This window comes from Hypanus sabinus, chromosome X1 (genome assembly GCF_030144855.1).
Source record: "Hypanus sabinus isolate sHypSab1 chromosome X1, sHypSab1.hap1, whole genome shotgun sequence".
NCBI classification, from domain to species: Eukaryota; Metazoa; Chordata; class Chondrichthyes; order Myliobatiformes; family Dasyatidae; genus Hypanus; species Hypanus sabinus.
In genome coordinates this window covers 47,681,511-47,803,548 of record NC_082738.1, presented here as the reverse complement: position 1 = coordinate 47,803,548, position 122,038 = coordinate 47,681,511, and the positions used below count along the sequence as shown (strand labels likewise).

General features: G+C 41.3%; 1 protein-coding gene across 1 annotated transcript; it reads right to left on the bottom strand.

Moving 5' to 3' along the window:
• Positions 1–1,899: 1,899 nt before the first annotated feature.
• LOC132384915 (protein HEG-like) lies at positions 1,900–67,532 on the bottom strand. The gene is made up of 13 exons (XM_059956546.1): positions 67,488–67,532; positions 67,291–67,393; positions 32,476–33,159; positions 28,381–28,494; positions 25,568–25,674; positions 24,230–24,288; positions 21,934–22,076; positions 18,723–18,851; positions 16,380–16,422; positions 15,514–15,551; positions 12,373–12,460; positions 10,023–10,200; positions 1,900–7,647 (listed from the first exon to the last, which is right to left on the bottom strand). Exons 2-13 carry the CDS (start codon positions 67,370–67,372, stop codon positions 7,525–7,527), a joined length of 1,788 nt encoding a protein of 595 aa, XP_059812529.1. The 5' UTR covers positions 67,373–67,393; positions 67,488–67,532; the 3' UTR covers positions 1,900–7,524.
• Between the last annotated feature and the right edge of the window lie 54,506 nt (positions 67,533–122,038).

Here is a 122,038-nt window from a genome sequence, read left to right as displayed (position 1 = left end):
ATTTTCTGTAGTACCATCTGGTGCCTTCTGGTGGCACCAGTGACTTACTCAGTTACTTCTCCCACCTGCTGGAAGCTACTTTTCTCCTGTTGAAGTCCATTGTGAATTTTCAGAAAGGAGTTAATGCCTTTTAGAAAGTTCACCAGTACAAGTTCACCATGGATATTTGACCATCTGCTGACTAATCGTTGATTGAATATAGAGAAACACAAATTACACAGTGAAATTACCAGCTCTTGCACAATATTGCTGAGCCATTGAGTGATAATTACAGCTTGAAATCAAGTCCCAAAGTTTACCGCTCATTTCCCAAGCATTCAGATTAATTACAGGTGCCCCGCTGCAGCAATATGCAAACAAGACAATCAGATTTCCAAAATAGCAAAGTATTAAGCTATTAATAGTTCCTTTAGTAGTAATCACCAAGCTTCAAAACCTGGGCCTCTACACTTCCCTCTGCAACTGGATCCTCGACTTCCTCATTCCTCAGAAATAATATCTCCTTCTTGCCGACAATCAATACAGGTTCACCTTAACGATGTGTGCTTAGCCCACTGCTCTACTCTCTCTATGCTCATGACTGTGTAGCTAAGCACAACTCAAAAGCCACCCTCAATTCACTGATGATACCACCATTGTTAGAATCTCAGATGGTGATGAGGAGGGCATACTGGAGATAGATTGGCTGGTTGAGTGGTACTGCCACAACAACCTTGCGCTCAACGTCAGTAAGATCAAGGAATTGATTGTGGACTTCAGGAAGGGGAAGTCGGGGGAACACACACCAGTTTTCAATTGAAGGTTAGTGGTGGAACGGGTGAACAGCTTTAAGTTCATGGGCGTCAACTTCGAGGATCTGTCCTGGGCCCAATGCATTGATGCAATCACCAGAAAAGGCATGTCAGTGGCTCAACTTTGTTGGGAGTTTGAGGAGATCTGGTATGTCACCAAACACTCTTACAATTTTCCATGGATGTGTGGTGGAGAGCATCACTGCCTGGTACGATGGTTCTAATGCATCCGATCACAGGAGGCTCCAGATGGTTGTAGCCTGAAGTCATCTCCATCGCAGGCACAAATCTCCCCATCACCAAAGACACCTTCAAAAGCTGGTGCCTCAAGTAGGTGGTATCCATCATTAAGGACCCTCACCATCTGGGACATTATTACTACCGCCCAGGAGGTAGACCCACACTTTCCAGTAACAGTTTCTTTCCTTCAGCCATCAGATTTATGCGTGGTGCATGAACCCTACCTTGTTATTCCTTTTATTTCTGCACCGTGCGCTTATTTTTGTAATTTATTGTAGTTGTATGTCTTTGCACCGTACAGCTGCTTCAAACAAAAAAAAAACTTCATGTCATATAAGGCAATGTTAATAAATTGTTTCTGAGCCATACAACCAGCATCTAGGAATTTAGAAAACAACATGCTACTGTTATCTTCTAATTTCTTGTTTATATCATCTTTTTCATTTAATGGAATATAATTATTTCCAAATATATGCACATTGTAAATGGCAACCTCTTAACTCATTTAACATCAGTATATCTGCAGGTGAATCATTTAATCTGAAGGTCTAAGAGCTCGGTTTTGAAAGATGCGTGCCAGACGTCGGGATAACAAAGATAATCGTTCCTTCCGTAGAAATGCTCTTCACAAGCCTCCGGGGAGCTCAATTACCAAGCTAGTCTTGCACTGGTTTTCTAACTAGGCAAATTGAAATGTAGTTCTGGGCTGCTATGTGATTCCCAACCACACCATAGTGAAATTTTCCACTGAGGCATGGCATTGATTATAAAACAACAATGTTTAAATACATTAATATAGCCTCGTAATACAAGCTCATGCCAATATTATTTGGACCCAGTACTTGCTATAGATTGAGATAAGAGGAACTGGAAAGTAATTCTTTATTTCAATTTAAACATTTTAAAATTTTGCAATAGTAATCAATATCAATAGAAAAACATCTTTCAATATTACAATACCAGTGATTCTTTTTAAAACAGCTTTTTTGAAATTCTCTTGATTTTACTCCTATTTGGCATTAAATCGCTTTACAAGTATCACAATTGCAATGTACAAAAAGTTACAAGCGAAACAGTCAGTCTGAATCAAGAAAGCAACTTTGGTCATTTTTATTACATGCAACAGCAGCAAATAAATCCTTTTGAGCAAAGAAAAATGCTGAAGCTCCCAAAAATACACAGTTTCCATTACATTTTTTTGCTGAAACAGAATAGGAAGCAAACACAAAAGACATCTGTAAAATAGACTCAATATAGAATGGAAGTGTCTCCCTTATGTATGTTTTTGGGATCGATGTGGAAATTATGTCATCTCCAAAGGATCATTGATGCTTCTTTTGTGCAGGGTGATAAAATTGAAACCCAGATTACCAAACTAATTCCAGCCTCTTGTTAAGAGCATTACATCAGTTAGTCTCTTTCCTTTTGCACTTTACACCATGAAAAAAGAGTTGTACCCAACTCAGTCAGAAATTTTCAAAAATGGTAAAAATCTGGGCAGGTCTTCACAACATTCCAAATTTAATTTTTTTTTAAAAAGTCTATGCAGTCCTTTGGTTTCTAAATGCACAACCACCAAATCATGACCCTTGCAAAAATAAATGCTGTGAATGGCTTTAGAATGGTTTATCCCAAACTAAGCACTGAAGTGGGACCCTGTGCATTTTCCACAGGATCTCACTACATCTCATTGCAGAAAATCTGCAGAGTCAGAGAAAGGCATCACCCACAACTGGCACATTTCCCGTATCAGTGAGATTGCAGGGAAACACATTATGACCGTAGGTTTAAGGGATAGCTCTTACAATCACTCGAGAGGACACGCAAGTACTGGTTAACGCGCTACAAGCTATGATTAAGGTCTTGACTACTGGAAGGCACGGAGACTCACTGAGCTCAGCAAAAGAGAAGCCGGGCAGGAGGTGAAAAGCATGGAAATGAAATTATGGAAATGCTCTAGACAGCAGATTTTGTAGAGAGACAAAGTTAACATTTCAGCCCTGCCATTTTTATCGGAATTGACTGGAGATGCAGATGCTACTGTAATCTCCCCCCAGGAGTGAGAATCTCCAAATTAAAAAAAAGGGAAAATAAATTTCATGACCCCACAAAGTTACATTCTGATGATTTGCACATTGTTTATGCCTGCAGACCAGAGATCCTCATGGGAAAGAGTTCTTTGGGCTAGGCTTCAGTGATCAGAACAAGACATTGATGTACTCATTGTGTTAATTTCAGACCAGTTGGAACTGCAAAGAAAGTTGCAAGAGGACTTTTCAGTATATCTAAGCTTCCCATCCGATTATTGGGGCACTCTGTCGACATTTGGAGAGGATCATTTTGCTTCCACCGGGGTCTCAACAACTCTTCCCTTGTCTGGGTAAGTAAGGTTGTGTGGGCAGACCAAGCTCATCTCCCTTGTAGCTGCCTTCCTACACCAGCTCTGCTGCTCCATGCCAAGGACCATCAAGTTCTAGGTCTAATTGCTGCTCCTCTGACACATACTACTGACTGGAATTTTATAAAATGTGCTATGTTTAACACATGAAATCTCCACGTTTACTGAAATGTGGCCCTAAACTAATGCAGGCAAAGACATCTCATCGCGAGGAAAGCAATCATGATGCTGCTTGCATGGTTCTCATTGTAGCAACACCAGTGTGAATGGCTATGGAAATAAAGGGTACCCCTTACACCCAGCCATCTGTCCCTCCAGACAGTATTATTTCATTTTGACTTGTGGTCCTACAATGAGGTCATACCTGCTTCTCAGAAACATGGCCTTCAGTATGAGGAATGAAATCTGCTTTTTAATGGAGTGGAAACCATTACTGTCAATGTAAAGAGCTGGGATCTGCGGGTGGCGGGGTGGGGGGGGGGGGTGGTGTGCACAATGTGTTTAAGTGCAACCAATGGCCACCAGCTCCTACGGGAGGCTACAATGCCAGCAAATCCTAAGAGATGCCACCTAATCCTTGTTGAAATCAACAGGAAGATAGATTAATTCATGTACGTGAGGCCTAGAGGCCTAGACACCGTGGAGATCTGCCATGGTCACTCGGAAAGAGCCTATGGCTAGGAAGTTAAGAATCAACATAATTTAACCTCCATGATGAACAGTCCAGGCATAAAAGGGTCCAGGTCTTCTTGCAGAATGCCACACAACTCCGTGATGACAGATTCAGAAAGACAGAGCCTGTGCTTAGCAAAATGATACAGAAAAGGTGCAGGTGTCTCTGCAGACAAGGGGGGGGGGGGTGCTCTGCTTGCCACTTCTCTGAAGCTCATTGACCCACCAAGTGACCAGTCATAGACATAACTCTGCCTTCAGTAATGGACTGCAGTCAGTTGTGTTAGCACAAAGCCACCCATGGAATGAACATCTCAGAACTAAATATTGGTATAAATATAATCTTAATTAAGCACATTGTACTAATTCTGGAAGATGTTTGAGCAACCAGAATCAGTTCTGGAACTGCCAAATCAGATCTCCCAATAATGAAGAGCATCTCTTTTAAAAGCAGAGGGAAAGTTGGACAATATGCTTTCACTTATACTGAGATTATTCCATGTCTGTCACAGTGTGAAGTTTGAGCTCCAATTGCTGTTGGCATATGGAGAGGGGTGGTAAATAAACAACATCATCCTTAGGTGCGTGACAGATCTTGGGAAGAGTTCAAACCATGCAAATGCCTGGTCCAATTCTGGTCCAAATCCAAAAAATAAATTCTGAAATAGTACCACTTAAGAAAGCAATGTTACACAATCTATTTACTAGGCTAAAACACGACTTCAAAGCCTACGACAACTAATTCTTTCCAAATGCAATGAATACTTGTAATGATCTCTTGTAAAACACAACCGCCCACCCGCCCATGCACCCACAACATCAGGCCCTTCTTGAGAAGCATCAGCAATTGAACTTCTCTTTTTGAGAATACTGGGTAAAGTTGGCAGCAAAAATCAGAATGAGGTGGAGAACCAAAAGCAGGTCATGTTCAACTGTTCTATGCTAATAGATAAACAATTTTACCAATGTAAAATATGCATACATTCCAGACAAATGTGATCTACTTAGGCTATGAAAACTATAATCCACTTCTTAAGCAAATGAACCTTGCATTTCTGATAGACTTTCGAAGGATTGCAAAAATATATCCTTTGTAAAAGAGAAAAAAATTAGGCACGTCTTTGCTATTAATACAGTTCAATTTTGAAATAGAAACAAAATGTTTCCTTTTACATGCATAAACTATCAATGTTTCATTAATGTGCTTCAAAGTTTAAGCTATGCAATTTAAGCAATGCAATTAAATAAGATACCTCAAATTGTCCACCGGACCACCTTAATGAGTTAGCTTCTGAAGAAACTTTGTCTACACATAAAAATAAGAAATGCAAATGTTTGAAATAAAAAGATTGCTAGGACTAATTAACATTTGCGTGGTTCAGTCTTTGGAGCTATTTCCCATATGGCCAAATTGGGGAAATTAATGGGCTTTGCTATTTGATAATGCATTGTCACCACGTTTTAAATCATTAACAGTCAAGTGCTACTAATACTCATCATTATTTAAACTATTCTTTAAGAATAATCAGAGAAGGAAAAACTAAACCTGGAATTCCAACTACTTAATCTGTAGATATTTTTATTTGTGTGTTTTTATTGTGTGGTTACTATACCAATATGCTGTAGCACTGGTAGTTCCTTTAGTTAACTTAATAAAACTGATTTAAGGCTGGCAGTCAGACCTTTTCCACTAGTTCTATATGGCCTCAGCCAATCTCACTGGGGCAGTAAAAATGCTGTCCCTACAGAAACTATGCACCATGATGTCAACATCACATGTATATGACTATACTTGGTCACAGGGTCTCCATACTCAAGCTCATGTGTTAGTCACAATGCTATGGTCAGCTTGTAAATATTCCCACAGTGCAGCTAGCTCACAGAAAGAACTAGAGGTTACAAAAGTATTGGAGAGTTAGGTAAGATATCCAAGACCCAGAATTGAAATGTAGCACTGAGAATAAGCCAAAGCAAATTTTACTGACAAATAAAAAAGGGTGAATTTCTCTTACAGTGTTAGCCATTATATTAAAATTTTCAACATGTTAAGAAACCAGCTATCAAAGTCAAGATAAACAATCAAAATCTACTTTAATGCACATTTGACAAGCATAATACCACCCCTTAATGCCAGGTAAAAATTAGATTTTGTGTCTTCACTGCAGAAAATAAATTAATGAATCGATAATCAAAAGACTGAAGGTTTTAAACCAACTGCAGATTCAAACCAGAAGTTTGTCTACAGTAGTCAATAAACTAAATATACATCTCGGAGCTAAAGTATGCACCAGAATATTTACAAGATATCTACATAATCCATTAGTAAAATATGCAATTTTTAAAACAAAGCTAATTTTTGGTGAAAATGTGCCCTCCTTTAGCTTGCTGGTGATGCAATAAATGAATGTCGTTTATCATGTTAGAAGGTGAACAATTTCCATCTAGTATTTTAAGTGGCAAATTTCTAATTTACTACTTCCTACAAACCAATCTCTCAATACAAGTTCAAAGATAATTTTCTCATTATTTGTTGTGGTAAATATAGTTATGTGAAAAGTTATCTCATCACATTGCTTATTACAGCCCACCTAAGGAAAGCAGAGTAATACTACAGAGGTGGTGATAGAACATCTATTAAAAGTAGACTGAAATTATTTTTACCCCTGACTTTACTAAAGGAGGAACAGTTAGTGGTGTGGCTAGGCAAATGCATCCAACCCTAATTAAGTACATTCAAACAAGCATAAAAATGTTACAACTTTCCTTGTCATTATAAAGGAAGGTTGATATTCTAAGGATAACTTTTTAAATCTTAAAAGTAAAAGGGCAATTTAATATATTCTTTCATTTGAGAAGTTCAGGTGAAGATTCCTGAATCATTTCAAAGGAGGCCTTTCTACTGCAGCTATGTGCAGTATGACATTGAACTCTGAATGAACTATTTCCCTGACACAGCAGAGACCTGTATGCTTAGGGTTTTGAAAATTAATGCAGTGAGTCAGTATTTAATTAAAACAATAAAATGCCTCAAATGGGAGATACTCTTCATATCAGGGATTCACTCCTCCCGCAAAAATCCCAACAGTGGTGTCAAAGAAATTGAGTGGCCAGTTATTCTAAGTTTCTTTCCTCTCCCCTGTTTCGTGTGGTTATATCTGGAGTAAGGATTTGATTTGCTGTTGGAGGAGGAGGAGAGGTAAACAACATGTTCTAAAAAGCTGACATTGGAAATTTGACTTCCCATCTTGATATTTTAGTAGCCAATGAGCTGGAATTCCATTTTCCAATAACATGGGTTTAGAAATTTGTAAAAATCATCTTTTTTCTCCCCTCCCTCATACTAGCTGTGCAACGAGCACACAAGTACAAAGGGTTCCATCCTCTTTATTTCAGTATGAGTGCATTTATGCCATCTTCTCATTTTTACAGGTATTCTGGCTTCTTTTCATCACTGACATAATATGGATTCTCCTGCCCTTGACAGAGATAAGTGTAACGAGACTGCTGTTTTCCTTTAAAAGTCTTCAGGTCATCATTCTTCTCAGGCTAGAATAACAAAAGAATGCAAAACAAAGTTAGAATCAAAAGACAGGATTTGATTTTATAAAAGACAAACAATATACCTCTCAAAGACTTCCGAACTGGTCATATTAAATGCAATTGCACAAAATAAATAGAGCAAATCCTTAACGTTTGTGAGGGGGCCATTCCAGAACCACCAGGAATCTCAAAAACAGGAAGTCATTTATATATAGGTACGAAAGTCAAAAAACAGTATGTAAAATGCAACAGATAACTTAACACCATTAATAAACTCACCGTAATCTATATTGATGGTATAACAATCACATATTGTGCTGGTAACTTTGCAGTTTTCTACTTAAGTGTCAGTTGTGAGCTACCAGTTGCTATGGATAGTGATTGAGCTATTTTCCCACCCATTTTAAACAATATGTTTGTTTAGTTTGGGGAAAAGGAAACAGAGGAGACCAACAGTGATTAGCTGAAATATGGCAAAGTGCTCCCTCTAATAACTTCCTTGTATTATATTCCTCTGTTGGTTTTCTCAAACTTATTTTATCTATGAAGAGGGTTGTCCACAATGTGTGGAACCTTGCAAATTAAATTTGACTACTTTCTCTCGTGATATTTTCTGTCTGAAATTTGAAAGTTTGAAGTTTAAAGTAAATTTATTATCAAGTTATTATACATTACCACATACTACCTTGAAACTCCAGTGACACTTTCTATCTGAAATATAAAATATGCATTCTTCAAAAGGGATAAGCTTTGGGAGCAGAAGTATATTACTTTACTTAACTCTTGCACAGGAATTACATTCAAAGTTCAGAGTAAATTTGTTACATGTTGCCATTTTCAGACAGACATTCACTAGAAAATGAAGAAATTCAACAGAATTTTTCAAAATAAAACTATACATAAACAAAGACTGACAAACACCGGTGTTTGACAAACTGTGCAAATAAAAATAATACTGAAAATATGAGTTGTAAAGAGTCCTTGAAAATGAGTCTGTGGGTCATAGATCAGTTCAGAGTAGTGGTGAGTGAAGTTATCCACATGAGATCACGGCTGATCCAAATCTTAACTCCATTTACTACCTGGTTTTATAAATGAATTATAAGCAAAATAATTTATTAGCAAAAATTCACCATTCTCGGATTCAATATTTTAAATTGACCTCACCACATCAGTGTTTTAGGGAAAGCGAGGCTATTGCCCAGTGTGTGAAGACATGTCATAAACACAAGAGATTCTGCAGATGCTGGAAATCTTGAGCAATGCACACAAATGCTGGAGGAACTCAGCAGGTCAGGTGGCATCTATGGAAGGAAATAAACAGTCGGCATTTCGGACCGAGCTGCAATATTGACTCCTTTTTCCCTCCATAGATACTACTTGACTTGCTGAGTTCTTCCAACATTTTGTGCGTGTTGGTGTGAAGATATGTGCCTTGATAAACAATTGCACATGTTTCTTTCAGTGATAAATGCTGAAAACAGACTACACCTAAGTGAAGTATCGTAATAATCACTTTCAGGCCATGCCTCTCACTCAAAATTCAACCATATACTCACTAGAGCGATTCACTTTATGATTTCTACATTAGTCATACACAAACAGATACTATTCCCCATTCAGAGCTTGTTTTTATATCGCTGAGGGAACCTACATTAAATTGTTCTGGAGAATCTGTCATTGGCCATCCCTGGTACAACTAGATTTTCCACCGTGCTGCTTTGGAACCTCTTAAAGTAGGCATTCTGGCCAAAAAGGAGAATAATCTTCCCCTTCCACATTCTCAAATGGAGAAAACATTAGAATCTTTCTGGATTGAAGCTACATGGGCAAATTGGCTCTCCATCTTCAATTATCATTGGAACTTACATGGTCATATACTGAAATCTCCATTTTGGTTTCAAAGCACAATCATTTTAGGGAAATTGGGCAACAATTCCTGAGAAACGTGAAACTTGTACTTTACAAGAAATAACTGTAGTGCAGGAAGGGCTTGATTTCAGTGCCAGCATTTTAAGTTGGCTTGGCTAATGAAGTAAAAATCTGAAGCTGATTCAAGGAGTCAGCAATGGAGAGCTGAAGCCCATTACTGTCTCCCTGGAGCACATATATCCTTTTAAGAAGAACGTAGGGACTCACAAGAAACAACTTATTCAGAGTGCATGAGAAGAGGGAACCAAGGGAGACTGGAGAAATATCTACTAAAAGTGCCATTCCAAGTCTGTTGGTGGGTTAATTCCAGATTCTTGTGTGGAAATCTAGACGAGTATTTTGCCATTTCGAGAGACCAGAAGAAAGTAAGTGCACAAAACGAAAAGGGCAAAATTACTGTTGATATTTTTCATCCTCAGCTTCCAATGTACATTTTTAACACCTCTCACCATTCTCCCTCCTTCCCGGTGGATATCATTTAAACTGCTGGTGCTTCCGTTCTCCTGCATTTCAAGTTGATTGCCATCCCAGTGCATGGTGGCACGAGGGATCTTCGGCATCTCGGATTTGGGCCACATTATATAATCATGCGAGCTGGATGAGGAGCTGTAGGCACCGCTCCTTAATCTGCAAAAAAAAACAGTTCTGCTTAGTTGCAATTCAGTCCCACCATCTACTGGACCTTGAGTAATATAAATAATACACTTTGCAAGGACATGTGAAGCTCCTTGAATATACAAGCATTAGTTCAAAATCTTTTGTACCTTAACATTTATCCACCAAAGTGAAAGGTCTATTTAAATTTTAGAAACAGCTTCTTCCTTCTGTCATCCGATTTCTGAACGGTCCATGAACCCATGAATACTGCCTCACTATTTTACTTATTTCTGCACTAGTTATTTATTTTATATATATTCTTATTGTAATTTATAGCAATTTATATGTATTGCATTGTACTGCTGCCACAAGACAACAAATTTCACAAAGATAATAAACCTGATTCTGATTTTGAAATTATTTCCTCTTGAATATCCTGCCTTTCAAGGACCTTTCCAGAGGAGGTTCACAGGAACGATCCCAGGAATGGCAGGGCTAACATGTGGTGAGCGTTTGATGGCTTTGGGCCTACGTTCACTGAAGATTACAAGAATGAGGGGGAGATCGCATTGAAACCTATCAAATACTGAAAAGCTCAGATAGAGTGGATGTGGAGAGAACATTCCCTATAGTGGGGGGAGTCTAGGACCAGAGGGCACAGCCTTAAGAGAAGGATGTCTCTTTAGAACAGAGATGAGGAGGAATTTCTCAAGCCTGAGGGTGGTGAATCTGTGGAATTCATTGCCACAGATGGCTGTGGAGGCCAAGTCATTGTGTATTGTGATAAGTTCTTTAAGTAGCGAGGGTGTTAAAGGTTATGGGGAGAAGGCAAGAGAATGGAGTTGAGTGGGAAATAGACCAACCATAATGGAATGGCAGAGCACTCAAATAAGGACAAATAGCCTAAATCTACTCCTATGTCTTAAGGTCTTTCCAATGTGCCTTGACTATCCAATGCAGACTTTACAAATACCTGCTGTTTGTTCCTCCTGACTCATCCATGAATGAGTCACTTCAAACCAAGTTAGGCTCAATGGTTTGAGTCACCATTAACTTTAAGCACTTGTACTGAGGAAGGACTAACCAAAATAGCACCATTATACCAAGGCAGTGAGGATAGTATCTGTTATACGGTGCAGGTTACTTAATGACAGGTGAAAGGACAAGTGTCAACTGGACTTGTACGCTTCCAGCTCTGACAAAAAGGGTGTTGGCCAGACAGCGCTACAAGTCTGATCCACAATTCACTAAATCACATTGGATTTTTCTGCATTTTCTCCAGTCCAAGCAGCTATCCAGCCTCCATATCACTTCATCACTTCCAGAAAAAGCACTTTGGTGGGTAGTTGGCAGGAATGTAAATGCTAAATGTGTTAAGGACAGGTACCTCTATTTGAAATGGGGTGGTTAATAAAGCATCAGGTGTACCTCCATATCCAAATTTTACTCTGCTAAGCCGACAGTCAAGGAAAGTTAGGCCAACAATATTCATATACTCAGGAGCTGTTATTTTAGAGTATGCAAAGGCTTTGTACACAACAGTGACATCAGTATAGGATGCTGGTCCCCGAGCAACCTCTCTTCTATTGTCATTGTACTGTAGCAGGATCAATTGCGAGAATGTGGCAAGTGTACATGCAGCCGATTGATTGTACAGTCAGTCAGCTGGATCTCCTACACACAGGGGGCTCTCTTTTGGCATTGGGTTTCAAGTGTGTATGTTTTTCATCTTGGTGGGCCCGGCTCATCACTCCCACACTTAGTTGCCCAATGTACTCTGTTACTAACATAACAGTAAAAATGTTTGATGATATTACTCCATTGTCTTGCTTGCTCCGTGCATACAGTACATAACAGGTATTGCTTCTTGCTATGCAAGGGAAGCTAAATCCTGCATGATTTAGTGATATGTTGGGTTGAAGTTAAAGGAACAAGATAGTTGATATAATGTATAATTTTGTCTTTGGATTTGATTGTGATTTATTGCACAAGAAAAATAGTCAAGGTGTGAAGAACACATCCTTTGCCTCTGACATTTAGCAACTGGTTTGACAGACCAGTTAAGGAAATAGAGTGAAAACTTGGTTCTCAGGACTACTGAACATTGCTATGTTTAGTGAAGATAGGCCAAGCAGGTAACCTTGTCCTCCAGCAGCATCTGACAGAAAGAACTCAATTAGCTTGTTCAGGTCACATCCTTACCTGAGACATATTCCCATTAAAGCCAACAGCAAGAGTAGGAGGATACCACCCAGGACACAGGACACCACGACAAGAGCCAGTAAATATGCTGGGAACAGAAAGATGGAAGACATGTTAATATTCATCTGAATTAATGTAGATGGAAATGTATCACATGTCCCTTCAATAGGAATTTGAATACATTTAGTAAACAAAGTAAAGTAAAACAAGTAAACAAAGTAAACAAGTATTACACATTAAAGCATTTAAAATGCACAAATTATTAATTCAGGTAATAAAAAGTGATTAAGATTCCTTTTTGATCTGAGCCGAACTATAATAAACTAAATGCTAAAGACACACACTTAATGTTTTAGCAACAGCTTCTTCCCCTCTGCCATCAAATTTCTGAATGGTCCATTAACACTATCTATTATTCCACTTTTACACAAAGTAAACCTGTAGTAATTTTTTTATGTTTTGCGCTATATTGTTGCCACAAAACAACAAATTTCACGACATGTCAGTGATAATAAACTGGACTCTGATATGAAAGGAATGGGAGAAGGAACATAATGAAGGCAATTACAGTGGATTCCAGTTAATTGGGACACCGCTTATCTGGGACAACTCAAAAAACAAAAATTATTTGAGAAAATAGACATTTTCTTATTTGAGATGCACTGCCACTTAATTGGGACAGGAGACTGTTGCCAAACAGTTTCTAACTAGCGTCAGACGCATGCACTTGTGTGGCCATTAGATGCTATACTGTACTTAGAGTGAACAGTTTTTAAATAGTGTCAATTACGTTCAAAAAGCAGTGATTTTTGTTACTGATAGTTGGCGCAAAATAAGCAGCAAGAGAATTTAGAACTGTTTTGCTCACTGAGGTTTCAAGCATTCAGGCTTGGAGATGCCAGCAACAGCCAGGAGTGAACTTGAAATTATTTCTCTACTTCAACAAGTTAGGAACTATGAAGAATTTGAAGGTATAAATAATCATTTTGAATGTTACAATAAAAATGAAGTCTTGGAAGATGCAATCGTCGATAGCATTGTATAAAGGAGTTTATAACCATTGGCTGTAAACACCCCAGCCAAGAGTAATATTTATCAACTCTGTCAACCCCAGTAAGAACTTTGTGTTTTGATAAGATCACCTCTCATTTTTGTGAACTCACAAAATAACAATTAATGACAATTAATTAAAAATGACAAGCCCCTGCCTCCACCCCACTTCCAAGAATAACCTGGCAAAACAAATGCAGAAAATGTGCAGTAGATCATGCAGTATCTGGAAAGAAAAAGAGAGTTAACCTCTTAATCTTAAATGCGAGAGATTCTACAGATGCTGGAAACATGGAGTAAACACACACAAAATGCTTGAAGAACACAGCAGGTCAGGCAGCACCTCTGGAAAGGAATAAGGAGTCAACGATTTGGGCCAAGACCCTTTATCAGGACTGATGAATAATCTCAGCCCAAAATGTTGACTCTTTATTCCTTTTCATAGATGCTGCCTGACCTGCTGATTTCCTCCAGCACTTTGTGTGCATTAACCTCTTAATGTGTTGATTCTTTGCTGCATTTCTTCTCTTGTTTTTGTGTTTGGTAAAGAGAAATGAGACCTTTACAAAATAATCCAGCTGCAATCTCACCACAACCCTATATGATTACAATAAAAAGTCTTATTTCTGTGTACAAACCCTTTTGCAATAACAGCCAACATGCTACTTGTTTTTCTGAGGGTTGCCGTACCCGTGCGTTAATTTTCAGAGATTTGTGTGAGTAATGCATACTTAAATAGAGGGCCCGCAAAGAACACCCTAGATTTGCAACTACATTGGCCCCTGCCATTATTCACTCCAACACTTGAGTGGCTGCCTCTACGACAAAGGGAGAAAGCAGAGTTCAGATTTTCAGGAAGCACATTTGGCAGAACTCAAGTGGGCAAATCTCACAATTGCGGATACAGTTTGACTGCTGGGTGAGTTTGTCAGTTTTGTCATTGCTGTTGGTGTTCTGTTCAGAGGTTGAGCACTCTCCCAGTGTCAAAAGGAGTGACAAATTTGAAGCTTAAAACAGAAAGGGTGGCAAAAGAATCAATGGAGAGCTGGCAGGCATATGAGAGAATAACGCACGCGGGTAACGAGAAGACGTGGAATGGACTGCCAGGTCAGTGGTGGTGAGCCTGATAAGAGTAAATTATGACACAGTGCACAGCCACAAACATTTACCCAAATGTCACGCCTAGAACTTAGATTCAGTGATAATCTCTCCTCTTGGCCAAGGGCTTAAAATATCACCCAAGTTTAGTATTTAAGCACACATCTTTCAGCTGCAATAAAGCACTCACATTTGCTTCAGTAAATAGTGCAAAGCCAAAAATTGTTCTTGAAACAACCTGCACAATCCTAATCATTACCTCAGCACAGGAACACTATGACCACCTTGCACTGCAATGGACTTTGTTGTTTTGTTCTAATCATGTTTGTCCTTGTACAAATATAGATTAATTTATGACTTTTCTTGTGAATATTGTGCATCTGATGCTATGGCCTGTGGCTCCGCCATTAGTCAGTCTTTCACTGCACCTGTGCATACACTTGTATATATGAAAATACACTCAAAATGTGCATGTGGGCGACACAATGCAGTTTCTGTTACCACTTTGCTCATGTTTTAAATATTTCTTGAAAACAAAAAGCCTTCAAGCGGTTAGCTACAATTTGCTTGCGATAGGCTGCAATCCTTGAGATGTCAATGGTCCTCGTTATCCACTGAAAGTCCATTCAAGGTGGTGCCGAGATCCTCATGTCAATGCATTGAAGAACACAGCAGCCCCAGCAAACAGCAGAAGGAATGCATTATCTCCCAGTTTACCCCCTTGTACAGCAGTTCCTACTCCACCAGCAGCAAAATCCATAGTTGCCATATTGGCTTCATGCGCTCACAAACTGGAGAGGCGTGAGACAATATGTCCTCCTTATACGGAATCCACAGTAGTGCACCAATATGTATAAAGTATGTTTAATATTATAGCTCTCTATTTATTCCCACAATATATAACACTATCTTCAGCTGATAGTATACATGATTTGCACAGCGTTTGAACTTTTTTTGCATCAGTTTGCAAGGGATCAAATGACAGGTACTTACATTTGTCACAGTTAAATCCACTATAACCAAATGGACACCTGAAAATAACAAACAAATGGTTTTTGCACCGATGGAAATACCATTGCAAGACAATGTTTAAAATTCAACCTCCATCATTCTTCCATCTACAAAAACCTTTGGGTTAATGCTTTGGAAGTCTCATAGCTCTCAGATAGAAATACCTTTGATACCCAACTCCAATATTATGCTAAGCATGGCATTCGAACTGTAATTTTTCCAGATTAGATTTTGACAAAGTTTTAAATTGAATCTAATTTCATGGTTGGAGAAGCAATAAAGGTCGGGGCAGATTTCAAGCATATATTTCAGTAAAATTCAACTCAGCAAAGGGAGGAAAATGGAGTACTCCTGCACTTAGCCCATTCAAAAGGCATACCCACACACCTGGAGAAATGCAGAGATATCATTCCTCACTTGGAGGCTGTAACCCCTTGGTAGAATAGAGGACATTACACTGTATACTATGATGTAAAGAAATTATTATTTTTGTAATAAGGATTCCAAAGAGCAGGATTAGAATAATTCTCCATTTCTACTCATCAGGACAATTAGATTTAATTATGTGATTGGTGATGGCAGAGCATTGACCCCAAATATTACCCTTTTATCCAATATCAAGTCTCTTTTCCTGCTAAAAGTACAGTTCAGCTACGATTGGCTCACAACTCAAGGAAAGGAAAACATGATAATCACTTAACAAAATAAACAGAAGTTACAGATAGCGTTGCAGTTTCTTGGATCACAAAACCATCCAGATTTAAATATCAGAGTGCCTCATCTTTGTGACTGGGGCGGATACTGTCAGAAAGGACTTCCTGAATAAGCATGAATAGTGCTCAACTTACTTTACACATGATCCATTCCGAAGTTTAAGTCCGCTTGGACAAGCTGTTTTAAAAAGAAAAGTAAATACACTTATTGTGTCTTCATCATTTGATCTTCATCATTTCAACTGGTGGCATGTTTATGCCAGCGGACAGCAGTATTAGGTCCATAAAGCCACCTGTATAAGCTGTGTGTACTTTTTTAAACCACCATTATGAAAATATTATCAACAATCCAGAAAGACAGGTTTATATCAATGTTGTACAAAAGTACACACAGTCATCTATCACCGTAGGCTCGGCAAACTTACATTTGCTGAACATGTGCCTTTCGATGGTGACTTGAATGATTGCTTGTTCCACAAGGTAAAAGAGAAGTATTACTCAAAAGCTTAACAGAGCCTGGCGCTGTACCATTGGAGCCCAAGGACTTCTGGAGACAAGGCAATTAGTTCTCAATAGGCTCAATGATGTTCAAAGTCAAGCAGCTATAATACTGTACTGGAAACCCGGCTGAAACAGTAGATCAATTACCTTAACCATCTCAAAATTCTTCATGACAGACCAAATGTAAAGACTTTATAAATCAGAGTATTTGTTGAAATGTTTTGGCCCCATGTACAATCTAAATGTTTTCACAACTGCTGCCACATGGTTTCAGCTGCCTGGACACAAGAACTGGAATTTCTCCTTGTCATTCCCTTAATCTTTTTGCCTCTCACCTTCCCTGACATTCTTCCCAAAAGCTAGATCTTAGCAGAGAGATGCTTAGAATTAGGAAGGCCGATGGAATGAATCTGCTTTAACAGCAGTTGAAGAATCTAGAACAAATATTAAACACAAGGTATCTAAGAGAAGAGGAAACCCATTTACAGAGTGAGACTGCAGGCATCATTCATGTTGAACTTGCAGCAAAAGCAAATTTAAAACTAAAGATTAGATTGGAGAGACAGATGGAAGAGGAGGGATTGAAAAGACAGAAAATTAGCAGGCAGCTAACAATTTCAGCATGACACTGATGGAAATAGGTCATCATTTTAGGAAACACAGGTGTGCAATCATTACATAAAATTAAGGGAATAACAGCAACTGATCAGAAACAGGATATTCTGTGGAAAAGTATAATCTCATACTACAAAGTTCACAGAGCAAGCCAAGCAATTCACTCAGTCTGGCAATGTAAGTTATTTTTCCACAGGATCAAGTAGTCAGTTTTTGGCTTTCAGTATATTTCAATGACATTTACTGGGTAGGGTCTGCTTGTTTTGTCTCAGTTAATGATCTGTGTCTAACACTGTTCTGTGCTGCCTGTGGAGTCAGCGATTATACCTTTACACTCAAGTGACATTGCTTCATACATGGCAAGTTGCAACAGGATCGAACAAAACAACTGTCTCAAAAGTAGGTAGATCACATTACATAATTATGAAGAAGATTAATACAGTATTAATTTATGCAACATACATTGCCTCGCTGCTACTAATCTACAATAGTGTGACAGTTCGCAGGATCTCTGCTTCAGTTTTGGCCCCATATTAATCAGTTCTTCACAACTGCTGCCACATGGTTTCAGCTGTCTGGATCACAAGAAATGGAACTTCACCCGACCATTCCCTTAATCTTTTTGTCTCTCACCTTCACTGAGATTCTTCCCAAAAACTAGATTTTAGATCAAGCTTTTGGTCACCTGGCCTAATCTCTCTTTTGGCTGGGTGTCAAGTTTCCTTCCCTAAAAGGTCTTGTGAAATTCAAGAGGCTTTACCACATTGAAGAGGTCCTCCATTGGTTAGGGTCGACCACGGATATTGCATCCTAGTTGTCTATGTTGCATATGCAAGCCAGGGCAGTTAGATATGGAGAGCAAGATGTTGCCCATGTAGCAGGTCACCCTCCATGTAGTTGATGATTCCAAAAGGAATGGCAGAGACCAATACAGTTTGGCACCAACAGCTCTGCAGGAGTTGCCAATCAGTGTTGAACTCAATGTGGGACTGCCTTAGGGACTCCAGCTCTGAATTTTTCCTTGGGGGTCCCCATGGGCGGGTATAGCCACAAGGCAGTGATGGCTTAAGATCAGAGTTTTCCTTCTCTACCATATTAAAGCTGCTATATGAAAACAAATTGTTACAACATTGGCCTATCCAGACAGTTCCTTGTACAGCAATCTGGACATTTCCCATTCCCCACAGAACAGCAGATTATTTGCTCCAAGGAGCCTACGCACATGTTTTGAGAGCTATGTCCACTAGCCCAACAAGTAGCAAGCTCCAGATCATACCCACTCATTGTTAAAAAGAAGTCCTATTTCTTAGTAAAGCACTGCAATACAATTATAACTTGCTTCAGCAAGAACATTGCACATACCTTTGCAACTTCGATCGGAATCTGCAAACTTGTTGTAACCAGGCAGGCAGCTACACTCACCAGTCCCATTAATTGCTGTGCAGTTAGAAGTGTTCACATCACACACATTTCGTTTGCAAATACTTTCAGCTTTAGTTTGTTAAAAAGAGGGGAAACAAGAAAACAAATAGGAAAAGTTACATCAGTTAAACTTGCTTTGATTTTGCTTTAATTTCTTTAGAATTTGGAATTTCTGCTTGCGCTTACTGGAGTAGTTTTCCCACTTTGTTTCAACCGTTTTAGATACTAAGGCAAAACAGAAAGCTCAGAACATGATCCCAATATTGACTCATGATTCACACACTGCTCTTCTTAACAGGCTGGATACAAGTTAGTGATGAGTGAATTGTGGTAACACTGCATTGCTTCACCAAAGCAAAATTGCCCAGTAACAAGCATTGAAAATGGTTTAAAAGGACATTTCCCCCTCAAAAAAGCAGCAAGATGGGTAATCAAGCTGCCAGCAGGCACTTCCATACATCTTGGCTTGTTCTAAAACAGAATTGAAGTGGAAAACATAGCACACTGGTGTTACAATTGTTTTAATGCTAATTCCAGTGTTGGTTTAGTGTAGAGGCAGTTTAATTTGTAATGGATACTTTCTGGTTTGGATAATCCATTTATGCAAGACTACATTAGCAAAAAAATAATTCATTAGTATGTACCCCCCCCCCCCCACCCACCCACCATAAAATTCAAATCAGATCCATGTGCTATAATAATGTTTGGAGTACAAAACAAAAACATTACATGGTTGTGTAGAGCTATTTTCTTAGATCCTGACTTAATCTTAAAATAATTTAATCATCGTCTTATTTTTCCAGATTAAATACTAAATATCTGCTTAGGAAGTACCCATTTACCAGTCATTAGGTTTGTTTTAATTTATTTGTCAAACAAGTTATGTATAATATATGTTAATTTAAGTCTATGCTTGTAATCTACTATGCTGCAAAAAGCTAACTTTCAAGGCATTAGTACCCTGTCCATATATGCCCATGACAATTAATTTTAACTTGAAATGAACTTGAAACTTGAGATGGCAAAGTTCATTCTTCCGGTGAAAAATGATAGAATAGTTCATTCCCTGCCTTGTGTATCAACTGATTGAAATTGCAGTCCATCGTACATAGCAAGTCATTGATTGCAAGTCAAGCAAAATGTTTCACTGTGAACATTACACATGTGCTTGAGCAAATTTTGTCCTTCAAAGACTCATCACAATAATTGTCTGACCTTAAAATAAGTGCTTGCTAACAAGGGCTGCATGGTGTTCTAGATTCTAATACCTGGCAGTATTCACAGAGTACAATGCAACTTCCATAATCTTTTAAGATGGCCGGGAAAGATGCATAATAAAATCTCATTTAAATGGTTCTAAGCTTGTGTCATAGGGGAATCATGCGTAAAATGCTAGTGTACCAGAGAGGCGAGTAACACAAAAATATTAGTTAGGATATGTTTCAAAAGTGCAATCAGTCACCCATCAAAAGACTTAATGCTCAGCACAATGACACAGGAATTCCAATATAGTATCCCTGCTGCCTCACTGTAACCTGACACCTCTAAGCAGCTCTTAATCCCTCTTTGTGGTTCTGTCAATCTCTTTTCAGCATTATCAAAATCGTGTTCCTTATAGCACAGTCCATTTGTTAATCTTTGTCATACAATAAAGAGTTAATGAGCTCAGCGCACTCCAAAGCTTATTGCATTCATAGATGGCATACATTTTGCATTTTATATGGTTGAAACGAAGACCAGTTTCAACTATACTCAAAGTTGCATGTATATTGCATCATCCAGGACTAGTAAATCATCCACCCATTACATTTATCTCACAAAATCTTCATAAAATGATAGGTGTGCAAAAGCTGGAAACATTTAGCATCTGTGGAAGAAGAAACAGTTAATGTCAAATTCATGATCCCACATCAGAACTGGGCCCTGTAATGCTGAGGGCTTTCAGCATTTTCTATTTTTATTCCAGATATCTAGCGTCTTTTAAAAAAATTTACGCATCCATCATTTTGCCTGGGATTCAGTTTAACGGTAAACTTTGGAGTTAAATTCCAAGCAGTTCTGAATATAAAAGAATACATTATTGGTACAGGACATGAATGCATCACCAGATTCAAAAGCTCTCAGGTTGTCACAACCAATTTCCCCACAACAATGGAACATACTACCCAAGCACCTCTGCTCTATACATGATTTACCACATTGAAAGGCCTCTCTGCTGGTCTACACTGCAGAGGTAGCACTGGAGAAGTATAAGCCTGGTTCCTGTATAACATTTCTGTTTTATGAATGAATGAGAGTGGAAGCAACAAAAAGGACAAACAATTGACCACAGCACTGTGGCACAATGGGCTAGTCAAGTTAAAGCAAGTGAAATCAAATGTGGTAACAACGCATTCCTAGGGGTCATGAATACGAGTTCTTAAGGCACAGTTGCCTGTACGTTACCAGAGAGAAGGACAAGTCTTTGGGACTAGAGAGGAAATTTAAACACGAAATATAAAATGACCCCAAAGCTGTAAGCTGTGCTAAAAGGAAAAGAGTAAAAAGCTGAAGAAAGTCCCTCATGGACTGAGACAGAAAAGATTATATTGAGGAGTAAGAAAGTGGGAGACGTATTAAATATCTTGCATCTGTCTAAGAAATAAAACACTATACATCTGGCAAGAATGAAGAGCTGAAAGAGATCAGTACAGGGGAAAATAATTGTTTAAAAAACTAATGCATCCTCATGATGTCATGACCAATATCTCAAAGTTTTGAAAGAAGACACTGTGGGGATAATAACTGGAGCACCCAACCTAAAATTCCAGATTCTAGTATGGCTACTTTTCAATCTGCAGGAAATAATATCCTCCCACTATTTAAGGAAAGGGAGAAAACACAGGGAACAACCAATCAGCCTGACATCAGAAGGAAGGAATTGCTGGATTTCTTTTTTTTTAATAAGCTTGTGTCTCATTAAAAACTGATGCCATGCCATTACAAGGGGAAACACTATTCCCTGAACCTCACAGATAAAGATACCAATCTTTAGAGGACTTTTCTAAAGCACCCTATGACTTTAATGTAATTAAAGAGGCAGTAACCATATTTAAGAGGCAATAACCACATTTTAGGCTAACTCAAAAGAACCAATGGACACTCAACTTACAAGTATAATTGTCTGAGTCTTTTATTGTTGTGCAGTTTAAACAAGTTTTGATGCCATTTTTGATACGTTGGTTGACAAATTCCTCAGTTACTTCGGAAGAAAGTGAAAAGATGTTGTCAATAGAGGCCTTAACACTCCCCTTTCTGAAAAGAGAAAAATAACGCAATTGAAAGTATGTGTAAAAATATACTACAGGCTCACTTAAACAGGCAACACACTGCATATATTTTCTACAGGTCAAGGATTCCACTTGCCAACTATCTCAAGCTTACATCCAAGTTCACTAGAGGTTTTAATTTGTTTTATATCAAAATTTCCAAATATTCTAGTTCCAAAATACAACTCACACTGATGTTAATTTTAATTCAAGATGATACAACTTTGACCCTGCTGGACAACCTCAGCCTCTCATTGTCAGAATGCATTAGCAAGATACATCTGATGATACTCCGGGAGTCAGCAGTAGCGAAGCTTGGAAAACATGCAAGTGATACAGTAGGTCAGAAGACAAATGAACTTAAACAACTAAAATGTAACTTCTTGTCTAGTGGGTCTTTTGGCAGTGGTGGGAAAACTACTGGTGAGGAAAATAAACAGGACCATTCAGCTGCTCGGGGTGGGTGACACAGCCTCGGCACAAGGGGACTTGCTCACACCAAGTAATTTATTAGATTAACCCTTTTTGTTAGCCAACAAGATTTGAAGCACTGGGGGAAAAGATTTCATTAAAAGGCCTAGGGTTTTCCAAAACCTTTGCAGTGCAAAAAGAGACCAACAATGGGTCAATTCCCACAGTTGAATGCCCAGTGCATATAATGTCAAGTGGACAATTCTTCCAGTGATAGGAAGTGAGCTCTTTAAACTGCCCAGAGTTCTCCAAGCAGCGCAGCCTTCTGTGGGCCAGTCTACCACTTGGCAGCCTAAAATGTCGCTAACACTGAGCCCCTGAGGAGAGCCACTGATGCGACCGGCAGCTTGGTCGTCTCTGAGGCTGAGGTACACAGGTGTTTCCAACAGGTGGACAGTCGCAAGGCTGCGGGACCGGACAGCATCCCAGTGTGCGCAGCACAACTGGCAGGTGTGTTTCCAGACATTTTTAATCTCTCCCTCTCCCAGTGTAGAGTGCCCTCCTGCTTCAAAACATCCACCATTGTCCCTGTACCTAAAAAGACCAAGGTAACATGTCTGAACAACTGGCGTACTGTCGCACTCACTTCAATAATAAGCAAATGCTTTGAGAGGCTGGTCAAGGATTACACCTGCAGCATGCTCCCACCCACACTGGACCCTCTACAATTTGCCTACTGACACAATCAATTGACAAATGACGCAATAGCTACTGCTCTACACACTGTCCTTACACATCTGGCGAAGAAGGATGCTTATGCGAGAATGCTGTTCTTGGACTACAGTTCAGCATTCAACACCACAATTCCATCCAGGCTCGACAGGAAGCTCAGAGACCTCGGCCTTCACCCTGCCTTGTGTAGCTGAATCCTCGACTTCCTGTCAGATCGCTGGCAGATGGTAAGGGTGGGCTCCCTCACCTCTGCTTCTCAGACCCTCAACACAGGAGCCCCTCAGGGCTGTGTACTAAGCTCCCTCCTTTACTACTCTCTGTATACCCATGACTGTGTTACCACCCACAATCTGTTAATTAAATTTGCTGACGACACGACACTGATTGGCCTAATCTCAAATAATATTCAGGACATTTACAGAGACAGGGGTGTAAAAAGGGCGCGAATGATCATTGAGGACCTGAGTCACCCCAACCACAAACTGTTCCAGCTGCTACCATCCGGGAAATAGTACCACAGCATAAAAGCCAGGACCAACAGGCTCCAGGACAGCTTCTTCCACCAGGCTAACAGACTGATCAATTCACTCTGTACAATTGTATTTCTATGTTATATTGACTGTCCTGTTGTACATACTATTTATTATAAATGTCTATAAATTGTACATTGCACATTTAGACAGAGATGTAAAGATTTTTACTCCTCATGTATATGAAGGAGGTAAGAAATAAATTCAATTCAATTCAATACAGGGCGGAGGCCTTCATGTAGAGACAAGAAAAACCCTTGGCAAACAGATGCAAATTCATATGCTGACTATGAGAGAGCTGGGTGAAACACAGCTGACCTGTCTATACAAGTCAAACTGTACAGTCGTGGTGCCTGGGCCAATTTGCATTACAACATTGCATCATTCTTGACCCATGCATCGAGAGGAAGCATCAGTTCAGAGTTACACCACATGTTAAGGTTCTGGTTTAATAGTGGGTACTTACTCAAGTTTCCAAACAATAGATTGGTAGTAGGAAGAGTCATTTTTGAAGAATTTTTTCATCTAATCACAATACAATGGGGAGAAAAGAAAATAAGTTTCAGGAATCATCACAGCTTTTTTATTCTCTGCAATAGTATTTTCATATCCCAAGAAAATATCTTCACTGGTATTTGTTGTAAAGCAACACATGATTTGAATAATACAATGCCACACACATTTAATTACAACTGGAATTGGTGGTGGGACAGGGATAAAGGGCCAGAAGCTTTACAATAATAAGGCGTGGTTGGGAATTTTTAATTTGGTTTTGCGAGGGGTGGTGAAGAATAATTAAAGTTAGTGAACTTTCCGGGGTATCTTTGTGTTTTAAAAAATCTGTTTGTGCTTCAGCTGTGTGCAGATCATATAAAAACGTGAAGATTTCAGGCATCAGTTCGCAGTCCTTCTACTCCCATTCAGTTCAGTCACGTCAAGAAAGCTTCCACTTGATTACATACACTTGCATCACTGAGCAAATGTCACAGGATATATGTATATCCCTCGGTGAAGCTTCACTGGCCTAGGGTGAAAAGTAGCAGCCTGGAAGTACCAGATGTCATTTACGTGCTTTGCAAGTTCCTCAAACAGTCTGCTTATGTATATTTAATCAGAGAAGAGAGATCAAGGAATATAGGGAAATCAGAGGGGTCAAAGATCCAATCAACCAACAATTTACCCAAAGGCACAGTAAGCTCAAGGGGCTGTATTGCTGTTCCACCTCATGTTTAGCAGAATAATTATCATCTCATAAGCAAACTGCCAGTAAAACTTATGTGTTTGGGGATCTTCCTCGCTCCAAGTAAACTTAAAAATTTCTTCTTAGTGGATAAAAGGCAATCCCCAACTAAATTCCAGGAAAATTGGCTAAACGGGTGAACTGGTGCAACAGATATAGATAGAGTGTGCGTGGAGAGGATGGTTCCTATGGTGGGAGACTCTAGGGCCAGATGACACAGCCTCAGAAAACAAGGATATCTCTTTAGAGCAGAGATGCGGAGGAATTTCATTAGCCAGAGGCCGGTGAATCTGTGGAATTCATTGCCACGGACAGCTATGGAGGCCAAGTCATTAAGTATACTTAACATGGAGGTTGACAAGTTCTTAATTAGTCAGAGTGCCAAAGGTTCTGAGGAGAAGGCAAGAGAATGGGGTTGAGAAGGATAATAAATTAGCCATGATCGAATGGGCAGAGCAGACTCAATTAGACATGGCCTAATCCTGTTCCAATGTCTTACGGTCTAATGTGATAAAATGCTGACTAGGTATGAAGAAACAGGATAAAAGCAAGATGGTACCTTACCTCCTCCTCTATTCTTCTTGAAGTGTTTAAGAATATCTTTGAACGAACATCATTCATACCAGGTTCAAAGTCCATTGTTAAATGCAAAGTACCCGGGAAGGTTCTCACTGAAAGAGGAAAATGGAAATAACATAGACTTTCTCATTTGAACAAGCAATTAGTACAAAGATTTAATACAGGACAAATAAAAACCAAGGGCAAACAGATTGCCTTCCTGCGCATTGGTTTGCACAAGGGAAAATATATGGGCGACAAATTCCTGTTATTGTCATTTTCAAGGTTGCCAAGGAAAATAATCCAAAAAATACACCGATAGAATGGAAAAAGATAATGTTCCACAAATAATGTTGATAGTTAAAACTACCCACAACAAAAACATGTCAGCTCCAGCACTTTTAGCTCTGGTGTTTATGACTGAATATAAAAAGGCTACAGGCCACAATATTTAAAGGGAATAGGCAAAACGTGTGCAGGTTAAGTGAAAACAGTAGAAATGAGTATCACGTACAACACGCTGGAGGAACTCAGCAGGTTGGACAGCATCCATGGATACGAACAGCCTCCGGCCGAGACCCTTCGTCAGGACCTGCTGAGTTCCTCCAGAGTGTTGTACGTGATACTCATTTCTACTTCTTCACTTAACCTGACCAAAAGGTACACTGGTGCATTAATTATGAAACTCATCACCGTACTCAGTGTTTGTTTCTGTGGATAGAAGGCTTGTGATATATGTTAAAGACGTCCAAATTTTCCATGGTCTCATCAAGAACTTTTATCACAAGAAGGCAGTGTGATGCACATTGATGAAGTACCTCCATCTTCTGGAAGTAGAAGTTCCATCATTTTATAATCTAAAGCAGGGGCTCCCATCCTTTTATATGTCATGGAGCCTTACCATTATCTGAGGGGTCTGTGGTTAGAAACCCCTGATCTAAAGTGAAAGTGTCAACAATGATTTTACATTTGTCCTTCAATCAGACACAAGAATCATCTGCATACAGCTGCTTGGCCACAGATATTTGGTTAAATTTTGTTTTGTACTATAGCCAATGAAGCTTAAACAGCTCCTCCTTCATTCTAGCACCATTCTTACAGGAGGTTGGTTGAAGGTGAGGGGCAAGATTACAACAAGAAAAGTCTAAGAAAAATATTGGGGCAATAAGCACAGCCTGGCTTTGTTGTGGGCCTGATGGTTAACATCACAGCTTGCATGATTTGGTAGACTGAGTGCAAGAAAGATTAATTTCTGTGAGCTGCCAAATCTGAGAATGATGTCCCTCAATCCCTGAATGACAAATGCCAAGAGCAGGTCAATTAAAACATGGAAAATAGATTCAGAATGACCTCCTTGGCAATCTGCTACAGTTTTATTTGCATTTAATATCGTCCTCTATCCACTTTGTCAACCATCGCTTACATAGGACAAGTTTGAGGAAAAAGTACTGTTTGAAAGGCATTGGCCTGTTTTTCGGTCACTGTGAGGTTGTGACTGGGAAGCTTCCTGATTATGACCTTCCCAAAGGAAGACAGCAGGCCGACCCCCCTGTGATAGCAAATGTTGGATTTGTCTCCCTTCTAAAAGGTGGTCATGATTATGACATCTGGAGGTCTCTGAAAGATCCTTCACTTCCCAGTGGAAGACGAAGCTGTGGACTTTTGACGAAAGCTTGTCACCGGTGTTAGCGGGTATCTTGTCTACTATGGAGTTCTTGAGTCGTGATATGGCTTTCTTGACTTCTTGTGGATCAGAGTGACAGCAAGGTTGATACAGGCTGAATTCTAGATCAAGGAGGAGGTCCGTGATCATCTGAGAGTCAGTGGTTTGATTTTTGGCAGTGGTGCCATGATCCAGTGCGAGATACAAGGATGCATCTGAAAGCCCAAGTTTGGCTTCCATGAGATGGGGTCGGTTGCCAGGCAACAACATTAACCTCATCTGCAGGTTTGAAGATGACATTAGGGCTCATTCTTGCTGAGCACAGAGTCACAAAACTGATTGCCAACTAAGACATTCTGAATCCTATTTCCCTCATTCTCTTGGTGCCTGTCATTCTATCCCTAGCCAAGAGGTAGAGAAAGACTAGTTTTGGAATCCCTTCAGTACTCAACAGTACAGACACGACCTACATACCATTACAAAACAGTCAGAAAACATGGGAATATGTAACAGTGTATCAATCAGCACAAATGATTCAAAATGTGCTATGCTGACTACATCATGATATGAAGGACCAAACTTCATGTTGGGATTGAATGTTTTTTAAAAAAAAGCAGGAAATGAACACAGGATCTAATTACCAAAAAGCTCATTAAGGACCCTCACCGTCTGGACATACACTTTACTCATTACTACCTGAAGGCCCACACTTGACATTTTAGGAACTGCTTCTTCCCCTCACAATCAGATTTCTGAACGGTCTGTGAACCCATGACCACTACGTCACTACATTGCTCTCTTTTTGCACCATTTACTTTTTATATATTTCTTATTACAACTTTTTAAAAAATGTATTGCACTGTACTGCCGCAAAACAAAACAAAATTCATGACATATGTCGGTGATGATAAGCCTGATTCTGATTGGAACTCAGCAATTCTGCAAAATTACGGAAAGATTAAGTCTACTCCCAAAGAGGTGAAATTTTAAGCTCTTTTCATCTTAAAGCTTTCTAGTTTAGCTGCATCAAATCCTGGTAAGCTTGTGCATATTTGTAATGAATTGTTAGGAATGGTTTTCCATGCAATATTAGACTATAGTGCAAGACATTTATGCTTGTTGTATTATAAATCAATAGCAACGAGTTTCAGTTTACCTGTTACACAGTTACCGCTCTGCATAAATTGCCCAATGGGACAGCGGCAGGTATGTGACTGATAAAGTTCCACACATTTACTGCCTGGCGGACAAGTCGAATGTTGGCATTGAACTAGAAACAAAGTAAATAGAATATCAACACATTACTTAGAACATATATTGTGCAATGAACCACAGTCACAGACGTGGTATGTTTGAAATTCATGGAAGAGAGATAATCAAAAGCTTTGGATTAGAAAATGTAACAGTTTATATTCTTGTATTAAAGGATTTGTAGGATGTAATTATGGAGTAGCTCATAATCTTTTGTGGGATTTTAACATTGGGTTTACCCAAGTTCCAAACAAATTGTCAACTGTAGTTTAGAGCTGACTGCAAAATGGATAACAAAGTGGCTGGTAATCTTGTTCAAGATTGTAGAAATTAGATGAATTGCAACCCTCTCATGACCTCACAAGTTTAGAAAAAGCTTTGAGCATTACAGGATGATGACCAGCTCAACAAATAACGTTTTCTTACTCAGGTCAAGCACTGCCAATGATAGAGGAGTGAGGTGGCTTATTTTCATTAAAAAAATTACTAACACTTTTATTGTGAGCCTATGTGAAGCTTTGACCATGTCCAGAACAAAATAGTCAGACCACACTTGAAATATGGTGAGCAGTTTTGGGCCCCTTATCTATGAAAGGGTGTCCTGGCATTGAAGAGAGTCCAGAGAAGGTTCACGAGAATGATTCCAGGAATGAAAGGATGTTAATGTATGAGGAGTGTTTGGTTGCACTGGGCCTGCACTCGCTGGAGTTCATAAGGGGAGAATCTCATTGAAACTTATCAAATATTGACAAGCCTAGAGAGTGAATGTGGAGAGGACAATTTCTGTGGGGTGGGTGCGGGATCTAGGGCCAGAGGGCATGGCCTCAGAATAGATTGCTATCCCTTTAGAACAGAGATGAGGAGGAATTTCCTTTGCCAGAGGGTGGTGAATTGCTGGAATTCATTGCCACATACGGCCGTGCAGGCGAAGTCATTGAGTAAATTTAAAGTGGAGATTGATAGGCTCTTCGAGTGAATCTGCAGATGCTGGAAATAAATAAAAACACAAAATGTTGGCAGAACTCAGCAGGCCAGACCGCATCTACGGGAGGAGGTAGTGACGAAGTTTCGGGCCGAAACCCTTCATCAGGGTGAAGGGTTTCGGCCCGAAACGTCGTCACTACCTCCTCCCGTAGATGCAGTCTGGCCTGCTGAGTTCTGCCAGCATTTTGTGTTTTTATTGATAGGCTCTTGATTAGTAAGGGTGTCAAAGGTTATGGGGAGAAGGAAGGAGAATGGGGTTGAAGGTAATAGTAAATCTGCCATAACAGAATGGCAGAACAGACTTGATGGGCCAAATAGCCTAATTCTATTCCTATGTCTTATGGTCTTACAAAAACTTTGGCTACAAAAATATGACTTTTGAATGTAATATTATGCAAGTTTACCTGATTGACTATTTGTCAACTGGAAAGAACGCTAAAAAGGATCAGAAATTTATTATTAGTGGTCCCCCTTTACCCAATGGAAAGAGAAATTACTCAGCAGAACAAAATAAAATTGCATCAGTGAGTAATATGGAAAAGTGTTGTAAATAAATCAGGTGCCTATTTACCCAACAAGGGATTACACAACAGTAACCAATTTCCCATTTTCCACTGAGTCTCAAGGAAGATCAGTTTGCAAAACAAAAATATTCATCATTCTTCTCATTCATACATTGAATTTCTTAATATAGTCAGGGCATTCCAAAGATTAAATGTTAACATGAAATCTTAACTACTCTTTTCCTCGTACTCTCTATTAAAATTGCCTGCCATTTCTTGCTTCTGTTAACGATACTGGAGTCATTCACGATTACTGCTGCTCCTACTCCATTCATATAACACCTTTGGCATGTCTCATCTGAGACATCTTAAAGAAAAATTGATGTTAAGTCAAATGGGCTGAATGAATTGATGAGAGGCAAGTTTTAAAAGTGGCTCAAAAGAAGAAATTTAATAAAAAGTAGGGAAATGAAAAGGTTCAGGTAGGGAATTCCAGAGTTTAAATTTTCGATTTCTGAAGGCATGAGCAATTTAGGCTCAGGGATAATAGAAATACAGGTGACAGGTTTACAGGATGGAAAGAGGTGAGACTAGAAGTACTTGAAAATAAGAAGGTTTAAAATGATTGCTTATTAGAATGGGTCTACACATGAAGTGTTGATGAGTGAACAGAACTTAGTGGGAATTGAAATATGGACAGTACATCTTGAGAGTAGACTTGTTGGAATCCACAGAATCGAAGTTGGAGAAGCCTGAACTAGTTTCTTTTTAAATAAAGCATTCCAGGTTGTTCTCCCCCTAATTTAGACCATTTCAAAACAGAATAACTTGAATCTGTGTTGGAATGATAATGAAGTCTATCAAAGAAATGCATGGGTGAGGCAAGGGACATCTTAGTGGTGGAAAGAATCTTAGTGATGGCAGGATTATTTGTTTGTTGTTGAAATAGGATCAAATATGACAACAGTCCTGCAAACAACTTGATTCAGTTTCAATTTCCAGGAAAGGTGATGCATCTAAATGCTGAGGGATCAAATATAATTAAGTGTTCCAAAACTGAGCCAATTAGAGATGGGTCAAGAGTATTAATGATTAGTGGGAGTGTCATCAACATGAATGTGCAAACCAGAATCTTCATTGTAAATGATCCTGCCTGATCTGCTGAGTTCCTCCAGCATTTTGTATGTTGCTCTGCATTCCAAAATGTTATTTTTATGTGTTGGTTTCACCTGGTAAAATGCTAGTGAATCACAGTAGTTATCAGTGAAGCCTGCACCATATAATTTCCACTCTGCATATAGTAAACAAAGTCATTACCGTCAAGAATGAAGGTCATGGGATGGTAAACATTTAACTTTGAGAGCACCAGCACCTGGTGCTGGTAAGTTATACTACCGATCAACGAAGGCCATAGAGACATTTCAGTTCCTCTTACTGAGATTTATTTGCTAGGTACACATTCTTCAATCTTGTGATTCTCAATGTGGTTAGCCAAACATTTTGTAATGTTTAATAAAATAAAGAATACACATTAGATGGTAGGAGGATGAAAAAAAATAGCAGAACAGAGAATCTTTGAATGGATGTACATACACAGATCTCCAGAACGCAGAAGGCTGTTTGGAAGGTGCACTTGCCTTTGTTGGCTTTGGGAGAAAAATTACAAGGTAGAGAGGCCATGCTGGAACAGTAGAAATGCTCATTATAGCAGACCTACTTTGAAACAGAGGTCTGGCCATCGGGAGAAAAGATAAAGAAGAGATTCAGAAGGATGTTGCCAGGGCTGGAGAATTTTACTTCAATTTTTAAAAAAATGGCTGGGTTTGATTTCTTTGGAACAAAAGGGACTCTAGGGGGATTTTATTAATGTTTACTTTTGAGATCTGGACATCACTGGCAAATCCAGAATTTATTGGCCATCCCAATTACCCTCTGGAAGGTGGTGGCTTGCCAATCTATAGCAGATGCATCTAATAGTCACCCACATGTGGTGTGTCTGGAGTCAGGCATAGACCATACCAGGTAAGTCTGGCAGATATCCTTCTGAGGTGCATTATAAAATCACATGAATTTTTAGTACAGTCCAGTAGAGTGTTATGGTTATTGTTAGCAAGGTTAGTTATCGTGTTTCAAAGTTACCAATTATTAATTAACTTTGAATACCACAGGCAGGATTTGAACTCATGCTTCTGGATTATTACTCCAGCAACTTAATTTAATTACATGTCCTTTGACAGACCACAGCAAAAACTAGGCATACGTTTAAGGTAGACAGTAGAAGCGTAACAGGACTGATGAGAATAAGAACAAAAAATAAATCAAACAGCCAAAGACCTTTCTACATTCCAAAATGGAAAACAGGATCAGCCTAAACAGTCCATTTTTGGTTGGGATGGTTCCAAATTAGCTTCTGTGTTTTTATGAACAGTTTCACAGTTATATAATACTTGTTGTTAAAAATCAACCAGCCTGTTTCACAGCCAACTGGGCAGAAATGACCAGAAGCATCTTACCTGTAGAGTGTGTTGTTGAAGTCTTTTGAGACTGTGTACTCCAGCTCGAATGGGGAACATCTGTACTGAGACCTGTTGTGTTCACTGGTAGTGTTATGTTGACTGTCATTGTCACTGTTGTGGTGTTAGATGCATCTACTACAGTTGTCCCATTTGTTGTTGGCACAGTAATATTGGTAGATACACTTGCAGTTGTCAAGTTGCTTGAGGCATTAAGTGTGGTGGCAATGGTTGTGGGTATGATTGTTGAACCCTGGGTGACATCATCTGTCACACTTGTAGGTTGAGTTGTGTTTATTATTGAACTTGCCACATCTACCGGCATGTTTGTTTGGTTGACACTGAAGTTTGTAGTCTCAACTGTTGAATGCAAAGCAGTGGTCATTGCTTCAACTGTGCTTGCATTTGCAGATGCTTCAGAGGCTAAATTAGTTGGGGTAACTATTGGGACACTTGCTTTGGATGGCGTTAAAACTGTAGTGCTTGAACTGACGGATGAGGTTGGGTTACCGCTTTCTGTGCTTGAACGGGATTCTGGGCTTGTAGTGCCAATTGCCATACTTGATTGGTTAGTTGTCAGAAAGGTTGATTCTCCTGGTGAAGTGGAATCCGATGATGATAGCGAGGTTGAGCTGGTAAAAGACGTATTTGAAGAGGAACTCACAGTGGGCGTTACTGTGCCTTCTGAAAGAACAAGAATTTCCATTTAAATACTACTTCAAAAAAAAGCATCCCAAGCACTTAACTGGAACATTGGTGAGGAGATTATTTAGAGTTGGTTCCCAAATAACTAATCAATGTGTTAAGTCTTCCCAAGTACTTTGAAGAAGGAAAGAGAGGTAGAGCCATCTTGTGCTTTGGGCAAGAAATGCTAGCCCTTTAGAAATAGATTACAGATCACTGTGCAATAATGCAGCCAGACCTCCACCCCTAACCCTGCTCTGTAATTCGTTAAACCCCATCAGAAACAGATGTCAATACCATTAATCATCTATTTTAAATATCCAGTGGTTAATCCCCACTAATGCCATTATTTCTTTCAAATTAACATTTCTGCTCTTATAAAATAAATCATTGTATATTTTACAAAGCATCCCTACGGCAGCTATGGCTTTACACAAAACCATAATGCACTTGGAACAACTCGGCTAAAACCAGATCATTTGTTTCTACCCCTCTTATTGATGGAGCATTGCAACGTTTGTCATTTGCAGGTTTTGATGTGTAATTCAAGCTTAGACTGTGCTGGGTGATTGGTTGTATACTTAGGATTCTGAATATCTTGACAATACTTCAGGAGACAAGAGAGAAAAAAAAGAGTAAATAGGTAAAAATAGATTAGAGATAAATTTTAAATAAAAGGCTGAAGGTAGAAGTGGAACAATGAGAGATACACCATCAAAAGTTTAGTTTGCAAGCAAGGACATCTTTCTAAAACTATTATGACTTGAGATCTACTCAAAGAGTATCACAAACTGTAAGAGCCAAATAATATTATCAGCATAGAAACAGTCTGAACAATAAATCGATTTCAGTTTCTAGAATAAATTTACAGCCTGTACGAGAATACTAACCATAGAAATTTTATGATTTTACTTTTTTAATACCTTTGAAAGTTACGTATGTTAAGTCAGCTTAATATGTGGGACCCTCTTACAGAGAGGGGGATGGAGAACTGCTAATAGACGGGAAAAACTAAGATGGAGCATGAATGCCAGCACAAAATTATCTGGCTCTGTGTTTAATAGAGCAGACACTTCAGCTCACCATGTCTGTGCCAACAATGATGCCATATTAAATATGTGCACAAAATCCATATCCCTTCACTCTGCCGTAAAACTTGCCCCAAACATCTCCTTTAAACTTTTCCCCTCTCATCCGAAATCTATGCTCTCTACTATACGACGTTTCTACCTGGAGAAAAGAGTCTGTCTCTCCCATCTGTGCCTCTCACAATTTTATAAACTTCTATCAGGTTCTCCCTTAGCCTGCTACCAATAATGCCATGTATCAGTAAAACACAACATAGCTTAAATCTATAAAGGAAACCAATGCAAAATACCAAGCTTATCCTGTTATTTTTGTGATATTAATTACACCTCTATCATTAGATGGTTACAATGATCTCGTTAGCATTAGCTTTTCCCAACCTGCAATTACTTCTTTTGTGCAGGGGAAAAAAAACACAATATGTCAGTATTTTTAAAAAGTCTTGTCCAGAAAACTACAATTAAAATTTCAGCACAGGTCTATATTTGTCATCTTTCTTCTCTGAACTCAGGGGCAGTATATAGAGGGGTATATTGATCTTAGCATGTACCCTTAATTAGCCAGAGAACTCAGCATAACCTCTGAAAGCACAGAGGGATTATCCAGCATTCCTGAAATATTTCACAGCTGGCATCCTGCAGCACAGCAGCCAAAAGAATTGAGTAAGCTCTCCCTCTGAAGTAGAAAATGTTTTCTGACACCAGAGCTTCCGTTCCTCCTTTTCTGACTCAGTGATAAACGCCAGCACCCAGCTGTACAGCCAGAACGAACGATGTCACAGGTAAAAACTAAACACAGTTGCAATGCTGGCAAATCTGCAATAATGTAACTGCCAGTGTTTCGTGTAGCTTACACTACTTCAGCACCTACAAAATCTATTACTCCATACAAGCATTATTCTCCAGAAACCCATCTCTCTCCATTTGTAATGGCAAAGAGACCAGTGCAAATGGCATGGAGCTCCTTCAATCAGTTCTATACGTTAGCACGGGGGTCGGCAACCTGCGGCTCCCGAGCCATTTGTGGCTCTTTCACCTCTGTGCTGCGGCTCCCTGTGGCTTTGGGAAATAATTGGTCAGTATTTAATTAAAATGTATTTTATGTTAGTTTGTTAGCTTTTGAAATGTAATTCTAAATTTGAAGATTATGGTGATCTTGTACAATCTAAGTGTGGCGACACATTTCCTCACAATTAGCCAGCATTCCGGCTAAGGGAGATAGCCTACGGGGGTTTGTGAGTACGCGTCTTTTGCAGCATCTGCGTCCATGGGGGCTGGGTTGAGGGAGGCTTAAAAGCAAGGCTGTTTAGTTCGAATAAAGTTACCTTTGACTGCAGTCTTTATTTTAGCGCTGCGTGTAGCGCTACACCGCTACAACGTGTTTTTTATCGCTATTAATATACATCACCACTGCCAATGCCTGACACCCGCCAGTGCGCGCTTTCTTTTAATTCTTCGATCCAAGGTAGGCTACCTATGTAGTAACCTTCAACCCAACGTCTTTTTTTCGGAGTTCAAAATGTTTTTGTTGCATGCAGAAATGTAATTTCGTTTTCTCTGCAGGAGTTCATCAATTTCAAAAATGCAACACATTATAGTTTGTTTATACATAGCATAAAGGCAAAAAAACCCCGTTGTATGCAGTGTTATTTCATTTTGTGGCTCCCAGTGTTTTCTTTTCTGTGGGAAATGGGTCCATATTGGCTCTTTTAGTGGTAAACGTTGCCGACCCCTGCGTTAGCACAAGATAAACCAGGCAGTTTTTCACTTGAGAGGGGCTCGAGAAGTTGAAATGGTCTTTTATCATGCAAAATTCTGGGGTAGATGTCCTTTGCAAAATTAGCCACAGCTTTGAAATGCCAAGCTCTGCATTCTGAAAAAGGACTCGAAGCATGGAGTTGATTTGCACTGGTTTCAGCTGGCTGCACTCAAGCAGGCAGGGAGTTAAATGAGCTCTCCCGGCAGGTGTCTGGCATGGCCTGGCCAGGCTTCAGCAGTGAGTGGGCCTCAGAGAGTCAACTAGAGGCCCGCCCTCAGATCAGGAAGCAACATTTGACAGGCTGGGAAGCCTCAAATTTATCACAACCCTGCCTGCAAAATATTCAATGATATTTGAAAGCCATTACAGTTGCTAAAAGGAAATGAAAATAGCATTAAAAATAAAAGCTCATTAAAAAAAATCAAATCATTAAATAAAGAAAAAAAGATAACTTTCTTGGATAGGAATTGTACGAGTGAGGACACTGGAACTCTACATAACTGGCACCTCAGAGAGTGTGTGTGTAGGCCTCCATTAGTCTCGATAGACCATGGATTTGCGCCTTGGTAAGTTTCCAGGGTACAAGCCTGGGCAGGGTTTTTTTTTATGGAAGACCAACAGTTGCCCAAGCTGCAAATCTCCCCTCTCCACACCACCGATGTTGTCCAAGGGAAGGGTATTAGGACCCATACAGCTTGGCACCGGTGTCGTCGCAGAGCAATGTGTGGTTAAGTGCATTGCTCAGGGACACAACGTGCTGCCTCAGCTGAGGCTCGAACCAGTGACCTTCAGATCACTAGACCAACGCCTTAACCACTTGGTCACGCGCCAACACTCACCAGTGTAATATTGATAATACAAGAGTGTCTCTCCTTGATTCTAGAATGCTCAAACTCTGTAGCTGGACGTCCCACAGAATCCACTGATGGGCTGAAGTAACAAATGCAACTCCATTTATCAACAAGCTAACCTGGATTTGAGCAAATCTTGATTTTACCTGGAAGTCATTTCATTCGAAACCATTGGTCACAATGAGGCCAACAATATTTTGGCCACAACTCCAAATTTAATTTTACTTGGCTTTTGTGAATTGCCCTGCTGAGACTGAACATCAGATCAGTCCACAGAGCCAATTTCAGTCATTGTGACAACCTATCTGGCTCACTCCATCCTTTAGGAAAGAAATTTGTTGTCGTTACTTGGTCTGCGATCATTTGCAATGTTGCTGACTTCTAAGTGCCCTACACACCCATACAAATGAAGCCAATTAATGTTAACCAAACCAGAGACACCAATATCCTGACCACTAGAAAGAAACCACACAGCTACTACGTGCGGTTGAAGGAGCATGTCGTCACAATAGTGGCTAGACGTGCAAGCTGTTCTGCATAAATGACCACTCCATCCAATATCATGTGTTATATTTGTGGTTCACAGGAGAGAAGTGGAGGTGGTGGAGGGAAAGAAACCCAGACAGATACCTGAACTATGCACAGAAAGTACTCAAGGTAGTTGGCAATTCAGGCAGCATCTGTGGAGAAAGAAACAAGTTACTGTTTCAATGTTCAAAGTAATATCGAAGTACCTTTATGTCACATTGAGATTCATTTTCTTGCAGGTATTTGCAGTAGAACAAATAAAATACAATAGAGTCAATGAAGAACAACACACAAAGATAGAAAAACAAAATTTAAGATCAGATAGGTAACTTTACTTCTCTCTCCATTGAGGTTGACTGACTTGTTGGGAAAGTGATTCCCAACTCCCTGTTCTGTGCTGTTAAGATCATCTTGGCTATAGTCTCCTGTGTGAAATGACAGATGGCGGTGACTCCTACAGAACATGTGCTGTCCTGCATTATCAGGTAGCAGGAGAATCTGGCAGAAATACAAAATTAAAAAGTACATCCTGTTGATGTGCTATAGTCATAAGACAATGACAACAATTTACGTAAAACAGAACGTGCCCTGCCTAAGATACTCCACAAGCCAGGCAGGATCAACCATCTTCAGGTCTAAAGCTCTTGGAGGTGAAATATTAAACTTTACTTTTCTCCCGACTTGCTGAGCATTATAAGCAAGGTGTGTTTTGTTGCAAAATCTCCAGCGTCTGCAGAATTTTACTTTTGAAGTAGATTCAAGTGTGATCGTGTACTCAGAAATGCAAAAAAAAAACTTATGGAATGTGTATGTTTTACCGAAGTGCAGTTCTTATTGTAGTGTCTGTGTGTTACTTGAAGAATTGAATACAACTTTGATACAATATTATACAGGACCTTGCAGTTGAGTTGATTACAGGTAGTCCCCAAGTTACAAACGTCCAACTTATGGACAACTCGTACTTACGAACCGAGGAAGGGGAACGCCGTCCGCCATTTTAAGTCGTTGCCGTTGACACTGTGTTGAGTGTTTAACTTTGTATTTGGCTTAAATTTTTCTTTGTAAGATTCACTTTGACCCCCCCCCCCCCCCCCCCGTTCCAGTCGGCTGGTGACGCAGTGAGGTCAGCGCCAGGCTGGAGAATGGAGGTTCCCGAGTTCGATCTAGTGACAGACCGTTCCCGTCCCGGGTTAATGTCGAACTCGTAACTTGACCTCGTAAGCAAAAACTCTGCCACCTCCAGGTTAAATTCCCACACGGAATATTGTGGAGGATCAAATACCCAAATCCAGCACAACCCCCACTTGTCCCATTTAGCCTGTCTCAGTGCAGACCTGGGGAATTCAGTGCGGTGGTCCTTAGGACCCAGTGAACCTCGGGAGCTGACAGAGCTCGGGACCCACCGCCTACAGTGTTTCTGATCCATTGACGGGAAGCGATTGCAATTGAAAATAAAGTGGAAATAATAAAGCGTTTGGAAAGAGGTGAAACGCCATCAGTCATTGGAAAATCGTTAGGCTACAGTCGGTCAACGATGGGAACAATTTTAAAGGATAACGGATAAAGTGAGAATAATGGAGCATGTGAAAGGCCCTGCCCCGATGAAAGCTACAATTATTACTAAGCAACAAAGTGGTTTAATTATTGGAATACATACATTTCTTAAGTGTTTTATATACACAGAAAGGTAAAATATATACTACATACCAAGACAAACGTTTGACTAACTAACGCTAAATAATACCGGATGTACTTGCTCCAACTTACGTAAAAATCCGACTTAAAGACAGACTCAGGGACGGAACCCGTACATAACCCGGGGACTGCCTGTACACAGTTTCTGATTAGTTACTTATACAAACAGAAACATAAAGGATCCTGCAGATATTTCACTCGATATTAATTGGGCAGTGAACATTGTCACTAACCAAGCCTCTATGATATTAGAGCCACAGTATTCCAGATTATCATGAGGATTGTATTGCTTGATTAGTTAAATGTAAGACAGCAGATTTATATGGAAACTATTAATATTCCAAAGGAGATGACATAACCAATGGGGCCAAATAGGCTGGTTGAAGGGTGGATTTGCAGTTGCAAGAGCTGAAGTGGCACTTTACCTGTCAAAACTGAAGATGCCCAAACATCCAAGTGATCCGTATTCATGTTTGGTTATGTTGGGGCATTCATGGGCAGAACGCAGCCAGTGGGACAGGATTATCACAAGACCAAAAACTCAACTCACATACAAACATCAGATATTACATCAAACCAAAACTCCCATTTAGGAATAATTAAACAGCCTTAGATTTCAGATTTAATTATCACATGTACATTAAAACAGAGAAATGCGACATTTACATTAACTACCAACACAACTGAAGGATTGGTGCCAACATAGCATACTCACCGTGCTCAGTAGAACAGAACACAAGCAACAGCAAAGCTAGGGTGGAGTGATAGTAGGTTGCAGCTGGATATATTGTATCCAATTCTAGTTACTTAATTTCAAGAAAGTGGACATGCTGAAAAGGTGTGGGAAGGACTGACCAAAATGGTTTCTAGAATGCTGGACTCCAGCCACTGAGGCTGTTCTCAGTTGAGCAAAAATGGCTGCAAGGCCATTTGACAAGTGTACGACATCAGGACTAGCTTTGACAGGATAAATAAAGGAAGGCTGTTCAAAGGTGGGGCTGCAGTTGTTCTTAGTCTCAAAAGAATGGGCGGGGAGCGGTTTGAAGAGTTGCCAGGATTTGGAACAAACTGCCAGCAAAGATGGTGCAAAGTGTGTACTGAAGCTTTCCAGAGGACACTGGACAGGAACTTGATGGAAATGACTTTGTGACTGACCAGATCACTCCGCTACAAACTGAGAGACAACTAATGGGCCAAGTGTCCACTTCCTGAGCCTTAACACTTCATTTGAAGTTCTGCACACTAAACACATAAACCATGGATCTTAAATCAATGTTAAAGTATTCCAATGGCTCCTAGCATCAAATAAATGGTCCCCTCCAAAAGCAACATTTAGGATTCTCTCCAACTAGAACTGTATTAAAAGTGATATCAACTGAGAAGAATTTTTTTAATCTCCATTTCACCTCTTTCTGTAATGTGAATGAAAGCACTCACAGTTGTTCACATTCCAATGAAACAATTATTACCACATTTAGAGATAGATTCACTTCTCAAGATTCAGCACTTCACTGCCAATATACAGAAATGCATTATAACATTCTGGTTAACATTCCAACTGCAATTGCACTAAATTTCTATTTTCATGACCTTTACAATTAAGAGATGCATTTATAGCAGCTGATATTGTCCGAGCTCATCTGCATTCACATTGGCAACTGACCGCAGTGAAAGCACAGTTACCAACCTGAGGATACATCAAGAAAGATTACTCCATTGGTAATACTCATTCCTCACTCACTTGCCTCTGAATCAGAAGCTATAGGTGCATGGAACCTCGGCTTGACACTTCAGCATAGTTATAATAGAAAACTGCATTGCCAAACGTGCTTTTTTAAAAAAATGTGACATTAAACCAAGGCTCTCAAATGGACAGGATAGATTTTGGGCCCTATTTGAAAGGGGGTGGGGAAGGGTATTGTGTTCTTGCCCATTATTCATTGCTCAATGAATATCACCTCACATTGTTTGTGAGAGCAAGTGGCTACACAGTTTCTACAAACTGTCAATGCAGATCTCCATAACTTTTCAGCAACTTTGCGAGAGAAATATTGCAGTCAGGGCATGATAGGTTACGGGGAGAAAGCAGGAGAATGGGGTTGAGAGGGAAAATAGATCAGCCATGATCAAATGGTGGAGCAAACTCGATGGGCTGAATGGCCTAATTCTGCTTCAATGTCTTATGGTACATTGATTTTATAAGGCAGTAGTGAGAAAATAACCAATACATTTTGTGCAAAGACTATCTACTCTTCACTCCATCTTATTCTATCAGCACACTTACTTCTCAAATATATTTGGACATTATAACTGGACCCGTTAACTCAGCTGGCTGGAAACACACAAGTGCTGCATATTAGCAGAAAAAAGGCAGTGTTACTGTGACCATCCTCCTGGAGCATGAAAGTACACCAAGTACTGTGGCTATCTTGGAGCTGATGCAAAGTTTACAATGACTGATCATTCCCAGAAACTAAAACTATTACAGCATGTAACTATTCATGAAGATTAGACATTATGCTCAGGGCATTTTCTCAAAGCTTTTCTGTTTACATTGTTCCTTATGTAATGTTGCATAGTTTCCTGTCATGGGTACTGAAATTTGTTATTTCCTAGGATGTGCTAAAGTGCAGCACAAAAAAAAACTAAAGACCAAATGGCTCTCTGCTGCTCCCAAATATGTACGTTCATTTCTATGTCTGTTATCATGAAGAACATTGCACTGTGGAGAACAGGTAGCAGCCACCATCTTGTACTCTGTTTTTACATGGCACATATTCCACTTTAAAAGAATGAATTGCAGAGGTCGTACAAGATGAGAGCCCAGAAGATATATGAAAATATTTTCGATATGAATGTGGGAGATAGGATTAGCAAGTTCACAGATAACACAAAAACTTATTTTGTGATAACGAGAAGGACAGTCTTTGACTGCAAAATAACATTGGTCAGTTGCCAAGGAGGGAAAAGCAATGGCAGATAGGACACTAGAAATTCTGCAGATGCTGGAAATCCAAAGCAAAATATACAAAATGACAGAGGAACACAGCAGGTCAGGCAGCATCTATGGAAATGAACAAACAGTCGATGTTTTGGGCTGAGACCCTTCTTCAGGACTGGAAAGGGGGAAGACATCAGAATAAAAAGGTGGGGGAAGGGGAAGGAGGATAGCTAGAAGGCGTTAGGCGAAGCCAAGTGGGTGGGAAAGGTAAAGGGCTAGAAAGGAAGGAATCTGATAGGAGAAGAGAGTGAACCATAAAAGAATAGAAAGGAGGAGGAGCACCAGGGGAAGGTGACAGCCAGGTGCAAAGAGGTAAGGGGGAGGGAAATTTTATTTACCAGAAGGAGAAATCAAAATTTGTGTCACCAGGTTGGAGGCTATCCAGACAGAATATAAAGGTGTTGCCCCTCCACCATCCATCATAGCACAAGAGGAGGCCATGGACCAACATGTCAGAAAGGGAATGGGAATTGGAATTAAAGTGATTGGCCACCAGGAAGTTCTGCTTTTGGCAGATAAAGCAGAGGTGCTCGACGGTGCTGGTGCAGCACAGCGATGACTTGCTGGCAGCAAACACTATAAATTACTGTATTAAACACGCTTTCCCCCCAAAGACAATCACTGTAATCAATAGCCTGTAACCTCCCTTTTGGAGTTGAGCTTTTGAACGGCCTGTACGACCTGGTATTTTTGCAGCGTGAACTGAAGTCTCAACGGTACAAGATGGTTGTGGCGGAATGTGTACAGGCTGAATTGAGGTGGAAGGGCCTGGGCCTGAGGGCGAGGAACATTGCCCATTGCTGAAGCAGACTAGAAAGCAATTCAATGTAGCAGAACTGATATGCTGGATGTGGAAGCATGTTGGGTGGTGGATAAGGACAAGGGGAACTCTATTACTGTTAAGATGGCAGGAAGATGGGGCAAGCATGGATGTCCAGGATATGGAGGAGATGCGGGTGTGGGCAGCATCAATGGTGGGGGAATGGAAGATAGGATTTAAGCCTGAATATGTCCAAGATTGATGATGAGGGTAGGAAATACACCACGAATAGAAGGGCCAAGTGGTGCACCAAAGAACAGAACTACCTTGGTGTACAAGTCCATCAATCGCTAAAGGTGGCAACACAGAGAGATAAAGGTGATGAAGACTTCTGGGATGCTGGCCTTCATTAACCAGTGCATAGAACATAAGAGCACGGAGATCATGGTTTTGTTCCTACCCAGAGCATAGTTACAATCTGGAATGCACTCTCTGAGAAGGTAGCAGTCACAGGTACAATCACAATATTAAAAAAGTATCTGAACAAACACTCGAACTGCCAAGGAACTGAAAAATACGGACCAAGTTACCATATGAGCTGTATTCCCTGGAGTTCAGGAGAATGAGGGGGATCTCATAGAAACATTCTGAATGTTAAAAGGCCTGAACAGATTAGATCCGACAAAGATTATTTCCTATGGTAGGGAGTCTAGAACAAGAGGGCATGACTTCAGGATTGAAGGATGTCCATTTAGAACTGACATGCGGAGAAATTACTTTAGTCAGAGGGTGGTAAATCTGTGGAATTTGTTTCCATGAGTGGCCATGGAGGCCAAGTCATTGGGTGCATTTAAGGCAGAGATAGATAGGTTCTTGATTAGCCAGGGTATGGGGAGAAGGCAGGGGAGTGGGGATGACTGGAAGAATTGGATCAGCCCATGGCTGAATGGCAGAGCAGACTCGATGGGCTGAATGGCCTACTTCTGCTCCTGTTTCTTATGGTCTAAGTGCTGGTAAATGGGATGAGTATAGGAGGGTACGTGACATGGCATGAAGAAAATAAGCTGAAGGTCGGTTTCTGTCCTGCTCTATGATTTTAATAATCTCTATTTGACAAGTTGTTGTTACCATTATTTAAAATAAACATAATTGTGTTACCTATTAAAAAAAATTGAACTTCATATCCAAAGCATCTCTTTGAATTCTGGTCTCAAGCATCTTTGATTTTTATTCCACCTTCTTTTGGAACTATGGATTCAACTACCAAGGACTCTTCAGAAATTAATTAATTTCTTGCTTTCCTCCTTAAAACCTACTCCTTAGCCACACATCTGCTATGTAGCTGAGTATTAGTGTTATAAAATTCCCTTGAACATCTAATTACAAGCTTCTATTTTTATTTTCACTTTAAGTGGAATGTTTTTTTTCTGCAAAACTCATTAAACAAAACTAACGGCAACATGAAATCATTATTGAAAATCATCTCACTCCTTCAAATGAAGGTATGCCACTGATGCAGATGGAAGTTTTTATGGTTTACAGTCAGCTGTTGGGTCTCTGATACAAATTATTTGACCATCATATGAAAAAACTTAAATGGGCCACATGTGGTGTTTATCTAATTATCTTGTTTGCTATGAAGCTGCATGTGGATGGTTACGCTGTAGGGAAATCCAAATGTCCATCTTCCTGATTCACAATGGCACTAACTGCATGGGCTGGAGTGCAGAGGTCAATCTAAAACTTACATTCTCTTATTAGGAATCTTTTTCCGCATTCTAGTTCACAATTTACCTCTGCTCATCACATCAAAAGTAAATTACAAACAGAAAGATAAATTGTAAATTGGAGAACATTATGATACCCTACACACTGCAGAACATGAGGTATTTTAGCAATGCTCCCACGGCTCTTGGAATTCTGAATCTCAAATTGTTTCAAAGATTCATATCTTGAAATTCCCTGGATCCACGTTTTGAACTTTGTTTTGCTTGATTAATCTACTCAGGACAAGTATTTTTAGCAGTACTTACATATTCATAGAAATTGTTAAGACCACAGGACATTCCAAAATGCTTTCAACCAATGCATAACAACCGTGAAGTATAGTGACTACTATAATAAAGGATTTTTTAAAATGATATACATTTAAAGTTAGACATAATTTCTTTATCCCACTCAAAGTGTAAATATTATCCATTTATAAAAACTTGGTTGTTTGAAATCAAGGGCTTCATCTTTCTGTCCATATTAATCAGTTTAGTATACTGTATATATTTTACATTAATTGCTTTAGTTCTACCACCCACAGGCCAAGGGAAGCTTATGACTGGATGATTGCTTTTTTATGTTAACCACAAGATGTTTAAATTGTTACAGCAGGCCATTTGGGAACCTTAAGATGGCGGCGTCTGACTTTGCAATGTTTAGAATTATCAATGTAAAACCGCCTGACCTCAAAGATCCCAGCTACTTGTTCAATTCTGATTTTATCACATATTTATATCCTGACTATAAGGCAAGCATTGGATTAGTCAACTTCAGTGAGGTTTCCGGCATCCATCAATTTAGCTGGCGTCAGTAAATGTGCCTCATTGATGGAACATGATAGGCATTCGTGATCGTGCAATGTAACTCTCAGACATTTATGTGCATTATAATTGTTATGATCAATCGATGTGTGTTTTGCAGGCCAGAGAAATCAACTGCACAACATGGTGCGAGATGTGGTAGAATTACATAATTAAGTCATTTTAAAACCTTGTGCAACAAAGTCAATACAAATCATACACCAATCAAATTTTAAATTCAATTTTTACTCCTTGAAACTGTTAACACTGCCACAGAAACAAATCCTGACAACCATCCAGGCTCATTTTAACCAAGAAACTTTGAACATTGTGTGACATTCAATCCTAAAGAGAATTAGTAAATCTCTTGAGTGTAATTGTCAAGAAACATTGAGTTATTTTGAAACTTGCTGATACCAGCAAGAGGCCATAAATATGCTTTCACCTTAATTTCCTTTATAGAGATCAAGGAAAGCAAGTTCTAAAAAAAAGTATTTGCTCAGGATGTGGCGATGTGCACAGATCAAACAGGTGGAGAAAACAATCTACATCAGTTCAACCAGAACTAATGGCTCTCCTCCTGGCTAATCCTAATTTATATATACACAGTAAACATTATTTTTTTATTTAGTTACTTACTTAGAGATACAGCACAGTTCCAGGCCCTTCCAGTCCAAGGAGCCTGCACGCCCAATTACATCCATGTGACCAATTAACGCCTACGCTTTGGATTGTGGGGGTGGGGGGGGGGGGAGAACTGGAGCAAACCCATGCAGTTTCAGGGAAAGCGTATGAAGTCCTCACAGACCGGCGAGGAATTGAACCTGGCACTGTAATAGTATTACGCTAACTGCCATGCTGGCCTAGCAGATGCAAAACATAAAGCATTTTTAACTGAAAGTAAGGTGTGCTTTATAATGTGGTAGCTAAAATCAGTTCCAGATTTTGTATCCAGCACAGTCTGAAATGATGCTTCTGAAGACCTCAGCCCCATCTTTTCTCCCCCCCAAAGCGGCCTAGTTTTTAAAGTGATGAACATTGATTTGAACCAGTTTCTATCTGATAGGCACGAAAGGTTCTATTTGTTTTTACATCTAGCTTTATTCTTGGTGTTCAGATTTAAATCTGTACATGGAAACAATATTTTTAAATAAATGCTTTAAAGAATTCCTGCCAATTTACTAAAATGTCATAGTGGCAATTTTAGTTCACTGTAATTCTAGGGCACACTTTGCATTGTTTCCTGGATTTTATTATTTTTCCCTGCATGTCCGACTTTTCCATGGTTACAAGCAACATTGTTCTTTTAGAGGCAACCAACACAGGCTGCAGAAGTGCATATATCTTAGTCATCTATTGAAGCTCTTTTATTATACTGTTTATGTTCTGTGACTTCAAAATGTAAAAACTAAATTAAAGGAAAAGATGAGAGGCCCAGGAGAACGGGTCTTAGTTAGTTTTTTTATTTTAGCAAGACACGCACATATCACGCGGTTGTGTCGCAACATATGCAATTCACCTATTTTTACGTATATCCTGCAGTGAATTATTTAAACAAGAATGCTTAATCAGACAATATACATACAATATTACTCAACTACTGAAATATTAAATACACGACATTGGAGCTCTCTAACTGGGTGGCCACACCGATTACAAGCACAACTCTCAGGAAGGGGGAAAATGGAATTCCCTGCTTCCTACAAAAGCGACCTTCACTGTTGGTGCACTATAGAAACTGCAGTTTACAGACACCATTCTGATGAGACCAAACAGATTAAACAAGGAGGTAGGGATAGAACAGACAGGAGGCAAAAAAAAAAGACCACCTAGACCTCAATTATGAAACTGGGGTAATTTTAAATCCTAATTTCCACAAGTCACCAATTAGCCTCTGGCCCAAACCTGGTACTGCGTTGTAGCAGAATGCAAAGTTATGGACAAGCTAAGTTGCAAGAGGAAGGTCTTGGGAACCAGCCTTCCCATCAGGTTGACTTACAGGAAAATCATAGTGGCTTTTGGTGTGCAAGTTGCCAAGGATCAAAATATGCCCCAACAGATACTGAAAAAGACTTGCTGGTTTCAGATGAGTGTCCTTCCGAACTGCTCAAGAGGGATAGATTAGTATCAAATGCCGTGGGATGACAGTAAAAAAGAAAGATTTCTACTAAATTCTCATGGGCCATTTTAACCAAATGCCTGGTGATTTTTTTTGGCTGGACAGCTACAAACTAGTCTTCAAGCCACTTAACAAGGGACTTACCTCTCCCAAAGAGTGAAAAATAATTTTAAAAAATAGCGAGTGTTTGTGTCAATGACTCACAAATGGTAAGGCTTTATCATTGTGTCATGATAAAAGGGAAGAGGACTGTACCTTCAAAGTGTATCATTTTACTACCAAACAATAGATTATTGGCCTGCGGCTTAAAAACAAGAAGGTTGGTTAGAAGATGTTAAAGCATTTTGTAAGTGAAATAGCATTTTGAATGGAATTTTGTATTATAATAACAAACTCCTTCCACATCCGCATAAGTTGTTGGTCTCTGTTAAGTAATCTGTTAAAAAAAACAGATGGCGGAAATTAAATGACAGGGTTCTTTCAATTGTCAGTATTTCATTTCTCTTTTAATAACAATGAAATCTATACAACAGTTGAAGGAAAGGCTAACTTACATTTGTATAGAACCTATCACAGCCATATCAGCTGCTACATAGCCTATGAATTACCCTTTACGGGAATAAAACAGAAAGTGCTGGAAACATTTAACGTGTCAGGCAGCATCTGTGGAAGAAGAAACAGAGTTAATGCTTCAGGTCAGAGATCCCTTGGGATAACCAGGAAAGTGAAAAGGAATATATTAAGCTGTTGGGAAGGGATGGAAAAGACATGGGATGCTCTCTCTCCTTGACTATCTACATTAACACATTGACTAGAAACCTCCTTTACACCTTATCCCCGAAGTAACCCTGGCCTCATCCTATCCATCCCTTCCGCACCTTCCCTGAAGCTTGACAGCAGTCCCTGCGGTGGTACAGGAGCATTACAGTACTTGGATCATGCACGTGCCACAATAGAATTGGAAAAGAAAATGTCCAATGACAAGTTCTTGTGTGTCAGCTTACAGGAATAAATGGAGACACAGGAGACTGGAGATGTTGGATACTGGAACAAAAAGGAAAATAAGCTTCTGGAGAAACTCAGTGGCAGCAGATTGTGAAGACATACATACAATCGACATTTCAGTCAAGACATTCCAAAAGTCCAATAATTAATCAGGCAAACCTCAAAACCTGTAATTTTATATTGGGTCATCTTCAGCAGGATTTATTGCGTGAAAATGGTGGATTTTTATAAATCAATTTGTAACATGATGAAGTCATTGTTGTTTCACCATTCTTTAAACAGTTCTATGATAACAATCTTCAGGACAATTAAGCAGATTCATCTTCCAGGATGGACTGTTTATCTTCAAGATAAATGTCACTGCATTAACTCAGTAAAGATAACTTGAGCCTTCCATTAGGCAGCTAAATGACTTGGAAACCCATGAGAGTATCAACAGAAAATACCAATTTGTGCATCCAGAGGCATCAGATAGGAGCAAGCTATAGCAGCTAGCTTATCCTTCCTCTCGAAGTCATAGTCAACCTAAACATCGTTTGCCTTCTTAGACTCTTCTCACTGAGCTTGAGTTCTCAACACAAGCTTGAATTTAGGATTATTGTGATCTATACATGTCTCACTATTACATAAATCTGTACAGTTAAATACTAGATCAAGTCAACAGTAATGAAAATGCTGAGAAATTTTAATTTATTTAGAGATACAGCACGGAACGGGTCCTATTGGCCCTTCAAGTCACACCACCCAGCAACCCCCCAATCTAACCTTAGCCTAATCACAAGACAATTTACACTGACCAATTAACCTTCTAACTGATATGTGATTGAACTGTGGGACGAAACCAGAGCACCCGGAGGAAAGCCATGTGTAAATGGGAAGAAACATTCAAACTTGCTTACAGAGGATGCTGGAACTGAACTCTGAACTTTGACCCCCCCAAGCTGTAATAGCAGCACACTAACTGATACACCACCATAATTTTACTGAACTTAACAGACAAGTTCCTTTCCATTTCAACAAGTAGAGGTCTGCTCAAGTCCCAAATTAAAACCCAACCTGGCCAAGGTTAATCTACACTCAACCTGACCTGACATCGCCATCACCACATACAATGTCAAATCTGGCTTGAGACAACTTTTTGGACAATATTAATCAGGAGCAGAAAAGCTCTGCAGTAACATTAAGCAAACGATTCCAATCTGCAAAAGGTTCTGAGCTAGTCTAGCATGGGCTGACCCTGGCTCACCCTGCACATTATCACAATACAGAGCTTCAGAGGCACAGCCTTCGTGGAGTCTGCATTCTCCTCTTCTGACCGCGTGAGTTTCCCACGGGTGCTCTTGTTTTCTCCTACATCCCAAAGACAAGTTTGTTGTAAATTAACTCTAATGATAGATTAAATTGCCTTTAATGATGGGAGAATCAGGGGGTAGTTAATGGGCATGTGACAGAGAACAGGTTACAGGGAAATCAATAGGGGAAAATAGGCCTGTTGGGACTGCTCCAAGAACCATAGACCCAATAGGCTAAGTGGCCTAAATCTATTTGTATGAAAATAATGAGAACAATAAATATCTGGCCCTGTGCCAAGCGCATGGAGTCAGGTCCTAGGTCGTGTAGTCAGGTCCCACAAGCAGCACAACATCCCTGCCAAGGGCTGGGAATTCTACCCAGTAGGGTCACAGCAGCACAAACATGCACCACTGCCAAGTACTGTTTATGTAAACTGATTAAAGTTAATAGCACAGGCTGGCAAAGTATCAAGGTTCCCACCCAAATGAGAAACCAGAGAGGAAAGATAAAAGACAAATACAAGTTCCTCGTTCAAAGATTTTAGAAACAATAGTTCATATGTTTACATTAACTGAATTCCAGAGATGGAACCTCCTTTGAAGTTCTACTTCAAGCACGCTCAGAAGTTAAATAATCACTCTCCTTGCTTTAATATTTCAGACAGCAAACTTTCTCCTGTGCATGAAATATCACTGAACCATGCTGTACTATTTTTTTTCCCGTACTGGCTTGATTAACATTTTTACTGTGCACTCCTTAAAGAAACACCGTATCCTACTTAATCATAAATCATGAACAAATACCTTGCTTTTAGATAAATATTACCCATGACTTCAGGACTTACATTGTGATTTACAAGCAATTTGACAGCACAAGAATACCACCAATGAAGTGAAACACAGCTGCTAGGTTTATGCACCACTATATAAAAAAAACAAGTGACAATTGGATGCTCGTTGGTGGCATTTTTCTACTCGTGACTCAGATTGCCTTCCCAACCAGGATTTGAACCCGTGATTTAAGCTGCAGTTCAAAACAATGCTCTGAGAGCTGCATTAACCTCTTTCCCTTGACCAAGCTGTAAGCAGGACCACCAAAATGCACTATTCATTTCCATCATTGTTGGATACTGCTGTATAGAAGTTACAAAGGCACCTTAAATGTAAGGTGATGAGCCTTTTCTCCTGCTTAGGGCACCGCTAATAGTCCAGGTCCTGATACTCTATGACAGGGTGCTGGTGACACTGCCATTTTTGTTTTGACTGAGAGGTTCGAGTTCTCCCAGCCTCGTGTGGTGAGGCAGACAAGTGTTTTATAGAGTCACAAAGTCAAGGCCCAGAAACAGGTCCTGCAGCCCATCTAGTCCATGCCAAACTATTAATCTGCCTAATCTTATTGATCTTGTTGCAGTCTTCCCCGATGCACTTGTCGATTTCTGCATCCAAGGAGAGGCCGTCACTGATGAAGGACCCCAGGTATGTGAAGTGATGAACAACATCTTGCTCGTAGTTATTAATGGTAATAACTGGTGGTGACCTCTACCCCAGATAAATGATATTCATGAAACAAATGCAGTTTTCACCTGGAGATTAAATCGCTATATAAACAATGCTACAGAAAATCTTCACAGAATTTCTGGAAATACCATAAATGCATCCTTAAAAAAACCACATTAAAGATCATGTCGCTTTAGAAAGATAAGTTAACCATAGATGAGTAGTTACAGAAAAAAGTTCTGCAAACATATGGATTCATTTTGTGAATTAAGAAATCAGCAGCAATGCTGATTGAACCATCTGCATCATGTATTCCCACAAGTGAAATAAAATATTAAAAGAATTAATAGATGAAAATGTACCACTTGGACATTCCTTTTTGATTATTCTAGGGAAAGTAATGTTTGTGTCTGAAGTCATCAGTAATGTGATTAAATTCATTTTCTTTTCATCCACTTATCAATACGTCTGCTGGCTCTGTAAGGCTTTGAAAAAAAAACTAGAATTCACAGATTAATATTTGAGAATGTTAAAACATTATCGCTGGTGTTCTGGCTGATGTTTAACCAACACTGGAAATTTAGCTCTGCTGCATACATCAGCCAAAATCATAACCATCGCGAACATGGAGGACCCCACATCGTAGTGTAGACTACTTTCCCAGGTATTACCTTTCCTCTTCTTTGACTGTTCATGGAGAGTCTGGGAAATTTAATAGGTGTGCACGCAGGTATTCTAATGCATAAATTAACGAGCTCTTCAGCTGAGATAATAAAAGGTACTTGTCATAAACCCAGATTCTCTCTGTGCCCAACTGATTACTATTACTAATGAATAATCTGTGTAACAGAGAGGTGTTGTCAAATTGGCCTTGGCATGCCAGCAGCCAAGTTTGCTATATTGCCAAAGACTCTTGCAAGTTTCTACAGATGTATAGTGGAGAGCATTCTGACTGGTTGCATCACAGCCTGGCATAGAGTCTCCAATGCAAAGGATTACAAGAGGGCCGTAGTCACAGCCAGCTCTATCAAGGGAACATCAAGAACATCTTCAAAAGATGGTATCTCAAGAAGGCGGTGTCCATCGTGAAGGACCCTCACCATACAGGACATGCCTTCTTCTCATTACTACCATCAGGGAGGAGGACAGAGGGAGCTTTAATACCCACACTCAATGATTCAGAAATAGTTTCTTCCCCTCTGTCATCAGATTTCTGAACGGTCCATAAACACTACCTCATTACTCCTTATCTTTGCACTATTTATTTTGTAATTGCCACAAAACAACAAATTTCATGTCATACAAGACAGTGATAATAAACCTGATTCTGATCAGTGCTTTGCATCAAACAGTAAAACTATGTAACTTTTTGATGTTCACTTGAAGTTCAAACAATAGTGGGAACACATTTAGCAAGATGCGCAATTTGGCTTTTTAAAAAAAGTTGTTTTAGGAAGTGGGTAACAATGTATCAAAACAGAAGTAATATCTTGTTTAACATCTAAAATTTTTTTTAAAGGATTAAAGAAAATTTAAGTCTCTAAGTTTCTACTGGTTTTAATTTTAAATGTGTCCATTCAAAAACCAGATAGATTCAACAAACCACTGAAAGCCACAGATGAAACTCCCCCCCCCCCACCACCAACTGGTTCCATCTACCTACACCCAGCCCATTTCCACCAAACAGATCCCTCTGAACTATTTCACCTTTCACATTAACCCTATGACCTCTAGTTCTAGCCTCACCCAAAAGTCTGCATGCATTTACCCTATCTATACCCCTCATAAAAATCTATTAATTACAAAAATAAATGCATAGTGCCAAGAGAAAACAAATGATGAGATAGTGTTCATGGGCCGTTCAGAAATCTAATGTTAGAGGGGAAGAAAATGTTACTAAATCATTAAGTTCGGGCCTCCAGGCTCCTAAATCTCCTCCCTGATGGCAGTAATGTGAAGAGGGCATGTCCCAGATGGTGAGGGTCCTTAATGTCATCTTCTTGTGGCACCACCTCTTGAAGATGTCCTCGATGGTGGGGAGAGTTGTGTTTGTGTTTGGCTATAACCCTCTGCAGCCTCTTCTGATCCTATGCACTGGAACTTCCATACCAGGCTGTAATGCAATGTCAGAATGCATTCCATTGTACATCTGTAGAAATGTATAAGAGTTCTTGGTGATATACCGAATTGCCTCAAACTCATAACAAAGACATGCCAGTAACTCTACATTTTTTTTGGCTTCTTCCATCTTTTGGCTTGCTTGGAAACCTGCCCAACTGAGAAACGTCCCTTTTTATAACAAAATTACATCATTTTTCCACTATATAATTTGCAATGAAAGCCTGACTCACTAACTCAAAAGGGATGTTAATAGAGGGTGAGCCAAATCATATGAAAAAAAATGTACAGTGGATTCTGTTTACTTGGGACACATCAGGACCAGTACATTTTGGCCCAATTAAGCGGCTGCCCCAATTTGCTGAAGTTTCATTGAAATAGTTAAAAAGGTATAGAAGAGAAACTGAGTACCAAAATTATAAAGTTAAATGAAATACAAAACAAATTAGAATACTACCAATACTACTGATGATGATGATGGCTGGTTCTTCGCTTGTGAAGATCAGGAGGGAAGAAGAGTCCTCCGGAGCAACAGTATGATTGTTGAGGACTGCAGAGGCCAATTCTGGATCTGCTGACTCTGGAGCAGTAGGGACACAGAAACAGCTGGTGTGCAGACTTCAATACAATAAAACTGTGTTACTAGAAATACTACTACTAGTAGTGGTAGTAGTATTAACTTCTAATACGTATCGACAGGAATACATCCATGTCACATTTTTTGACTGTAAATGAACAAGAATCAGCTCTGATACCAAGTGCAGATAATCGACTCCTTTCAAGCAATGCTGTCAACGATTGCATCCTCCAAATCTTCATTGTCATTGTACCGTTCAAAAGGATTATCAATACCTTCAAATTCTTTGTAGTTCCTAACTTGTTGAGCTAGTGAAACTGTTTCAAACTTACTCCGGGTCGTTTCTAGCATCTCCAGGCCCGAATGCTTGAAACCACAGTGAGCAAAACGGTTCTAAATTGTCTTACTGCTTCTTTCTCACCAACTATCAGTGACAAAAAAATCACTGCTTTTTGAACACAAACACATACAACTGACTCTATTTAAAACCTGTTTACTCGAAGCATGGTGTAGTGTCTAACAGCTACACAAGTGCATGTGACTGACGCTAGTTAGAAACTGTTCTACAACAGTCTCCTGTCCCAATTAAGTGGCAGAGTGTCCCAAATAAATAAAGGGAATCTCAGTTATTTTCTCAATTAGATTCTGTTCTTTAAGAATTGCACCAAATAAGTGGCTGCCCCGATGGCCCCATTAACTGGAATCTAATGTATTTGTATTTCTTTATTTGACAGCTACTAAAACAGCCAGGGAAACACATTGATATTCCTTCCAACAACCTCACACATTCCAACTACTTCAAGTTGATTTTATTGTCATGTGCAGGAGTATGGTGAGGTACAGGTACAAAGAAAAGCTTTCTTTCTGCAGCATCACAGGTTCAAAGGTTCAGACAACACACAAGGCATAAATTATACTGTCAGCTGAAGAGAAAAAAAATACAGCTTTCAAATTCTTTTTGTCCCATCAAGCTTCAAAAAATGCAAAATAAAGCATTTCTCCAAGGACCAGTAGTTATAAGCATCAGGCAAATCATCACATTTGCATTTAAAAGAACATTTCAAATCAGTTGGCTGCTTTCTGACTCTGGAGTTGAGAGAGACTGGACTCCAATCCCACTTGAGAAATGGGCTCAAATCCCCAGTGGTAAGGGAAAGCTGTACTAGTCAGAATTGCCATCTTACAGATAGGACATTAACTCCAAGCCTCCTTTGTTCTTTCTGACTCAAAATATCCCAGGGCACCAACTTAAAGACCCATGGAGGAGATGACCCAGTGTCCTGGTTAATATCTACTGCTGAAATCTACATATCTAAACAAATTCATCACTGTATTGTTCCTTACTTGAGCTTGTGGCATGCTATGTTTGTTTCCTACATTACTGGCTTCACTTCAAAGTTACTTCTGATTGCAGAGCTTCTGGACGCTCTGAAGGGGATATGAAAGACTGAACAGGAATGGAGGTCTCTCTTTAATGCTCAGAGGTACACAGTGTCCTGAATGACTTGGTTATAGTACCTGGACTGTCAATCTTCATTTCAGTATTTACAGTCTTATCTCAGATTTTTTTTTAAAACAGTATTGCCAATTTGTTTGATTTGTTTTCCTGTCTACACTATATAGATGAAGTTTAAAGGCTGTCAGTGAACTGTATTCATGGATTAAGCATAAGAAAGAGATCCTAACATTATAATAGATTGTTTGCCTCCACTCAAAATAAAGTTACTTTCTAAATCTGCTTTAGTTTGTACTTTGATTTGGAGATTCAGAGTGGAACTGACTCTTCCAGTCCAACGAGCCGCAGCAACCCGCCTATTTAACCCCTGCCTAATCACAGGACAATTCACAATGACCAATTAATCTACCAACTGGTCTGTCTTTTGACTGTGGGAGGAAACCAGAGCACCCAGAGGAAACCCATGTGCACACAGGAGGAACATACAAACTTTCTTACAGTGAGTGGCAGAACTCTGATGCCCCAAGCTGTAACAGCGTCGCACTAACCGCCATGCCCTTGATAATCACAACAATGCTCAAAAGCTATCAGGAAGGAGCAAACTGGGACAGTAACACCAACAAAATGGCACATATAGATCACTAATAGATCCTTCACTTGAATAAATTTCCACCCTATTATAAAGACAAATTCTCTACATAAATCTGCATAGTTACCAATTCTAGAGGAAGTTACTTAGCCTCTGTAAACTGTTCCCAGTGTGTAGGCAAGTGGTAGAATCTGGGTGGAGTTGATGAGAATATGAGGAGATAAAATAATGGTATTAATGCAAGATAGGTGTAAACAAGTGGCTGATAGTCAGCACAGACCCAGCGGGCCAAGAGCCTGTTCCCCTGCTCCAAATCTCTTCAACTCTGGACTACCGTGAACTGGAAGATACAATGTGAACGTCACTTTCAAAATGCAAGCAGTCGGTATTCTTCCAGAACCAGGGTACAAACAGGTAATATCTTGACTGTTACGTTTCCAGTGCTTGAATTGCTTTGTTTAACTTCAAAGCTCTGATAAAACACCTTTGAGGGCCTATTTGGGAGACTTCTTCCACCCAACCTCTTCACTCCCACTACCATGTTAACCATTCAGAAGTTATATTTTTGCTTTTCAAAAGTTACATGCAGCTATCAAAACATGGAAATGCGTCTGGGTGCTGCGTCATTGGCTGAGTCGGAGCCAACAGAGTCACACTGGGGGCAGGAGTGGGGGCTAATGACACAGAGATGTGCACTGTTTGGGTATTTAATATTTCAATAATATTTAAGTAATATTGTAGATATATTGCTTGATTAAGCATTCTGTTGCTTACATACTTAATGCATTGAGGTTTATATGTAAAAGTACGTAAATGGCACGCATCATTACGCTGCCATGTCATACGTATCTGCCTCACTTAAAGTGAACAATGAAGTTAGACTCTCATTCCCAGCTCCGTTGTTTTCCTTTCAATTAGTTTTATGTTTGTAAGTTACAAAACATAACATGCACAGCAAAGCAAAATTAGAAATGAGATTTCAGTGGAGTGGTTCAGGCTGAAGGACTTCACTCCAGATGATGTGAGGCCCACCAGAAATTTTACGAGCCATCCCCTACATTTAACCCAGCAACTAGACCTGGTGCTAAACAAAAATCGCATTCTGTGACATTCTTCAGAAAATGGAATATTAAGAAAATGAGCATGTTTCAACTTGCAGAGCAGGGAAAGCGATCAAGAAGGAAGGGTGTAGACATAGAGATGATGAATGATACAGTCATGTTGATACAGGGAAGGAATGAAAGCCTGTTGAGTTCAGCTATCTTGGCAAAAGGAAATGCAGATAGGGTGACACTAAGAGGAGCATATCTTGCGGAAACAGACAGAGACAACAGTTAGTGGAAAGAAAATAAAAGGAGAATGTTCAGAAAGCCCAACATTTGTGGCAAGAGGGAAACTAAAGTTGCATCAGAAATAGTCCAGGGATGGAAAAGGCAACAAAAAAAAACTGCAGATGTTGGAAATGTGAAACAAAAACAAAAATTGCTGGAAACATTCCGTGGGCCAGGCAAGTTCAGCAGAGAGAACCCCGGGCTCCTAATAGTTAATTATTTCATTCAAATACCCATCTGGTCACTAAGTTAATGCATTCCCCAATTAAGAGCAGCCACCAAAAACTCTTTTGAAGAACTCCATGGATTGTCACATCAGTGACACAATCTCCCCTAATACAACTGCCCAACAAATTTCCGCACAGTAGGAGCCAGGCAACATCTGTGAGGAAAGTTTCAAGTTTCATTCCCAAATTGTGACGCTTGCCTGCAGGAGACCACTATCCATAATCACCATTGACCCAAAATATTAACTCTGATTCCACTTGGCTAATTTCCCCACCTCCCCCAGCTAGCTGAACATTTCCAACATTTTTGCTTTTTAGTTCAAATTTCCAGCAGCTGCTTTAATTTTGATCTTTTAAAAAAAAATGTTTCTGATTAGACTGGATCCGCAAAAAAAAGTATCAGCATATTGTTCTTTGCCTCAAAATCATTCCATGGATGTCAGTGGGACTGAGTATTAGTGGCAGAGTACAATGTGCAGATGCTCTTATAAAGGGCTATTAACCAGCAATGAATTTCCAGGCTATAATCCCTTCACATATAACAGAGATTTAACACGACCATAAATCTGCTCGCTAAGTATGAGGTGGAAAACTTGCATAATTAAACATTTTCCTTTTTGAATTACAGGAATAAATATTTAAAGAAGAGCATTGGAAATTTGCAAAGCAGTTGTCAAATAAACAACGTCCAAATCCGGGCATGAATTGACATATGCACAGCACGGATCCAAACAATTCTGAATACATAACACCAACCTTTGTTTTGACCAAAACCAGTTCTGTCAATCTCATCCCTTTTCTGTGTGTCTATGCACACACAAATGAAGAAAAATAAACTCTCTCATGACTCTGCCAGCTCAGCGATTTTAACTAGGTAGCTGCTAAACCAGGCATGTTTAGAAAAAAAACTCCCAGCCTCAATGACCAAGTAGTTGTTCTCAGCAGCTTAGTGTTAACAGCTACCAAAATGGACCTTACCTGCTTTAGATCTGGTTTTCTGCTGGTGATCAGAGGGTGTTAAAAGGTCTTGCAGAACAACTGGCATGCCACATTCAAAATGACAGAATCCAAAAACCCTCAGTCTAGTGCTAAAAATCTCCTGGAGACTGACTTCAGCTGATTTTCATTTTATGAAGTCCAATGTCACCAGCAAATCAACCCACGACGAATACCAAAGTAACACACACAAAATACTGGAGGATCTCAGCAAGTCAGGCAGCATCTATGGAGGGAAATAAACAGTCAATGTTTCGGGCTGACATCATCCTGATGAAGGGTTGTGGCCTGAGCAGTCTGTTGCCCTCCATAGATGCTGCCTTACTTACTGAGTTCCTCCAGTATTTTGTGTGTGTTGACCAAGATTTCCAGCATCTGCAGAATCGCTTGTCTTTACAAATACTAAAGCAGTTTCTTTGGGGTACTTCAAATCGGTATCTATTGATGTAGCCCTGTGGAATAAATAAGGAAATAGCATTTGCGCTTTGGTCACTTATCCCTTCAACTTTTGTGATAACTAGTTCATATTCAACTTCAAAACTCAAATATGTTCTATAAAATAGGAGGATTATGCAGGGAAGGGTGAAGGAAAGGGGTAGATTGATCTTGGAGAAGGTTAAAAGGTCAGCACAACATCATTGGCCATACTGAGCTGTAATGTTCTATGTTCTATAAATGTTATACGTAATTGACAACACCTTTGGATGATGAGTTGCTTGAGGAAGTGCCACACAATATATCCGCCCCAAACGAAAGGTGAGCAGAGTGTAGGGATTGGTACTTAACACTTTAAGAGCCAGAAGACACAATGATGCATTATGGTCAGTTCCTGGAGAGCTAGTTTAACAAATATACACTGGTGGCTGTAGCACCACCTTCCATCCAAAACTGAACCACCGCTGCATTTTGTTTTGCGGTGTAGTGGTTATGTTAGCGGACAAATGTTCTAGGTTTCAATGTGCAGAAGCAACATCACTGAATGCAACACAGAGTGACCTGGACTTATTACCCAAAAGTTGGGGCTGAAATCCCACCAGGAGATTGAATTCATTTTTTCACACCTGGAAACACAGTTGGTAGTGGAAGATAACACAGACTGCTTCATTCCCTATCTGGTCTGCATGCAACTCCAGTTCTAAACCAGCATAATTGATTTTTCCATTTGGAGGTCCAGCAATGTGGCCACGGTTAAATCTAACAGCTAAACAGAATTGTCAAAACTGGCATTTCGCTTTGAATACTGTAGCTCATCATCATCTTCCCAGGTCAACTACATGGCCAACTTAGAAACACAGAAAATAAGAATAAGACCATCAGCTCTTCAATCCTGCTCCACCATCCACACAATCACAGTAAGCATCTACCTGAATATTACATTCCTGTTCATTCACCCATGCTCCCGTATGCCTTCGATGCCAAGCAAATTTATCTTTTTCTAAACAAACGGCGCAGGTTCACCATCCTCTGAGTGAAGATATTTCTTCCCTAAGACCTCTTACCCTATAACATGAGACAAAGAACCTCCCTTCCAGCCAAATCCAGTCTGTCCATCACTGCCAGGATTTGCTAAGCTTTACTGAGATCCCCCCCCCCCCCACCGCCCGTTATTCTAAACTCTAAGTTGACTGAATTTGTGCTCACTAATCTTGCCTAATAGGGCTGTCCCACTATTCCAGGCCAATCTTTCATTGCATTCGGTTTATGAAGTTTGTCTCCTTATCTGCGAAAGAATAAACGTCACATCACGTATCACTCTAAGTTTTGTAAAAATGTAATGGAGTACTGTGCGAAAGTCTTGGCCACATATATAATATATATACAGCTAGGGAGTTTAAGACTTTTGCACAGTACTGTAATAATTTTTGTATTGCTCTGTACTGCTGCCACAAAAAAAACAAATTTCATGACATATGTGAGTAATGGTAAATCCAATTCTGATATGGGTCTCTATTGTGGACTGATAATGGGAAGGGGACAGTGAGAGGGGAATCATGGTTGGGAAAGTGGGGACGGAGCGGGGAGGGAGCAGGAAGCACCAGAGGGACATTCTGTAATGATCAATAAACCAATTGTTTAGAATCAAATGTCCTTGCCTGGTGTCTAGCACTCCTCCTCTGCCACCTGTCCCACACCCCTCCCACAGCACTCCACCCTCACCATTTCCAACATCCTTTGCTCCCACCAGATTGACAAACTCTCTCTCTCCTCTCCATGTTGTCAAATAAGAGTACTGTGCAAAAGTCTTGGGCACCCTAGCTATATATGTGCCTAAGAGTTTTGCACAGTACTGTAGGACGATCCTGTACACCAATCCTCTTGCTATGAAGGCCAACATACCATTTGTCTCCTTAGCTACTTATAGGTTTCAGTGAAGGCTGATTGCAATTTAACATCACTTACGTAATATGCCACATTTCCTACCAAAGTGAATACCTATACATTAAAACACCTGATAGTCGTATACGGGTATCTGCCATAGTTTTGCCACTTGCTCCACCTGTTCTCCCAGTGACACCTAAATATCAAAACTGCATTCAAGGGGCAAAAAAAGTCACCTTCCAGCCAAACATGGTCACACACACACACACACACACACACACACACACACACACACACACACACACACACTGTTGGCAAAATTCAGCAGGTCAGGCAGCAGTGATGGAGGGGAATAAACAGTTGATGCTTTGGGCAGAGACCCCTGATTATAAGCAGTAACTGAAGATGCATGCAATGCATATTTATAGACGTTCTTTTTAAGGAAGGGGACAGCAGCAGCAGGAAAATGGTTTGTCGCTGTCATTTCTAAATCAGAAGGATATAATGTTCAAGTCTCACTCCAGAGATCCGAGTACACATTTGGAAAGAGATTTCAGTGGTGCACTTTGGAAATGCAGCACTGATCAGCAGGGGTGGACGAGTAGTCAATTACCTTGAGACTTGTCTGTCCTCAAGGATGACATAAAATACCCTATCCTCCACTTAAGATATTCACTCTCGTGCCCGGGCCGGTATTTAATCACTTGGCCAACACTTCTCTAAGAAAAAGGATTATTCATTATCACGTTGCCATTCGAGGAAGCTTGCTCTGTGTGTGTGTGTGTGAATTAACTACCACTTCAAAGGTACATTATTTGCTGTAAAACACTTGAGGGCCAACCTGGGGTCGTGAAAAGTGGTGTACAAACACAAGCTGTTCATTTATCTACGTTGGATTTTGCAAGACCCTGTTATTAGTTTGACTAAAACATACACCTGTCCAAACCTGGCTCCAATCAAACTTCCTTCGCCAAGGTCCTAAGACACTGGAGAGCAGAAATCAATCAATGAGTGTAAACACAAAACAAGAGCACTGAGGTAATCCATTCAACTGCATCATTAAGACTTGAAGGTAGACCTTAACAGTTTAATTACTCTCAGCAGAGATATAGTAAGGCTATTAAACATGTAACTGGGATTAACATTACAGTCCAGATGACTTTAATTCCAATGTACAATTGCTGTTTACAGGTTCCAAACCTTCCCATTAGTTGTGTGTTACTAGGTGAGAGGCCCTTATAACCAAACCTTCTGTCACCTTCTTAATTTGGGTCTGACGTAATTCATGACAGGAAGCTTGCTCTCCTCTGTGACATTGGTCAGTCCTTCAAGTATTATGAGCAAAAAGTACTTTTATGAAGATCTTTGATGACTGTTACATCAGCAAAAACATGATCCCATTGGCAGTTCTGTTGGGCAAAACTTGTCCTCATTATTGCACAGACATCAAAATTTGAAAAAGTTTAAGAAAAAAATATGCATGTTCGAAACTGCTGACCACCACTAGCCCAAGAACATTAACATTGAAACATAGAAAATAGGTGCAGGAGTAGGCCATTTGGCCCTTTGAGCCTGCACCGCCATTCAGTACGATCATGGCTGATTATCCAACTCAGAACCCTGTACCTGCTTTCTCTCCATACCCCCGATCCCTTTAGCCACAAGGGCCACATCTAACTTCCTCTTAAATATAGCCAATGAAGCGGCCTCAACTCCAAGAGCAGGAGTAGGACACTTGGTCTAAAGCCTGCTGTACCATTCAACACAAACATGGTTCCTTTGCCCCAGGTTTCATCCATTCTTCCAAGCCAATTCCCCTATCCCTCAGTGTGTGGATCGTTAGATACAGCCGACCAACTGGCCTGCACAACCCCCCATGGCAGAGAACTCCAGAGATTCTTCTGACATAAAGTAGGTGAAGTCATTTTCAAATTATTCATTTGCTAATCAAAAACGGCAATAGTTGTGGTGGACTAGATGAATGTGACTGAGTCATTAGTTGAGTCACAGTAGATGATGAAGCAGAGTCAAGTGTTTGCTGTATGAACAAATTTCTGAATATCATGTTTTGATGTGTTCATATGGCTTAACATACACATTACACACTTTTTCAATTGTTGTACAACACTATTTAGATTTTGAAATCAATTTCCTTTTTGAAAAGTATTAGCTGATCATAAAACCATTTCCTATTGTCAACGGGTGTTTAAGAAAAGAGAATAAGGCCTTTGAAGGAAACCTCTAGTCATGGATAATGGCTCTGACTCCACTTATGTCTGTGAATGAGCCACTGATTACTTCTGGTGATTGTTCAAATTAGGGCCCTTTTGGAATTCTAAACTTCCCGCTCCTATCAATTTCAATTCCACAGTTACTATGACAACACCTCTGTCTATCCTGTCACTTGCAAGGATGCTATTCCCTTCTCAGTTACTCTATCTCCATCCCATCTGTTCTCATGATGTTGTTTTCCATTGTAAGATATCCAATATGTCCCCGTCTTTTCAGAAAATGAGGGTTCTCCTCCACTGCTCACAAAGCAGCCCTCACCCGCAACTCCTCCGTTTCCACATGCCTGCTCTCCTCACCCAATAACACCTAACATAAAAGGGACGGGGTTCCCTTTTCCTCACCTTCAACTACACAAGCTTCTGCATCCAACTTAACTTTCTCTGCAACCTCCACTAGATCCAATGCGATTCCATCACCAGGTATATCTTCCCATCACCTCTTTCTGTAGGGAATTGCTGTCTACGTGAGTCCCTTGTTTGATCACTGCTCCCATCTGATCTGCTTCCAAGCACTTATCCCTGCAACAGACCAAAGTGTCACACCAACCCCTACACTTCCTTCCTCACCATCACTCAGGATCACTCAGGTGATGCAGCACTTCACATGTGAATCTATTGGTGTCATTTATTGTATCCCATATGGCCTCCTCTACATTGGTAAAACCCAAATCAGATTAGGGGATCACTCCATCCGCCTAACAGCCAGGATCTTCCAGTGTCCAGCCATTTTAATTTCACTTCCCATTCCCACACTGACATGTCTCTCCATGGCCTCTTCTACTACCAAGCTGAGGCTAGACACAGATTAAAGAAACAACTCCTGGTAGTCCAATCTGATGCAGTCTGCATCAATTTCTCTAAAATACAGTAACCATCACCTTCTGTGCTTCCATCCTTGATTTCCCTGATCTTTCTAGCCCTTTTACCCCTTTTCTTTCACCTCCCCTACACTCATGACCTACTCATCACCCATACCTCCTTCTTTATTTCCAGTTCTGATGAAAGATCTCAGCCCAAAACATCAACTGTTTATTCCCATTCCCCCATAGATGCCACTTGACCCACTGAGTTCCTCAAGCATTTTGTGTGTTGATCCAAATGAAATCCTTTCAAAGTTTTAATTCAGCAGAAGATAGAAGACAGGACAAGCTGCACCTTACATTTAATCCCTATCAAAACAGTAGTGTAGTGGTTAGCACAATGCTTTACAGTATAGATGACCAGGGTTCAATTCCCACCACTGCCTGTAAGGAGTTTGTGTGTTCTTTCTGTAACCGCACAGGTTTCCTCTGGGTGTTCCGATTTCCTCCCATCTTGGTAGGTTACCTGGATATTATAAATTGTCCCGTGATTAGGCTCGGATTAAGTTGGGCGGCTCAGCTCAAAGTGCTGAAAAGGTTTACTCCTTGCTGTATCTCAATAAATAAATAATGCCACATGTAATCAGAATGAAATCCATGACAAAATAGTACCACCGCTTAAAATAGAACTAAGATTATCCATCCTAATTTACACAATCACATCATGAAACTTTATACACTAAGTATGAGATGTGACCTATAAAGGAAATTACTATAATTTCCTTGAGCATACAGGAGGTAGAACCCAATGACCGTAAATAGCAAGTACATGATACAACTAATTACAGAATATCCCAACACTTGGGTTACATTGAGATTGTGATTTGGTGATGTGGTCTTATATTGTTGCATTTGAGCATAACGCAAATCAAGAATCCAACCGCAATGGAAGAAACTAGCAACTTTGCTGTGGTATGAAACCAGGGAGTAAATGCTTGTAAAAAAAAAATTTGTAAAAAATCATGAAGCACACCAGATTTAAGATCATAACTCTCAATTAAAAAGATCAAGATCTTTATTTGATATTATGTTTGGTCTACTCCAAGTAATAACTCTACATACGGTATGTAAGGATAGTATAAAGTTGATCCTCGATAGGGTAAGTGCAGGTAAATCATTGCAGAAACAATACATGAAAGACTATTCTCCTCTAACATATGTATATCCTAGCATACTTCATTGAATAGCAATGGACAACAGTCTTACCCCGTCAACACAAACCATGTGGTCTTAACAACACACACAAAATGCTGGAGGAACTCAGCAGGCCAGGTAGCATCTATGGAAAAAAGTACAGTTGACGTTTCAGGCCGAGTCCTGCAGAAGGGTCTCAGCCTGAAATGCCAACTGTACTCTTTTCCATAGCTGCTGCCTGCCCTGCTGAGTTCCTCCAGCATTTTGTGTGTGTTGCTCGGATTTCCAGAATCTGCAGATTTCATGTGGTTTTAAGATCAGTTCTACTGATCCAAGTACTCTCTAGCCATTATTGGCTGTAACCAGAGTTTGAATAGTGATGGTGTTGTAACTACCAGGCAACTGGTCATCACCAAAGAACTTCTGTCTTTAAAATAAAACTTCAAAATTCAATCTCCTGTATCCGACTTGTTCCCCCTTTTTTATTCATTGGTCATTTCAAAGCACGTGGACCAACTGAGGACCCCTCTTCACACCAAGGAAAACATACTTCTCATTTCACACACCAGCCCACGGAAGAGCCTCCTGAACAACCGCCACAAACTACCTCAGCAACAGCTAGCAACCCAAATACCATCTAACAGAGTCAGGTAGTTTCATGCCTCAGCGGAATGCAAACCCAGGCCAAGATCAAAGCAGAGCAAACCGCTAGGATAGCAACTGTTCTAAGTCAAGCACCGTTAAAAGCAAGTCAGTCACGGCATGTGTACCGGCATTGCAGTCGCCATGGTTTTAGATAAATCATTACAGTACTTCTTGTCCCATTCGTGACCAGCAAGGATGGCGGCCTCCTGTAGGAATGCACTGCACTACACTACTGCTCTTCTCACTGTTTCAGCATTGAAAGGTTGAGATCAATTCTAGAACGGGCTACAAATCTGTAAATGAAGGGTTTTCAGAAACCTGAATGGAACAAGATTACAGTACAGTTAATATCGAACTAGACCAGTTGCTAATCGAAATTCTATTTTAAGTTTATATTTTTGTACCACTTAACTATTTGATATACATAGTTACTTACATATACTTACTGTAATTCCGTTTTTTCCTATAGTATCAGGTATTGCGATGTACTGCTGCTGCTAGGTTAACAAATTTCGCGACTAATTGGCGGTGATATTAACCCTGATTCTGACGCTGATACATTTACAATACCGACAGCTACATCAAGTTAAAAAGAATTCTATGCGGCTGAAATGGAACTTAATTATTCCCTTCTCCAAGTTGTATAAGCAAAAGCCAAAGTAAGTAAACGTGGTTAGCTCATTAGCAATGGCCAAATAATATATACCTATAAAGAAAAGATCCGATGATTTACAGGGCCGGCAGCAAGAACCCGACGGGCAATGATACGCATATGTTCAAACAGTGCCCGCTTGATACAACAAACTCGTTTGCGAGATTTTGATTTCCAACGTCAAGGCGCTGTAAGCCACTGGGTGATTACTAATGAACTAATTATTTATGGGAAATCGGATTAATGCAGAAAAATCGAATCGGACCAGGGGTTTCGAGAGGGCAATCCTCTGTGGCAGCGACCAAGAAAAACATCGTGCAAAGCCAGTGATTTACGAGGCGTCGCTGCCATTTCATTGCGCAGGTTTTTCCGTCTATATTGCGAACTTTGCTGAGATAATAGATATTTTTATAAGGAGACAGAAACAAAACTACATGGCACACAAGAGTTGGCAGGGATCTAGACATGTCAGAACTGGAGGAAGACGGCACGGTTGCGGAGCGCCCTGGGTGATTTGAGTCACTCCACAGTTGCTATGCGAACCGCAGTAATCACTGCAAGAAGATTAATGAAACTTTACGCCTGGCGGATTCCCTGCTCTTGAAAACAAAATATCTTGGTCGAAGTAAAATCAAAAACACAATTGGCAATATTAAAAATAAATACACTTAAATAAAGTTTAGTATAACTCTTACTTCACCTCCCCCCCCCCCCGCTCAATACTTTCCCTCCCTCACACGACTTACTCCCCAATGCACATTTGACATGACCTACCCGAATTCGAGCTGCTCTCGCAAAGAGCAGCCATGGAGCAGATAAAAATGAAAAGGCAACTCGATGTGGCGCCGCGCATCATCGTCGCCAGCTTCTTATTAGACTGGAGAAGGAATAAAAATAATTTAAATTACTAAGCTATCTGTGTATCTAGCCGCTGCCGCCGTCTGTTACAGGCGCTGCTGTTTTATTCTGACCGCGATCTGAAGGAACTCACTGCTTCGCACCCGCCGCCTGCACACAGGTGCTGAACAAAGTCGGTTCTGGTCACTTTCAACAGATGTAGCGGTTACAGCGCATCAGACTCCACCCCCTGCCGGTCTTAAAGGCACAGCGCTGGCGAGCTATCAGCTTCTGTCCCATGCATGTTGCGTTCTCCAAATACTTCCTAATTGAGCCATTTTTTAAAAAAAATTAAGTCACTTGAAATTGGATGCCAGCAAAGTTGCCACTGTGGTGCAAAAAGCTCGAAATATTCTTTTATATATGACTCTAATATAAACTTTCAAAGTGAGAGGGGGAAGATTTGAAAGGGATCCGGGGGAGAAACTCCACTCCGAGGATGGAATGAGCTGCCAGAGCAAGCGGTTAAGCCAGATACAATAACATTTTAAAAGGCACTGGGAGAGGTAATTGGATGGACTAGCTTGTTAGGACATCTTTGTGGCCATAGACGAATTGGGCCGAAATGCTTATTTCCATGGCGTATTACTTGAACGTGTCTATGCTGAAGGGTTAGCATTTGTGAAAGGTAATGTAGTCGTTATGGGAGATTTCAACATGCAGGTGAACTGGGAGAATCAGGTAGGTGCTGGACCCCAGGATAGGGAGTTTGTGGAGTGTCTAAGGGATGTATTTTTGGAACAGCTTGTGCTTGAGCCAACCAGGAACGAGGCTATTTTGGACTTGGTGATGTGTAATGAACAGGAATTGATAAGTGATCTTGAAGTAAAGGAGCCATTAGGAAGTAGTGATCATAACATGATAAGTTTTTATCTACAATTTGAGAGGGATAAGGGCAGATCAGAGGTGTCAGTGTTGCAATTAAATAAAGGAGACTACGGAGCCATGAGGGAAGAGCTGGCCAAAGTTAAATGGGCGGATGCCCTGGAAGGAAATTCAGTGGATCAGCAGTGGCAGATATTCTTGGGCATAATACAAAAGATGCAAATGCAGTTCATTCCAATGAGAAGGAAGGATTCAAAGAGGGGAAGGGGCCACAGTGGTTGACAAAGGAAGTCAGAGATTGTATAGCATTAAAGCAAAAGAAGTATGACAGGGTTAAGATGAGTGGGAATACAGATGATTGGGAAAGTTTTAAGGAACAGCAGATCTTAACTAAAAAAGCAATACGGAGAGAAAAAATCAGGTATGAGCTCAGTCTAGCCAGGAATATAAAAGGGGATAGCAAAAGCTTTTTTAGCTATGTGAAGAGAAAGAAGATAGTTAAGAACAATGTTGGCCCCTTGAAGAATGAATTGGGAGAAATTGTTATGGGAAACAGGGAAATGGCAACAGAATTTAATGCGTACTTTAGATCTGTCTTCACCAGGGAGGACACAAGCAAACTCCCAGATGTAGGGATGGGACAGGGTCATAAGATATCAGAGGAATTGAGACAGATTGACATTAGGAAAGAAACTGTGATGAGTAGACTGTTAGGACTGAAGGCTAATAAATCCCCGGGTCCAGATGGTCTGCATCCGAGGGTTCTAAAAGAGGTGACTCAGGAAATTGCGGATGCATTGGTAATCATTTTCCAATGTTCCTTAGATTCAGGATCGGTTCCTGAAGATTGGAGAGTGGCTAATGTTATCCCACTTTTCAAGAAGGGAGGGAAGGAGAAAACGGAGAACTATCGCCCTGTTAGCCTAACGTCAGTCGTGGGGAAGATGCTTGAGTCCATTATTAAGGACGAAATAGTGGCACATCTAGATGGCAGAAATAGGATTAGGCCGAGCCAGCATGGATTTACCAAGGGCAAATCATGCTTGACTAATCTGTTGGAGTTTTTTGAGGGTGTAACAAGGATGTTAGACGAGGGTAAGCCAGTGGATGTTGTGTACCTAGATTTTCAGAAGGCATTCGATAAGGTGCCACATAGGAGATTGGTGAGTAAAATCAGAGCTCATGGCATTGGGGGCAGGGTTTCAACATGGATAGAAAACTGGTTGGCAGATAGAAAGCAAAGGGTAGCAGTGAATGGGTGTTTCTCGGACTGGCTGGAGGTGACTAGTGGGGTACCACAGGGCTCTGTATTGGGACCACAGCTCTTTACGATTTATGTCAATGATTTAGATGTGGGAATTGAAAACGATATCAGCAAGTTTGCTGACGATACTAAACTGGGTGGCAGTGTGACATGCGAAGAGGACGTTAGGAGAATACAGGGAGACTTGGATAGGCTGGGTGAGTGGGCAGATACTTGGCAGATGTCATTCAATGTGAATAAATGTGAAGTTATCCACTTTGGAAGCAGGAACAAGAGGGCAGAGTATTGTCTGAACGGTGTAGAGTTAGGTAAGGGAGAAATGCAAAGAGACCTAGGATTCCTAGTTCACCAGTCAATGAAGGTGAATGAGCAAGTGCAACAGGCAGTGAAGAGGGCAAATGGAATGTTGGCCTTTGTTACAAGGGGAATTGAATACAAGAGCAAGGATGTCCTTTTGCATTTGTACAGGGCCCTGGTGAGACCACACCTGGAATATTGTGTACAGTTTTGGTCTCCAGGTTTAAGGAAGGACATTCTGGCAATTGAGGAAGTGCAGCGTAGATTTACTAGGTTGATTCCTGGGATGGCAGGGCTGTCTTACGCAGAGAGATTGGAGAGATTGGGCTTGTACACGCTGGAATTGAGGAGATTGAGAGGGGATCTGATTGAAACGTTTAAGATAATTAAAGGATTTGATAGGATTGAGGCAGGAAATATGTTCCAGATGTTGGGAGAGTCCAGTACCAGAGGGCATGGATTGAGAATAAGAGGTCAGTTATTTAAAACAGAGTTGAGGAAGAGCTTCTTCTCCCAGAGAGTTGTGGAGGTGTGGAATGCACTGCCTCGGAAGACGGTGGAGGCCAATTCTCTGGATGCTTTCAAGAAGGAGCTAGATAGATATCTGATGGATAGGGGAATCAAGGGATATGGGGACAAGGCAGGGACTGGGTATTGATAGTGAATGATCAGCCATGATCTCAGAATGGCGATGCAGACTCGAGGGGCCGAATGGTCTACTTCTGCACCTATTGTCTATTGTCTATTGATATTTAAACAAAATATCATTGTATGTGTGCATAGATATGGAATCAATGAAGGAGATATAATAAACTACCAGCAAATGTTAGATCAGTGGAGAAAGGCTACTGCTGATGCTGCCGATGCAAATTAATGGGTTATAGTGTAATAAGTTGACCTATGGTATAGAGGACAGGATTTCTCGTTTTCAGCCAAGCATCCCGGGTACAACTTCCAGTATGGGAATTACAGCTTTGGGGCACTGAGTACAAAAGTTGGGATGTTGTCTTAGACATTAGTGAGGCTAAATATAGAGAATTGTGTGCAGCTATGGTCACGTACCTTACTGGAAAGATATCAATAAGCTTGAAAGTGTGTAAAGAAAGTTTGCAAAGATGTTGCTGGGCTTTGTGGATCCAAGTCATAGAAGAAGGTTGAATAGGTTAGGACTTTATTCTCCAGAGCGCAAGAAAATGAGGGGAGATCTTGCAGAGGTATATAAAATTATGATAGTGAATGCATGCAGGCTTTTTCCCCCTTGGGTTGAGTAAAACTAGGACTAGAAGTCACAGGTTTAGGGTGAAAGGTGAAATACTTAAGAGGAACCTAAGGGTGGAGCTTCTTCACTAAGAAGGCAGCTTGAGCTGCCAGCGGAAGTGGTAGATGTAGATTTAGTTCTAACACTTAAGAGAAGTTTGGATACGTACATGGTTAGAAAGATATGGAGGGCTACGGTCGTGGACAGATAGATGGGACTAGGAAGAAGACTGGGCTGGTATGGACAAGATGGGCCAAAGGACAGGTTCCTGTGCTGTAGTGCTCTATGACCAGAGGACTGAGAAGTTTTTAGAATTAAACAGAGGAATTTTTAGAATTAAAAAGTTCACAAGCGAGAATATGAACTTGGAGAGAAAACTTGCATGTGTCATAAAAACAATGACATATAAATAGGAAAAGAATGGATAAGTTAAATGCTGGCCCTCTACAGAATGAAGTCTGTGAATAACGGCAGCAGACACAGAAATAGCAGATGTATTGAATAAATTTTTGCATCAGGGCTCACTGTGCAAGACATTGCTAATAACCTGAAGATACGGTAATGGCACAGTAGCGTAACACTCTTACAGCACCAGCCACCCGCGTTCAATTCCTGCTGCTCTCAGTAAGGAGTTTGTACATTCTCCCTGTGACTGGAAAACAGAGAGACCTCCTTCTAACTTATTAGAGAGAGAAAGAGAGCCTGTGATATGTCGTATACCAGGTGAAATGCAAAGTCTTTCAGGTAACTGCAAGTCTGTGTCTTTGCTGTTGCTTTGCTGCATGCTTGAGTGCTTGGTGATGGGTGATGCTCTTTTTGCCGGTGGGGGGAGGGGGGATCATTGCTTGCCGCCGCTTATGCGCAGGAAGGAGGGGAATTGGGGGGGACTTTGGGGTTCTAACATTTAACTGTCATTCATTCTTTGGGGGACTGCTCTGTTTTTGTTCATGTTTGTGAAGAAAAAGCATTTCAGGATGGAAATTGTATACATTTCTCTGACATTAAATTGGACCTTTGAACTTTTGACTGTGTGGGTTTCCTCCGGTGCGCCAGTTTCCTCCCACATTCTAAAGAGGCACGAGTTAGTAGATTAATTGGGTGCCTCAGGTTTGTTGAGCTGTGAGGGTCTGTTACTGTGTTGTTTCTCTTAAACAAAACTCTCGGGCTAATTTCAAATAACATGGTAGAACTGGTCAGATCCCAGTTTCAAGGGAGAGAGTATTGAGATACTGAAGTTCAAGTTTATTATCATTCAATCGTACACATGTATACTGCCAAATGTGACAATGATTCTCTTGACCAAGGTGCACAACACGGTACATATAACTTGCACACATAAAACATAATATTAGCACAAATTTATAAATAATAAAGTGCATATTTGATGCAAGTTAAGAAAGTAACCAGTATAACACTACTGGTGCTTCATACATGATGAGATCGGGGTTGTGGCAGGGAGTTCAGTAGTCTTACAGTCTAGGTGAATAAGCTGTTTCCCATCCAAACTGTCCTTGTCCTAATGCAGTGGTACCTTCTGTCTGATGGTAGGGGGTTTAAAGAGATTGCTTGACAGATGGGATGATCATTGACAATGCTAAGGGGCATGTGTATGCAGCACTCCTAATAAATATTTCTAATCAGTGGAAGAGAGACTCTGATGATTATCTCAGCTGTCCTCAGAATCCTTTGTAGGGACTTGCAGTCAGATGCCTTGCAATTCCCATACCAGATGGTGACACAGTCGGTCAGGACGCTCTTGATGGTGCTCCTGTAAATATTGGTTAAAATCAGGGCGGGAGAAGCTCCATTTACCTCAGCCTCCTCAGGAAGTGGAGATGCCATTGTGCTTTGTTGACCAAAGAGGTGGTGTCGATGCACCAGGTGAGATCACTCATTATTGTGCACTCGCGGAAACTTGGTGCTCCTAACTCTCTCCATGGTGGAGCCATTTAAATGCAGTGAGGAGTGATCACCCTGCACCTTCCTAACATCCACAATCACTCTTTGGTCTTGTCCACAATGTGACTCAAGTTGTTGTGCTCCCACCATTCTTCTGGCTACCCTGCCTCCTCTCTGTATGTCACCTCATCGTTATTGTTGATGAGCCCAATCACTGTTGTGTCATCAGCAAACTTGATGATTCAGTTTAAACTGGATCCAGCAACGTAGAATTCAAGGGCCTATAGGCAGATACAAAAAAAGTAGTCAGGTAGTGTACATGGGTTCATTGTCCATTCAAAAATCTGATGGCAGAGGGGAAGAAGCTGTTCCTGAAATGTTGAGTGTGTGTCTTCATGCTCCTTTACCTCCTCCTTGATGGTAGCAATGAGAAGAGGGTATGTCCCAGGTCATGGGATCCTTCATGATAGATGTCATCTTCCTGAGCCATCGCCTTTTGAAGGTGACCTCGATGCTGGGGAGGGTAGTGCCCATAATGGAGCTGACAGAGTTTACAACTTTCTGCAGCTTTTTCTGATCCTGTGTAGTGGCCCCTCCATACCAGACGCTGATGCAACCAGTTAGGATGCTCTCCAAAGTACATCTGTAGAAGTTTGTGAGAGTCTTTGGCGACATCAAACTCCTAATGAAATATAGCTGCTGTCATGCCTTCTTTTTAATTACATTAATATGTTGGGCCCAGGATAGATCTTCAAAGATGTTTGTGCCTAGGAACTTGAAATTGCTCACTCTTTCCATTGCTGATCCCTTGATGAGGAATGGAGATTTTCCCTCAATTTCCCCTTCCTGACATCCACAATCAATTCCTTTGTCTTACTGACATTGAGTGCAAGGTTATTGTTGCAACATGACTCCACCAGATGATCTATCTCGCTCCAGAACGCCCCCTCATCGCCATCTGAAATTCTGCCAGTAATAGTTGTTTCATTGGCAGATTTATAGATGCCATTTAAGTTGTGCCTTGCCACACAGTTGTGGGTGTAGAGAGTGTTCAGTGGGCTAAACGTGCAGCTTTGAGATACGCCAGTGTTGATTGTCAGCAAGGAGGAGATCCACACTGACTATGGTCTCCCAGTGAGGAAGTCAAGAATCAAGGGGTAAAGGAAGATACAGAGGCCCAGGTTTTCTTGCTTTTTGATTAAAACTGAGGGTATGATTGTGTTGATCGCTGCGACATAATTAATAAACAGCAGCTGATGTAGGTATTGCTGTTGTCCAGGTGGTGCAAGCCGAATGGAGAGCCAGTGAAGTTGTATCTACTGTAGACCTATTGTGGCAATAGGCAAGTTGCAGCAGGTCCAGGTTCTTATGTAGGCAGGAGTTGAGTCTCTCCATAACCAACCTCTCAAGGCACTTCATCACAGTAGATGTAAGTGCCACTGGGTGATAGTCATTGAGGCAGCTCACTCTGCTCTTGGGCACTGGTGTGATTTTGAAGCAGGTGAGAACCTACGACTACAACAGTGAGAGATTGAAGATGTCCTTGAACACTCCTACCAGTTGGTTGGCACAGGTTTTCAGAGCCACACCATAGCCTGATGCCTTGAAAGATGTTCTGACATCAGCCTCCGAGACAGAGATCACAGGGTCAGCAAGTCGTCACTGTGCTTCACTAGCACCATCTGCAATCGGAAGATTGGGTCATGTGGCAGAGGGGGAATGTGACTGATGGGAAAGCTCTGTGTCAGGAGAAAATATGTATAAATTACTAACAATGTGAGAAATTCTCAATTAAGGCAATGACATCCTGTATTATTCTTGCATCACAAAGTGTAAGTTTTATATTTGGGAAAGTGAATCTACTTTATATAATCTTCATTTGTCTCTCGCTTTTGCACTGGACTTTAGTTGATCCAAGAATTCCAGCAATAATATTTAAGAAACATTTTTCAGTGTATATGACAAGGCTGTTAACAGGCAAATATAAGTTTGGTTCTAATTGTGTTGGTCCTCTCAGTATGTAATGTTAGAAAGGTATTAGATTAGATTAGATTAGATTCAACTTTATTGTCATTGTGCCGAGTACAGGTACAAGGCCAAATGAAATGTAGTTAGCATCTAACCAGAAATGCAAAGAATTATTTACAAAGATATAGTGGTGACACAGATTTCAAAACTGTATCCAGTAGAAAGATCTGCATTTGTACAGCACCTTACAATGCACTTTACAGCCAAGGTGCTCACTGTTGCAAATGTGAGTTTAGGTTTTACTAGGATCTGGAATTGCTTTGAGAGCCAGCATTGACTCAATGGGCTTAATGTCCTCCTATGTTAGATTAAATATGGAAGCTAATCTGTTAATAGTTACAATCTGTTCATACAGGATGTTCACTCAGATGAGGTACAGAAGAACCACAGATGTCCATGGTACTATATCAAAGCCACACCTTGTGCTTTCAGCACATATAGGATAACCTGGAGGGAAATACTTCCTTATGACCGTTTATTCATCCTAGGACAAGAATAAGCATATTGCATCCCTGAATAGAATCTACACATCAAAAATATTTATTTGATTTCCAAATCAAAAAAAATCATGATCTTTTGTTCCTCTGATGATCCTATAATCTACAAAACACTTCATCTACTGTGAAAGTAATGACATCAAAAGCAAACAAGACTTCCTTCCCTTTCTCCCATGATTCACTCTTCTCTCCTGTCAGATTCCTTCTCCTCCCTTTGACTTTTCCACCTATCACCTCCCAGTCCTTACTTCATTCCCCCCTCTCCCCATCTACCTGTCTTCACTTATCACCTTCTGGTTTGTCATCCTTCCCCTCCCTCACCTTCTTATTCTGGCACCTTCCCCCTTCTGTTCCAGTCCTGATGAAGGGTCTCAGCCCAAAACGTCGACTGTTTATTCATTTCTGTAGATGCTGTCTGACCTGCTGAGTTCCTCCAGCATTTTGTGTGTTGCTTTGGATTTTCAGCATCTGCAGAATTTTGTGTTTACTTACTAAAGAATTCCCACTTACTTATATTCAAGAATTATAATATTTGGATTTACAAATGATACACAGTAGATTAATTGCTTGAAGGATCAGCATCCTTTTTATAGTTCTATTTCTGATTCACTGTGACCCTCTTTAAATTTAACATTAACAGCCCATAAAATTTATGCACCACGTCCTTCAAACTTTAACCCATCAGTATCTGTAGTCTTTTACTCTTGCCTACTTAGAGTCATCAATAAAATATGCTCAGAATTTTAAATAGGTCCACAGTCTTTTGAAACTTGTCTACACAATGTGTGCTTCTAAACAAAACCCTTGATTTATCACTGTTGTGACCATTGTAAAACTTAGGATAATAGCATCACGATGTAAATGCCACATTTTCCTGAACAGTCTTTCTATTTCTGTCTTGAGTGGGTGGACAAGGAAGTGTGTATGTGCGTAGGAATAACTGAATGAATGAATGAATGAATGAACGACAGGGTACACTATCTGTTCCTCTCCATCATCTAGAGTGCAAGTGTCTGGAAATCAAAGTTACCACTGATTTGAAGTCTAATTGTTTCTACCTTGTCAAACTGGATTGGCAGGCAATTAGTGCACAATGGAGCACTCCTGGGGGATTCGTGCAGAGCTAAGATTTCAAACTCCATGTCAGCTGCATTTGAAAGGTATGAGAAAATAAACTCCAGAAGAGAGAAATGTTTTGAGAAAAATATGAGGTAAATGGGAGTCAGATTTACACAACATTGATGCATTTTTATTCATTCTGTCATTACTCAATTTGGAGATAAAACATTAGTACAAACAATAGCTCACTGAAATCACTTAGCTCCATCACTGACGACAATACTACCAATTTTCCTCTTGGCCATTGGCTCTGGAGAGAATTCAGAACCATTTTTTTCACACAAACTACACTTGAATTGGGAAACTAAACAAAAAGAAGGAACATATAAAATTGATAAAATAGCATGTAAAAGAATATAAAATGATTGTACCAAACCCTTATGAACAAATATTGCAGACTAATAGCTGCGTAATATGGGGTTTCACTTTAATTCTGGGTGATATGTTTATATGGACAGTCTAGACTTTGCTGCCCATTATACATACACAGCAGCTGACTTCAATTATAATCCATAAGCATATCTAATACAATCAGTTTTACACTGTTGTGTTCCAGAGTTAAAATTGCTTTCAATTTGTCCTTTTTTTGTTTACTGATCCTAAGATAATATACATGTGTGTTTCACTTCTGTAGGTTCTACAGTTCATGCTAATCTTTAAAGTTTGGAATGCTTGCACTGAGATTTAATAGGTATAAAGAAGGATTCTAAAATCAACTGCAAGTATTATGCATTGTTTTTTTTCCAGACTAAAAGTGATGCTGGCCATCTTCATAGCATGGGTCATCCTTATGTGCCTGACATGATTTTCACGCTGGTGGCACTTGGAATAGAATCATAGAGTTGTACAGCATGGACATAAGCACTTTGGCCCAATTTGCCCATGCTCGCTAAAGTAGCTTCCTAAGCTGGTCCTACTAGCCTGCATTTGGTCCACATTCCTCCAAACCTTTCCTATCTTTGTCCTGCCCAAAAAATTTGTAGATATTATAATTGCACCAATTCCTCTGGCAGATCTTATGGCAGATTCTATTTGGAGGGGCCCAGCCTCAGAATAGAAGGATAACCCTTTAGAACACAGTTGAGCTAGAGGGTGACGAATCTGTGGAATTCATTGCTGTGTAAGCCAAGTCATTGGGTATATTTAAAGTGGAGGGTGATAGTTTTTTGATTAGTAAGGGTGTCAAAGGTTATGGTGAGAAGGCTGGAGAATGAGGTTGAGAGGGAAAATGAATCAGCCGTGATCGGATGGTGGAGCAGACTTGATGGGCTGAATAGCCAAATTCTGCTCCTATGTCTTATGGCCATATCTGTTCAGACACCCATCACCCTCTGCATTGAAAATGTTGCCTCTCAGATCCCAATGAAATCTTTCTCCTCTCACCTTAAATCTATGCTTTCTGGTTTTATACTTCCCCATCCTGGGCAAAAGACTGTGATCATCCACTATATCAATGCCCCTTAACATTTTATCATTGCTTAGCCTCCTATGCTTCAGAGAAGAAAAAAAGCCCCAGCCTGTCCAATTCAAGCCCTCCAGTCCTGGTAATATCCTAATGAAAAAGTAAACAGGACAACATATCCAGTCAGGGGTTGAGGGATTGTGTGGCCCAGCTAACAAAAATATTAACAGACATTTTAATCTCTCTTTGCAACAGTTCACTGCCCCTGTAGGCTTCAAGGCAGCCACCATCATTCCAGTGCCCAAGAGAGCAGTGGCAACTGGCCTAAATGATTACTGCCCAGTGGCATTGACTTTAACAATCAAGAAGTGTTTTGAGTGGCTGGTAGTAGATCATATAAAATCCCGCCTTCCATCCAGATCAGATCCTTTTCAGTTCACCTACCACTCAAACTAGTCCACTGATGATGTTACAGCCGCTGCCCTTCACTCTGACTTGTCCCACCTAGAAAACAATGTCTCATATGCCAGGATGTTGTTTATTCACTTCAACTCGGTGTTTAACATGATCATCCCTCAGAGGCTGGTGGGTAAACTGTTCTCGCTGGGACTCAAAACCCCTCTCTGTAACTGGACCTCGGACTTCTTGATGGAAGGACCACAGTCAGTCCGAGTTGGCAGCAACATCTCAAGCTCTATCACGCTGAGCACTGGTTCCTCCAGAGCTGAATGCCCAGCGCTGCTGACTCATGACTGCAAGCCAAACCAACAAGCTAATCTGGCTGCAAATTCTGTCATAGGTGGGCCAGGAAGTGATTGACAAGGCAGAGAAGTAGCTTGGGTAGATGTGTGTTTCTTCTATTGTTTGCACTGACATATGTCTGCTCCTGAGGAATGTATTTGAGGTTCCTGATAGCATCCATAGGTCACAGTGTGTATTCTGCCCATCTTGAAGCACAATCATTACTGTGCATCAACTCCAAGAAGATTACAGGGAGCAGCAGCAACCACTATATTGACATCAAAAATTCCACCACTCACCACTTTTCCTTCTGGTTAAAACCACTAGCTTTCCACAGAATCCAGATCTTTCCTGTCAGTACCACTACTCCACCATGGACCAAACTCTCCATACCATTTCCCCTTGCTAAATAAAAGTCTAGATTTTGACAAAGGCCCTGACTCTTCCACAGAAGGCCTACCCCTGACCCAAAGCCTTAACTGGGCCTATGGACATAGGCATTGCATTTCTCCATTTTTGACAACCTGAGTGCAGACTCTGTCTTAAGTGGAGCATTTTCATTCCTGAAAACATGCAACATACAATAGTCCTGATGAAGGATCTCGGTCAGAAACGTCGACTGTTTATTTATTTCCATAGATGCTGCATGACCTGCTGAGTTCCTCCAGGATTTTGTATGTGTTGCTTTGGATTTCCAGCATCTGCAGACTTGCTCCTGTTTATGATGAACTGAATTTTAAAGCCGGAAACCCACTTCTGATCGACCTCCAAGCTTTGATCTTTGGTATCGGCCCCAGGCTAGCCTATTCTGTGGGCAAGAGTGTTCAAAGGCTCACAATGAGCCTACTGAAAGAGCCTCAATTGCAACCTCATGAAGGATAATGTGTCTCCATTAGAAACAGAAGTTCTGGAAGAACTCAGCTAGTTAAGCACCATCTATGTCAATGGTTTGGTCCAGGAACCCTTCCTCAGAACCCCTTGCTCTACCTACTACCAAAGCATCACTATTTCAACAGCACAGCAAGAATTTGGGCCCTCCCTCCACTCCTCTGCTCCTCCCTTTTCACCAATGCTATTTGTTAGAATGGGTGAAAAATGTACCAGGGAGAGGTAGCAGATCTAGTTTCAGGACAAAGTTGTTTAAATCTTCTATGTATGTTGATGAATTAGTGCTTGCTCTCCTCAGTAGCAAAATTAGAATCCCCAATTTTAAAACGTGATATCAGGATTCTCGTGCTCAGGTGGAATGGACACATTCCATGCCAGGAGCTCATCTGAGAGGCCAAGGGTAGAAAGTCCAGTAGGATGAAGCGTGTGTCCCTGTTGTCCTCCAGCACAATGCTGCATTGAATATCCAGCCACAAAGTTAATCCTGGCTCTGTTTGCAGCCTTTTAACACAGGCACGCCTATTAACATCCTGCAGGAGCACACCAGAACCACAGTGGACTTTTGGTGATACCACACCCCCTACCATCGCCCCCCTGTGGTGAACTATGTGCCTGTCGGGACACGCCCCTGCTGACTGCTCCTGTGGCTCCTCCCACAGGCCCCTGTATAAAGGAGACCTGCGGCCTGAAGATCGGCCTCAGTCTCCAGGACCTTGTATGATAGACACTCACTCCTGGTTCCTTCTTCCAGTCAATAAAAGCCGATATCTCGCCTACGTCTCAGTGTGAGTTATTGATGGTGCATCAATTTTATTGACTGGAAGTTTTAAAACATGGAACCCGTTTTGCGTCCGGACCGGTTGGATTTGGACCCTCAAGACCCTGACGCGGCTCTCGCTTTTGAACACTGGCTTGCATGCTTCCAATCGTACTTGGCGGAGCTTCGTGCGACTGAACCCGCCGTTATGCACAGAATCCTACTCTCGAGGGTCTCCTCCAAAGTTTACTCCTTTATCCGGGACCTGCCGACCTACGAAGGGGCACTGGACGCCCTCAAACGACAGTACCTGCGGCCGGTGAACACCGTCTACGCAAGACATCGCTTAGCTACCCGGCAACAGCGGCCTGGCGAATCGTGCGCTGAGTTTCTCCGAGCACTACAGACACTCGTCCGAGCTTGTGACTGCAAGACGCTCACGGCAGAACAGCATGCGGAGCTGCTGGTGCGAGACGCCTTTGTGACGGGACTGAGGTCAGTGTACATGCGCCAGCGGCTGCTGGAGAACTCGGATCTTACCTTAAGCTCGGCGATAGAGAAGGCCAACGCTCTAGAAGCTGCGCGGCATAACGCCGACGCTGTCCAGTCGCGCGATTCCCCGCCGGTTTCGTGGACGCCTCAGACCCCGCCACCGCCGGCTCCCGGGAGCGAATTCGCCAACGCCGCCGCCAGTCGCCATTCCACGAGCTCCCCGACCCAGACCACGGCTGTGGCCCGTAAGAAACTCGTGCTTTGTTATTTCTGTGGCCAAAAGAAACATCCTCGACAACGCTGTCCAGCGCGAGAAGCGACCTGCTCCAGCTGCGGAAAGCGGGGCCACTTCGCCAAGGTCTGTAAGTCTCAACCTCGAGCGGAGTGCAGCGCTGCGGGTGAAACGTGGGGGCCGCCATCTTGCATGCCGGGATGTGGGCGGCCATCTTTGTCGACGTCAGCACGCCCCGCCCCCGATCCTCGGATGCTGACCGGGTACCCCGGATGTGAGCGGCCATCTTTGTCGGCGTCAGCATGCCCCGCCCCCGACCCTCCGATGCTGACCGGGTACCCTGACGGCGATCCAACTCTGGCCACTGTGACTCTCGACCAAAGCGCCCCACACCAGCTTGCAAGATCCATGATGGACATCCAGGTGGAGGGGCATTGGACTGGATGCCTGTTTGACACGGGCAGCACTGGGAGTTTTATTCACCCGGACACAGTGCGACGCTGCGGACTTGCAACGCGGCCGGTCAGTCGGAGGTTCCATTTGGCCTCTGGGTCGCAGTCCGCAGACATCCGGGCGGGTTGTGTAGCGACTTTGGTGGTGCAAGGCACAGAATATCGGGACTTTGAACTGCTGGTCATGCCTAATCTGTGTGCACCTGTGTTATTGGGGCTGGACTTCCAGAGCCATCTCGAAAGTGTGACTATGGTATACGACGGGCCCCTCCCACCACTCACTGTCAAGAATCCTCAGTTTTGTGGGACTTCTTCACATGCCCCGCTACTGACCACACACACACACGGACACACACATCCCATCCAGAACCAGGCCAACAGCTGCGCTACCGACACTTGCAGCCTCTCCACTCTCAAGATCCCTCCCCCACCGCTGTTCGCCAACCTGACCCCCGACTGTAAACCTGTGGCAACCAAAAGCAGGAGGTACAGCGCGGGGGACCGGGCCTTCATTCAGTCGGAGGTGCAGCGGCTGCTCAGGGAGGGGATCATTGAGCCGAGCACAAGCCCTTGGAGGGCCCAGGTGGTTGTTGTTCGGACTGGGCAGAAAAATAGGATGGTGGTGGACTATAGTCAAACCATCAATAGGTTTACGCAGCTTGACGCATACCCCCTACCCCGCATCGCGGATATGGTCAACCAGATTGCTCAGTATAAGGTGTACTCGACAATAGATCTGAAATCCGCTTATCATCAGCTCCCCATCTGCCCAGAGGACCGCCCCTACACCGCCTTCGAGGCGGGCGGCCGGCTCTATCACTTCCTGCGCGTCCCTTTCGGTGTCACGAATGGTGTCTCTGTCTTCCAGAGGGAAATGGACCAGATGGTGGACCAGTACCAACTGCAGGCCACATTTCCCTATCTGGATAACATCACCATCTGTGGTCATGACAGGCCAGATCACGACGCCAACCTCCAATGGTTTCTCCAAGTGGCCGCAGCTCTGAACCTTACTTATAACAGGGACAAGTGTGTTTTTGGTACCACCCGCCTTGCTATACTTGGGTATGTCGTGGAAAACGGGGTTATTGGGCCTGATCCCGAACGTATGCGCCCCCTGTTAGAGCTCCCTCTTCCCACCACTCTCAAGGCCCTCAGACGGTGCCTGGGGTTTTTTTCCTATTACGCCCAATGGGTCCCCCATTACGCAGACAAGGCTCGCCCCCTGGTCAAGTCTACCTCGTTTCCCCTCTCTGCTGAGGCCTGCGCGGCCTTCAACTGCATTAAAGCGGACATTGCCAAAGCTACGATGCATGCAGTGGACGAGACCGCTCCCTTCCAAGTGGAGTGTGATGCCTCCGATTTCGCTCTGGCTGCTACCCTTAATCAGGAAGGCAGACCAGTAGCATTCTTTTCTCGCACCCTCCAAGGCTCTGAAATTCGGCACTCCGCGGTGGAGAAAGAAGCCCAGGCCATAGTGGAGGCTGTTAGGCACTGGAGGCACTATCTTGCTGGCAAAAGATTCACTGTGCTGACCGACCAGCGCTCGGTTGCGTTCCTGTTCAGCAACCAACAGCGGGGCAAGATCAAAAATGATAAGATTTTGCGGTGGAGGATAGAACTCTCCACCTACACCTATGATATCCTGTACCGGCCTGGCAGACTCAATGAGCCCCCTGATGCCCTATCCCGGGGAACATGTGCTAGCACACAGCTCGACCAGCTGTACGCCCTTCATGCACAACTTTGCCATCCGGGGGTCACCCGATTTTACCATTTTGTGAAAGCTCGGAACCTGCCGTACTCCCTGGAGGACATCAGGACGATGACCAGGGACTGCCAAATTTGTGCCGAGTGCAAACCGCACTTCTACTGTCCTGACACGGCACAACTTGTCAAGGCCACCCGCCCTTTTGAACGCCTGAGTGTTGACTTTAAGGGCCCCCTTCCCTCCACTGACCGCAATGTCTATTTTCTCAGTGTTATTGACGAGTTCTCACGGTTCCCCTTTGCCATCCCCTGCCCCGACACCACTGCCACGTCCGTCATAAAAGCCCTGCGCCAGCTCTTCACTCTGTTCGGGTATCCCTGCTATATCCACAGTGATAGAGGGTCCTCCTTTATGAGTGAGGAGCTGCGCCAGTACTTGCTAGCTAGGGGCATTGCTACCAGTCGGACCACGAGTTATAATCCCCGGGGTAATGGCCAGGTAGAGCGGGAGAATGCCACAGTGTGGAAGGCCACACTTTTAGCCCTTAAGTCCAAAGGGTTGCCGGTCTCTCGATGGCAGGAGGTCCTCCCTGAGGCACTGCACTCTATCCGCTCTCTGTTATGTACGTCCACCAATGCCACCCCTCACGAACGCCTATTCTCTTTTCCCAGGAAGTCTGTCACTGGGACCACCCTACCAGTTTGGCTGACGTCCCCGGGGCCAGTGCTGCTCCGGAAACATGTGAGGAGCAATAAATACTCCCCGCTGGTGGAGAGGGTTCACCTTCTCCATGCGAACCCCCAGTATGCTTACGTGGTCTTACCTGATGGGCGGGAGGACACGGTCTCCATCCGCGACCTGGCACCCGCAGGTGCAGCAGACCACTACCCTGAAGGCTCTCCGGTAACTGTGAACCCTGCACCAGAGGTGACACCGTACTCACCAGGCCCTACACAGACTCCTCACGACACTTGTATACCGGGCGTTTCGTACGCATTTATACCAGGCGCCTCGCACATGCATGAGGGATCACCGGCGCCTAGTGGGCAAGAACACGCGCAACCCCCGTCCCCTGTGCAATCGCCAATGTTGCCGGCACCTATGCGGTCACAGCCGGTGCTACGTAGATCGCAGCGACAGATTCGACCGCCTGATCGGCTTGACTTGTAAGAACCTTCGCTACATGAGGACTTTTTCAAACGAAGGGGGGGTGAATGTGGTGAACTATGTTCCTGTCGGGACACGCCCCTGCTGACTGCTCCTGTGGCTCCTCCCACAGGCCCCTGTATAAAGGAGACCTGCGGCCTGAAGATCGGCCTCAGTCTCCAGGACCTTGTATGATAGACACTCACTCCTGGTTCCTTCTTCCAGTCAATAAAAGCCGATATCTCGCCTACGTCTCAGTGTGAGTTATTGATGGTGCATCACCCCCCCCCCCACCACCACCACCTTTCAAAGGATTACATCTTCTCAGTGAATTTCTGAACAAGCTGCAGCTTTAATAGTTGTGTGCACCCATCTGAGTGCAACCACCGCTGGACGAAGAACAGAAAAAGCTGGAACTTTTTCTGATAGGCTTGGCACAGACTATACAAATTCCTGCCTATGAGCTCTGAAAGACATCTCTCGACCCTGCAGGTTTATTTCATGATTCCTTGCTGCTTCCAAACAGTGAAGCTGACAGAAAGTAGAAAATGACGGACACAGGCTTCTACTCATCCATTATGTGGTTTTCCTCTCGGTATGAACCATTATATGTGGAACTCACTGGGAAAAGAGTTAGTCATTATTTCCAACCATTGTCATGGAGAGGGTCCAACTACACAAGTCACATATTATTACACAATTACTTAAAGGCAGGATTATTAGCTCATGCTCTGCATCATGATGGGAGGTTACATTACTGAGCAACTTTATTAAAATAAACTCTGACTTTATAATAGAACAGCACATGCTTTTGTTTCTGAAGCTTATTGATACTAATCTTGCAACACTGTTACCTAGAATGCCAGGCTTTTCTGAGCCACACAGTTCAAATTCAATATAAGGTAAAAATACAAAGACAAAACTAGGATTAATTGTGTGGATGGCAACGTCTGCAATCTACTTGTCAGTCTGTGTGTCTGACATGTAAATGTGCAGAGCAAGACAGGCACAAGCAGTGGCATTCAGTGTGTATCTGGATGCCTTTTTCATGATCAAGGAGACAGGTTTGTGCACAGTTTATACACACACAACACTCTCACAATTTCAGTGGTTACAGCATGCATGGAAGTCCCACTAATCTCATTGCATAACAGAATTTATAAGATGCTTTGCAAAACTAGTCCATGAGCCTTATCTATCTCCGGGTAAAATTTCAAAGATTCAAAGGACATTGATTATCAAAGCATGTGCAGTATGCAGCATACAACCCTGAGACTCATCTTCCCGACACCCATGAGACAAGGAAAAACCATGGAATCCATTCGAAGAAACAAAACGTCAAACCCCCAAAGGGCAAAAAAAGAACAAACACACTAAAAATGTCAAAACTGTCATTTTACATCAGTAAAACAATACATTGAAACCTACAGTTTGAAAGCCCTGAACCACATAAGGAATAATTATGTGTAAAGGCTGATTTATACTTCTGCATATGGGCTATGCCGTAGCCTACGCCGTAGGCCTGATTTATCCTTATGCATAGGCTCTACGCCGTAGCGAGCATGCATTGGTGTGCATCAAAACGCTAGTTGCCGGTGGGGTTTCTATGCTACTGTGTTGAGTTACTTCGTGAGAGACATGGACGAGGCAATGCATTTCAAACATTTTTGCATGTCAGCAGGTAAATTTGATGATTTGGTTAATCTATTTCACATTGGTGTACAGACATGGTGGAGAAGAAGCAACTGGAAATGCGTAGGAGGAAATGCGATGCTACCAAGCGGACCAGTCACAGTTGTTGCGGTCTGCGTCACTGCGATGCATCAATTACTTTTTTGGGGAGGTGCACATCACCCTACGGTGTAGGGTACGGCGTAGGTACGGCATAGGGTACGCGGCAGCTATGGCGTAGATGTGACACAGAATTATAAATCAGCCTTAAACATTTCAAAAGCAGCATTGCATTTTCCTATCACAAACCATTGCTTCCTCAAGACCAGGCAGCATCTATAGGAAAAAGTACAGTTGATGTTTGTCCGAAACGTTGACAGTGCTTCTCCCTATAGATGCTGCCTGGCCTGCTGCATTCCACCAGCATTTTGTGTGTGTTGTTGTTTGAATTTCCAGCATCTGCAGATTTCCTCGTGTTTGCTTCATCAAGACTTTCAAGTAAATAAAAAGAGCTGAAATTATTGTTAATACACTTTTGTGACAGAAGATACAAGCAGTGTACGGTAATTAATGTTTATTAAAAACAAAGAGACAAGTTTAAGAGGAAGTTGTGGGGAGAAAACGGAGATGCGGGGGGGGAAGAGGGGGGAGAGTGGGAGAAGTGGGAAGGGCAGACTGGTGAAACCAGGGAGGACAGGAATGTTTCAGGAGTCCTCACAAATCAAGTACCCTTATCCAGACAATAAACAAACTCACTTTAAGCACTGTCATAGAAAAAACATTTTGTATGAAGTGCCATCTCCTCCAATTTTGCACAAAAAATACCATAGAACAAGTGTTAACATAAAAATGTTAGGAATGCGAAGAAACTCTCTGTTTTAGATTGATTGTTATGCTTCAGCTATAACCACTCTGTAAAGACACATTTCTATCATGTTTACCAAGTTTATTTCAACCTTGTTTAAGGTTCATTGCCTCAATAATTTACATGCCTATATTTAGTTTAACTTTTAATCTGCCTTTTCTTTGCTCTTGTGTAGAATGCAATAAGGAAAATAGAAAATATACATAAAATTGCCATAAAACTATGAACTAAAGGAGAACTTGGAGAAATAACTGATTTTGGGTCACAAATGTCTAACATTTTTCAAAGGCCTAAGCCTGGATTAATTGTTAATCTTGGAACATTATTTTTAGCATCTCCAGCTATTCAGTGTCTCCAGCCTTTGATGGATGTGATGTTTTTGACATGGCGCACTTTGCCTTGATGCAGTCTTTGTTTGTCAGGCCCACTCTAGTGTTGTTGTCCAATAGGTTCTCCCGCTATTCAATATTTTCTCAACTGATTAGTCTGCAATCAGCTGAAATCAGCACTTATTTGCGGCTTGTTTGCTGATGACAACAGACTAGTCGAACGTGTTGACCCTGAACCCTACAACTCCAAGTACCTCAGTGCTGTTTGCATTTTCATCCTTTTTGCAGACTTATCTTGGTTGAATCTTTAGCCACAGAGGTTTGAAAAGGCCTATTCAAGCTTTGTTATCTCTTTAGTGGATAAATAACTAAACTAGGGTAACAGATGGCACTCTGTCCCAAAGGCTTAATATCATGCACCTAGGCAGCATATTAAGGAAAATGAACCTTACATAGAAGGTATGCAGATTTAATATATTCCATGCTGAAAGCTGGTTTCAAACCGGGAATGGGCTCTGAAAGCAGCATGTGCCAAGATTGATTCAGTCCCTGGAGCCAAGCTATGCATCTTCTGACATTAAGCAACAATTATATTCATTTAAAGTTAGTCTATATTGGCCATGTCACTGTCAGGGGGCAGTGAGTTCCATGTGGTCGATTGCTTAATCGGATGGTAAATCAGAGGTCAAAACAGGAGGCTTTATTGTTGGGTCTGATTCCAGAAGTTTATCCCTGTTAGTGGTTTTGTTCCACACTCTCTTCCAAGCTACTGTAGGTGTGTCCTACAAAACTTCTTAGGAGACCAAGCTGGAAGATTTCCTTAAGGTCTCCTGGAAGGTCTCTTAAAACCATTTTGGAAAGCGAGTCGTTCATGAGGAAAATGCAACCTCTGATGCACTATCATTCTGCAGATACTTAAAGACAATGTCCTTACCATGGCTTCAGGTCTCATCATCTACTTTCCAGAGCTATCACACAACAGGTCTCCGTGCCCTTGGTGTGGGAAAGCTTCAAAAGACTTTTCAATACTTCCCTCTCTAGATCAACCAGCAAACAAAGGCAAAGGCACATTCTACCCAACTGCTTCCATTCCTAGACCTCTTCTATATAATACTCGCATAACCCAGCAACCTAAAATCACTAATACTACTAATCGATGGCACATTTTAAAAAATAAACCTTTGAGTTTTCTACAGTTACTTTAATTGTGACAACAGCATATTGAATTCTAACATTTTCCATTTTCTATTTAATTTTAAAAGAAATATTCATTTGAAAATGCCAATAAAATGTAGGATTCCATCATTGTAAAATATTGAATTTAGCATTAAATCTATTTACTAACAACACCGATGATTTAAAACTTTCCACTGAGGAACATTTTGCTGCAGGTTTACAATAATATTTTTTGCCAGTCATCTAGAATATGTTACAATATAAAGATTCACTTCCCTGTCACCAGTTCAGTGAGAAGTTATTTCAGCTTTGACAGGGTGGCACAATGAGTTCGAAATAAGTGTTTTACACCTCTAATGCTACAGTTTGAATTCACCCTGGAGAGATGCAGTAGAAATCTCATAGTTTCCCGGACACACTGGATGTCACAAAAAGCTATAGAATGTACACTCAGTGGCCACTTTATTTGGTATCTCCCGTACCAAATAAAGCAGCCACTGAGTCTATGCTCATTGTCTTCTGCTGATGTAGCCCATCCATTTCAATGTTCGATATACTGTGTGTTCAGAGATGCTCTTCTGCACTTCACTGTGGTTATTAGAGTTATTGTCACCTTCCAATCTGGTCATTCTCCCCTGACCTCTCTCATTAACACAGAACTGCCACTCACTGGATGAATTTTGTTCATCACACCATTCTCTGTAAACTCCAGAGACTGTTGGGCATGAAAAATCACAAGAGATCAGCAATTTCTGAGATACTCAAACCACCCTGTCTGGTGCCAACAATCATTCCATGGTCAAAGTCACTTAGATCACATTTCTTCACCACTCTGATGTTTGTTCTGAGCAACAACTGAACTATGTAACTTGTCACGGTCCCAACCGTTAATTCCCCATATTCTCCTACTTCCCTTTGATTGTGGCACAACTGATTCTCATCTAGACCTGCATCATAAATATCCCAGCTTTGAATCCACTCATCGCCAGATCGTTGTTTCAGCCAGTGTGGAAATTCATGTTCCCGGCTGCTTAGGACTGTGTATTCCAAGTTTTACTTCAGTACCGAGGTTTACCTGTGAAACTCTGTCTCTCCGTGTCAAGATAAGTATTGCCTGCCATTTGCCTTTCCATTTAACGCTGTGTCAAGATGAGTGTTGCCTGCCACCTGTCTCCTGTTTGCCGTTCAGCTCCAGCAACGCCCTGTGTCAAGATAAGTTTTGCCTGCCTCCTGTTTTTCCATTCACCCTCCTGTTTCCTGTTCAGCTTATGCCCTCGTCTGCATCTTAACTCTATCTCTGTGCCAATGTCCTGCATTTGAGCTCACCTATTCTTTGTAACATAACCATGTCTGCATGCTTTTATCCATGAGGTGCTTCCACATGATTGGCTGATTAGATTTTGCATTAATGAGTAGGTGTACATGTGTCCCTACTAAAGTGGCCACTGAGTGTATATAAAAGTTCTCTGAAAAAGGAAACACAAGTTAACTGGACCAGGGCATGGGAGGTCATACAGAAGCCATCCTTCTTAACTTGTATATGCTCCAGCGCAATTGCTTTTCAGGTGATTTCTGTGGCCTGCCAATCAAATCCCAGGATCCAGTTACACAGCAAATGGTCAGTGCAATCTGGTAACTACACTGTGAGTATTGGGATTATCCAAAAAGGATTGATGTTCCTTTTTAAACAATGCTTGCAATGGGTCTTATGTTGAATCAGCAATGGTGGGCATGAGGGGAGAATGTGGATTGCTGCAACCCCCACAACCCCCAACCTCCCCATCCACTCTACCTTAGGCTCTAAAATTTAGATCGCTGTCCCCCTTGCAACAGAATGAAGTCAAATAAATAATTGATCTGCTTTGGTAACAGTGGGCTCCAAGAGTAATTGGTTTATTATTGTCACATATACTGGGACACAGAGAAACGCTTTTGCTTTTGTGCCATTCAGACAGATTATTCTATACAGAAGTCCATAAGAGTAATATGATGGGGAAAAAAAAGAACATAGTGTTACAATTACAGAGAAAGTGTAGTTCAGGTTGACAAATAAGATGGAAGGGCTATGATTGTTGAGAGACCAAAAGTTCACCTTCAGCATATAAGCATTCAATAGCTGATAGTTGTAGGAGAGGAGCTGATCTTCAGCTCGGTGCTCCACACTTCCAAGCTTTCAAGGGGCAGAAGAGAGAATGACCATGGTGGGGGTGCCCTTGATTTCCCCAGGCAGGGGGAAATGTAGCTGAAGTCGGTGACGGGGAGGATTTTTTTTTGAGATGGACTGGGATGTGATTACAACTCTGTAGTTTCTTGCCATACTGAGCTGTGATGGATCAGGATAAAATTTCTGCTCCAGCTTAACTCAAGAAACCAGTCCTGGCCCTGATTTTGCATTGATTCCAAGCCAACTTCAGATTTGATTTAAGCATTCATCATAAAACTGACAGCATTTTGGCAAAAAAGGAGTATCAGGATAACTGGTACAGGAAGTGGAAGAAGTCACATCAGAATACATGGAATTGCTCTGACGCTAGATACATTGTTCAGGCACAACAGCTAATGCTGAAGTTAAAGTTGTATATCTTTGTTTCACAATTGATAATACAGTTCCCTTGTAATTCTATTGTAATGGAGGACAATAACTTCCACGTTTAAGCACAAGGTTTTCACCAATTAATTTGAAGGCCTGTTGTCAAGGAGTCAGAAGTTCTGATACATTTCTGAAAGGAAAGTAGTTGGTCAAAAATGTCTTGGAATCTATTAATAAATAAGAATTACAAAAAGGAATGAGTGGGAATGTATGAATTTACTGTTCCTAATTTTCCAGAAAAGAACGACTTCTTTGTTGATCGACACACACAATATGCTGGAGGATCTCAGCACGCCATTGTTGATGATCGCAGAAGCAATTTATAGAGTTCTCTTCAGGTAGAAATATTGTTGCTGCAAATAATCTTTGTTCCAGACAGCATAATGTAATTGTCGCACAAAACTGCAGTCTGGGAGCCAAGGGAAAAGTAGCCTCCTACTTGCTAGTGGAAATCTATCTGTATAAAAGGTTAGTGATGCCATGGAATTATTTGGTAACTGCTGTAAAATTTAGGAACTACTGGTCCAGTTATCCTTGGTCTGGTAATTTGGAAATTCTCTTAAGCTTATGATATGACTCATAATTGTTGAAATGTTAACTGACTCTAGTTTAACTTGCAATTGGTTGTACCACAGCTGTCTTTGTCTAATAGCTGTTCATTTCAGATCAAAGTAATTACAGCTTCTAATGTATGTCATGGAAATAATCTCTAACCAGTGATAGTATCCCACAGGCTTTGTTCAATTGAAACAATATGAGTTAGCTGTGCTTTCAGTCAAATGTTCTTCATGTCTCTTAAACCAAAAATGTTTATTTTGGTTTTCTCACTCCTCTGCTAAAGGAAGACATCAACACACACAGTACAGTTTGAACAAAAGTTGATGAAAAACGGTGGCTTTTTTTGACCTTCTCGTTATTCTTATTCAGATTCTGTTTGCTAGTTTGCTCCAATTTGACCCTTGGTCACGTTCTCCATGATATCCAGGTCTCTGCTCCCTCTGCTGGAGGCAAAGATAATTCCAGAGATGTGGAGGTGACAGATACCCCTCTCTGTTACCAAATAACATTTTGCCTGGATTGATATGTTAACAGTCTATTGGATTGTTCACTGCATTGTAACTGAACCTAAAACCTGTATGCTATCGGTTGGTGATCTAAAGCAGGATCATGGACAAATTTTATCCCTCCCTGGCCTTGTGTTTATAAACTCAGCTTGAGTATCCTGTTGTTACCCTCTTACCACAAGGTAAGTTTATTCCAAGTATCAAACCTGACATGAACGAATCACATTTCAGAGGACATCTTCTTCATCGTCATTGTCGAGTCCCGGGTTGATACTGAAGATCGAAGCCCAAAGGTCATTCGGAAGTCAAGGTCAGAGCCCCGAGTCTGCAAGTCTCTGAGTGCACTGGAAAAGTTGAAGGCCAAATGTCTGTGGATCCATGAGTCTGCTGGAAGCCAAAGACAGAGGAGGAACAAAGCTTGTTTTGCTATCTTTGCTTTGTCATTCGGTATCCTCTGTTTTATTGTGTTTTGTGTTGTTTTGCCAAACATTGAGGGCATGTCATATTGGCACCAGAATTTGCAACGGTACTTGCAGACTGCTCCAAACACATCCTTGGATGCGTTGGTTCTTCATGCAAATGAAACATTACACTGTATGTTTTGATGTCCATGTCATAGATCTGACTCTGAATCTATCTATGAAAGTAATATAGAAGCCTCCCACTCACATCTAGATGTGACTAACTATTATATCATCATTTTTTTAAGCATAGGAGTACAATCACTTTCACAAGTTCACTCCACAACTGGTGAGATGGTGGCCCAGGATTTGTGAGAAGAGGGTTGCACATCTTGTGAACTGCTTCATGGTTTTGAATTTTCTCCCCGGATTAATCAGCTCAAAATGTGTTTTATATGGAAGAGATTATTGGAAGTACAGGCTGCTGATGGCATTCCGAAGTGAAATTAGAATCTAAGATCATGATGAGTGAAATTGAATCACAAGAAAACTGCAGATGCTGTAACCTGAAGCAATACAAAAAGTGCTGGAGGAATGCAGCAGGACAGGCAACATCTGTGGAGGAAATAGATAGTTGACACCTCAGATTGATCCTTCATCTGGACTGGAAAGAAAGAGTGGTGGTAGCCAGTATTAAAAAACTGAAGGGAAGGGGAGGAGCAAGAGCTAGCAGGCAATAGGTGGATCAAGGTGAAGGGTATGATATGCATTTGAGGATGGGAATGATGTCAGAAGGTGAGAGGAGATAGGTGGAAGTGAGAAAGGGCTGAAGAAGATGGAATCTAATAGAAGAGATGGAGCATGGAAGTTGTTGGGAGAAATGTGTGGATGAATAGCATGAGGATGGGGAAGGGAAAGACATAGGGTGATAAGGACCAGTTGGATCAGAAGAGAGAAAATAGAAAAATGGGGAAAAAGAATTGGAGTTGGAATTGGAATTCGTTTATTATTGTAACATGTACTGGGATACTGTGAAAAACTTGTTTTGCATACTGTTCATTCAGATCAGATCATTGCATAGTGCATTGAGGTAGAATAATGTAAAACAATAACAGAATGCAAAATAAAGTGTAACAGCTACATAGAAAGTGCAGTGCGGGTAAACAATTATGTGCAAGATCTTAACAAGGTAGGTTGTGAGATCAGGAGTCGATCTTGTACTAGGGAATCATTCAACAGTTCATAAATGCTGTCCTTGAGCTCAGCGTACATACTTTCAGGCTTCATCTACTGACAAAGAGGGGAGAAGAGTGAATATCAGTGGTGGATGGACGGTGAGCCGTTACCAGGATTCAATATTCCCCCTCTGCCCCTTCTTGCTATTTTCCTTTTTTTCTCTCACATCCTGGTTCACTGCAATTCAAGCCTCTCTGTTGCTTTGCAACAAGTTCATATCCACTTGGTTCAAACATCCTTGTCTTCACCCCATCAAACGAGAGATAACCTGCTTGTAAATTACATCCATCTGGATATCTTGTGGAAATTGTAACTGAAATTATGACACAGACTGCCATTAGCCCATTGTATCTAATTATATTTGCAAAGATAATTCTTTAAACTGTTAATAATTAACTTGACTGCCAAACATTGAATGTTTACAGTATAGCCCTTGCCACGAAACAGTTAATCATCCCAGAAGTTATTTTGCTTGCCCTGTCCAGATTTACTTAAAATTCTAAGAAATTCTTTCGTGCTGAGAAGGGTGCTTTAAACTGGCAATGCAAGTGTACTTTCGCCCAAGGCATGTGTCCAAATAGAACAGAGGTCTTGCACATTTAACAAACATAAGGGTCCTTTCTCTTCTCACTGCAGAATGAGGAGACGAACTTGGGGAAGTCATGGATGGTTGGGGACTGGTTGGGCATCATGGGAGGGGAGAGTCATAATGCATTGTGCAGAAATTAAGATAGTATTGGAGCTCGAACTTAATGCATAGGCTAGGGGTTGTGTGTAATGGAGATCCACAGCAAGGTGTATATTTGTACTATTAAAGGGGATCCTCCTCTTTGGCCCAAAATGTCAACTCTTTGTTCCTCTCCATAGATACTGCTCATTAGATCAGCTCAGGAACGTTTAAAAAATACTTTTGTGTATTTATATTTCAGTAATATTTGAGTAATCTTATATATATCGTAGGCAAACACGAGGAAATCTGCAGATGCTGGAAATTCAATCAATACACACAAAATGCTGGTGGAATGCAGCAGGCCAGGCAGCATCTATAGGGAGAAGCGTTGTCGATGTTTTGGGCTGAGCAGTACATTGCAATACGTAATAATAAAAAAGCTATAAATTACAATAAGAAATATATATAAAACCTTAAATACGTAGTGCAAAAAGAGAACAAATAAATAGTGAGGTAGTGTTCATGGGTTCATTGTTCTATCAGAAATCTGATGGGAGAGGGGAAGAAGCTGTTCCTGGATCATTGAGTGTGTGTCTTCAGGCTTGTGTTCCTCCTCCACCTAGTTCAGCATGGTTCAGAGGAGCCAAGCCTAAGGACTTGTTTCTGTGCTGTAGTACGCTATGACTTGAAAAACATTTATAATAGCCTATCTTGTGTGCCTTCTTTGTAATATTAGCTTCCTTGGAGTTCAAGGCATTGAATTCATATGTCTGCAGGCTAAAGGCCAAAGCTATAGGTTAAAGTACTAAAGTGTGGCCAAGGAAAAGACTTATGACCAGGGACAATTGAATCTAATCCTTTAATAAATTTTGTCTTAAGAGCAATTCATTTATGAGCGATTATCTATTAACCACAAGAATAAACTCATCAGATGCAGTTTATGAAGTACCTCTAGTTCTAATGGGAAGAAAGTTCTTCATCTACATGGCAGTATAAATTTGGAATTCACCGTTAAGGCCCAGAATACTGAATATATTTAGCCAGCAAAAAATATTCAGTTTATGCAGCAAAATGGTTTTGAGGCGAAAGATCAGTCAAGATCTTATTAAATGTCAGAGCAGGCACAGGGGCCTGTTCTATTCCTTATGTTTTAAATGAAAACTTGAATTTAATATAGAGCCTTTTGTGATTAGAGGATATTCCAGAACACTTAGCATCCAATTAAAAACTAATCATTGTTGTAAGGTAAAAAACATAGCAACCAGTTTCTTTTCAGCGAGATTCCACAATATAATCATCACTTTTATTTAAACAATATCCATTTTGGAGTAAATATTGATCAGGATAGTAAGAATAACTAGGCTGTTTTTTAATCGATAAATTGGTGTGTTGTTTTATTATTGTCCCATGTACCAGGTACAGTAAAACTTTGTTTTGCAAGCCATCCTTACAGATCATTTCATCAAACAGTGCATTCGGTAATACAAGGAAAAACAATAATGGAATGCAGAATAAAATATTACAGTTGCAGAGTGAAAGTGCAGTGCAGGCAGACAATAAAGTGCAAGGCCATAATCAGGTAGATTATGAGGTCAAAAGTACATCTTATCTTACCAAGGGACTATTCAGAAAGTCTTATAACAGTTATAAGCAACACACACAAAATGCTGGTGGAACGCAGCAGGGCAGGCAGCATCTATAGGAAGAAGTACGGTCGACGTTTCGGGCCGAGACCCTTCGTCAGGACTAACTGAAAGGAGAGATAGTAAGAGATTTGAAAGTGGGAGGGGGAGGGGGAAAAGCAAAATGATAGGAGAAGACTGGAGGGGGAAGGATGAAGCTAAGGGCTGGAATGTTGATTGGCAAAAGGGATACACAGCTGGAGAGGGAGAGGATCATGGGTCGGGAGGGTTGGGCAGAAAGAAAGGGAGAGGGGAACACTGGAGGGAGATAGACAGCAGAAAAGGAGTGATTGTGAGAGGGACAGAGAAAAAAGAAGGGAAAAAAGGGATGAATGAATGAATGAATGAATAAATAAATAAATAATAAATAAATAAATGGATAGATAGATAAATAGATAAATAGATAAATAAATAAATAATAAACAATAAATAAATAGATAGATAGATAGGGGATGGGGTAAGAAGGGGAAGGGGGCATTAATAGAAGTTAGAGAAATCAATGTTCATGTCATCAGGTTGGAGGCTACCCAGCCAGTATATAAGGTGTTGTTCCTCCAACCTGAGTGTGACTTCATCTTAACAGTAGGGGAGGCTATGGATAGGCATATCAGAATGGGAATGGGACGTGGAATTAAAACGTGTGGCCACTGGGAGATCCTGCTTTCTCTGGCGGACCGAGCGTAGGTGTTCAGCGATACGGTCTCCCAGTCTGTGTCGGGTCTCACCAATATATAAAAGGCCACACCGGGAGCACCGGATGCAGTATACCACACCAGCAGACTCACCGGTGAAACGTCGCCTCACCTGGAAGGACTGTCTGAGGCCCTGAATGGTGGTGAGGGAGGAAGTGTAAGGGCAGGTGTAGCACTTGTTCCGCTTACAAGGATAAGTACCAGGAGGGAGATCGGTGGGAAGGAATGGGGTGGATGAATGAACAAGGGAGTCGCATAGGGAGCGATTCCTGCGGAAAGCAGAAAGAAGGGGGGAAGGGAAAGATGCACTTGGTGGTGGGATCCCGTTGGAGGTGGCTGCCTTTGTTATAAGTTATAAGCTGCCTTTGAGCATGGTGTTATGTGCTTTCAACCTTCTGCATGTTTCAACAAAGTAGAGCAATGGGATTCTTTACTACTATTTTGAAGGGTTGAGGGGAATTAGTTTAACATCTCAGTGACAGAACTAACAACAAAGCATAAGTCTCAGCATAAACTTTCATGTCCAAGTGTCAGAGCCAGGACTCAAACTTTACACCTTCTTTCTCAGAAATGATAATCATTCATCCCTACTCTCTTTGTTTTTTCTGTCTGCAAACCAACTTTTGGCATGTGCTAGTATATTATTGCCAATTCCTAGTCCTCTAAGTTTATTGACTAACCTCCTGTGTGGGACCTTATTGAAAACCTTTTGAAAATCCAAATAAACTGCATCTATCCCTGTACCTAAGAACTCTACACCCTCAGAGCTAAACAACTACCACCCAGTGGCACTGACGCCAATCATCACGAAGTGCTTTGAATGGCTGGTGATGGCATACATCAACAACTCCATTCCTGCCACACTGGACACTTGCAAATATGCTCACTGACAGAACTGCTCTACGGCAGATATCGCAGCATCTGTCATGCACTTGGCCTCGACACACCTAGAAAACAAGGACATTTGCGTCAGAATGCTGTTTCTGGATTTTAGTTCAGCATTCAACGCTATTGTCCCACAGACCTTGGTGAACAAACTCCCACTCCTCATTCTAAATACACCCCTGTGCAACTGGGTATTGGACTGACTAACGAATAGACCTCAGATAGGGTGCACAACTGTTCCTCCCTCCCCATCATCCTCAACACAGGTGCCCCCCCCCCCCACCAGGACTGTGTGCTGAGCCCACTGTTGTACACTCTACTCACACGTGATGCACGGCCAAACACACAAGTAATCACATTCTGAGCAGTCAGGTTCACTGATGACAGGACAGTGATGGGGCTCATCACCAACAAGGATGAGGTGACCAATGGAGAGAAGGTGGAAGAGTTCGAGGCTTGGTCCTGGGCAAACAACAAGATAAAGGAGGTGGTTATCGACTTCAGGAGAACTCGCGCCACTCACACCCCGCTTTACATCGGCGATGTCACATCGGTTTCCAACTACTGAGAGTGCACATCTCACACGACCTCTCATCCCGAAATACATCCTACACAATCAGGAAAGCTCACCAATGCCTCCACTTTCTGAGGAGGCTGGAGAGAGCTGAACTATTGGCATCGATACTCGCATCTTTCTACAGACGTGCAGTAGAGAGCATCCTGACAAGCTGCATCACTGCCTGGTACAGAAACTGCATTGCGGTGGGCTGGAAGGCTCTACAATAGATAGCCAAAACTATTCAATGCATCAATGGCACCAGCCTACATGCCATCAATGATATAAATATATGGAAAGATGCCAGTTGAGGGCCAGTAACATCATGAAGAATCCCATACACTCACATCAGGGAAGAAGCTACATAACATCCATGCCAGGTTCATCAAACTCACAAACCATTACTTTCCCCAAGCAGTAAGGCTGATCAACACCTCCACCCACTAACCAACCCCATCCACACACCCGACCATCACCACTTTATCATTTCCTGTCAGTCACCTTATGTATAGACACTCCTGTGCCTCGTGTCACTTTATGGACATGAATCAATCTATGTACATGGGCTCCCTTACTGTATGTACTTTGAGCAACACACACAAAATACTGGAGAAACTCAGCATCTATGGAAATGAAGAAATAGTCAATGTTTCTGGCTGAGGCCCTGCTTCAGGACTGGAAAGGAAGGGGGAAGATGTCAGAGTAAAAAGGTGGGGGGAGGGGAAGGAGGATTAGCTAGAAGATGATAGGTGAAGCCAGCTGCGTGGGAAGATGCCAGTTGAGGGCCAGTAACATCATGAAGAATCCCATCACATCAGGGAAGAAGCTACATAACATCCATGCCAGGTTCATCAAACTCACAAACCATTACTTTCCCCAAGCAGTAAGGCTGATCAACACCTCCACCCACTAACCAACCCCATCCACACACCCGACCATCATCAAGGGGCTGGAGAAGAAATAATCTGATAGGAGAGAAGAGTAGATCATGGGGAAAAGAGAAGAAGGAGGGGCACCAGAGGGAGGTGATAGGCAGGTGAGGAGAAGAGAAAAGAAGCCGGAGTGGGAAATAAAAGAGGAAACAAGGAGGGGGGAAATTACCAGAAGGAGAAATCAATGTTAAAGCCATCAGGTTGGAGGTTACCCAAATGGAATATGAGGTGCTACTCCTCCACCCTGAGAGTGGCCTCATCATGGCACAAGAGGAGGCTATGGACCAACATGTCAGAAAGGGAATGGGGTTAGGAATTCAAAATGGTTGGCCTTTGGGAAATTCTGCTTTTGGCTGAAGAATTGGAGATGCTCGATAATGTAGTCCCCTAATTTATGTTGGTGCACACCAATGTAGACAACTCCAACAGATTCGCAAGTGTACTGTTGCCTCACCTGGAAGGATTGTTTGGGGCCCTGAACTGAGGTAAGAGGGGAAGTGAATAGACAGGGTTAATATTTCTGTCACTTGCAGGGATATGGGGCAGATGGGAGATTGGTGAGGAGGGAATGATCCCTGTAGATGGCAGAAAGAAATATAATGTATTTATATTTATTGTGTTTTGTTATTATTGTGCTCTTTAGATGATTGTGTTTTTTTTTGTGTGGCTTTGGCTGCATTGTCTCCGGAGAAATTATTTTGTCATCCTTTCCACTTGTGTATTGGAAATGACATCAAACAATCTTAATATACTGCCCTGAGATTCATTTTCTTGCAGGCATTCAAGTCAAGTCAAGTCAAGTCAAGTCACTTTTATTGTCATTTCGACCATAACTGCTGCTACAGTACGTAGTAAAAATGAGACAATGTTTTTACATGACACAGTACAAAAAACCAGACTGAACTACGAAAAAAAAACAACACAGAAAAATCTACACTAGACTACAGACCTACACTGGACTGCATAAAGTGCACAAAAACAGTGCAGGCATTACAATAAATAATAAACAAGACAATAGGGCAAGGTGTCAGTCCAGGCTTCAGGTATTGAGCAGTCTGATAGCTTGGGGGAAGAAACTGTTACATAGTCTGGTCGCGAGAGCCCGAATGCTTCGGTGCCTTTTCCCAGACGGCAGGAGGGAGAAGAGTTTGTATGAGGGGTGCATGGGGTCCTTCATAATGCTGTTTCCTTTGTGGATGCAGCGTGTAGTGTAGAGAGACCCCAATGATCTTCTCAGCTGACCTCACTATCCGCTGCAGGGTCTTGCGATCCGAGACGGTGCAATTTCCGAACCAGGCAGTGATGCAGCTGCTCAGGACACTCTCAATACAACCCCTGTAGAATGTGATGAGGATGGTGGTGGTGGGGGGGGGGGGGGGGTGGGAGATGGACTTTCCTCAGCCTTTGCAGAAAGTAGAGACGCTGCTGGGCTTTCTTTGTTATGGAGCTGGTGTTGAGGGACCAAGTGAGATTTTTCCGTCAGATGAACACCAAGAAATTTGGTGCACTTTACGATCTCTACCGAGGAGCCGTCAATGTTCAGCGGGGAGTGGTCGCTCTGTGCCCTCCTGAAGTCAACAACCATCTCTTTTGTTTTGTTCACATTCAGAGACAGGTTGTTGGCTCTACACCAGCCCGTTAACCGCTGCACCTCCTCTCTGTAAGCTGACTTGTTGTTCTTGCTGATGAGACCCACCACAGTCGTGTCATTGGTGAACTTGATGATATGGTTCGAGCTGTGTGTTGCAGCACAGTCGTTGATCAGCAGAGTGAACAGCAGTGGACTGAGCACGCAACCCTGGGGAGCCCCCGTGCTCAGTGTGATGGTGTTGGAGATGCTGCTCCCGATCCGGACTGACTGAGGTCTCCCAGTCAGGAAGTCTAGGATCCAGTTGCATAGGGAGGTGTTCAGGCCCAGTAGGCTCAGCTTTCCAATCAGTTTCTGAGGAATGATTGTGTTGAATGCTGAACTGAAGTCTATGAACAGCATCCGAACGTATGTGTCTTTTTTGTCCAGGTCGGTTAGGGCCAGGGGGAGGGTGATGGCAATGGCGTCATCTGTTGAGCGGTTGGGACGATACGCAAACTGCAGGGTTCTCAGTAAGTGCAAAGAAACTCAATAGAATCAATGAAAAAATGCACAGACCGAAGATGGACAAACAGCCAATGTGCAAAAGACAACAAACTGCAAATACAAAAAAACCAAAATGATAATAAATAGATAAGCAATAAATATTGAGAACATGTGATGAAGACTCATTTGAAAGTGAATCCCTAGGTTGCAGGAACAATTCAGTGATGGGGGCTAGTGATGTTGAGTGAAGTTATCTCCTCTGGTTCAAGAGCCTGATAGTTGAGGGGTAATAACATTTTTTCAGTCTTATAGTTTTTTTTTATATTCTGTGTTCTAACCTGATCTTTCTCATTTTTTTTGCCCGGGGAGGGGGATCTGGAGGTCGAAATGCTGGTTCTGTTCTGTTTGTTAGTTTTGTGCGGGAGGAGCGATTTGGAGGTTGATGTGGCTGTTTAGTTTTTGTTTGTTTTTTTATGTGGGGAGGGGGGATTTGGGGTTGATGATGGTGCTGCCTTTCGTTTCGTGGCTACCCAGAGAAGAAGAATTTCAGAGTTGTATACTTTGATAATAAATAAACCTTTGAAACTTTGAACTGTTCCTGAACCTGATTATGGGACCCAAGGCTCCTGTACCTCCTTCCTGATTGCAGCAGTAAGAAGAGAGCATGGCCTGGATAGTGGGTGTCCTTGATGGATGCTGCTTTTCTGCAACAGCGCTCTATGTAGATGTGGTCAATGGCAGGGAGGGCTTTACCTGTGCTGGACTGGGCTGTATCCATTATGTTTTGTAGGCTTTTCCATTCTAAGACATCGGCATTTCCATACCAAGCCATGACGTGTCCAGTTAATATACTCTCCAAGAAAAACAGTTAGGTTCCATGTAGCTTCATCTAATTCAGAGTTGCTGACCTAGTTGGCAGCATTGACATAAGATCATGTGATATGACTTATACATTTTTATTTGGTGACAATAAGCTTAAGGCAGTTGTGCCAAAATCTGAAGCACCTTTTCATATGTTGGAAATTAAATGCAATCAACTGGACACAACGCGTAGTTCTCTACAAAGCTTAATACGTTGTTGGAGATAAAAATAGTTCTCCTCAGTTCTTTTATTTATAAGCTTTTTTTAAATCAATTTAAGTTAAATCAAATACAACTATATAAAGATAGAAATAAAAAGAAGGCACGTCCAATGGAACAAAAGAAGTGGAAGCAGTCAGTGATGCTCCACCATTCAATAAAATCACGAATGACCTTTTACCTCAGTGTCACTTCTTTCTACTAACTCGGCATTGATTGTTTGCCTTTAACCTAAAATAATGTTGATACCTGTCCTGAATGCACTCAGTGATTGAGCCTCTCGACCTTTTTGGGGAGTGACTTCCAAACATTCATGAAACTCTTTTCTCACCCCTGACCTGAGTAAGATTGTGGTCCTGGTTCTGGATGGCCAATCCAGGGGAACAGAAACTCCAGAACGATTCTGAAAAGCCCCAACAGAACATTCAATATTTCAATGAGATCACCTTACATTCTTCTAAATTCAGGAGAATAGAGGCACAATCTGTTTACTAATCTTTCAAGCAACAAGCTCATCACTCCTCAATCAATCTGATTCTTCTACCATAAATGTTCCTTGTTTCAAAGAAACCTTAACAAGGCTATAAATAAATGGAGAAAGATGTCTCAGTTCAACTGAAATCCTTCTGCAAAAAAAATGCCTTCCTAATTGCTTACTATACATGTATGTACAAATGTCGTGATTTTGTGAATAAGGACAATGAGGTCCTCTCTGAGCAACAGCGCCTTTCAATTTTTAATTATTTAAAGAACATTCTGATTTTCTCACCCTTCCATTAATTCAGATGAACTCGCACTTTTCCACCTTAAATTTCATTGTTCATATCCTTGCTCATTCACTTTATCTGTTAATGTCTCATTGAAGCCTTTCTGCTTCCTTTTCCCTATCAGCAAACATTTACTCCCCTGAAAAAATACTTGATATGGAGAAATAAATGGGTCTTTTGTATTGGAAGATTGTGTCTAGTGGGGTGGCATAAAGAACACGTCAATGTCATCTGAATGTTTCAACATATTTCTTTTTAGATCTAGTCACAGTACTGGATGAGTTTAGAATTTAGAAAATCTGCTAGTATTTTGAAACTAAGCATAGAGATTTAAAAAATTTTAAATAATTACCTGAATTGCCACCAATATGTATATTTTTTCCCCAACAGTGGAATAAATCAAAGCCTTGGGCTCGTCATTGCCATTCAATATGAAGGTGTAAGATTCACACAGAAGGAAAATGATCAGTAACTTTTATCGGTCATGTCAAAATGGCCACTCAGAAAGGATCAGAAAAGCATACATATTCCAGGATTTGTATCAGAATAAATAATTTCCGCTAACATTGTCCATGTTTGTCCATAAATACTGGACACATTTTAAACTCCACATGCCAAAAGACATTCAAGCAACAAATCCTATCTTCAGACAAAAAAAGTGGCCAAAATTCATAGTTGAAACATGGTTCTTACTGTGTGTCCAGAATAGAATTGTTGAGTCAATTTTCTTAACCTAGTTTTATGCAGCTGTCCTTTGGTCTGAAATGGTTGGTAACCTTCATAAAATGCAGACAGAGCTATTAAAGTTTTGAAAGGAACCATTACAGCCATTGAATATATTATATTTGAGGAGACACTGTAGTTTGTAATGAACTCCACTCCACAAAATTGCCCTTGAATTCACTGCAATTAATACTCATTCAGAGGCCACAATGGTGGACAACACAGGCAATTAACAGGTCACATTTCCACAGAGGGGTTGAGTTCGAAATGTAAAGGGCTCTGTACTTTGCTGATGTAATACTTCACCTGTCTCCTGAAGAGTAATCCATTATCTTGAGATTCACCAAAAGGTCATGCTTTCTCGAACCATTAACTCTGGGTGGAAATTTTCTGCTTTAACAGACTGTGATGTTTAAATGCTTAGCATTCACCAAAATACTTCTACTTAGAGAAATTCTTTTTTATGGGTACATTTTTGTTAAATATCAACCTTATTCAAATATCAACACCAATATTTTAAATAATATGAATGACATTAGAAACAATTGGAATTTTCCTTAAATATGTGGAACCTTGTTGTGCAAACATCAGTTGTTGTGTTTACTTACATTAAAACAATGGTCATGCTTTGTTTTCTGGGAAACATATCCTGAGGTTGTAAAAGGTGTGAAATAGATGCGCTTACTCTAATTTTGATCAGGACAGGTTAAAAACAACACTGTAAATTGCAGCTGTTTACAATTCATGAGACTTTTCTTTTCCAAACTGGAGGATTTGGGTGTTAATCGTGATAAGATAATTGTGATAAGTTAATCGTGATAATTGTGAAAGACAAGCGCTTGTGTGCTTGTCTTTCTCAAGTCTTCAAATTTTCCAGGCAAACATGCTTTTGTTTTACAAACAAACCATGGGCAATTTTTAACCATATTCAGAGAAGCTGCTGCTGGAGCCCTCTGGTAGTGTTATCCTGACCTTTAACTTTACTGGTCATGACTACTGCTTACTCACAGTTACTTTTTCAACTCAGTTAACAGCAGTAATTGCAGCGCTCTACATAAATTGACGCAATATTTTTGCTAAGAGTAGAATGATTCTGATTGTTCTCTATATTTATTTAAATCCTTACAAGTACTGAATGTCCTTTGTTGCTTTCATAATGTGTACTCTTTCACTTACATTCGAAATTGTCATGCTATTTAACTCAGGAGCTGAATTTCTCCACCTAAGTATCTCCAGCAAGACCCTGCAAACTCATTCTCACTACATCGAAGATCAGCTTTGGTTATCTTGGTGATTTATTGGGTCTGTTTTCTCCATTTTGAAGTACTGAGGGATAGAAGTATCCGTAACTGTGGTTTTAAAATTATGTCGCAAACATGAGGAAATCTCAGATGCTGGAAATTCAAGCAACACACACAAAATGCTGGTGGAACGCAGCAGGCCAGGCAGCATCTTTAGGAAAAAACACTGTCGACGTTTCGGGCTGAGACCCTGTCAGTCCTGACGAAGGGTCCCGGCCCGAAACGTCGACAGTGCTTCTTCCTATAGATGCTGCCTGGCCTGCTGCGTTCCACCAGCATTTTGTGTTTAAAATTATGTCTCCTTGATGTCTTGAATACAGGTACATGATGTTCAAATGTGTGTCCGTCACACAAGTAAGATTTCTCCTCCTCCTTTCCAGTCCTGTTGAAAGGTCTCGGCCCAAAACGTCCACTCTTTTCCATAGATGCTGCCTGACCTGCTGAGTTCCTCCAACACTTTGCGTGTTGCTTTGGATTTCTAGCGTCTGCAGATTTTCTCGTGTGTGTGTCGCAAATAAGATTTCTCAACATCCGTGGTCTTTAAAGTGATAATGCTCCTATTGAATAGACATTGTACAACAACACGTTTAGGTGGCATTGTGGCACAACAGTTAGCGCAACGCGATTACAATACCAACGAGCAGGTTTCAATTCCCGCTGCTATCTGTAAGGAGTTTCTACATTCTCTCTGGTTTCCTCCCACAATCCAAAGAGGTAAAGGTTAATTGGGCACATGGGTGCAATTGGGTGGTACAGGCCTGTTGAGTTGGAAGGGCCTGTTACTATGCTGTATCTCTAAATAAAACAACAAAACATCAACTCCCTAGCACAGGGGTCAGCAACCTTTACCACTGAAAGAGCCACTTGGACCCGTTTCCCACAGAAAAGAAAACACTGGGAGCCGCAAAACCCGTTTGACATTTAAAATGAAATAACACTGCATACAACGTTTTGTTTTGCCTTTATGCTATGTATAAACAAACTATAATGTGTTGCATTTATGAAATTGATGAACTCCTGCAGAGAAAACGAAATTACATTTCTGCATGCAACAAAAACATTTTGAACTCCGAAAAAAAGACGTTGGGTTGAAGGTTACTTTTAAGTAAAATACTCAACGTCTATTTGAGTCCTTCTTGTATTTATGAAAAACGCCAAACTTAAATTTGCCGCCAGCAGCAAACCAAAAATAACGTCAGCCAGCTGTCAACCTGAAAAATAAAAGGACTATTTCACTGAACAATGAAAACATATGAATATACGTAAAATAATAGGCAATTAAAATATTTATCATACTTGGTCAGGTTGACTCACACCTGACAATGCAGTCGTATTCAGTAGGGATGGATCGATGCTTAGGGGAGTGACCGGGAAGGATAATGTGTTTTTTTCCTCTCTGAACTCACAGAAGCGTTTCCCAAACGATGTTTGCATTGCAATGATTGCAGAATGTAAATACTCCGAATTTATCATGTCGTGACCTTGTTTGAACTCTCTCAAATTGGGGAAGTGAGACAATGTGCCTTTCTGTAAATCTCTGGCAAGCAACGTCAACTTGCGCTCGAATGCCAAAACATCCTCCAACATGTGCAGGGCTGTACGTCCTTACCCCGTTGAAGAGCTGTGTTCAGCGTGTTCAGGTGCGCTGTCATGTCTACCATGAAGTGTAGCTTTTCCAGCCACTCTGGCTGTTCCAGCTCAGGAAAGGTGAGCCCTTTGCTGCCCAGGAAAGTTTTCTCTTCTTCCAGACACGCGACAAAGCGTTTCAGCACCTCCCCTCTGGACAGCCAGCGATAAAAACACGTTGTAGCGGTTGCTACACGCAGTCAGTAAACTGCAGTCAAAGATAGCTTTATTCGAACTAAACAGCCTTGCTTTTAAGCCTCCCTCAACCCGCCCCCCCATGGGCGCGGATGCTGCAAAAGACACGTACTCACAAACCCCCGTAGGCTATCTCCCTTAGCCTGAGCGCTGGCTAATTGTGAGCCGGTTCGGATGTGTCAGGAAATGGGTCGCCACAACGTCTTATTTAGATTGTACAAGATCACCATAATCTTCAAATTTAGAATTACATTTCAAAAACTAACAAACTAACATAAAATACATTTTAATTAAATACTGACCATGTAGCGGTGTGCTACACGCAGCGCTAAAATTACTACACGGAGTCGGTAACTGCAGTCGAAGGAAAAAACTTTATTCGAAATCTTCAGCCTCACTTTTAAGCCTCCCTCAACCTGCCCCCCATGGTGCAGAGGCTCCAAAGCTCTGTGCTCGCAAACCCCCGTAGGCTATCTAATAGTGAGTCGGTTCGGATGTGCCAGGAAAAGGGTCGCCACAACCAATTATTTCCCAAAGCAACAGGGAGCCGCAGCACAGACGTAAAAGAGCCACATGTGGCTCCAGAGCCGCGGGTTGCCGACCCCCGCCCTAGCAGCTGTGTTAGATGACCCAATGTTACCAGATCATTTCAAATTCCCACATTCATTAGTCCAGTTAAGAGTTATTTTCATTAGAATCAATAAATTATATTATCATGGAATGGATGGAGGCTATTCCTCCCACTGTGCCCATGGCGATTGTGACTAATTCTGTTTTCTATTTTCTGGTCTAGAGCCATGCAAATTACAGATATCAGGTATTCTTCCAGGTACTTTTAAATGTCATGAAGGTCTCCGTCTTTACCACCCTTTTTACAACTCCACCCATCCTGGACATTCTGTCTTCTCCCCTTTTCCATTTGGAGAAGACACCATCGGCGTGTATTCTCCATCCCTTATTGGCTTGGGATTGAAGGGGCAACTAAGAGTTAACTACTTTGCAGAACTGGTCCTAATTGTGTTGGAAAAAACAGTGAAAATTGGTAAGTCAGCTGGTTTTAGTTTTTTTCAGAAGACTAAATAAATGTTAGCATGAACAAAAGGTAGCAAGGCTTTGTTACAGTACACCTGAAGGCCAAATCTCTTATTCATCTTGTTCCCATATTATCTGTAATTCATCAACACTGAGCCAATCTAAGTTCTATTCTTGAGTCACATTGTTACAGCTATAAAAGACAGCTCCTATTTCATTAATACCAGGAGCCATTTTTATTTCCAGGTTCTGCTGGCACAATAAAACTTACTTTATGACTTCATTATTTTTCTGCCTTGTAAATCCAATATGATTTCTCATAAAAAAGGTTTTAGTTTATCATTGGGTTCTTCATTCCTGAAAATATAAGAATAGATTAAAATGGGAGCACGAGTCTTCCCTGTCATTCAATATGATTATGGTGGATCAAATATGGCCTCAGCACTTTTTCTGTGGCATTTGCTACTGTATTGTCTCTTTAGGTGAGCTAAACAAAACTGTTCACTTCATTCCAGGTATACAACACGCAATACATTTGTAACAAAACCTCATTTTTCCTCAGCACTAACCTCTTCACAAAAAAGGCCAAAATGCCATTTACCATCTTAGCTACTTGTTGGATCTGTCTCAAACAAGAGAGAATCTGCAGATGCTGGAAACCCAAGCAGCACACACAAAATGCTGGAGGAACTTAGCAGGCCAGGCAGCATCTATGGAAAAGAGTACAGTTGACGTTTCAGGCTGAGACCCTCCAGCAGGACCCAAGTACCTCAGGACTCAAATCCCTCTGATTGGTGTCCAGCTGAAGGGTCTCAGCCTGAAACGTTGACTGTACTTCTATCCATAGGTGCTGCTTGGCCTGCTGAGTTCCTCCAGCACTTTGTGTGTGTTTGTTGGATCTGTCTGTTGTGATTCTTGCACTAGAACACCAGGATCACTTTAGTCATTTACAGCTTCTCTCCATTTAGATAATAATCCACCTTGTGATTCCTCTTACTGAAGGGCCTGACTTCCCAGCATTCAATTGTATTTACCAGATTTTTGCACACTTTCTACTTACATTACACCGCAGAATGCCCTCATCAAAACATGTCCTTCCACTGCTTTCAAATCAGCAACTTGGAAACCTTACGTTTATTCCTCTTCTAGGTTATTAATATAAGTACTTAACAATTGAGGGCCAAGAACTGATCACGGGTTACTTCACAAATTATATCCCTCCAGCTTGAAAAGGACCCATTTATTTCAACTCTCGGATTGCCACGTGATAAACAGTTTTCAATCTAGGCTAATACATTGGGCTCTTATACACGGCCTCTTATGTAGCACCTAGTCAAATTTTTTGGAAATCTAAATACACTACATCTATAGGTCCTCCACTATCAACTCTCCTTGTCACATCCTCAAATACTCTGCATAAATTTGTTGAACATGTTGATTACATTTGATAATATTCAGCTTTCTGAAATAATTAATCATTTAATCTCATTGACTTTAACATCTTGTGAATAATTCAACCTGAAACGTTGACTGTTTATTCATTTCCATTGATGCTGTTTGACCTGCTGAGTTCCTCTAGTATTCTGTGTGTGTTGCTTTGGAATTAAAAATATCTGCTTCCTGTTATTAGTTCACCGGCCTTGTCCTTTAGAAGCCCCACACCCACCTTAGCTATCTTCTTTCTATTTATACATCCATAGAAACTCCTGCTGTTTGTTTTGATATTACATACAAGTTTCCACTCAAAATACATTTTCTCTCTCCTTATGAGTTTTTTTGTAGTCTTTTACTACTGCATTATAAAATCTTACCTGTCCTCTGGCCTACCACCAGCCCGAATTTCAATGTAACATTATCCTTCACCTACTTTGTTAACCACAGATTGTATCACTTTCTCATGCAGTCCTTCTTTCTACTTAGGGATAAATTCTTGATGAGTGTAAGACCATAACAGCATAAGGTATAGGAGCGGCATTAGACCATTCAGCCCATCTAGTCTGCTCTGCCATTCCATCATGGCTGATTTGTTATCCCTTTCAACCTCATTCTCTCGCCTTCTCTCCATAACCTTTGATGCCCACACTAACCAAGAACTTCTCAACCTCTCCTTTAAATATAAATCACTTGGCTTCCATAACTGTACATGGGAATGAATTCCACAGATTCACCACTATCTGTCTAAAGAAATTCCTTCTCATCTCTGTTCTAAATGGATGTCCCTCTATTCTGAGGCTGTGCCCTCTGGTCCTTGGCTCACCCCCTATTGGAAATATCCTCTCCACATCCACTCTGTCTAGGCTGTTCAATATTTGAGATGTTTCAATGAGAACCTCTCTCATTCTTCTAAACTTCAGTGTGAACATGCCCCGAGCCATCAAATGCCCCCCCATACATTAACCATTTCATTCCCAGTGTCATTCTTGTGAACTTCCTCTGAATCCTTCCTGATGCCCGCACATCCAATACTCCAAGTGCAATCTGACCAATGCCTTAAATCTGACCAATGCCTCGTTGCTCTTGTATTCTTCTCCTCTGAAAATGAATGCTGATATGGCATTTGCCTTCCTTACCACCAACTCAACCTGCAAGTAAACCTTTAGGGAATCCTGCACAAGGACATCCCAAGTCCCTTTGCACCTCTGATTTTTGAAACTCCTCCCCATTTAGAAAATAGTCTCCACCTTTATTCCTTCTACCAAAGTGCAAGGCCATACACTTTCTTACACTATACTCCATCTGTCACGTCTTTGCCCATTCTCCCAATCTGTCCAAGTCCTTCTGCAGACTCCTTGCATCCTGAACACTTCCTGCCCCTCTATCTATCTTTGTATCATCTGCAAACTTGGCCACAAAGCCATCCAAGTCATACATACAGTGTGATGTGAAAAGGAGCGATCCCAATACTGACCCCTGCGGAACACCACTTTTCACTAGCAGCCGACCAGAACAGGCCCACTTTTTTCCTACTCTTTGCCTCTTGCCAATCAGCTAATCTTCTATCTATGCTAGTATCTTTCCTGTAATACCATGTGCTCTTATCTTGTTAAGCAGCCTCATGTGTGGAATCTTATCAATGGCCTTCTGAAAATCCAAGTAAACAGCATCCATTGCTTCTCCTTTGTCGATCCTGTCTGTTATTTCCTCAAAGAATTCCAACAGATTTGTCAGGCAAAATTTCCTCTTAAGGAAACCAAGCTGAATTTGGCTCATTTTGTTATCTGCCTCCAAGTACCCCGAAACCACATCCTTAATAATGGACTCCAACATCTTCCCAACCAGGGGAACTGACACATAACTTCCTTTCCTCTGTTCCCTTCCTTCTTAAAGAGTGGAGTGGCAATTGCGGTCCTCCAGAACCATTCCAGAATCTAGTGATTCTTGAAAGATCTTTACTGACGCCTCCACAATTTCTTCAGCTACCTCGTTCAGAACCCTAGGTAATAGTCCATCTGGTCCAGTTAACTTATCTAATTTCAGATCTTTCAGCTTCCCAAGCACCTTCTCCTTAGTAATAGCAACCACACTCACTTCTGCCCCCAGACACCCTCAAATTTCTGGCATACTTCTAGTGTCTTCTACAGTGAAGATTGATACAAAGTATTTAAGTTCTTCCACTATTTCTTTGTCCCCCATTACTACCTCGCCAGCATAATTTTCCAGCAGTCCAAAATGTCAGACATGGTTGCTTCATCATCCCTTTAGAATACTTCTTCATCTTTGTGATGCATCTATCCTGCACCCTTTGAATTGCTCCCTGAATATCCAGCCACTACTGTTCTGCTGTCATCCCTGCTATTGTCCCCTTCCTATTAACTTTGTAATTCCATTTAATCCACTGTAATATTAATACATCTGACATTATCTTCTCCCTCTCAAACTGCAGGGTGAATTCTATCATACTATAATTACTACCTCGCAAGGGTTCCTTCACCTTAAGCTTCCTAATCAAGTCTGGATAATGGCACAACATCTAATCCAGAATTGCCTTTTCCCTAGTGGGCTGAACCACAATCTGCGCTAAAAAGCCATCTTGTAGGCAGTGTACAAATTCCTTCTCTTGGGATCCAGTTCCAATCTGATTTTCCCAATCTACCTGCATATTGAAATCGCCGTGACTATTGTAACATTGCCTATTTTACATGCCTTTTCTATTTCCCGTTGAAATTTATATCCTACATCCTGGCTACTATTCAGAGGCCTGTACGTAACTCCCAACTGGGTCTTTTTTATCCTTGCTATTTTTTAACTCTACCCACAAGGAATCTACATCTTCCAACCCTATATTACCTCTTTCTAAGGATTTGATTTACTTTTGTATCAACAGAGCCACACCCCCCTCTCTGGCTACCTGCCTGTCCTTTCAATACAATTTGTAACCTTAGATGTTGAACTCTTAACTATGATCTTCTTTCAGCCATGACTCAGTGTGCCCTCAGTGTCATACCTGCTACGAGGTCATCTACCTTATTCCGTATACTGCATGTACTCAATATAACACCTTTAGTCCTGTATTCATCACCATTTTTGATTTTGCCCTTATGTTGTACTTCAGCTCAACCCACTGACTGCAATTTTGCCCTATTATCTGCCTGTCCTTCCTCACAGTCACACTACACACTGCATCTAGTTGCATACCAACTGCCCCATCCTCAGCCCTGCACTCTGTTTCCCATCCCCCCTGCCAATGTAGTTTAAACCCTCCCCAACACCTCTAGCAAGCCTGCCCACAAGGATATTGGCCCTCCTCAGGTTCAGCTGTAACCCTTTTTTTTTTGTACAGGTCATACCTTTCCCCGAAGAGATCCCAATGATCCAGAAATCTGAAACCCTGCCCCTGCACTGCTTCCTCAGCCGCTCATTCATCTGTACCATCATCTTATTCCTGCCCTGACAAGCATGTGGCACTGGGAGTAATCCAGATATTACTCTTGGAGGTCCTAGTCATCACCCTGACTCCCTATACTCACTGCACAGGACTTCTTCCCCCTTTCTACCCATGTCATTGGTGTCAATGTGCACCACGACCTCTGGCTGCTCACCCTCCCTCTTGAGAATCTTCTGCAGTCATCCTGGACCCTAGCACCTAGGAGGAAACACACCATATTGGCTTCTCTTTCGCAGAAGCCCCTCAAACAATGGAAGTGTGTTTCACCTCAGGGGGCAACATAAGTAGCAATGATGCTATGGTTAAAAAAATGACTGAATGTAACAAATTTAACAAAAGCTCCTATGCAGATATAAACGATCCAACAGTACTGTTTGAGAGAGAAACAGAGCCAATCTTGATGCTGTGACTGGTATTTGACCTACTATTACCTTTATTAAAAGCACCAGATTATCTGGCCACTATTGTATTGCCTGCTTGGCAACTAGCCTCTGGCCATTCCTACTTCACAACTGTAAAAATATTTCAAAGTACTTCATTTTAGGATATCCTGAAAGGGACTTGCAAGTCTGTGTATGGTTGCGAACTACAGACTCAGCCAGAAGAATTTTGGTATGTTTCAATTTAGGCTACAGGAGTACATGCTAAGACACTGACTCAATGAAGCTTGGTGCAGCTACTGCAAGGGCTCAGTGGGGAGCATGAGAGTATAAGGTTCTTCTGCTATTGGACAGAGAGGGGACGGGTTGAGTGAGGAAACCCTTCAATTATTGTAGTAGTGTACTACACCAGGGGGGCCAGACGAGTAGCAATGGTGCTATTGCTTTTAAAAAATGTAATTGAACACTATCTAACACATTATCTATGAATTTAAGAATGAAAAGGCATTGCATGGTTTATTCATGTAAATATTTTGAATTCATTTTATTTTGGTTTAAAAAAAAGTTATTTGTGTGAAATGATAATGTTACTTTTGTACAGAAAAGGTACAAATTTCAGTGACAATATCCAAAAGCTTTCTGGACATGCAATAACATTAATTTTCATGAGGCTGTTTGATAGGTAATACAGAGGTCCTTGAGCTAAAAAGATCAGTCTTTCATCCCTACGAGCTGATTAAACTGAAAATCATATCTCAAGAATCAGAATAGCTGAGTGTGGTGCCATAGAAACAAAAAGTGCTGGCTGCATTTTTCACAACTGGCTTTTGATGAAAGTAGGAATGCTTGGCCTCTCCCTTCAATCATGTTTTCTTTACATACAATAAGTTTTCCCACAAGCATTTTGCAATCAAATGTGTAATGGCTTTATGAGGTATATGTGTGATTGCAATTCTTCATGCTTATGAGCAATGAGGAAAGAGGGGAACTGCATTGTTATTCCTTTAAGCAACACATACAAAATGCTGGAGGAACTCAGCAGGTCAGGCACCAACTATGGAAAAGTGTACAGTTGATGTTTTAGCCAGAAACCCTTCAGCAGGACTAGAGAAGGTACTTGGCCCAAAATGTCGACTGTACTCTTTTCTGTAGATGCTGCCTGGCCTGCTGAGTTCCTCCAGCATTTTGTTTGTGTTGCTCTGGATTTCCAGCGTCTGCAGATTTTCTCTAGTTTGTGATTGTTAATTCTTTATTTTGTTCTACCTCATTGCACTGTGTAATGATCTGATCTATATTGACAATGTGCAAGCCAAGCTTTTCACTGTATCTCATAACATGTGAGAATAATAAACCAATTCCGATTCCAGTTCCAGTCCTTAGATACTTAGCATGAGGTCTACATGATTCTCACATTCAAATGACAGTAACATTGACTAATTTTAAAGCATTATGCCAGATGTGTAAAAACTTTGATAAGGTTTTTGAATTAGATAGCATCTATAGAAAGTCAGATCAAAGAATCATTTTTCAGGAATTCTATTTAAAGATCCTTAACCTGAACTATTAACTCTGTTTCTCTTTCCAGAGATGCTGCCTAACCTGCTGAGTGTTTCTACATTTTTATGAATAGAGAAATTTTTGTTTTCTATTTTGTTGAAGAAATAATTGGGGAATCATAGGATATTAGTCTTTCAGAATTTCTACTCAGTATTACTTGAGAGGTGCTTAATGTACTCAAATAACTCCTCCAGGAAGTTAAGATTACCTAGTCAATCCCTGAATAAATGTATCCTTGGACCCCCAGTGATGAAAGAACTTTTACTATTTGATGTAATTAGCATATCAAAATTAAAGACCAGTAGGAGTTATTAGAGACCCTTAAAGATCAAAGTTCAGAGAAATGTATGCGATATACATCCTGAAATGCTTTGGTTTTTAATTTTCAATATACTGAATTGCATCATTTCTATGTTAGACAGTAAATGATCTTTCATCATAAAAGAGCCAAGGAGGTATTTACACAGGAGATGTTGAAGTCAGCCCATCCTCACTGGAGGGGATATTGGTATAAATTCTGTGTGAAGTGTTGTAAACCACCAGGGTCAGAAATGATGACTAGGTCCTTTCATGGGTTCCAATAGCCCAGTGGCTACTTTCCTAGTAATTGAGAAGCCTGGTGTAACAATTCAAAGACTGAGTTCAGATCCCAGCAGGTGTTTAAGACAGACATACTTTATAGATCCCAATGGAAATTGGGTTTTGTTACAGCTGCATCAACCAAGAATAGTGAAGAAATATAGCAATATAAAACCATAAATAATTAAATAATAACAAGTTAATCATGCCAAGTGGAAATAAGTCCAGGACCAGCCTATTGGCACAGGGTGTCTGACACTCAGAGGGAGGAGTTGTAAAGTTTGATGGCCACAGGCAGGAATGACTTCCTATGATACTCAGTGTTACATCTCGGTGGAATGAATCTCTGGCTGAATGTACTCCTGTGCCTAACCAGTACATTATGGAGTGGATGGGAGTCATTATCCAAGATGGCATGCAACTTGGACAGCATCCTCTTTTCAGACACCACCGTCAGAGAGTCCAGTTCTACCCCCACAACATCACTGGCCTTACGAATGAGTTTGTTGATTCTGTTGGTGTCTGCTACCCTCAGCCTGCTGCCCCAGCACACAACAGTAAACATGATAGCACTGGCCACCACAGACTCGTAGAACATCCTCAGCATCGTCCGGCAGATGTTAAAGGACCTCTGTCTCCTTAAGAAATAGGATAGGTTCTGACCCTTCTTGTAGACAGCCTCAGTGTTCTTTGACCAGTCCAGTTTATTGTCAATTCGTATCCCCAGGTATTTGTAATCCTCCACTATGTCCACACTGACCCCTTGGATGGAAACAGGGGTGACCGGTGCCTTTGCCTTCCTCAGGTCCACCACCAGCTCCTTAGTCTTTTTCACATTAAGCTGCAGATGATTCTGCTCGCACCATTCAATTAAATTCAAATGCTGGAAAAAAAATCATTTCACAAGAAGAGAAACATTAAATGGCAGCCATGACATTACTTGATTGACTTAGAAGCACATCAGATTTACCTGGTCCAACAAATCTATCACCCTAGATTCACAACAATGTGGTTGAGCCTCTAACAAAGGTATCACAAGTGCACCAAAGAAAAACTGTTGAGCCCCATAGAACATAACGGGGCTCAACATACATAATCACCTTCTTGAGGACAATTAGATACAAATAATAAGGTCCTCATGGATAATGTTTTAAAAAGGCAGTACTTTGTGAACATTGCAGCAACAGGATAGAGAAGATATCCAGAGAGGCGATACCATTTTCACTCACTTGACCATCAACTTATTCCTCATATCACGGTGTGACAGACTACCTCTTTGTTTCCCAAAACCATTGAAAATCGGAGCAGAATTACACCATTCACTCCTCTGAGCTGCCCTACTACTTAACATGATCTTGTCAAATGACTAAATGTTTAGTTGAGGAATTAGGGCTAAGGAGCATCCTCAGGAGAAGGGAATGGATTAAAATAGGAATTGCAGAGTTTGTAGTCTTGTTCACTCAAGGTATGCTTACTGGAGTTGCAGTATTTAAAATCAGGGACATGTGAGAGGCCAGAAATGGAGAAGCACATTATCTGGGAGGTTTATATGTCTGAAGGAGTTAACACAGGATGACATCATGGAGTGAGTTGAAAAGAAGGATGGGTGTTTCAAAATCAGGGCATTGTTTACTAGGAAACAAGGTAGGTCACATGGACTGGGATGATACATGAGCAATACATATCTTAGTTTTGGGCAGCAAACCTTTGAATGACCTTAAGTTAAGAGAAAGTAGATTGGCAATCATTCACCGTGTGTGTACTGGTATTCAGAGGTAACAGAGCAATCGAGTATTACATTTGCAGATAAACTGCAGAGTAAGAAGGTGATGAACGTCTGGACCGCACCTCCTCACCCCCACCTCTCCCTCACCACTCACCCCAGCTGAGCCCTTAGCACACCCTGGTTGAAGCATTTGTCATAGAAGCGGACTATTATGCCCATCTTCATAATCACTGAGAGAGCAGTGTGAAAGGACAGGCACTTCAGATCTTCTCGGAGCATGGCTTTGGTGATATCTCTTGATTATGGGCATCAAGTAAACAGTACAAGCTGCAAATACAGGGTAGGGAGCAATACAAGGCAGGGGGTTGTATCACCTTCAAATACTGTCTGAATTCCTTACACCAAAGCCTGTTTTTTATATGATTTGCTAATGTGCTAATTTCCCTCTCAGATGATAGTATGTAAATGAATGTGATCATAGAGAAATGGCATTGCTGTACCTTATAGGCCTTCAGTTGGATAGTTAATACACGCAAAAAAAAAATCCGTCACTAAATTTCCCTCAGAAAGAGTGAAAAACAACTTCAGGACTGTGAGGAATTATTATTTCTGGACTCTGAAAGCGGGTTTACCTGAATAATCTCAGTAGCAGTCAGCTTGTATGCACACTTTATGTTTAATGATACTGTTGAGCAGCAGGGGGGCTCAAGCAACCTGAGTTCAATTCTGACCTCGTGAATGGTGCATGCACCATCTCCCTGTGACTGTGTGGGCTTCCATCGGCTACTCCAGTTTCCTCCCACATTCAAGGGTCAAGATTCTAAGATTATTTAATGTTATTTCCAGTACACAAGTGTAAAGGAGAATGAAATAATTGTTACTCTGGATATGATACAGCAGGAAAAAAAACAATAAGATAAAGAAAACAATAATAATTTTAAAAAACACAATAAATATAAATACATAAGATAGCTTTACATAGATTGATTGTATGCTCACAAAGTGACACTAGATATATAAGATGACTGACAGGGAATGATATAGTAGTGATGGCTGGGGACAGTGGTTAGCAGGTAGAAATGTTGCTCAGACTCACTGCTTGGTGAAAGAAATTTTTTTAAATCTGGTAGTCCTGGGCACGGATGCTACTTAGCCTCCTCCCTGATGGGAGTGGGAAAAACTGTCTATGAGTAGGGTGGGTGGGATCCTTCATGATTTTACTGGCACTTTTCTGGGATCTTTCTGTATGTATGTTCTTGATGGCAGTTAGGCTGGTGCCGGATCTGGGACCATGGGACGTTGTCTGAGATGTGCACTCCCAGGGGCTTGAAACTGCTCACAGTTTCCACTGCTGTGCTACCGATGTAAAGAGTGATGTGGTGCTGCGAGTTCTCCTGAAGTTGATAACCATCTCCTTTGTCTTGTTGACATTGAGGAAGAGGTTATTTGCCCAGGACCAGGACTCGAGCTCTTCCACCTCCTCGCTGTAGGCCATCTCATTGTTGTTCAAAGTAAGTTCATTATCAAAGTTTATGTCACCATATGTAACTCCAAGATACATATTCTTGTGGACAAATACAAGACCACACTGAACAGAATGGACAGCAACCAATGTGCAGAAAAATAATAACTGTTCCTGAACCTGGTCGTGTGGGTCCCGAGGCTCCTGTACCTTCTTCCTGATGGCAGCAGCAAGAATGGTGGGGGTCCTTGATGATGGATACTGCTTTCCTGTAACATCGCTCCAGGTAGGATGTGCTCGATGGTGGGGAGTGCTTTACCTCTGATGGATGGGGTGGTATCCATTATTTTTTGGTAGGCCTTTCTATACAAGGGCATTAGTGTTTCCATACCACACTGTGAGGCATCCAGTCAATATACTCTCCACCACACATCTATAAAAGCTTGTCAAAGTTGTTGGTGATGAACCAACATTGGTACACTTGACCATGTGATTACTCGGGAGTTTGGCTGTGCAGTCATGTGTGAGCAAAGTGTACAGCAGTGGGCTCAGCACACAGTCCTGGGGGAGGGGGCACCCATTTTTAGGATGATGGGGGAGATGAGTGGTTGTGTATCCCGACTGTCTGAGGTATGTTGGTTAGGAAGTCCCATTTGCACAGGGGTGTATTTAGACCAAGGAGTAGGAGTTTGTTCACCAAAGTCTGTGGGACAACAGTATTGAATGCTGAACTGAAATCCAGAAGCAACATTCTGACATAAGTGTCCTTGTTTCCTAAGTGTGTCAGGGCTAGGCGCATGACAGATGCTGCGATATCTGCCGTAGAGCAGTTCTGTCAGTGAGCATATTGGTGAGTGTCCAGTGTGGCAGGAATGGAGTTGTTGATGTATGCCATCACCAGCCATTCAAAGCACTTCGTGATGATTGGCGTCAGTGCCACTGGGTGGTAGTTGTTTAGCTCTGAGGGTGTAGAGTTCTTAGGTACAGGGATGATGGTGGTTGATTTAAAGCATGTGGGGACAGGGGACTGGACGAGTATGTGTTGAGGACGTCCATGAAGACATCAGTGAGCTGTGTGCACATTTCCTGAGTACTCACCCTGAGATGTTGTCTGGCCTGACCACCTTATGGGGGTTGACCCTTTACAGGATCCTTCTCACATCTGCTGCTGTTACCTGGGAGAGGAGTAGCTTTTGTGGTTAACATCGTATTGCATGCTCCAAAGTGTCGGGGAGGGAGGCATCACTGGTACAGTCGATGCTGTTTTCCCTTGTGTAGTCAGTAATGATTTTGATGCCCAGCCACATATGCCAGGGATCATTATTGGACAGGTCTTTGGGCGTTGATGCCTAAGATGAGGTTTCTTCAGGCTGCTCTGAGAGCTGCTCTGACACCAGACTTGAAGGCAACATTTCAGGCTTTTAGTAGGATTTAAACCTCAATGTTCAGCCAGGGCTTCTGGATGGGCAATGAGATGACTGTTCTTGAGGTACCAATGATATCTGCTGATGTAGCTGGTGACTGATGAGGCATATTCTGCGAGGTCTGTGTCTTCTCCATGGGTGGCAGCCTGCTTGAACATCTGCCAGTTAGATGGTTCCAAACAGTCCTGAAGCATAGAGATTGCCTCATTGGGCCACAAGACGATGGTCCTCTTGACTGGTTTCTCCATGTTCAGCAGTGGTCAGTATACTGGGATTAACACTGTGGAGATGTGGTCAGAGAGGCCAAGATGAAGGCGTAGGATGGCTTTGTAAGTAGTGAATCTGTTAGTATAAACATGCTCCAATCCATTTGACCCCTGATGGCCATGGTGATGTGTTGGTGGAATTTGGGTAAAATGATCTGCAGGTTAACGTGATTGAACTCCTGCACTTATGAAGAAACTGCCTGGATGCTTGTTTCGTAGAGAACTGATGATGCTGTAAAGCTGCCCAGTGTGTCTTTGGTATTCGTGCTCGGGGAGATGGAGACCGTGATGAAGAATGTTTAATTACCCTGGAACTGTGACTGCTAACTACAGATGAGTTTGTGCACCAACCTTTGTTAGTGTACACACAGATTCCTCCTCCTTTGGATTTCCTGATAGGGAATTTCTCTCTGCATGGAACAGGATCATCCCATCGAGTTGAAATGCCGAGTCGGGCATGTTGTTGCTTAGCCATGTTTTGGTGAAAACCAGAATGCAGCAGTTTCTCATCTCTTTCTGTGCATTCATTCTCAGTCTCAGTGAATCCATTTTATTTTTGAGCCAGGAAAAGTCTGCTCAGGTTAGCTCGCAGCCTAGCTGGTTCCCATTTTCTCTTGCTGCCTTTCTGCTTCCTCTTACATCACCTACACCTCCTCAGCTGAGCCACCCAGGCCAGGTAGCTGTCTCTGGGTCTGGTGTCTGTAAAATCCCTAGTCCTTTGAGCACCACTATCAACTCTGCTGCCAACGGCATAAAAATTATTTTCTCTAAGAGGTCAGCAGTGCCGTATTCATGGAGATTTGGTTGACTGAAACCCTTGACTAGAAACTTAGAAACACTATCTAAGAATTTAAAACTAGCGCCATTACTGGGAGTCAGAAAAGCCAATGTTTCCCTGTGCTGCCATTTTTACATCACTGAAAATGTGAGCTGGTAGGTTAATCATCCATTTTGAATTATCCCTTGTGTATAAGTAAATGGTACAGTCTTAGGGGAATTGATGGGAGAGAATAAAATAGATTGGGGAAGAAATCATGTAAAAACTAAGATCTTGACGATCAGTGTGGATTCAATGGGCCTAAGGCCTGTTTCTGTGCTGCACTTCCTTATGACTCTATGGCATATTAATCTTTCCTAATATACATGAGCAACCTTCAGTGTTTGTGTAAGGTTCTCCCTCTTGTTATTCACTCACAAGTTCCTAATTAAACGAAGAGCAACAATACTCAGACCTCTTCAGATCGGAGAGTACTATGGTAGCTGAAGTTTTGACCATGAGAAAAAAAAGTTACAAGCTGCTCAAGTTTTGAAACCTTGAAGAGAGAAAAATACTGGAGGCTAATTTGTTTTATTTATAGTGGTGTCAAGGCTGCATTTACATGTGTGAGCTTAATGCAATTAAAATAGGTAATAAATTGATTGAAATGACATAGCTGATTACAGCATTACATTCCTTGGTAATATGAGACAATAGCACCTGGAGGTAACAAATGGGAAGACCAATGAGATGGAAAGGTGCCAAGGTTCCTCAGGTCTTTACCACTAGCCGTAGGAGTGGAGGGGAGAAAGAGAAAGGTAGGAGGTCATGCTGACTTATACAACTTCAGCTGAAAAGTAAGGCTTCAGTAATTTTGTGTTTATTTAGAAGGTACTTGGGATATCAATCCCTTCATTTGTTTTAAATCACCAGCCTAGAATGAGTTTGTTCCATTGAAAGATGGTGGTTTTAACTGTGCTGGTTAAGGCTGAAAATTCTGAATGGATCCTTGGCAATCAACCATTCAAATGCAA

What these genes read in the sequence shown, in the direction of transcription:
- LOC132384915 (XM_059956546.1), bottom strand. Translation starts at nt 67,372, where the DNA reads ATGATGCGCGGCGCCACATCGAGTTGCCTTTTCATTTTTATCTGCTCC. An exon ending in CGGAATGGATCATGTGTAAA is followed by an intron (nt 15,552 to 16,379) that starts GTAAGTTGAGCA and finishes TGTTATTTTCAG; the next exon opens with GTGTCCATTTGGTTATAGTG. An exon ending in TTAATGGGAATATGTCTCAG is followed by an intron (nt 10,201 to 12,372) that starts GTAAGGATGTGA and finishes TTTTTTTTGCAG; the next exon opens with ATTAAGGAGCGGTGCCTACA.